The 144,179-nt window shown below is 32.4% G+C and overlaps 5 protein-coding genes and 1 pseudogene across 12 annotated transcripts; all 6 read right to left on the bottom strand.

Annotated features, from left to right (window-relative positions):
* Positions 1-14,220: 14,220 nt before the first annotated feature.
* LOC134695870 (uncharacterized) lies at positions 14,221-43,948 on the bottom strand. Of its 4 annotated transcripts, XM_063557336.1 has the most exons (6): positions 24,825-24,944; positions 23,679-23,780; positions 20,376-20,718; positions 19,462-19,919; positions 16,713-17,146; positions 14,221-15,771 (listed from the first exon to the last, which is right to left on the bottom strand). In XM_063557336.1, exons 3-6 carry the CDS (start codon positions 20,707-20,709, stop codon positions 15,321-15,323), a joined length of 1,677 nt encoding a protein of 558 aa, XP_063413406.1. In that variant the 5' UTR covers positions 20,710-20,718; positions 23,679-23,780; positions 24,825-24,944; the 3' UTR covers positions 14,221-15,320. The 4 variants fall into 4 exon arrangements, with proteins under 4 accessions (XP_063413406.1, XP_063413402.1, XP_063413405.1 ...); XM_063557332.1 differs by lacking the exons at positions 23,679-23,780; positions 24,825-24,944 and adding an exon at positions 43,805-43,948; XM_063557335.1 differs by lacking the exons at positions 23,679-23,780; positions 24,825-24,944 and adding an exon at positions 26,967-27,104.
* A 17,552-nt stretch (positions 43,949-61,500) lies between these two features.
* Positions 61,501-72,392, bottom strand: LOC134695869 (uncharacterized). The gene is made up of 5 exons (XM_063557331.1): positions 72,295-72,392; positions 69,613-69,693; positions 68,419-68,482; positions 67,901-68,154; positions 61,501-62,057 (listed from the first exon to the last, which is right to left on the bottom strand). The coding sequence occupies exons 2-5, from the start codon at positions 69,632-69,634 to the stop codon at positions 61,585-61,587; spliced, it is 813 nt and encodes a 270-aa protein (XP_063413401.1). The 5' UTR covers positions 69,635-69,693; positions 72,295-72,392; the 3' UTR covers positions 61,501-61,584.
* Positions 72,393-83,852: 11,460 nt separating this feature from the next.
* LOC134696690 (IgGFc-binding protein-like) lies at positions 83,853-90,133 on the bottom strand. Its single transcript, XM_063558609.1, has 5 exons — positions 90,020-90,133; positions 87,861-89,155; positions 87,344-87,431; positions 85,259-85,333; positions 83,853-83,975 (listed from the first exon to the last, which is right to left on the bottom strand). The coding sequence occupies exons 1-5, from the start codon at positions 90,114-90,116 to the stop codon at positions 83,962-83,964; spliced, it is 1,569 nt and encodes a 522-aa protein (XP_063414679.1). The 5' UTR covers positions 90,117-90,133; the 3' UTR covers positions 83,853-83,961.
* A 6,248-nt stretch (positions 90,134-96,381) lies between these two features.
* LOC134696689 (IgGFc-binding protein-like) lies at positions 96,382-107,643 on the bottom strand (annotated as a pseudogene).
* Positions 107,644-109,871: 2,228 nt separating this feature from the next.
* On the bottom strand, positions 109,872-121,653 carry LOC134695626 (tumor necrosis factor receptor superfamily member 19-like). 4 transcript variants are annotated; one of them, XM_063556937.1, is made up of 8 exons: positions 121,532-121,653; positions 121,010-121,181; positions 119,915-120,114; positions 119,014-119,087; positions 114,675-114,767; positions 113,631-113,694; positions 111,276-111,400; positions 109,872-110,473 (listed from the first exon to the last, which is right to left on the bottom strand). In XM_063556937.1, exons 2-8 carry the CDS (start codon positions 121,172-121,174, stop codon positions 110,190-110,192), a joined length of 1,005 nt encoding a protein of 334 aa, XP_063413007.1. In that variant the 5' UTR covers positions 121,175-121,181; positions 121,532-121,653; the 3' UTR covers positions 109,872-110,189. The 4 variants fall into 4 exon arrangements, with proteins under 4 accessions (XP_063413007.1, XP_063413006.1, XP_063413008.1 ...); XM_063556936.1 differs by lacking the exon at positions 121,532-121,653 and adding an exon at positions 121,368-121,411; XM_063556938.1 differs by lacking the exon at positions 121,532-121,653 and adding an exon at positions 121,368-121,411 and having other exon boundaries at positions 110,289-110,473; positions 111,191-111,400.
* An 8,824-nt stretch (positions 121,654-130,477) lies between these two features.
* LOC134697351 (uncharacterized) lies at positions 130,478-140,176 on the bottom strand. 2 transcript variants are annotated; one of them, XM_063559568.1, is made up of 7 exons: positions 139,972-140,176; positions 138,364-138,515; positions 136,864-137,069; positions 136,339-136,493; positions 135,667-135,712; positions 132,544-132,710; positions 130,478-131,121 (listed from the first exon to the last, which is right to left on the bottom strand). In XM_063559568.1, exons 2-7 carry the CDS (start codon positions 138,487-138,489, stop codon positions 130,832-130,834), a joined length of 990 nt encoding a protein of 329 aa, XP_063415638.1. In that variant the 5' UTR covers positions 138,490-138,515; positions 139,972-140,176; the 3' UTR covers positions 130,478-130,831. The 2 variants fall into 2 exon arrangements, with proteins under 2 accessions (XP_063415638.1, XP_063415637.1); XM_063559567.1 differs by having other exon boundaries at positions 132,544-132,779; positions 139,972-140,173.
* Between the last annotated feature and the right edge of the window lie 4,003 nt (positions 140,177-144,179).

Genomic DNA, 144,179 nt, shown 5'->3' with positions numbered 1-144,179 from the left:
CATACCAGATGTCGAGAAGAATACTTCATACATACCAGTTGTCGAGAGAAATACCTCATACGTACCAGTTGTCGAGAGGAATACCTCATACCTACCAGTTGTCAAGAGGAATACCTCATATATACCAGTTGTCGAAAGGAATACCTTATACATACCAGTTGTCGAGAGGAATACCTCATATATACCAGTTGTCGAGAGGAATACCTTATACATACCAGTTGTCGAGAGGAATACCTCATACATACCAGATGTCGAGAGGAATACCTCATTCATACCAGTTGTCGGGAGGAATACCTCATACATACCAGATGTCGAGAGGAATACCTCATACCTACCAGTTGTCGAGAGGAATACCTCATACATACCAGATGTCGAGAGGAATACTTCATACATACCAGTTGTCGAGAGGAATACCTCATACATACCAGTTGTCGAGAGGAATACTTCATACATACCAGTTGTCGAGAAATACCTCATACATACCAGTTGTCGAGAGGAATACTTCATACCTACCAGTTGTCGAGAGGAATACCTCATACATACCAGTTGTCGAGAAATACCTCATACATACCAGATGTCGAGAAGAATACCTCATGCATACCAGTTGTCGAGAGGAAATCCTCATATATACCAGTTGTCGAGAGGAATACCTCATATATACCAGTTGTCGAGAGGAATACCTCATACATAACAGTTGTCAAGAGGAATACCTCATATATACCAGTTGTCGAGAGGAATACTTCATACATACCAGTTGTCGAGAGGAATACCTCATACATACCAGTTGTCAGTGTTGAACATCACAAGATCAGAAAGTGTAATTTTATATTCGAAAAATTTCTTAAAATCTATATCATGTCAATTGTGGTCATGAATAGATATAGAAGATGTTGTATGGGAGTCAATGGGACAACTCTCTTAGACTAATCAAGTCCCACAATTTGTAACAAGTAAACTATTATAGGTCAATGTACGGCCTTGGTTCACACTGAACAGCAAGCCATACAGGGAACCAAAATAACTAGCGTAAAGCAATTCGAACAGGAAAACTAACGGGCTGATGTTTATATGAAAAAGGAGAAACGTGAAACACTAATGAACCGCATCAACAAAATACGAAGTATATATTTTCAGTTACAATTATCTCCCTTTCACCCTTTTCCATGCACGTAATTTGACGATCTTTGACGACAGTCATGTGTAACGTTTATATGCATGTTGAATTCCTTCACTTATCCATGATACCTTTGCAACAAAATCAATAATAATAATAAAAAGGGAAAATACAATCAATGGGTCACCATAGTTTAGAATAATGATTTTTTTGAGAGTGTTGTCGGTTGAAAAAAAAAAACATTCATATCATCATAGGTCTAATATTTTTTTCTGAGATTGAAATTAATTTACCTTAAATTATATCAACCTGGAACTATTATATTAATGTTAGTATAATAGTCCCAGTATCAACATATCTTAGTATTAGCCCAATGCATTTCTCTATATTGACTGAAGTGGAAGTATTTTATCAGGAGTGTAATTTACATACCCATTGATTAAAAGAAAGCATGCTCGGAATCTATAGGCAAATATGTGTCATATGTTACATGTAGCACTGACATCGTTATAATTGTAAAACACAGTATGTTATTATTACCTCTTACGAGTTTTCTATTGGAATTCATTGTTGGCGAATTCTTTTTGCATGGTCGCAAAAATTATGGTCTTTACTTTTCAATGCTGTGCAAAATCCTAAAACTGAACATAATTTTATGGCACATCAACGATAACTTACTTGGTGTCCTTGTATTAACCTCTAGTACGCTATAACATGAAAGATGACTGCAATATCATCATTGTTAGGATTTGGCATCTTAAAAGGGACCCAGGTGCTAAAGATAAGTAATGATATGGCATCAAAAAAAATAACCAGTCAGTGACTACATGTGCTACATGTAAGTAGAATATGGCATCCAAAACATAAACAGTCAGTGACTACATGTGCTAAATGTAAGTTAGAATATGGTATATAAATCATAAACAGTCAGTGACTACATGTGCTACATGTAAGTTAGAATATGGCATAAAAAAAAGGATCCAATCAGTGACTACAAGTGCTACAGGTAACTTAGAATATGACATTCTTTAAAGGATCCAGTCAGTGACTACATGTGCTACAGGTAACTGAGTATATTGTATTCGTAAAAGGATCCAGTCAGTGACTACATGTGCTACTGGTAACTTAGTATATTGCTTTCGTAAAAGAATCCAGCCAGTGCCTACATGTGCTACAGGTAACTTAGTATATTGTATTCGTAAAAGGATCCAGTCAGTGACTACATGTGCTACTGGTAACTTAGTATATGGCTTCTTAAAAGGATACAGTCAGTGACTACATGTGCTACTGGTAACTTAGTATATTGTATTCGTAAAAGGATCCAGTCAGTGACTACATGTGCTACAGGTAACTGAGTATATGGTATTCCAACAAGGATCCATGCAGTGAATTGAATGTGCTACAGGTTACTTAGAATATTGCATTCGTTAATGGATTCAGTCAGTGACTTTATGTGCTACATGTAACTTTGGATATGACATCCTAAAATGGATCCAATCAGTGACTACATGTGCTACGTGTAAGTTTGAAATGGCATAAAAAAAAAAAGGATCCAGTCAGTGACTTCATGGGCTACATGTAAGTTAGAATACGGCATAAAAAAGATCTAGTCAGTGACTACATGTGCTACATGTAAGTTAGAATACGGCATAAAAAAAGATCCAGTCAGTGACTACATGTGCTACATGTAAGTTAGAATACGGCATAAACTAGAGGCTCTTAAGAGCCTGTGTCGCTCACCTTGGTCTATGTGCATATTAAACAAAGGACACAAATGGATTCATGATAAGATTATGTTTTAATGATGGTGATGTGTTTGTACATCTTACTTTACTGAATAGTATTGCTGCTTACAACTATTTCTATCTATAATGAACTTGAACCAGTAGTTTCAGTGGAAAATGTAAGTTAAAATTTACAAATTTTATGAAAATTGTTAAAAATTGACTATAAAGGACAATAACTCCTTAGGGGGTCAATTGACCATTTCCAAATGTTGAATTATTTGTAGATCTTACTTTGCTGGACATTATTGCTGTTTACAGTGTATCTCTATCTATAATAATATTCAAGATAATAACCAAAAACAGCAAAATTTCCTTAAAATTACCAATTCAGGGACAGCAACCCAACAACGGGTTGTCCTATTCATCTGAAAATTTCTGGGCAGATAGAACTTGACCTGATAAACAATTTGGCTCCTGTCAGATTTGCTCTAAATGCTTTGGTTTTGGAGTTATAAGCCAAAAACTGCATTTTACCCCTATCTTCTATTTTTAGCCATGGTCGCCATCTTGGTTGGTTGGACAGATCACCTGACACATTTTTTAAACTAGATACCCCAATGATGATTGTGGCCAAGTTTGGTTTAATTTGGCCCAGTAGTTCCAGAGGAGAAGATTTTTGTAAAAGTTAACGACGACAGACGACGGACGCCAAGTGTTGAGAAAAGCTCACTTGGCCCTTCGGGCCAGGTGAGCTAAAAAGGATCAAGTCAGTGACTACATGTGCTACATGTAAGTTAAAATACGGCATAAAAAAGGATCCAGTCAGTGACTTCATGGGCTACAGGTGACTTAGTATACTACATTCGTAAAGGGATCCAATCAGTGACTTTATGTGCTCAAGTAAGTTAGGATCTGGGCATCTTATAAGGATCCAGTCAGTGGCTACATGTGCTACTGGTAATTTGCATTTTAAAAAGGACCCCACGAACTGCATGTGCTATAGACAAGTAATTAAGATTGAGCATCTTTTAAAAATGACATAGTCAGTGGCTCCATGTGCTACATGTAAGTTAGAATTTAGATATTTCAAAGGGACATAGTCAGCGACTCTATGTGCTACATATAAGTAGGAATTTGTATCTCAAAAGGGACACAATCAGTGACTCTATGTGCTACAGATAATATAGGATTTATGCATCTTAAAAGGGACCCAGTCAGGATTGCAGGTGCTACAGATAAGTTGGGACTGGGCTTTTCAAGAAGGACCAAGTCATTGACTGCTTGTGCTATATGTTAGTTAGGATTGAGGCATCTTGAAAGGGATCTATAGTCGCCGTCAGCTGAAATTCGTAGCGTTTATAGGTAAAAATAATCTAAACTATCAATCGCGTTCACTCGATATATAATTTTTCACATTCCATTCATAAATCGCCAAAAGAAAAACCACTAGTTGACATCAACCCAATTCTATGTTGATAAAAATATATTGAAAATTACACGAAACTAATCGGATTATCCTTGTTATTTGTTTTGAACGGATATAATTTAGTAAAGAGTAAAATGCTTAGTAAAACTGCATGGATTATTAGTTTCAAAGTGTGCTAGTGACCCAATACGGTATATATGGGGTCAGTAAATTCCATATATACCGTACATTTAGACTAGTGACCTATCAAAATAAGCAAGTCTTAAATACTGGTAGCATTAAGAAACTACTTCCATTGATCCTACACAAACAGATGCCAACAATAACAACTTATTAGGTTTAGATGTGTTTTATGAATTTATTTCAATCTTAATCATCAATTTCTTCGTCTGTTGAAACCTTTAAGATTTTTTTTCTAAGTACTTTATAAAGAGACGTAACACCACTACTAACCGTGTATGAAATAATTCCTCCTCCCTTCTAACCTATAGACTATAAAGGGACGTAACACCCCTTCTAACCGTGTATTAGCCTGGGGTCCTGGCTACTGATTAGCTCCGCTATAAGCGCAGTATGATTGGGCCAGGTTTCCAGACTAACCGTGTATGAAATAAGCACTGCCTCCCTACTAACCTAAACTATACACAGTCTCCACACGGACGCTTTTCACCAATGTCCTTGTTTGGCTTAAAATTTATAAATATTTTGATATGAGCGTCACTGATGAGTCTTATGTAGACGAAACGCGCGTCTGGTGTACTAAATTATAATCCGGATACCTTTGATAACTAATTATTCCTAAAAATTTATTGGAGGTAAGATAAGTGGTAGCCTTCACTATAATACGTTTTTCTCCCAAACTTGTTTCGTAAATGACAGTTATGTGTAGTGGACATATTCACGTCCCCCTCCACACACACACACACAATTACGATATTACAATGGTCACACTATGTTAGCATTTGTGCATACTCTGTCTTCTGAATAATAATTTGTACGGTAATTGCAGTAGTTTAATAATGTCAAAAACTTCCTAAGCACTAAATGGAATTAGTTATTTAGTTCTATGGCGAATAACAACAGAATAACAGAAAAAAGTATGGTTTCAAGGAAATTAATTATTTATCATTATATTGAAATAATTTCATGAAAACAGCACTGTTGATTGAAATCCGTCATTAATATTTTAACTTGCGTTTGATAAACGACTTTTAACACATGTTCTAACAATTTTTCATATTTCTATACAAGGGAAAAGGGGAGGGGGGGGGGGTAAAAATTGTTACAATTAGCCAATATGCAAAGACAGATACAAATGACACAAATGAAATGCCCTTGTTTTGGACAGGTAAGTTTAGAACGGTCCTTTCCTTAACTTTTGACAGAGGTGTAACACTATTCCATAAGAAAAATTATGAACATCAGTTGGAAAGGGCATTCAAAATGGTTCGAAACTATTTTCAGGGTAAATGATGACGATGTTATTGAAATTCTTCAAGACTGCTAAAATACATTTGAATAGACATTATTAAGATAAAAATGCCAAAAAGACATATTTATATGAGAAACAAGTTCAGGTAGACTAGTAAGGGTTTACGTGGGAGTTTTATTAGATTTAATGACACTGACCGATATTCCCGTTACAAAAACAAAAATATCGTTCATTCAATGACGTGACGATACTTGATTTATATAAATAAATTTAAAATCCTTTTGATAATAGTCATTTAAATCGCCTTTCTGATGTGTTCATGTAAAATAGGATGAACATATCCGTTTACATGTATATCATATAATACAAAAAATACCGCTCTGCAAACAAAACGAAAAACAAAAAAGTTTGCCTTTTGAATTTTAAATCCTGTTCCGACTACAATGACACATTGTTGGTGCATGACGTCTTACAATCTTGTACTCTTATGTAACATTTAGATGAAAATTAACTTGAAAACAAATCAGTTTGTAAGGGTAGATCTTTGGGAAAAGAATTTAAAGAAATTCAAGGATTTGCATATTGAAGATATTTCATGTGTCGAAAGAAATTTTAAATAATCTGCGATGGGAAATTTTCACAAAGCAAAATGATATACAATATAAAAAAGAGGTAGTGGTATGATTGCCAATAAACTCTTCACAAGATACCAAATGACACCAAAATTAATAACTATAAGTCACCGTACGCACTTCAATAATGAACATAGCCCATACCGCATAGTCAGCTATAAAAGGCCCCAGAATGACAAATGCAAAACAATTCAAACAAACGATAAAACTAACGACCTTTAATATTCATATACAAAAATGAACGAAAAACAAGTGACAACCACTGAATTACAGACTCCTGACTTGGGACAGGCACATACGTACAGAATGTGGAGGGGTTAAACATGTTAGCGGATCCCAACCCTCTCCTAACCTGGGAAAATGGTGTAACAGTCCAACTTAAGAACGAACTATAAAAATCAGTTGAAAAAGGCTTAACTCATCAGATACATATAGAAATACTACACAGAGTGGACGTGGCCAGGTACTTGTATTTCCCAACAACAAAAAGACAATTAGTACAAATCTGCGAGTACTCGCAGTTACTGACACCCCCTTTAGCAAATTAAACAGGATCTATAAGATCGTCCCATGTATCTTAAATAATTATTTTGCGATGAATAACTGTTACAATGAAACATGCACGAACGGGTTTGAAAGTCAGTAAAATTTTGTTCGAAGTTCTTTTAATTTCAATATTAACTTATTGAAATTGAGAGTAAAAACCGGGAATATATCAAAGATATTAGTTACAACACTTTATCCAAATAGCAGTACAAGGCCAACAGTGGGTCTTAAAATGCTAGTCAACATTTTCCAGAGTCATGTGTGTTTAAAGTGTAACAGTTTTTTATCAATTTCATTTAAATGGTGTGCCTTTATGATAATAATAGGATTACAATAATTGTTCATTAGAGTTTATTTCTTTTAGATTTAAAAAATTTTAAACAAAAGTCGGAGGCTTACAGGAGCCTAAATCGCTTACCTGGTTAAAATATGAAGCAATTTAAAATTATAAGCAAATAATTGATTGAGATCCACTCGAGGGGTGATTTGAGGGGCGTATGACATTTGCGCCGATTTTTAAAATTGTAATTCTTTCATTTGCGCCGATTTCATTTTTGCATTTGCACCGATTTTATACACAGGTGAGTAAATGCTTCTACATGTACTATACCTCGGAAGGTATATTGGTAAACTTTGGTTATAAACGTTGTTTACTTATGTTTAAGTTACGTATGTTAAAATGCGAACTCTAGAAATGCCCACATCAGTACATTTTGTACGTAAGCCAGAGAAAGAACAGATGGACTTCGTTATTGACAATAACGACAAATATATGTAAGAGACGTTATCACAAAAAGGAATGTATTAGATGTGTTGCCCGTAAGTACTCGGCAAGAACAGATTTATGATTTTAATGTATTCCGTTTTTATGGATTTTAATGTTGTAGATAGATTTTTATTTCGTGATTTTAGTATAAACAGAGTGCTTTTATCTTAGGTTTTCACTTCTTGATTTTAAGGTGTGTGAACATAGTGCGTTTAAATTGACTTAATCTGCTCGACATTCTTCTTCCACCTCCCCGTGGTGAGCGGAGGACAACAGTCATATAAATATCATGATTGACAATACATATCATTTGTACAACTGGCTAACGGAAGAGGTTAATAATGATAAATGAAAAATAACATTCATCTGTAATTTACCTGTAAAAAAATACGGCGCAAATGAAAAGAAAAATCGGCGCAAATGAAATGCAGATCGGCGCAAATGCAAAACGCCGGATTTGAGAACAAAACTTAAGGACAATAACTCGAAAAGAAGTCATTTAACAATTACCACCGCTGTATTGTCTTACGAATATTGAAGACCCAATAGTCCAGTCAAATAAAGTTTGAACCTACATTGTAAAACTAATTGCAACAAAAAATGTTTTAGTTCTAATCTATTATATTAAGTCCCAATTATACACAGAAAAAAGTCCTATAAAATCTAACTTAAAAATTTAAACTCAAATTTTGCATTTATAATTTCCTATGGAAATTAACATTGGAAAGGGAGATAACTCCGCAAAAATGAGTCTCTTTTTGTCAGTTTTTGGTTGATTTTCATAAAATTCATGTAAAATATTATGACACTTTGATGGGGTTATAAGTTCGTATATGACTATATCATATAATATTCTGCTCATGAAATGTTCAAAACGGTATAGATATAGGTATTTTTATTTTATTAGCACATTTTTCATTAAAGAAATTGCAAATTTATGAGCGTCACTGATGAGTCTTATGTAGACGAAACGCGCGTCTGGCGTACTAAATTATAATCCTGGTACCTTTGATAACTAGTATGGCTTTGTGACCATTTAAAAAAAAAAAGTGAATATTTGGTCTTGTTTATATCTGTAAATAATATTTATTCAGCATCCACCTTGATTAAAGAAACTTTAAACTACAAAAAGAAAAATGTATGCTGAATAAATTTTATTCAATTTGAGATTCTTTACCTTGACATTCTGAAAAATCTAAATAATTGTCAACTAATGAATTATGAAATCTAGATTGAAGCTTGATGAAAGATATGAAAACACCTTTAGAGATCTTTGTTATACTCTTCAGATGGCTAACATATCAAGAATCAATACATTCTGTAGAATAGAAGTGGTAAAGTTATAATTTTGTATGAATTTTTATGGCTTTTTCTGCCTTTTTTGCAGAGTTATCTCCCTAATCAATGCAAATCTCCATAGGAATTTTAAAATCATGATTTTTAGTTTTCCTCAAGTTAGATTTTATGGGACTTTTTTCTGTGTATATTTGGGGTATAATGCTAATGATTAAAACTTAAAAATCTTCTGTTGCAATTACTTCAAGGTTAGGGTCAAATTCATGCTAGATTGACTGGACTACAGGGTGAATAACTTCAATAGGGTTATAAGAGAGGCAAACTGATACCTTGTATCCATGTCAGGCTCGAACCTTTTCAGTTATCTCCGAAATAAGCCATTACTCGCAGTTATAACATTTTGTAGTATGTCAACAGCAGTAGCCAATTTTGTTGATAGATCAAATCCCCGAAAAATAAATTTTATTTCACTAGAGGCATTCGGGTTATATTCTTTATTTATAATAAGATTATAAAGGTATACGGAACAGTTTAAAAGGTTCACGATGGCGACAACGGACACCAGAGGACCTGTAGGTCGATATACATGTAATATAACATGAGGAATTTGTATGATTGCCCGTGAGAGGACAATCCACCAAAGATCAAAGACGTGAACAACTTCTGGTCACCATACGGTCATCAGCTATGAAAATTTCGCATCGAGTGGTTCACTCTACAATGCCTTAGATTAATATCGATTAATGGCTTTAAAGCGCCGGTCACAACAGATCGTACGATTTTTTGTCGTGGAAGATCTATTTAATAGTTGTCGTGGTACTGTCGTGCAAAATGTCAATTTTTTTTTCGAGTGGTCACATCAGCTACGGCATGTCCACGATGATTCCACGATGGGTACACGACAGAAAAAAAATTGTAATTGTATGTCGTGGGTTTGTCGCAAGTCGGTCTTGCAACAGTCGTACGACAATCGTGAGTTGTTTTGGACCATTTTTAAGGTTTTTATGTCTTGCATATGCGCGTGTTTCTGTCATGTCACTGTCGTTAGACTGTCGCACAACAGTCGTGGATCACTCGCGCGTTTGAATCCGAACTACTAGTATATACAGAAGCAATCTCCCATACAGACAGAGTTATCGTCCTTTCCTCCTTACATGTATATTGATAAGCTTTCGAATGAGGTATAATGTATATTTGGAATTAGGGGCTGAAGGGGCGCAACAGTCTATTCCAATATTCAAAATATCTATTCCATTATTTAAAATTGGCTATTTTTCATATTTTTCACGCGTATTTTGCATTTAAGTCCTCCTTTACCCCTCTAATGATCATTGCGTCACAATGAACATGTTATATCTATGAATATTGGACGAGGAACAGCAAAAGTAACATGAAAACAAAAAATATAACGTTTAATATTTATATATATATATATTTTGGTATTCAGGTCGTCCATACATTGAACCAAAGAATTTCTGTTATAAATTGTTAGAGAAATCACTAGTTTATTCTCCGAAACTAAATAAATGAATGAATTAGGTTGAAAATTTTAAAGAGTGCTTTGAACCTTTTTTTCTGATATTAATTTGAATATTTGTTAGATAACATCAAAATGACAAATTCAGAAATACAGTTTCGTTTTATCGAGATAACGATATATTTTTATCGAGATCTCGATATATTAACAGAGATAACGATTTAATAATCTGAGATAACGATTTAATAATCTGAGATTTCGTTTTAATAAATCGAGATAACGATATGATAATCTGAGATCTCGGTATAGCAGTTTCGTTTTATCGAGATAAAAATATAATAAATCGAGATAACGATATAATAATCCGAGATCTGGATATAACAATTTTGTGTTATCGAGATAACGATATATTTTTTATCTAGAACTCGATAAAACGGTTATGTTTTACCGTGATCTCGAATTAAAAAAAATATTTTCTAATTTTTTGTATGTCCCCTTACGGCGTCCGTAGTTCACCATATGTATCTTTTTTACGGTAGACGATAGAATTTTTCAAATGAACATACACCAAGACATGCACATGAACATATGGTGAAAACATGCAACAAAAGCGCGATCAAATGACCTTACATGTAAAATGGAAAATGAAGTGAACAGCCGCCAACTACAAGCCAAAAGATTTTTTGTATATCTGGGATTCCTTTTAATGACATATAATAACAAGAATGTGCCCATAGTACACGGATGCCCCACTCGCACTATCATTTTCTATGTTCAGTGGACCGTGAAATTGGGGTCAAACTTATAATTTGGAATTATAATTACAAAGATCATGATATCATAGGGAACATGTGTACTAAGTTTCAAGTTGATGTAACTTTAACTTTATCAAAAACTACCTTGACCAAAAACTTTAACCTGAACTTTGCACTATCATTTTCTATGTTCAGTGGACGATGAAATTGGGGTCGAAACTATAATTTGGCATTATAATTAGAAAGATCATATCATGGGGAACATGTGTACTAAGTTTCAAGTTGATTGGACTTCAACTTCTTCAAAAACTACCTTGACCAAAAACTTTAACCTGAAGCGAACGGACGCACAGACGGACGAACGAACGAACGAACGGAGGCACAGACCAGAAAACATAATGCCCCTCTACTATCGTAGGTGGGGCATAAAAACACGTTTTTAAATGCCAATGCATGTACACCCATTGATATTATATCGTTTCAACTACAATGATTGCAAATGTTCTTTATTTCAGATAAGTACATAAATGATGTTAACATTATACCACCTGTGAATTGCCATCATCGAATGGAGACAGCATTTTCATACACAATTTAGACAATCATGTTGGTCCACAAACATTTAGTTTTGAGAAAAAAGTTTGGATAAAAACACTGGTCATTCTGCCTTTCGGTCCGTACATTTCGGAGTTGAAGTAACAAAGTTAAAAGAGATTTTAAGAGTCTTGTAAGCCAAATTTAGAAGAACAAACTATATCATTCAAAAGATGTTCCTCAAATTTGAAAGTCATTGACGGTAACGGTTATGTCAAAGCAGGGTGTCAAACAGAATTAAACAGAAATGTTTTTCATATATCAAGAAATTTTTAATCTGCATCCTTGGGAACCATACACATGGGCTCGATTACCGGATATTCATATGTTTACTACATGTTTTTTTCTTCATCTTTTCGACGTATTGCTGTTAATTTGTATTAAAATTGTAACGTCGTTATCAATAAATATTTCATTGTTTACGAGATATATGCAATTTACTATCATTGTCAGGAACTCAAAATACGAAAATAGTGAAAAAGAAATTGATTCAACATTTGTATATCCTCTAACCGAGCCCCTATTGATACAAACTCAACAAAAAGCTATGAATACAAATACGGATATTTCTTGAAATTGACGGTCATCTTTTCATCAATCACGGTCATTCTTATTAATGGTTAAAAGTTGAAAATATATTAATGATGATTTAAGGTCATCTTAGCGATTTTTTTCAAATCGAATTTCCTGTTTCATACACATTTCCAAGTAAAAATTTGTGATTTCCGTGTGAATCTTTTATAAATTTTTATCATACCAATGTAAGCTTTGTAACGAAAATGTTATAGAAACACTTTAACAGACAATACAAATACTGTCCTAATTTTTCATCCGCCATCTTGGGATGACCGTGAATCGAGTTACGGTCATCAGCTTTACCCTAGTGGTAATAGAGTTACTAAATTAAACGATACTTACCTTGGTTTAAGTTGAATTTGAAGCTGAGATATTATTCTAGGCGAATTACCACTATCGAACGTTCCTATACCATGTATAAAACACTAATAATGAGTTTTTTTTATCGGTAGGGAACGTTACTAAACACTCTTACTGAGATGTTTGAAGTTTATTACCACTAGATAACTTTCATATTACACTGATACTGCCATATTCCCGGAAAAAGACCCCCAGAATACAGGTCCGTATACAGAAGTTCATCATCATCAGTTAGTTCACATGAATAGAGACCGCTACCAATGATTTTATCACATAAGATGATCCCATATTGATGCATTCCATTTACACACTAATGTCCCCCACGTAAATATCTTTGATAAGTCGAAAAGTCCGCATTTAGAAATCTCATTATCGTATCATACTGAGTGTCCCCATTTAGGCCATGAAATAAAAGCCATTAATAGTCCCCATTTAGGTCATGAAATAAATGCCATCAATAGTTCCCATTTAGGTCATGAAATAAATGCCATCAATAGTCCCCATTTAGGTCATAAAATAAAAGCCATTAATAGTCCCCATTTAGGTCATGAAATAAATGCCATTAATAGTCCCCATTTAGGTCATGAAATGAATGCCATTAATAGTCCCCATTTAGGCCATGAAATAAAAGCCATTAATAGTCCCCATTTAGAAAGCTCATATCATACATTTGTGAATAGTTTGTGTGTCCCGATTTATTTCACTTAATTTATGTCATCCAAAGGACTTTTCTAAGCTACCGACTGTTACATGTGATTATAATAAGCTCTTTTGTAAGCAAATCTGATATCAAATTAGACACAAGATCAACACAAAAGAAGTCCCCATTTGATCGTGTTGTAGCAGGTGTCCCCACTTGACACCTTAAGACATGTAGACTGAAGTGATCAGATGCTGTCACCCTCCCTACAGCTGTGTTGTTTAAGGTTGTGCTATTGGAAGAGTACCATTTGGCTTTCATCATAAAAAAAACCATGCATCTTTAAAGACTGAGGTTGCAGATGCGCAGTGATTCTCGTCTGATCACTTAAGTGATTCTATGACTACATGAAATTCAAATAAAAACTTCAACTTTAACCAAGGTAAGTATAATTGTTTGATCTAGTAATTAACCTGAAATCTTGGCAGAAAAAAAAGCTTTCTATGTTACCTTTCGTCGTCAGTAGAATCTAGAGTTGTACATGGTGTATTTGGCAGGAAGATGGGATAGATTGCAGATTAGCTAAATTGTCCATTTTAAAAGATCGTGAGATTCAGTCACAGAAAAAAATATATAAGTACATCTAAAGAAGTGACATCTGTACTAGTAACAAGCTCGTTAAATAAAGGCAACAGTAGTATATCGCTGTTCGAAAGTCATATATCGATTGAAAGAAAACAAATCCGGGCTACAAACTAAAGCTGAGATGAGCACATCAACTAAAACAACGAACCAACAGAAACACTGAAGTGCAACAAAAAACCTTTACTTTGTTTCATTTTTTTGTCATACAATACCGTATTGACAGAACAAACGAAATACAGATCACATTTATTAAAAATTAAATTAATATTCTAAATATGCAAATCTAAATACAATAAAACTATTGCAGAAATGTCTCCAGGTGAAACAATTGGTTACATAATTTTGTTTATTTAGGATGTTAAATTCACTTTTTGCATACATTTTTTCATATATCTAAATAACAGTTTTCTGACAATAAACAGATGTATGTTTACATCTCTACATTGTTGAAATAATCACAGTTGTGTTACACATAAAAGACATCAATATATTATTAGCATCTACATTGTTGAAATAATCACAGTTGTGTTACACATAAAAGACATCAATATATTATTAGCATCTACATTGTTGAAATAATCACATTTGTGTTACACATAAAAGACATCAATATATTATTAGCATCTACATTGTTGAAATAATCACATTTGTGTTACACATAAAAGACATCAATATATTATTAGCATCTACATTGTTGAAATAATCACAGTTGTGTTACACATAAAAGACATCAATATATTATTAGCATCTACATTGTTGAAATAATCACATTTGTGTTACACATAAAAGACATCAATATATTATTAGCATCTACATTGTTGAAATAATCACATTTGTGTTACACATAAAAGACATCAATATATTATTAGCATCTACATTGTTGAAATAATCACAGTTGTGTTACACATAAAAGACATCAATATATTATTAGCATCTACATTGTTGAAATAATCACATTTGTGTTACACATAAAAGACATCAATATATTATTAGCATCTACATTGTTGAAATAATCACATTTGTGTTACACATAAAAGACATCAATATATTATTAGCATCTACATTGTTGAAATAATCACAGTTGTGTTACACATAAAAGACATCAATATATTATTAGCATCTACATTGTTGAAATAATCACAGTTGTGTTACACATAATAGACATCAATATACTATTAGCATCTACATTGTTGAAATAATCACATTTGTGTTACACATAATAGACATCAATATACTATTAGCAGTTGCAAGCAGATACATTGTATGGATATATACGCGGTTTATTACAAATATAAGTTGCTGTAGGTTTTAAAAATACACTATTGTTTTCGTTTTTACTTTTTGACAAGCATTTCATCTCTCATACAAGGAATTAACCCTTTCCGGAAGGCTACTTCGAGTAAATCATCTGCAGTATGAATTGTTTTAGGATATTGCTTCACTGCCCATTTCAAAAAGACGCAGAATTCCGACCAATCAACAGAGTTGTCGCTATCCATATCGAGGGCCTGCAACGCTTTTTTAGTATCGTTACATCTGTAACAGGCAAAATAAGGGGACATGAAACCGTTGTAGAAGGAATCGAAATCCAGGAGGTTGTCACCTTGAACTTTATCTTTCAGATCCCATTCGTCCCATCTTTCACGGATTTCTTTAAGTAGGTTTTGTCCATGTGGTGTCTTCATTGGATCGTTGGCGATTTCGTCTCTTATTGCATCTGTGAGTTTTCCCCCAGATCGATCGAACAAAACAGCCAATCCACATTTACTCATATACTCTTCTTTCCTAAATATGATTAAAACATAAACTGTGTAGTTGTGAAAATAGAAAACAAATTAAATATAAAAAAGTACTAACACGAACTTTAATTTGTTTTTGTTCGGTGATGAAGCAGTGTTCGCGGTTTATTTATACCTTGTAACTTTTCATTTCGAAAGTAATTTTAATTCATTTAAACTTTTTTTATTAAAGTGGTTCTATTTTAGGGATTAATTTGCTTTGATCAAATTTTACAATACAATGAACTTATTAGATATAACTGTGGTGAGGTCGATGAAAATTGCGCAATGAAAAGAAAACAAGGAAAAGGTTTTAAATATAAACCATTAGGTCTTTAAAACAAAGCTTTTACAAAGACTTTATAGTGGATAAACTGATGAAAAGGAGAATTATAGAAAAATCCCTCCTCTTCATGAAATATTAGTAAATCAATGCCGGTGAAGATACTGATTAAAAATTATTTAAAAACAATAATCGTACATTTTAAAGAAAATATTTGCTTAATATAAATTGTGTTATTAGAAATTAACATGTGATTGGTAGTTGTCTCAGTGGCAATCATACTGCATCTTCCTATTTTTATTTATAAAAACACGATATGTTACGTTCATTGTTTATCGAGATGATTTTATGAAATTGGATCTAGCTTGTGAAACTGAAATTAAAAAAAAAAAACTCTTTGCTGCAAATTGATAATTAAAATTGGAAAAAATTATTCACTTACAAAATCTAAAGATCTTTCAGGTCACAACTTTACTGAATATACCACATAGTAATTTAACATGTTACAATTTCCTACACTAGATTTTCAAGTCGAGTAAAAACAAAAAAACATTGTCTGTCGGATGAGATAAATGTATGTTCAGTATCAAACACATTTGCACTTACTTTTGAAGTAGTTGCTTTTTCAACCTGTGTTGTATACTTTATAGAAAATGTAAACAAACCTGTTAGCTCGTAAATCTTCTAGCATGACTTCCTTCATTAGATTGGCTCGCTCTATAGTAAAGTCTTCGTTCTCGCCAAAATAATTGACTAACTTTGTTTGGACCATTTCCGCTGATGAAAGGGTGGTTATTCGAATAGGAGCTTGTTCCTCGAAAAAGTCTGCAAAATCAAATTCTTCAGGATTCAAATCAAAAACGAAGTCGAGAGCACGTGCACCATAAACAGGCTGTTTGATGTGGGGATCAACTCCAGTGGTAATTCTGGTCATGTTAATTGCTGCTTTTCTGAGGTACGTGCAATTAAACTTTTTCAGCACTCTTTTGTTTCCCATTCTAATTAGATTAAGTATTGTTACAATAGATGGAGCGTTTCCCATGGCAGCACCTTCTTTTATAACACTGGCCCAAATTCCATTTGCTCCATCCATCAGTACCTGAATATGGAATAAAATGGTCAATTTTGTTTACAAATATGATTACCTAATATTGATGACTCCTTTTCCAAAGCTGATTAATACGAGATTTTTTAAAACAGTAATTTTAAAAAGGATAGACACGTCTTGTTGCCTTTATAACTTAAGGAACTTCATTTCATGGAAACATGATTTTGTAGAAAACTAAAACAAGAATTTAACAGAAAACCCACTATCTTTATAACAAGTAGTTTCGTGATAACTCTTTGAATATAGACTATTCACTTGTTGGTCCATAAATATTTGGGTAGCGTTTGTTGTTCCCAGAAGTTGTTGAGATCTGACAAATGCCATATTTATGCTTTTTTTTTATATTAATCTCTATATCTTTATACTTAGCTAAAATTTACATATGTTAAGCAGTGAAAATACACATGGGTATAATATAAGATATAATCCTTAAATCAATTTAGCCTACATGTTAAATAATAATAAGTTTATTACACAGGTCATAGTTTTCTTCGTTGTGTTTTGTGTACATTTGTTTGTCTGTGTCTGTTTCTTTTGAAGCCATGGCGTTGTCATATTATTTCGACTTATGAGTTTGAATGTCTCTTTGCCTCTATCGCCTCTCTTAATTTTTGGCATTTGAATAACAATACATCACAATCTAAAAAAAAACAAAGAGGCTCTCAAGAGCCTGAATCGCTCACCTTAATTTGTTTGGTTAAATCTCTCATCAATGATTATTTTGGCTTTTCAATTTATTTAAATGTTCTTTGAATTGTCCTATTTTCTTCAAAAGCAAAAAAAAATAATCATTTTCTCCTATGTTCTATTTTAGCCATAGGAGCTATGTTTCTTGACATACAAGGAAATAAAATATAAAATTCATACTAGATACTCTGAAACTCATTTAGCCAAAGTTTGGCTGAAATTGATACAGCAGTTTCAAAGGAGAAGATTTTTTAAAGTAAAACAACATGATGAACAAATTGTGAAAAAAGTCTTTAAATGGCAATAACTCCTTAAGGGGTCAATCGACAATTTTGGTCAATTGACTTATTTGTAGATCTAACTTTGCTTAACATTTTTGCTATTAACAGTTTATCTGTATCTATAATAATATTCAAGATAATAACCAAAAACTGCAAAATTTCTTTAAAATCATCAATTCAGGGGCATTATACCTGAAAAACCAGTTACCCAATTCGGCTGAAAATTTCAGGACAGGTAGACCTTGACCTTATAAATACTTTAACTTCTTGTCTTATTTGCTCTAAATGCTGGAGTTTTTGAGATATAAGCCAAAAACTGCATTTTACCCTGTGTTCTATTTTTAGCCATGACGGCCATGTTTTTTGACGAAATATAAAATAAAACACAAACTTTATTTTATACACTTTACTGATCATTCAGTTGAAGTTTGGTTGAATTTGGTTGAGTAGTTTTAGAGGAGAAGATTTTTTAAAGTTAGCAAATATGATGAACAAATTGTGAAAAATTGTCATTAAAGGACAATAACCCCTCAAGGGGTCAATTGACAATTTTGGTCATATTAACTGATTTGTAGATCTTACTTTGCTGATAATTTTTGCTGTTTACAGTTTATCTTTATCTATAATAATATTCAAGATAATGACCAAAAACTGCAAAATTTCCTTAAAATTACCAATTAAGTGGCAGCAACCCAACAATGGATTGTTTGATTCATCTAAAAATTTCAGGGCTGATAGATCTTGACCTAATGAACATTTTACCTCTTGTCAGATTTGCTCTAAATGCTTTCGTTTTTGAGATATAAGCCAAAAACTGCATTTTACCCCCATGTTCTATTTTTAGCCATGGCGGTCATGTTTTTTTCTCTCTCACAAAATGGAAAATAAAACACAATCTTTATTCTAGATACCCTAAGGATCATTCAGCTAAAGTTTGGTTGTAATTGGTTCAGTAGTTTCAGAGGAGAGGATCTTTGAAATAGTTTACGACGACGACGACGGACGACGACGACGACGGACGACGACGGACGCAAAGTGATTGCAAAAGCTCACATTTCCTTTTAGGAAAGGTGAGCTAAAAAAAGATACCTTTTCATATAATTTAATAGCTGTTTTAAAAGTGCTTTGAACGACATTTTGCCCTATCATTTAATTCTCCCGTTCTACTTTCTTTTTGTAAATAGCCAACAAATAAGATGATTTGGTCAAAAGGCATTTTTGCCACTTTATTACCGAGATCAGATTTGGAAAATTTTTAAGCAACTTATCAGTGAGATATATATACATGCAATAAATTACGATAATTAAAGACATGTAACTTTTACTGTAAACGCATACCTGCAAAGCTACAACATCACAGTAACCAAATTTCTCGTGAACATGAACCAAAAGATGACCTTTGAAATTATTGGCATTCATGACCTTTCTTATATGTTTTGCCCAGGTGCCACATTCCTCTGGAAGAGTTTGCCCTCTTGGTTCCTCAAACATCAGACCAAACAATGGTAGTTTACATAGGAAATCAGTTACTTCAAAAACTCTGTCGGAATCAGTTGGCATAGCATCTGGGAGGTCTCTAAAACTTACGAATACTTTTGCCTCTGAACTCAAATTTTCAAAAACCCAGTCTACCCATTTTTTAAGCAATGCGCACATCTCTTTTGTTGTGAATCTGTCAAAATCGTACGTAGAATCTCCAAGATCGATTTCAAAGATAACGTTATACAGACCAGCTTCTTTCATTTTCCTTAAACCTACAGGTATGCTTTCAGTGTCAGGAACTTTCTTCTTTATTGCTGAAAAAGGCATATAAAGTTTCATAGATATGTTATTATTGAATCAGCATGTTCTGACCTTGTTGCTTGATCTGACTTTTGAATAAAGTGACGGTGATAAATATATAACAGATGTTTACTGTGTCAATCATGCTCAAGAGCTATTTAAAAAAACAAAAACAAAACAAGAGTAAGTTGGAGTTTACAAGACGTAAAGACAAAGCTGTTGATCTTTCTGTAGCACTGAGTTCATCTCGTATTTTGTGGGGTGTTTGTTGCTCCATCTTTAGTTTTTCTGGTAATAAATATTTCTGAGCATGGTCTCTCTGTCCGTCTTTTTTTTCTCTCCATTGACTTATGTTTTTTTGTAATTGCTACGTGATATCTCTTTCCTTATTACACATTGATTGCTTCATGGTTGTTCAACTTTGATTTTTTTAATACATATTCAAAACAATGACTTTATAAGTAACTGACCTTCAGTTATTTCTGAGAAAGCCCAAAGGCCTGCACGATCCTCTCCTTTGTCAACGAGTTGTTTGATAAAGACATCATCTACACGAGTGCTGTGGTTGAAGGAGGCAACTATGGTATGCTTAAATCCACATTTTTTAACTTCGTCATAAACTTTCCACTTGTTTTCAATTGTGTGACCTCTAAGCTGACCTACTGTGCTCTCTCTTATTGAGTTGTCTAGGACAAACAAATCTAAATCTTTCAGTACTTGGTATTTCTTTAAACTTTCGGTCACGTCTTGTTCATAGACCTTGGCCAAGTTTTTAAACTCCTCATTGCATGCTTCACGTGCCATTTTTTTTATCTGAAAATATTAATGATGCATGGTCACTAAAATTTGATCAATTAAAACATGAAAATAACAATTATGAAGTCACTTTTCTGTGTTTACCTTCACCAGAAAAGTCTCAGACCCAACAATTGGATAGCAAAGGATTACGGAAGGGTATAGGTATATGTTTTAATTGTTGTTGCTATTGACTTCTTGCGTTATATCATACTTATGGATATATTCTATGTCAACTGGTGTGGCGATATCGAAATAAGTCAATTATCATAAACTGACATAATCACAAACTAATACATGAGAACTAAACAAAAAATGTCAAAGTCGATAGACGATGACTGAGGGGGCGAGGCCACATAATCTCCATGGAAATGAGATATGCCAATGCTTATGCAACTGCATACCAATTATCATTAACTTACCACTTGTGGTTCCCCATAAACTGACCTAATCACAAACAAACACATGAAAACAAAACAAAATTTCAAACTCATTATACCATAACTGAGGGTTGGACCTATTAATTTCCATGAGAAGGAAATGTGCCAATACTAATACAACTGCATACCAAATGTCTTTGACTTGCCACAAGCGGTTCACCATAAGCTAAACCTAACCACAAACTTATACATAATTTGATTGTTGACGTCGATGCAGCTGCCACTGTCGTCGGAAACAGCATACCTATGTCTCGATTTTTTAACTCCATCAAGCCAGACAAAAAATAGAATGCATTAATAAAGTTATGGTCCAAAACCAGGCCAAAAACTACAAGGTACATAAACAATGTTTTTCTTTAATTTCTTATTTTAAAACTGCCAAATTATGTTTCAAATACATTTATTTATTTTTTCCTAACTATAATACAAAACAATATATTATATTTTTTATGTCGTACAGACGTTTCTGCTAGGTCTGATGACTTTTAGCGCCTTGTGTTAAACTAGAGAAAGTTCTAGTGAAAGATTTTTATTCTTGAAAAATGACAATAAAAACTTTAAGGAAGGCTATTTCTAAGCTTGTAGGGGTAACCAGGTAGGGAAATAGAAAACACTCTTTACATACATAGTTCTTTAAGTTTTTGAGGGCCTTAAACAGTGTTAATATAAAAAAAAAAGAAGATGTGGTATGATTGCCAATGAGACAACTATCCACAAAAGACCAAAATGACACAAACATTAACAACTATAGGTCACCGTACGGCCTTCAACAAGGAGCAAAGCCCATACCGCATAGTCAGCTATATGTAGATTGTGAAAAACTACTTGGTTTATATATTGACAAAAACTTAAATTGGAATCAGCAAATAGATAAAATGTCAATTACTATATCAAATAGAATCAATTTATTACAAAAGATAAGAAAATATTTACCTATGCATATACGAATTATCTATTTTAATGCTTATATTCTGCCATTATTTGATTATTGTTGCAATATATGGGGAAGTTGTTGTGAAAGTGGAATAAATAAACTTAATAAGTTATTAAAGAAATCTGCTAGGGTTATAGTAGAAGCTGACATAATGACATCATCCAGTTTATTGTTTAAAAGTTTACACTGGTTAAATGTGGAAAAACGAATTCAATACCAAAAGGCAATACTTGTATTTAAATCAATTAATGGCATGGTTCCTAACTATTTAGAAGAAAATTTTCATTTTACTAATAATCAAAACTATAACTTACGTTCAGCTGATGAAAAACTATTAAATCTTCCAAAACCAAAAACAATTTTTTTAAAGAAAACATTTACATATTCAGGCTCTCAAATATGGAACAGTTTACCAAATGAAATCAAAATGAGTGATACACTTGTATCTTTTAAAACAAAATGTTACAAATTTTTCATCAATTGTGCAAATTAATATGCCTTTTCATTATTATTTCAATACAATTGTATATTGTGTATAATATAACTTTATAATACTGTTTGTACTTATAACTATGTTATTATTATTTTGAGGACTCTCAGGAAGATTAGTTTTAACTAATGGGATCATCCTCTTGAAATAAAGATTATTTATTTATTTATTTATTTATTTATAAAAGGCCCCGATAAGACAATGTAAAACAATTCAAACGAGAAAACTATCGGCCTTATGTAAACCGTCTTATTTAATATGTAAAACAAATGAAAGAAAAACAAATATATAACACATAAACAAAGTTTAACTTAATTGTTTTTGGAAAATATAGAATAAATTAAATATATACCCATGTTGTTTAGCAAAAACATTTACTTCTGTCACGAGTTTCGTGTTTGTGTGTAATAAAATAAAATTAACTAAATTTAATTTAAACATAAGTTCAAAAGTCATTAAAAAACAAACTAAAATCCTGCGGATATGTGTCGCTTTCCACAACCTTATTTGTGAACTAAATATGCAATCTTTACAAAATATAAAAAACAAAACTTATAGAATAATAAAGTAGAAATTCGTGTCTCTGTTATGTAGCTTTCGATATAACTGTACAATGATCGCTTTATCGTCAAAAGACACACAATAAATAAACACATGACACAAAATAGAAAACTAAAGATTAAGCAACACGGACCCCACAAAAAACTAGGGATGATCTCAGGAGCCCCGGAAGGGTAAGCAGATCCTGCTCCACATGTGGCACCCGTCGTGTTGCTAATATATGATAACAAATCCGGTAAATAGTCTAATTCGGTAGGTCAAATTCATGAAAGGGAAGCGGATTGTAGTTACGACGTAAGGAACACATCCGATATCATTTGTGAAACGGTTATTCCATAACGGTCAACCAACTCATGCTGGCGTCCGTAAAATTAACGAAGGGAGGATTTCAACTTCACCAATTGTTTATATAAATCAAAATGTTGCGTCCTAAGTGTAACCAACACATTTTTTTATGTCAAAATTACACGGAAAACATGTCGATAATTGGCATGCTGATTTACATTCAGATAAATTTATATCGGGCAGAGGTGGCAATAAGCTACGAACTTACAGACTGTTGAAGGAAATTTTTAAACCGGAGGAATACTGCAAAATAGCTTTACCCTTCAGTCACAGAAGTGTTTTCGCCAAATTTAGATGTGGTGTAGCTCACCTAAGAATTGAAACAGGGAGATGTGAAAACATTGTTTTATAAAATAGAGTGTGCCATATATGTGACGTTTTTATTGAAGATGAAGCGCATGTTTTATTAAGATGTCCTCTTTATGCCGATTTTAGAAACCATTTATATTATGTTGCTGAAAATTTTAATGATCATAATTTTGATACTTTAGATGATAACCAAAAGTTGGTGTTTTTATTCTAAGATGTAAATATGATACGTGTGTGTGTCAAAACCTGTCATTTGATTTTAAAAAGACGTAGAAATTTTATATAGAATCATATTCAAAACAGTGTGGTCCTGGCCATTGATTGACGATCTAAATTATCCCATTGACTGGGACAGATTAGGTGAACGTTTGTCTGTAACGACCATTGCTCACTTCTTACTTATTATAGAATTTAAACTGTGGGGTCACCAAAGGTTCTTAACGCCTCTAACAATTAAAGAATTTGAAAAATTATTCAGGAATAACCTTTATGTTTAATTTGATTTATATTATTGATATAAATCAACACATTGTATTAGTCCGGATTCGTTTTTCGAATTGCTTTATTTAGGTGTTGAGAACCTTTGGTGACCCCACAGATTCAGTGTCTGTAACAAGTACACAGTGAGCAGTGGTTGTTACCGACAAACGTTCACCTAATCTGTCCCAGTCAATGGGATAATTTAGGTCGTCAATCAATTACCAGGACCACACTGTTTTGAATATGATTCTATTGTAAATAGTATTTTATTTCATATTGTGTATTATATCTATGCATTTTAATAGTATTTATAATTCTGTATAGAATGGCTCTCATTTTATTTAGTGTTATTTTACAATGTATAAAGATTGATTGTACTTGTTGACAGATGACATTGAATTGAAAATATAAATAATCACAATAGAAACGAAAGAAAATCTACAAAATATTATACAATTTCATAAAATGAATTTAAGCTTCAGATAGCTTTATCCAAACTAAAAAGAAATTAAAACTTTTTTCTTATTCAAATAAAACAAAATACGAAAAATATAATTCAACTTACCTGGTGTAAAACAAGAGAAAGTTCTAGCAAATAAAGATGTTTATTCCTGAAATCAATGAGTAATCAAAGTGACCGTTGAAAACCTAAATTGTTTTCATGCGGGCGCGGTCACATAATCACTGATTTCTGAACTTTCTCCTGTTTTCACCAATCAAAAGGTACTTTGTATCGTTGCCTTGACCACGACATATTTTCACTGGTTGGTCAATAATCAAGTCATGGGTGACAGGTGTTATTAACTTGAATAATTTCACAAATGAGTAATAGGAAAACTCATAAAAGGGTTCTTTAACAATAGCCGTAAAATTTACATGCAAAGTAAATAATTTAGCACCTACATGATTATTTGTTAATTGGCTTAATTACGTAATCTGAATACTAAAGTTGTATGTCATTCTTCTTTAACAAAAATTAACATTCCAAAAATAATGTAACTACCATAAGGAGACATTTTAGAAATTAATTAAAATTCAAGCTTCAAAATACTTTAAATTAATCATTTTTTTTTTTTTTTATTAATTTTCACATTAAGATTACCTTAAAGATTTACCCTTCGTAAATTTTACGGACGCCATCATGAGTTGGTTGACAGTTATGGAATAACCGTTTCACAGATGATATCGGATATGGTCCTTATGTCATTACTACAATATCCTTCCCTTTTCACGAATGTAACCTACCGAATAAGACTATTTATCGGATTTGTTATAACATAAGCAACACGACGGGTGCCACGTGTGGAGCAGGATTTGCCTACCCTTCCGGAGCACCTGTGATCACCCACATGTTTGGTGGGGTTCGCGTTGCTTAGTTGTCAGTTTTATATAGTATGTCTTCTGTGCTATTGTTTAATTGTGTGTCTTTTTATTTTTAGTCATGACTTTGTCAGTTAAATTTTGTTCTATGAGTTGACTCTCTCTCTGGTATCTTCCGTCCCTCTTTTAGTGTGGTCTATTATGTTAAAATTTTGTCTTTGGCAATTCATAAAGTTGTTATAGTTAAATGATGAATTACCAAAGACAAAATTTTAATATAATATAAATATCAATTTAAATCTTAATTAAACTAACTATATTGTACTAGCCGTATAGCTTGACAAAAATAAAGATGCTGACATACGTTGACAGCTGTCCAAACTTTTATGACATTTTGTGGAACTTTGCTAGACATAATACCGGAGTGAAATTTGAAATAATCCTGCTTTTAGAATTGAAGGAGAAAAGTTTTTAAAGTATAGAACAGTTAAACAATAATTGCATTTAAAGATCCTGCATATATAAATTGTATGAAATAAAATAAACTGCATTTTTCTATAACAATAAAGATATTATCAATAATACTCATTATAACGATCGTCAAAATATTTAACCAATTATACTTATTTATAACCGAAGCGTACGATTATAATTACATACATGTAAAGCATGATGCTTAGCGGTTAATTGATCAAACTAGTATATTACCAGATACTCCAAATACTACTCGTTTTTAGAGAGAAATAAGATTTTAATTTGTTTCAAATATTTTATTGAGTTTCAAAGCTCAAATAAACTTACAAAAATATGAACATTTTAAAACGGACATATTGCAGAATCATTTGACAAACAGCACATTGGACAAAATGCAAAAGTGTCGAACAAAAGGACAAACGGACCAAAAGTGTCGAACAAAAAGATAAACGGACCAAAAGTGTCGAACCAAAAGATATAAACGGACCAAAAGTGTCGAACAAAAAGATAAACGGATCAAAAGCAACGCAAACAAAAAGCACCTGTGTCTGACTAAAAGCATCATAATCAGACAAAAAGCAAAACGGACAAAAAGCGAAAGTGTGGGACGAAAAGCAAAATTACCCGACAAATAGCAAACTAACCAAAAGCAACCGTTACGGACAAAAATCAAAAGTGTCGGGATAAACTATCGGACAAAAGGCAAAAGCGGACAAACATTTAATATCGGATTGTTTTGATATAACTCACTATTTTGCAAAACTGTTTATAAATTATTGCGGAATCGCAATCTTGAATATAAAAAGTCTAAGAAGATATCATTGTGATGTCTTTTTCGTCATTTTTTTTAAGAGAAATTTTTAAAATATAAATTTTAATGACATTTATTGTTTGCATATGTTGTAAAACTTACCTTCAAACTTTTTTGCTGTAATTCAATGCCGACGTTTATAAATATAACTGTCTGAATTGAGTTTTAAAGTTTAAATTTAAACCAATTTTCCAACAATACGATAATTTATCAACCTATCAAGGACCGCGGATAACAAAAAACACACAGAACAACTGAACCTGTAGGATGTGTACATTCCACGAAGTGGGATGGGTTTCAACACGACAAGTACATGTATAAGGCTGCTAATTGTAAAAAGTGCGTGGTTGCATTTTTATTATCATCTGCCTGTCACTATGTTTTGATTGTTTGAGTAAGTGTATCCGGGTCGTATACTTAATTTTTGGGTAAAACTACTTTCGAATGATTCATAATTGTCTAGTATTATGAATAAGTTATTGTATGCAATGAATTGTTCAGGAAATATGCAATCAAAATGGTTGGGCAGCAACCATTTGATTTTCTGCGTCGAAAAACAATCTATTTTTTTCGCGACAAGACGAAAACAATTTTTTTCTTTCAATTTTAGCATTACATATAGTGGCAGCTGAGGATGTAACGAACAATTTCTTTTTTCAGAATTCAAACAAATTATTTTTTTCTCCAAAAACTGGAAACAAACGGGAAAAAAACCATAGCCCCCCCCCCCCCCCCCCAACCCGAAAATCAAATGGTTGCTGCCTTATTAAATGTGAAATCTATACTGAATAATGTTGGCTTATCGTTTGTATGGGTTAAAATTATGTATTTTTAGTAAAATTAGTATAAAATATTATGTTAAACAAATCTTATAAGACCAATTTGTACAAAAATGGCACGGTATGGCTGAAAGTGCCTCAACAGGGGAACTTTATCATTTAAAAGGGATTTCTGTCTTGAAGCTACTTGATGAAACTAAATAAACAACGCAGAGTACACTTGAGTAAACTGCGATGGTTAAATTTAAAATTCCCTATAGAAGCTAATTGCAGGAAAATATAACATGAGTGTGTAGTCGCTACAAAAAAAGGAGACATTTAAGCTCATTTATAAACTAGAGGCTCTAAAGATCCTTTGTCGCTCACCTTGGTCTATGTGAATATTAAACAAAGTAAGCAGATGGATTCATGACAAATTTGTGTAATGGTGATGTCGATGTGTTTGTACATCTTACTTTACTGAACATTCTTGCTGCTTACAATTATCTCTATCTATAATGAACTTGGCCCAGTAGTTTCAGTGGAAAATGTTAGTAAAAATTTACAAATTTTATGAAAATTGTTAAAAATTGACTATAAAGGACAATAACTCCTTAGGGGGTCAATTGACCATTTCAGTCATGTTGCCTTATTTGTAAATCTTACTTTTCTGAACATTATTGCTGTTTACAGGTTATCTCTATCTATAATAGTATTCAAAATAATAACCGAAAACAGCAAAATTTCCTTAAAATTACCAATTCAGGGGCAGCAATCCATCAACAGGTTGTCCGATTCATCTGAAAATTTATGGGCAGATAGATCTTGACCTGATGAACAATTTTAACCATATTAGATTTGCTCTAAATGCTTTGGTTTTTGAGTAATTCGCCAAAAACTGCATTTTACTTCTATGTTCAATTTTTAGCCATGGCGGCCATCTTGGTTGGTTGAGCGGGTCACCGGACACATTTTTTAAACTAAATACCCCAATGATGATTGTGGCCAAGTTTGGATTAATTTGGCCCAATAGTTGCAGAGGAGAAGATTTTTGTAAAAGATTACTAAGATTTACGAAAAATGGTTAAAAATTGACTATAAAGGGCAATAACTCCTAAAGGAGTCAACTGACCATTTCGGTCATGTTGACTTATTTGTAAATCTTACTTTGCTGAACATTATTGCTGTTTACAGTTTATCTCTATCTATAATAATATTCAAGATAATAACCCCAAAACAGTAAAATTTCCATAAAATTACCAATTCAGGGGCAGCAACCCAACAACTGGTTGTCTGATTCATCTGAAAATTTCAAGGCAGATAGATCTTGACCTGATGAACAATTTTACCCCCCATGTCAGATTTGCTCTAAATGCTTTAGTTTGTTGTCACTTGTTGTCGAGTATCGAGTTGCGAGTTAAGAAAGTCGAGTTGCGAGTTACGAAAGTCGAGTTGCGAGTTACGAAAGGCGAGTTGTGGGTTACAAAAGTCGAGTTGCGAGTTACAAAAGTCGAGTTGCGAGTTACAAAAGTCGAGTTGCGAGTTACAAAAGTCGAGTTGCGAAAGTCGAGTTGCGAGTTACAAAAGTCGAGTTGCGAGTTACAAAAGTCGAGTTGCGAGTTAAGTAAGTCGAGTTGCGAGTTAAGAAAGTCGAGTTACGAGTTACGAAAGTCGAGTTGCGAAATACAAAAGTCGAGTTGCGAGTTACGAAAGTGACACTCAAAATTGAGGATGTTAAAATAATATATGTCTTATACATTGGCTACAGATGACGGGGAAATGATGGGCGTGAATAAAACCAGTTTAAACCCGCCGCAAAGGAGTAGGTCCGGTAAGGACCGATTTTGGCCTCAAATTTCAGGTTCATCTGACGAAAGATTTTGACCACTTTTTAAACACGTAAGTGTCTATTTTATTTGAATCAATTGGTTTTTGTGAAGGATTCTAACTGATTTAGTCATTAAAAACGATCCGATTCAAGCTCAAATATGAAAAATCTACCAAATATACCGAAAAATGTCGCTTTTCAGATGGTTTTTGTCAAAAATGAAAGTGGCAGCATCCGTGTTCATCATCAACCTTTATTTATGTTATGAGTTATCATAAAATACAATTTACATTTAAATATTAAGGATGAACACGAATGCGGCCACTTTCGTTTTACACGAAAACCGTCTAAAATTGGACTAAAATGCTAGAATTGTGAAGATTTTAGTAGTATAGCATGACTTGATGGTGTTAGTACCCGATATTTATGCGTTGTATTGTCAAAAACAGCCAACATTTATTTAGCAGAAGCATTCTACTTTCCAATAATAAACTAAAATATAAAAAAGAAGATGTGGTATGATTGCCAATGAGACAACTATCCACAAAAGACCAAAATGATAAAAATTTACATTTGAACAATTTTGTAAAAAAGCTATATTTCGGGGCCAAAAAAAGGTCTTACTGGACCTATTCCTTTGTGTCTGACCTACTGGTATGCCAGGAACCTTTAGCCATTGTTGCTCTTGTATATGTTTTAATTTTGATTCATCTTTATTTTTAGCAGCATAGAATGGCGTCTATATTCTTGATCTATCTAATATTGTGTTTCGGGGCCTGCTCAGGGCTCCCTCTAGGTGTGTGATTTTTCGCTGTGTTGTAGTCCCAATGACCTTTGGTTGAATTATATATTTTGATTTGGTTGCTGTCTCTTTGACTCAATCCCCGTTTTTATTCTTTATTTTATAAATGTACATGTAGCTGTCAAAGATACTATTAAAAAACTACATTTGAGACATTTTATAGGTAGGATTTAATTGGAAAGTATATATAAAATGATTATTGCTACATCGTAATTTCATAAGTATTTTTTTAAATTATTGGGTAACTTATTAAACTGAGTCACTTAGGTTTAAACTTGAGTTATATAGTGTTCACATGTTTGATATTGTCAATTATAAGTTATTTTTAACTTAATTAAAACCGGAAAAATAACAAAACTATTCTTTTTTTTTTTTTTTTTTTTTTTTTTTTTGATTAAAATCGTGTTTTAATTGTAATTATAAGTATTATATACAAAATGTCAACGCTTTTACACCCCAATGAAGTTACAAAAAGAAGCATACAATTCTTAAATAAAGACAGACATCGACAACATTAAACAATTATAATTACGCATATATACAATAGTTACAGAAACTAATACACCATTGCGCATATAAATAATTACATGTAATGTTCAGTCCTACGTTTCAATGCTTAGTCAAAATCATACTTAGATATGTAAATTCATAACGAAGGAAGAAAAAGACCAGAAGAACATGGTCAAATAGTTGTACTTTTTAGATTAAAATGCAAGACCTTATAGGACAATAAAGTTATGTAAAGATTTATCTAAATGAATAATAACGTATTCTAATTAATTAATTAACAGATACATATACTTTCAATTTTGCCGATCTCTTCATCAAAATTCTAATCTCCATAATTTATTATTGTTTTATACTCAGAGGAAACATTTGTAAATTTGCATTAGCACGTGTACGCTGAAGGAAGTAATACCAAAAATCCAGTTTAAAACAATCCTAGTGTTAATATATTAAAAAGGTTGCACTTACTTTTTGTTAATTTTATTCCGGTAAAAGTTCAATTCGTTACCATATGGATAGGTTTCTTATTTCATTCAGAATGTTTTTTTTGTAAATAACATATTTATATCCACGTAAAGCATGGTAACATGTGTTTACTTATTTACATGATATTTATTGATTTTAGAATATTTCAAAAGTCAGATTTGCATATATTTATGATACAGTGTAATTTATTACGATTGTGCAGGTGAATGCACTTTCAAACGATTTTTCGTAAAATACGGTTAATATTCTTTATAGCTTGTTGACCAAACCAAATGTAATTGTGGGATTATTAACATGGGGAATGTGTAAGAGATTGACATAGACAGACTGAAATTAAATTTCGGTTGTTAGAACTTTAAGTCTGTTTTGGGGTTTTCCGTTTGGTGAAGTACGTTTAGAGATTTCGTGTAACGATCGAATGAATAGTTTATTCCTATATTTTATGCAGGTTGAGGACATATACACACACGTGTTAGGATCACGCAATTTTCACAGATTTAGGAATATCTTTGTGTTTCTAATGTAGGATTTTTGTTCTCTCCCAACATTAGCTATTTAAGGTTTTATGTACCATTTCATCATTTGATGCTCTTATTGTAAAGCAATAAGCAATATGATAGCGACCGTTTTCTTTTCGTCTTTAACATGCTACTTGTATAATTTTATTGCAAGTTTCTCTTCTGGTGTAGATTAGTACGGAAGCGTATTAGCGCCACACATTTTTTTTATAATTTTTCTTCCTATGTTACAACGTAAATATCTTGATTTCAATTATTCATTTAAGTTTTGTATATATGTCCGTCTGTCATTTATTTCGGATGTAATTTACTAGTAGATGAAAAAAGAAACATACATACAAGGCCAAATCATTATAATAAATATGCATAGGAATAATTGAATACTTGAAGTGCAATTATACATAAATTAAGACTGATTTGTGCATCAGGAAAGTATATAATTTAACAAGAAAATAGAAAAAGTTTAGCATACAGTCATATTTAAATTGAAAGATAAAAAATAATGTCATACAATTGTGAAATCTCCAAGTCAAATAGACAAAATGATCTTTCTGCTTTTTAAAAAAAAATCTCAGAATATGAATAAGATTCTTTGATAGAAAGTCATTGAATTTTCATTTCAATAAAATGAAGTATTTTTAAGGAGCTTGGGTAGCAATTTGAATAGAGAGAACATAATTTTTTTTTTTTTTTTTAAATTTATCATATTTTAATGAAATCTGTACATTTGTTAGTTTAAAACATCAAGTACCGGTACCTTATCCCGGCCTCGTTAACATTAGTAAATATCATATTTATACAGTTGTTAGTATTTGTTAGTATTATACATTCAATTTTCAATATTTGAAAGAAAAAAAAAAAAAGAAAAATAAACAGAACGAAGTTTACTAATGAGATTTTCAAATACAATTATTTGTATAACAAATGCACAGGTTTTGAAAAATATATATACTGTTTTCTATATTAAATTTCTCTTTTCCTTATTTGCACATGAACATAATAGGTTACACACATTTGTATGCATAATAGTTATATACACTAAAAAATAGTTTGATACATTGCAGATAATGATTTTAAGACAGAGGCTGTTTGGATATGAAATATATACACTATATGTGAAGTCTATTTGTTTTTTTTTGTTGTTTTTTTTTATGATAGTAAAGGAGTCCAGGGGTTCCAGCAGTTTTCTGCCCTACTAAGTAATTTATTTTTATAGAATATATTTTTTTCTATCAATAAGTTTTCCTTCAAATAATTTTTAAGTGCTATTATATTGGTTTGTTCCATAGCTAATTTGCTTCTATAGATGTAGAATTTTGTTAGCAGAAGTATTATGTTTCTTATATCATTTTTATCTGTTTTTGTTAAAATACCAAATAAAACCAAATCAATATTTAAAGTTAGTTCTATTTCTGTCTTCTCAAATATCCAGAAGTTAAGGTCTTCCCATAATTTTGATATATATGGGCACGTCCAGAATATATGTTCTATTGTTTCGACCCCTCCGCACCCAAAACTGCAAATATTTGTATCTTTAATTTTTATTTTAAGGAGGAGTTCATTTGTGCCTAAGATTCGATGTATTATTCTGTATTGAAACCACTGCAATTTTGAATTTTTTGTTATATGAAAGGGCAGTACATGAATATTTTTCCAATTGAAGTTTGCATTGAGAATTAATGACCATTTTTGTTCACATTTTTGTTTAGGATTTGATTTGTTACCATTCAAAATGTTATACATATCTTTTGAACCTTTCTGGGATTTAAAAAAAACCTTTAACACTGAGGGCAAAACAGGACCGTTTTCTCTCTTTAAGTCATTTGGACATATTTGATATTCTTTTAAATACTTTTTGATTGACGAAATTAGGCCTTGATATGTGAGAAAATTAGTTTTAATATTGTATACCTTATTAAAGTGATCAAAAGTCATAAAATTTCCATCTTCCTGTAACAAGTCATTGATCAGCCAAACCCCTTTTTTTGTCCAATCTTTATATAGTACTGGATTGTTACCAATCTTTATTCTATCATTCTTCCATAAAGGGCATGTTTTAATTTGACAGTTATTTTGTACATTTTGTAGATCTTGCCAAGCGTCAAATACTTCTTTCCAAAATGGATTATTCAACTTTTTATAAGGACCAAGAAATTGCATTTCCAAAAAATTCAAATTTTCTGAAAAGAGGAATAGTTTTACTAGTTTTGAATTATTTCTATTAATTCTTCTTATCCAGGTTAATTTAAGACCTTTTATATAGTTTTCAATATTTATCATTTTTAGTCCTCCTAAACAGTGCGGTTTGGATAAGGTGTCTCTATTGACTTTATCTGGTTTGTTATCCCAAATAAAGGAAAATATTTTTTCAGTAAAATGTTTCAGCTTTGTGCTATTTGGACTAGGTATGGATAGGAATAGATGGTTTAATTTTGATAATATAAGTGTTTTAATCACTGTATTTTTTCCAATTGGTGAGAGTATTTGATTAGTCCAAGTTTTTATAATGTTTTCAATTTCTTTTAACCTTGGGTTATAGTTTAAATTTTCAATTTCACTAATATCCACTGAGAAATTTATCCCAAGAAGTGTAAATCTGCTGGAACCCCATTCCAATCCCCACTTGACACACATAGTTTCTTGGCTAAACCTTTTCTTCCCAATCCAAACAACCTTGGTCTTGTCTAAGTTTATATTGAGACCTGATAAATCTGCATATTTATCTAGAGTACGGAGAGATGCATCCAAAGATTCAGGTGATCCATCAAGTATAAGAGAGGTATCATCTGCATATTGTGATATGAGATATTCTGAGTCATCTATAGTGATTCCTTTAACCTTGTCATTATTTCGTATAAGTATACCCAGTATTTCTGCACATAGTAAAAATATATAAGGTGATAGGGGATCCCCTTGTCGGCAGCCCCTCTGAATCTCAAAAAAATCTGAGAGATGGCAATTTTGAGTTACTGCAGATTGAATCTTAGTATAAAAAGTAGTGATCCAATGTTTAATAGAAGGCCCAAAATTAAAAAAGTCTAATACACTTTCAATAAAACTCCAAGAAATTGAATCAAACGCCTTTTCAAAATCAATAAGGAGGAGAATACCAGGTATATCATGTTCTTCTGTATACAATAAAATATCATAAATTAGTCTAGTATTTTCACCAATATATCTACCAGGAATGAACCCTGTTTGATCATTATTTATGAGAAGTGATAAAATAGACTTCAAACGCTCTGCGATACAGCTAGACCCTAGTTTATATATTGTGTTTAAAAGACTTATTGGTCGCCAGTTTTTCATATATTGTCTTGGTTTATCTCCCTTTGGTATACAAGTAATTATCCCTCTTTTTTGGGATACTGACATTTCACCCATATTATACCCATAGTTGATTGATCTAAGAACAAATTTACCTAAATCTATCCAAAAGAATTTAAAAAACTCACTGGTGTATCCATCAGATCCTGGGCTTTTGTTACTTTTCATTCTTTTAATAGCAGATGTTAATTCTGAATAGGAGATTTTTCCCTCAAGGGTATCCCTTATTTCATTTGTTAACTTGGGAACGTCTAAAAATGGAATTTCCTTATTGAGATCAACACTATTTATTGTATCTTTCTTTGAATATAAATTTTTATAGAAGTTTTTAGCTTCCAATAAAATATGTTCTTGTTTGTTTATTAAACAGCCTTCATTATTGACTAGTTTTGGAATTGTTTTATTAACAAAGTTCTTAGTTTCTAAGTTGAGAAAATATTTTGAGGATCTTTCTCCTTCTTCTACCCATTGCATTTTTGAGCGAACATAGTGACCACGCATTTTTTCTTGTCTTAAAATTTGTAATTCAGATTTCTTTTGGTTGAGATCTTCAAGAGCTTCTGTGGTTTGTATATTTTCTTCTAATTTTTGAATTTCATGTATTAAAGCATTTTCCAATTTATTTTTTTCTTTCTTTTTATATGATGCAAAGGAAATTGTTTTACCCCTAATTTCTGTCATTAATGTTTCTAAGAACAGCTGATCATTTATTGTAAATTGAATATCTAAGCAATCAATCTGGTCCAGTGAGTCTCTATTGTATACTAAAGTTGCATATTGATCTTTTACTTGTTTTATTTTTTCTTTAACAGATTTAACATATTCCATATCGTACAATAAACTATTATTAAACTTCCACAAACCCTTCCCAATGTTGAAATCACTTATTTTAAAGTGTAGAACTATAGGTGAATGGTCAGATCTATAGCTGTGTTGAATTTCTACTTCTTTTACATTTTGATAGAAACTTCGAGATATAAGAAAAAAGTCAAGCCTAGCTTGCTTCAGAGGATGAGTTTTTCTCCATGTAAATCGTTTCTTGTCTGGGTAGTATTCTCGAAAGGGATCAATTAGATCATAAGTTTCAATAAGTTCAAAGATTTTTTCTCTTGCTCTTGGATTATTTATATTAAGATAGTTGTATGTATCTAATGCCTGATTTTGAACTAAGTTAAAATCCCCTGTCAGAATAACTTGTTGGTAATTAAAGTTTTCTATTATTTCATTAACTTTATTATAAAAAGATGGTGAGTCATTATTTGGTCCATATAAATTAACAAGTGTTATATTTTTACCTTCAATTGAAATATCTACACCAAGAAAATTTCCATTATCATCTTTCTTTATCTTATTTATTATCTTACAAAACTATTCTGCTGGAGCTGGTAAAATAGCCCCGAAGGGAGTCGACAAAACAGCCACTGCCATAATTATACGTTGAAACGAAATATTATTCTAAATAAGTCACATACTTTTAATTCAAGACCTGAACTATAAAATCATTACAATAATCATTGTTAAGTAACATATATTCATTACATTTCGTTTAACATCTAGACTTGTAATAATATACAAATGTAGTTCCCTAAATATATATGTACAGACACATTCTCAAATATACATAACAACACAAATTTTGAGAGATATGAAAAATTAGCAAAAATGCTGAAAAATATCTCCTTGAAAAACATCTCCCTACAGATCATCTTTGTACATGCTGGACAACTTGTAATGACATGTTGTTCATGTTCAACTACATTTCTTACAAATCCTTTATAATGGTATCTTGCTATATACAAAGTTTTATATCTTGTCTCTTTCTATTTTGAGATCGTGGGCACTTTTTCTAATTTTACATATGGCGACACTTCATTAAAAAGTTGTTAACATATTCATGTAGATACATTTCTTTAGAAAAACAAGTTTTTAATTTGAAAATAAAAATCTAATTTACTACTCTTTGTATCTATTCTTTTTGTGTTCCAAAATTTTGCCAAACTATAACAAAGTTTTCGCTTTACTGACTTGATAACAAAGTCAAGCTTTACTTCCAAATTATGAATATTTCAGCTTTTTGAAAAAAATAATGTATGTGTATGGATGATTTAAAGCATTCAATATTATCAGTGAACATGTTTTTGTTACACATAAAGTATCATAAAATTATAGTAAACCATCTTTCAAATTGTTTTTTTTTTAATTTTTAACCGATATTTCATAATTGATAATACAACTGAAAAATATAAAGGGAACATATCAAGCTCTCCTAGCACAGCTATAAAGTTAGAAGACTATTTGTTTAACCTTAAATATATTTCATATATTTTAAAATTGGATTCAGCTAAAAAAAGTCGTTATATATATGTTATAGAGTAAAATTACTTGGATTGTAAGATGATGAAGTTCGCAATTTGAATATTGCTTATAGAGATTTTTTGTATAACTCTCCCTTTCCATGCTTAAAAAGTCAATATACATTTTAAACTTAGATACTTATAATTATTAACACATTCTATTATATCTTTTCGCAATACAAGTATTCTTTTAAAAGTTTTCCAGGTTTGTTAAACATATTAACTTTTTGAACTCTAAACACCATTTTACAGTACAGGATAAATCTATCACGTCGTTTTTGAAAGACTTGCCTTGGAACTAGAAAAAAAATAACAAGATACTCTGCATACATGAGGCAGTCAATTCTGCATTTATATCAACAGCATCTGGGGTTTCATTGAATGCATCCAGTAAAATCATTTATAAAAATCTTGAAAAGGTTGGGATTCAAAATATCCCCTTAGTTTACTCCAATTTGGGAATAAAAATTAGAAGTAAGCACATTGTCTTTTTTAGCACATAATTCACTTTTATAGTACATATCTCTCACGATTGCATGGAAATTACTACCGATATTTGGCATCAAAGCACACGTTTTTTTTAAAACGATAGATGGAATAATGAAAACGGAAAAGATCGATCTTCAATCGGTCTTAAAAAGTCTACTTCCAGATATCGAAGGTTTTAAAAGATCAATCTTATTTGAATCGATCTTTTTTCAAGTGTAAATATTTTAATGCTTAGATCGATCGCTTTTGTTATATTCTGATATGAAAATAATTCAGCGCATGTTGGGCGTTTTTAAAAATGATGGATGGAATACGAAAAGTTAACAACGATTCGGCTAAATTTTTTTTTATCTTCTAAATCAATAATTTCTTTTTGTTATCTGCAAATCCTCATTTTCAAACGAATTGGCCGTTGTTATTAGGCGATAGTCACATATCTTTTTCTAATGACCGGTGATGTATGATCCAAAATAATGATTAATAAGTCCATACGAAATTTCAATGAGCAACCTATTTTCTCAATGAGTTTGCAATGTGTTATAGTTCGCGCGAGATGCAGAATTTCCTTTACTATTCTATTTTTAGGATTATTTGTTTACGAAAGGTAATTTATGGTCATATCGGTTCTTTTTATGTTGTAGTGTAAACGCATTGGATTAAATAAGATCGATCTCGTCCATTAACAGATTAAGGATACATCATTTTTAAAATGCTTCCAGAACTTAACTTATATTAGACTCTTATAAATAAGTATCACATATATCTGTTTCAAATCTCACAATCACGGGAAAACCTATGCTCGGGTACATGCATGTTTTGTTTATCAAATGTGAATCAAACCTGAAAATTCGGTGTAAACAATATTTTTGTAACTTGCAACTCGACTTTCTGAACTCGCAACTCGACTTTTGTAACTCGCAACTCGACTTTTGTAACTCGCAACTCGAATTTCTTAACTCGCAACTTGCAACTCGACGATAAGAAACCCTCCAACAGTTTTGGATTTAGGGGCCAAAAACAGGTCCAAAATAAGCATTTTTCTTTGTTTTTGCACAACAACTTTAGTATAAGTTAATAGAAATCTATAAAATTTTAACACAAGGTTAATGTCCACAAAAGAAAGGTTTGGATTGATTTTGGGAGTTTTGGTCCTAAGGAATTAGGGTCCAAAAGGGTTCCAAATTAAACTTTGTTTGATTTCATCAAAAAATGAACTATCGGGGTTCTCTGATATGCCAAATCTAACTGTGTAGTCAGATTCTTAATTTTTGGTCCTGTTTTCAAATTGGTCTACATTAAGGTTCAAAGGGTCCAAAATTAATCTTAGCTTGATTTTAACAAAAAATGAATTCTTAGGGTTCTTTGATATGCTGAATCTAAACATGCAGTTAGATTTTTAAATTATGGGCCCAGTTTTCAAGTTGGTCCAAATCAGGGTCCAAAATAATAATATTTTAGCATTGTGCAATAGCAAGAAGTTTTCAATTGCACAGTATTGCACAATAGCAAGAAATCTTCAATTGTACAGTATTGTGCAATCAGAGGCAGATTTAAGGGGGGCAGGGGCTCCCTGTTTGGGAACAAATTTGGTTGATTATAAAGGGAATCACTGGAGCAGGCCCCCTCTTAGGCAGTCAGTGGGCCCCCACTTATGAAAATTTCTAGATCTGCCAGTGGCAATAGCAAGAAATCTTCAATTGCACAGTACTGCGCAATAGCAAGAAATATCTAATTGCACAATATTGCGCAATAGCAAGAAATTTTCAATTGCACAGTATTGCCAATAGCAAGAAATATTCAATTGCACAGTATTGTCCCGTTTTCAAATTGGTCTACATTAAGGTCCAAAGGGTCAAAAATTAATTTTGTTGCATTTCAACAAAAAATGCATATATGAGGTTCTTCAATATGCTGAATCTAACCATGTATTTAGATTTTTAACATTTGGGCCTGGTTATCAAATTGGTTCATATTGAGGTCTAAAGGGTCTAAAATTAAACATTATTTGATTTCTTCAAAAATTGAATTCTTGGGGTTTCTACGATACCATGTATTTATATTTTGGATATTGAACCATAATAGGTAAATGTCCAATTTAAAATTTAAGTTTTTAAGTTGAAGCTCTTAGACCACATTCATTCTGTGTCAGAAACCTATCATGTTGTGTCAACTATTTAATCACAATTCAAATTCAGAGCTGTATCAAGCTTAAATGTTGTGCCCATACTTGCCCCAACTGTTCAGGGTTCGACCTCTGTGGTTATATAAAGTTGCACCCTGTGGAGCATCTGGTTGGAATAAGGGAAAGGGTGAGGTGAACAAAAATTGGGGGAGAGGGGGATAAATTTTTCTCATTTCAGATTTCAGAAATTAAAAAGAAAATTACTTCAAGTATTTTTTTTGAAAGAATTAATATTCAACAGACTTGGTAAATTGCTCAAAAGAAAGAAAAAAAAAGTTCATTAGACCACATTCATTCTCTGTCAGAAACCTAAGCTGTGTCAACTATTTAATCACAATCCAAATTCAGAGCTGTATCCAGCTTGAATGTTGTGTTCATACTAGCCCCAACCGTTCAGCGTTCGGCCTCTGTGGTCGTATAAAGCTGCGCCCTGTGGAGCATCTGTTCAATTCATTTGTATATTTCTTAATTTGTGTGAATTAACATTGTTACAGTAAATGTTAATAACTACACTTTCATACCACAACAAATATTGTATCATGTACTAGTATCACTTATATTTGTATCCATATAACAAAACAAAAAATGAAAAGGAATAATTTTGCAATACTTTTTGAAAACTATAACTTTTTGGATATTTAGACATATTAAGACTAATTAAGTAGATGTTGATAATGTCTGCTTGACATAGTTGAAATTCTATCAGATGACTTTTAGAGCAGTTATGAGTCGTTGGAGCATGCTCACAAAGGTTCTTTTGGTGAAATCATTTTCATATTGGTCAAAATTTTTCTTTGCTTCGACCAGCTTTGCAGGAGATATAATCAAAGAATTGATATAAATCAGCACAGAGGTTTACTTCCTAGCACATTTAGCCCCAAGCATCATGCCAGACATTGTCATGACTAAAAACCAATAAATGTATTCTAATCTGAGGAACAATTCGAAAATTTAACAAAAACAAATTACTAATTATACTGACGATCCACCACAAAGTAATATAAATAGAACCATACAAATAGTAAGCAAATATATATACAAAAAAAATGGTATGATTGCCAATGAGACAATTCTCTACAAGAGACCAAATCGACTTAGAAATTAACAACTACAGGTCACACTGTACGACCATAAACAATGAGCAGAGCCAATACCGCATAGTCAGCTATAAAAGCCCCCAAAATGACAATATAAAAACAATTCAAACGAGAAAACTAATGGCCTTATTTATGTTAAAAACAATAAACCAAAAAACTAATATATATCACATAAATAAACGACAACCACTGAGTTACAGGCTCCTTATATCATGATCTCCAATCTAGATATCATCTCCCATTTAGAAAAAAAAATGAACCTATTATGTGATGCTCTCTTAGCTACAAAATGTATCCAAAATCAAAGATGTAGAACATATTCTATCATAATCATTTGGTATCTAATGTAATTACTGTCATCTCCATGCCCGTCTTGAACAATAAAAAAAATTTAAATAAATAACACTCCTAATGCTCAGATCGGTTATCACCGTGCAACACAGTTACTACACATATAGGAAAAACGTAGATCTCCTTTTGTCATAAGACACTGTCAAACATCCAAACATACTATCCACACTCATCTGTGTCCACACTTGTTCCGTTATCAAAATATTATACATTTATATAAGTATCTAACAAAGTTAAACAACCTTATTTTTTTTAAACAGAGCAGAAAATTTCAGAAACTTAATGTTTGGTTCTCTCTTGACACATTTGCTATTATGGTCTTAAGAAACGATGAATGTCCGTCGTAAGGGGACAGTTAATTGCTGACCCGTGTAAAGAGAGAGCAATATATCTTGCATATAAAATACACCTTTGTAACTTTCGAAAAAGCAAGGCAGCAATAGTACCCGCAAAGTGGAAAAAGATAAACATAAGTTGTAAAAATTTGTTTTCCCAATCCACGATAAATTAATATATGTTTAATCTAAGGGTTGTGGTTGCATTACATCATCTACCTTACCTTTCCATTATTTATGAGCTCTGTCTTTCCCTTTCAAGATGCACACTGACTTAGTATAGGTATTATCAACTAACCTTAAATTGTTAACCAAGGTGAAGATTAAAATCTAAACGTTGAGACCCAAGTTTCATTGAGATTCAGCGATCAGAACCTGACATACTTGTATTTGATATGAGTTGGAATTGCATAAAACAAAACACCATATCATAGTCCGAGATTGCTCTCTGTTCGACAGTCCGTTTATTAGTTGGGACTGTCAGAATTAAAAGCACAGTCAAAATCGGAAAAAGAAGGAAAGATGTACGAGCCTGACATTGACTATCCTATGTTACACAAACGAAAGTTCTGTTACCTTCATATGGAATTCGAATCAACAAATTATATGCATATTTGCGATTATTTTTTTTTAACACAGACTGAGACAGTTTTCTTATATAATATATGTCTACAATCCCCAAAACTGGCCATTGGACTTCAGAACAATCTAAAAAAAGGGTGATCTTATGGTGCCAACAATAGTACATAATAAGAATATATTTATCATTTAGACCTGTAAGTTTCCACGTCTCTTGTATTTTGACTTTCAACATTATATGTACATGTACATGTAACTTATCTGTTTCAGTCTGAAGTACTTTAATTGTCTTTAAAATACATTCAATACCAAAATTTCAACTTCAAAAGTACATGACAATACAATGAATAAAACACCATAACTCGGAAATGTAAGATCTAACATTTACAAATATCGGAAGGGAGCTCAGGTCAATAGTAAACCGAAAACCGGCGTATAAAAAGAAAAATATAGGAATCAATTTACCAAGGAACTTAAATTGCTCATTGTGTTTACGCAACAGTGCTTGTGCATGCATTACAGTCATTCTCTGCTTCTGTTCTGTTGATTTTAATATAAACTGATTACCATATTTTCATTCTATTTCTCTTTTCTGTTTTGGTAAGGTGCAGTCATCCAAGAGGACGGTAACTCGTATCGAAAAGGTCCTTCTTTAAAAATGTCAAAATCAAAAAGTCAAACACATCAAATTTACGAACGGAAAACAACTTTCATATTCCCGACTTGGTGCAGGCAATTCCTCCTGTAGATAATGGTGGACGCAAAAACAATAAGAACTTAAGATACGCCTTTTTTAATCTGCAGAAAGAGTGTGGTTTTACTAAAAAAAAGTTGGATGTAAAGGTAAAAATCAATTTCAGAATTAATAGGATAGAGATCGAAAATAGAATATTGGTATTCAACTTAATTATTTTCGCGGATACTTTTTTTTGCGCCGCGGCTATTTAATTATGCAATTTTCTAATTAACTTGATATAGTTAATAATGAATTGATCCAAGATTTACATATTCGCGACGATTTGTATTGGCGTTACTTTCCTTCTCGCGAAAGTCGCGAAAAATAAATTTGGTTTACAGTATCTGGTTACATGTATTCAGTAAAAGGTGTGATAAGTAAAATGAAACTGAACAAAAGTTTGAACTACCATATCTTTGTAAAAGAAGGTAATAATACCAGCCAACATATGAAACCTTTAATGAGGAAGATCTCCTCCAAATTCACCCAAGTCATATGACATAGTTAATGAGAGTGTATATACGAATAAGTCCTGAAATAAGTTTGCTTTTAAAAAAATTCAAGCCTTTAAGTTAATTAAAGATAACATACCTTTGAAAGCTGTTCGTCCGATATTTAAACTGCCGAAAAGTTATCTGAACACAATATATAACTGAGAAGGTCAACCCACATGTAATTTGTGCACCGATAAAGTAATATTGACCAACTTTTATCGGAGTGTCTGGGTGGGTTTGGCGTCTTCATTTCTGTACCCTCAAATAGAGGTAAGTTTACTCTACTTATTTTATTGTTTGTGAATTACAATCTATTTGTTGTTATAGTTAACATCCGATTATTCTCTATTATTTATTGTTTTGCCCATTTTCTCATATTTTTACTTTTTTCATATAATTCTCAATTATATGTTAACCCTATTCAGACCTTATCCATTGATCGTTTTCCCTATTTTCTGTATTGTATGCCTTTATCATGTACTAAGCGAAAGGTTCTCTTAGGGGATGAATTTAACAACCATACATTACTATTTTTAAGAAGCCCAACATACTGATTTCCGCGATACGCTTTTGTCGGGAAATATAATTCATCAGTTATGATCGAAGCAAAACGTTTGGATGGTATTTAAAAGACATTATGATAGTTGAAAAACATACAACCCAAAAGATCCTAAATTATAAATTTAAAAATATAAACAGAACAGTAAAAAACGGTTAAAGGTTATCTTTGTCTGAGAGCAGTTCAACCTTGTAAATAGAGATTTCATGATTAAGGTTTTCTAATATAAAATCTTATTTGAAAAAAAAGTACACCATTGAAATATCATTTTCATTGACACTGACATATACTTTTTATATCCACACATTGTATTTGATTATATTAATAAAGAGATAGATGGACAATTACAGGTGTGCCACTGCGACCAGGTAACCAACAAGGTCGGGTTTATTGCTCATGTTGTAGGGGACATCGCTTGAATGTGTAATGATTGAATCAAGTCTATGAAACATGGTATATTATATTTGTTTGTTTTACTCTGAACTAGCTTTCAGTAACTCCAAGTGAATTTTAAATCATTCTAGCCTTTTTTATACTGATTTTTATAGATTGATATACAATAACCTACAAGCAATCATTGGGCATAGAAAAGTCAAAGATCATTACAGTTTTCCTTCTTGTGAAATTGGTGTATAATATTGCGAAATACAAGTACTTATAAACTTATAAAGAACGTTCTATTTTCTTACTATAGACCTTCTTTACCGTTTGATGTCAACTTTGCGATTATACAAAAGCTAGATGTAGACTCAGTCAGTACTCCATTTTAGCAATCTGCGTATGCGATTTTACTTGTTTATGAATTTCATATGAATTCCCAATGTTTGAAATGAGAGGAAAAGGTGTCATTTTTCATATTTTGAAAGACTTAAGTTATAAATTTATTTTTTTCGGTCGGAATCCTATTAACAAAACGATTAACATAGTTTAAACCTTTTAAAAAAATCAAATCTGCATGAACTCGATTTAAAAGTCTCTCTCATGTTTGGACATGTCTTTTCGCCTACGCTTTTAGATATCACTATTAATTGTAACTATTTTCTCTATTTATCATTCAAGAAGTACATTTGATTAAGGATGAACTATTCATATATTTTAACAATAATCAAAGTTACAACAACAACAACAAAGCTGCGCGTCAGCCTCGTTATCAAATCTCATTTTGTAAGTCCTAACAATTGATGTCCTTTTATTTTTTTTTGTTTTATGAATATGTTAATTGTTTGTGTGAAAGTTAATCATTCTTAATTTCTCATTTGTGTAACTATATACAAACAGGGATTTAATGATTGATTAGTTGTTGGTTGTTTAATGTCCATTGGCAAATATCTCGTGGATGTTCAAGAAGAGAATTCATTAAAATGACGACTAAATATATAATGTACAGGTCTTTTAAAGAGGCCGCCAAAGATGAAGTCTGGAAATTATGACTGCAACTGGAAATTGAGGGTAAATTGCATAAGGACAGACATTTGCCCTCGTAACATGCCAAATACGGACCACTCAAAGAGTTGTTTAAGATTCTTAGAGAAATGAGAATTTTAATTTAAAAGAATGTGAAATTTATTTTCGTTTGAAAAATTAAAGGATTTTTATAGATATGACGTTTTGATCAAAACTTCGAATCTCGCTGATCAAAATTAAACATTTATTTGAAAAGAAATTAATATAAAGGTTTTATTTATTTATCAAATAAGTAAACAGATGTGGGTTTTCCGGGTGTTCAAGTAAGTTAATATTGACATTCGGAATACTTTGTTCATGTCAAATTTAGTATACACAATTGATGCATAATTATATTCTATTTTTTTTTAGAAATGACTACAAAGGGATACATGTATGTGGTTAGAGTATTTGCAGTGGTGCATGCTCAATATAAGACCCCGTTTAAACTGGCAACGAAACTGAATCGATCTTTATTTGAATCGATCTTAAAAACAGATCGCGTTTACATTGCACAAGCAAGATCGAGATCGATCTTATTTAATCCAGTGCGTTTACACTACAACATAAGAAGAACCGGTCTGACCTTTATTTTCCTATCTAAATATAACAAACACCTGAAAAAAGATCGATCGAGATCGATATAAGCGTTTACACCAAAAAAAAGATCAATTCGAATAAGATCGATTTTTTAAAACCACCTCTAGAAGTAGACTTTTTAAAGTCCGATTGAAGATCGATCTTACCCGTTTACACTGGACCAAAGATCGATCTTAGCAATCTTTTTTGTCAGTGTAAACGGGGTCTAAGTAAATAATATGATTTTTGTTAAGTAGATGATAATGATGAAATTTTATAATATGCATATTCAGAACGAAAATATGATAATGCACTATGAATATTAACCCTACTTTGTACTAGACCGACAGGATTTTAAACAGGCTAGTTCACAAGGTACATGTAACAGTCAAGAGGAAGACATGTCATCTTACCCTAACACATTATTCTGATTTCGAGCCGACCAGTCTTTGCTCTTACTTCTAATGCCGCGTGCTTAGCGGAGAAGCAACCCATATCAATTATATGGTTTGGTTTGACCCGGCCGGGGTTCAAACTAACGACCTCCTAACTCGAGACGAACACGCTACCTCGAGACCAACGAGGCAGTTTTATACTTTAGAAGCAACGTTCGTGCGAAAACTTCTTGTTTTTCCTTCGTTTACAATGTACCGAACTGACCGAAATAACACGACGATACATACAAACATCATAGTTCAGCTCACGCAGACAGAAAACATATATGATACGATTTACTAACCACGATAATAACATAATAACATGATTTATCAGCAATTCACCACTATTCACGATGCGTTATGCAAGTCATCATAATAATTGTTCTCTTGTGTAAAAAATAAATGAAATCACTGTACTAGATAGAAACAACAAAAAAGTCAGTCATATCAGATTTGACACTTTACGTGACACTAATTTTTTAAATGGGTTTAAAATAGATAATCTTTTGAAGAAGAAAAAATATGCCAATAATGTTTTCTGCATTTACAGTGTATTGTTTGGTTGTTTTGTTGTGGTTTTTTGTTGTCGAGACTGCAAGCGTGGCGACCTCAAAATTATTTGCAGCTAAGCTCTCTTGGGAATTTATGGTTAAACCGGTAAATAGAAAAAGAACTTCATATTCTTGTTTATATTCATATCAACTCCCCTGGTTGCTTAACTAATGCTAATTTTTAAAACAAAATGCATTTAGAATAAAACAATTATATTAACCGCGAATATAATGAAGACAATACGGTTAAGTTTGAATAGGCGGGTCCAGTCCCCTCCTTTATGTGAAAAAAAATCACGGAATCCCTGAAGCATGACTGGACTACGCAGACCACCTATTAGTGGAGTCAGTGGGCCCCCTTATGAAAATGACTTGATCAACCACTGTATATTGATAATCATGCACCAGGTCAATCTAATTAAAATATTGATCTCCGAATACGTTATACTAGTATTATAATTAGATTGGCACCAGGTCAGTCTATCTCAAAACCTGCATTCAAATTGCAGTCTTTATAATAATAATAAATATTTATTTTATTATAGTGTCACATATTGATTTATACCCAGCCAGTCACCAAGGACAATTAATTCACTCATTAAAACCAACTTACTGTATTCTTTTCTGGTACAAAAATGTATAACAATGATATATTTGCCGTAAGAAGTTAAACAACAATCAACCAATCACCTCGTCCCAGCATGTAGTAACTAAACGATTAGCTGCATTTTATAAAAATGACTGGAGTCACGTATGTTTCATATTCTTTATATTGAAATTGGGCACGTGACATTACTCCCGGTTTTTTTTTGGAGGGATTAGTGTCTCTCATTTATTTTTATTTAGTCGAGCCTGCGACATCTATGCTCTTCGCCTTTGTACTTATTTGGTATTATAACTGTTTTTATCTGAGCGTCACTGGTGAGTTTTATGTAGACGAAACGCGCGTCTGGCGTATTAATTTATAATCCTGGTACCTTTGATAGCAGTAATTACTATCAACATGCATGGATTTTTATGACACTTTGATGGAAGCTAGTCTTAAGGGACGACATCAAAAGTTCAATGAAGGATAACAAACTTAATTCACATAATTTTTTCACTGACCCCCCTTCTTCCCCCTCTTAACTTAATTTGGAAAAAAATGATTGGCCCATATGGATACATGTAAAAAAATCAATGTCGGATAACCAAATATTGCAGCAGTTTAACCCCCCCCCCCCCCCACCCCCAAACTATTTGAATTAAGTTTTTTTATCCTTCATTGATCTTTTGATGTCGTCCCTAACGGCGAAGAAATAGCATGTAAAGAAAAATCTTGATTTTTTTTTAATTCTGTATTTTAGCATGTTTAGTGATAAATGGAATCCATTTTAAAACATCATTTCACTTTTACACTGACAGTAGCAATCGTAGTCGAATCCCATGGTTCCGCAGAAGTCCTTGTAAATTTATCAGCTATATATAAAGCGTTGTTTGTCTTTTAGTCGTTTGGATCATGTTTTTTCCTTCATTTTGTTGGTCTCAATTCGACTTATGTGAGTTTTGATTCTCCTTTTGGTTTTTTCATCGTAAATCGTTAGTTATAAACAGTAATGAGTATTCCTAAAAGAATATAGGTGCGCATGCTTTTCTATATTGCTATAAGTAACAAAAAAAGTAAAATTGAAAATGCAAATTCAAATAGAAAACACACAAGGTCAACACATAGAGAGAAAAAGGTCAATTGTTTTCTTTATTATCGTTAAATTGGCTGCCTATTGAAAGGACACATATATACATGTCAATAATAACAATTATATTAACATAAGCGATAGTATTCGGCGGAATTCTATTGGTATGTAATTTACCATGGAATAAGACATGAGACATCAAAGACGCAGTATTTAAATCATCATATTGTATGTCAAAAGAGAGATAATTCTGTCTGAAATATTAACTATCATACAAACATTTCACAAAATACTAAACTTCAAAATGTCTCATACAATGTATCTGGTTTTTATGGTTGGTTTTTTTTTGTGCTTGTGTTTTTCGTTTAATGTACAGTACAAACATCAGGCCGTATGTGTTCTTGTTTGAATTGTTTTACAATTGTCAGTATGAGACCCTAAATAGTTTCCTATGCGGTATGGGTCTTACTCATTGTTGAAGGTGGTACAGTAGCTCACCTCTTAGTCATTTGGTCCTGGTTGAGAGTTGTCTCATTGGCATGCATACCACATCTCCATATTGTATGTTGGTCAATTTAGGAATAATGATTTATTTAACAGTATATATTTTAGATCGGTACTTTTAGTTTTATATTTAGTTTTTATCTTCGTTTTTGAGTGCTTTGTGCTGATTTTATAAGTCAAGATATTTTTCAAAGAGTTTTAGTTTATTCTTATGTTGTGCTGTTAAACAATTACTATCCCATGTTAGAGTAGGAGGAGTTTGATCTCGCATGTTAACTCTGCAACCTTATGATTATCCTAAACATGAGCCTGTAATTCAGCCTGTTGAAATCATTGTTCTATATTCTATAGCTGAAAATATTGAATATATTGTATGGGTTTTCTTTATTATTGAAAATTCTATCGTAGATATAATTAGATGTAGTATTTGTTCATTGAGACAACTCTCCATCCAAGTCATTATTTGTTAAAGTAAACCAGTATAGGTCAAAGTATGGTCTTCTACAAGGAGTATTGGCTCACACCGAACAGCAAGCTAAACTGGGCATCAAAATGACTAGTATAAAACCATTTAAACTGGAAAACCAACAGTCTAATCTATATTAAAAACGAGAAAGGAAAAACTTTTATGAACCACATCAACAAACGACAACCATTGAACATCAGGTTTCTGATTTAGGACAGGTGCAAACAAATGCAGCGAAAATGTTTTAATAGGTACAATATATCAACCTTCATCCTTACCTGAAACAATGATAGTGTAACATCACAACATAGAAAGACACACTATAAAATATCAATTGAAATACTAGTAGTTTAACTCAATTGAAATACTAGTAGTTTAACTCAATTGAAATACTAGTAGTTTAACTCAATTAAAAGACATATGAATACAAATATATGAATATTACGGAAGCTTTTTAGGGCGATGCTAGTTTACTTTTTACAATTTGATATAAGAAATTATAAATTTGATATATAGAGAATAATACATGGCAAAATCTGTATCATATATTTCAAGTATACAGAAACAAATATTTCAGTCATTTCTTATTATCTAATTCTAAATTCCATTTTAAACCGCTGTAAACCATGAAAAAAAGTTAATCACGTCGCATTCACATGACAAAATTATGTATATGAGCTGATAAACAAAACAACGTCAGCCACAATCAGAAAACATTACATCTTTCATTATCCAAAATTAAATTATAACACAATGTAATAGTGGGGAAAGGGGGGGGGGGGGGGTCACAACACATGTGTATTTTACATTCAATTCTAGAGGTATAGGGGTAGGTTTGAGATCTCACACAACATGTCCGTTACATCTTTTGCGCCTGTCCTCTGGCCTTTGTTGGTAGTCTTGTGTGTGTTTTGTTTTTAATTTTAGTTCATTGATATGTTCTGGAGTTTAGTATGACGTCAATTTTAACCGAATTATTACACATTTTTATTGAGGAACCATCTGAGACCTACCTACCGGGTGCAGGATTTTCTCGCTGCGTTGAAAACCAATTGGTTGGCTGCGTCTGTTATCTGCTCTTTGGTCTGGTTATTGTATCTTTAACATATTCCCCATTTCCATTTTCAATTTAACTAATTAAAAAATGCCTTTAATACCATCTCTTTCATCTTGATAAAGGTGAAATGATCTGTTTTAATCGTAGAACTGTCAGCAGAACTGAGTAAACAAGTTTTAACCATGGACTGCCAGCAAAACTGTCTAAAACTGTTCTAGCAGTAGAACTGACAAAACCTGTCAGGATTATATAGAATAGTTCTAAATGACGTCAATAATTCAACATATAATTATATTCTTCCGACTTATTTATATTCTAGACAAAGAGTTCTTAAAACTGTTCTATGGATTGAACTGACTAAATCAATTCTGGCCGTATAGAACTGGCCAAATCATACAGTTCTAATTGTAGAAGTGTTTAAGTCGAAGAACTGTAGTCGTAGAACAGTTTGGTCAGTTCTAGGTAAAATTGTCTAAAACTGTTCTAGGGTAGAACTGTCAGAATCAGTTCTAGGTAGAACTGACCAAATCAGTTCTAGGTTAGAACTGTTCTAGCTAGAACTGTCTTATAAAGGTGTCAATTAACAGTTACTGTTATAGAAAAATTCTACTGACAGATTCTGACAGATTTGATGAGAGGTTAGACGTGATCTCCACTGTACATGTCAAAACTTTGAAGTACAATGTAACTTTCAAAATTATTTTCTAAAACGTCATTATCTGTGTTCGCCATGACTCAAATTTAGTCCTAAGTATTCAATATTTGATTTGATATTAGGTACCAAATTCACCGAATATATCGCATACATGCAGTCTGGTAATTCGGCGCACATTGCATATCTTGGAAAAAGACAAATAGCACCAAAAAGACTGCAGTCATAAGACGCATGCATATTGTACAAATGAAATGCTCTTTAGCTTGTTCCATCAATATTGTTTTTCTTTTACCGGTTCTGCTTCACCAATGACGCATGTTTTTTCAAAAAATTTTAATGCAACAAAGAATGATGAACGTGAATAATTCACACTCTATTATCAAATAAGGCGTATCATGTAAAATCACTTTTATTGTAACATCTTTCTTGCAAACAAAATGAGATACCAAGAGCAAACAAATCATCATGCTGAAGTATTGCTATTTTATTCAGTTTCAGATACACAAATAAGAATATATGTTTAAGCATATAACTAAAAAAGCTACAGAAATACAACATAGCTGCAAAAAAGCGAACATTCTAGGGGTTAAAATGAGTTGCCTTGTTATATTTTGAAAAGGAGTATTAAATAAATAATTATTTATTTTCTTCTGAAATACTGAACATATTTAAGTTACCCTTGAACTCATCCATGGCAATCTATCACGTTTTATTCTTTTTTGTTTGTTTTGTTTATCTAAACAGCCTATCAGTTCACCATGTTCTGCAATGTTTTTTAAGAAAGAAGCCTGTGCGTGTGTTTTTATAGTATTTACATGAGACAAAAGTCCAAAAGAAAAAGGCAGATACAAATGTAGCAATCAACAAAACAGTCAATCTGGTCAAATTCAGATCTATTGTAGCTTTGCATTATGAGGATAACAACATTAAAGAGATCTATAATTTATTTAGATTACAAGACATCAAACAAAAAATAAAAGGTTGAGAAACCCGAACCATACTTAACCGGATAACCGTATTGGTTTCATATAAGCCTGTAGTCTATACTTAACCGGATAACCGTATTGGTTCCATATAAGCCTGTAGTCTATACTTAACCGGATAACCGTATTGGTTCCATATAAGCCTGTAGTCTATACTTAACCGGATAACCGTATTGGTTCCAGATAAGACTGTAGTCTATACTTAACCGGATAACCGTATTGGTTCCAGATAAGACTGTATTCTATACTTAACCGGATAACCGTATTGGTTCCATATAAGCCTGTAGTCTATACTTAACCGGATAACCGTATTGGTTCCAGATAAGACTGTAGTCTATACTTAACCGGATAACCGTATTGGTTCCAGATAAGACTGTAGTCCATACTTAACCGAATAACCGTATTGGTTCTATATAAGCCTGTAGTCTATACTTAACCGGATAACCGTATTGGTTCTATATAAGCCTGTAGTCTATACTTAACCGGATAACTGTATTGGTTCCAGATAAGCCTGTAGTCTATACTTAACCGGATAACTGTATTGGTTCCAGATAAGCCTGTAGTCTATACTTAACCGGATAACCGTATTGGTTCCAGATAAGCCTGTAGTCCATACTTAACCGTATAACCGTATTGGTCCCAGATAAGCCTGTAGTCTAAACTTAACCGTATAACCGTATTGGTCCCAGATAAGCCTGTAGTCTATACTTAACCGGATAACCGTATTGGTTCCATATAAGCCTGTAGTATATACTTAACCGGATAACCGTATTGGTTCCAGATAAGCCTGTAGTCCATACTTAACCGTATAACCGTATTGGTCCCAGATAAGCCTGTAGTCTATACTTAACCGGATAACCGTATTGGTTCCATATAAGCCTGTAGTATATACTTAACCGGATAACCGTATTGGTTCCAGATAAGCCTGTAGTCCATACTTAACCGTATAACCGTATTGGTCCCAGATAAGCCTGTAGTCTATACTTAACCGGATAACCGTATTGGTTCCATATAAGCCTGTAGTATATACTTAACCGGATAACCGTATTGGTTCCAGATAAGCCTGATGTCCATACTTAACCGTATAACCGTATTGGTCCCACATAAGCCTGTAGTCTATACTTAACCGGATAACCGTATTGGTTCCATATAAGCCTGTAGTATATACTTAACCGGATAACCGTATTGGTTCCAGATAAGCCTGTAGTCCATACTTAACCGTATAACCGTATTGGTCCCAGATAAGCCTGTAGTCTATACTGAACCGGATAACCGTATTGGTTCCATATAAGCCTGTAGTATATACTTAACCGGATAACCGTATTGGTTCCAGATAAGCCTGTAGTCCATACTTAACCGTATAACCGTATTGGTTCCATATAAGCCTGTAGTCTATACTTAACCGGATAACCGTATTGGTTCCATATAAGCCTGTAGTATATACTTAAACGAATAACCGTATTGGTTCCATATAAGCATGTAGTCTATACTTAACCGGATAACCGATTTGGTTCCATATAAGCCTGTAGTCTATACTTAACCGGATAACCGTATTGGTTCCATATAAGCCTGTAGTCCATACTTAACCGGATAACCGTATTGGTTACAGATAAGCCTGTAGTCTATACTTAACCGGATAACCGTATTGGTTCCATATAAGCCTGTAGTCTATACTTAACCGAATAACCGTATTGGTTCTATATAAGCCTGTAGTCTATACTTAACCGAATAACCGTATTGGTTCTATATAAGCCTGTAGTCTATACTTAACCGGATAACTGTATTGGTTCTAGATAAGCCTGTAGTCTATACTTAACCGAATAACCGTATTGGTTCCAGATAAGCCTGTAGTCCATACTTTATCATTGACATCCTGTAGAACTGCTTACGTTAATAAATCATATCTCCACCCTTCCTATCGTGACATACACAATGTATAAGTGGATGAGTCAAACACTAAGACATGAACACATTCTGTAACCGCATGTGACTTTTATATGAAATTTACTGAAACTGCATGAGAATTTTCTGGCAGCATTGGATCCTGGTCATACCTCCTGTTCGTGTCAGTAAGCTAGAGTGTACCAGCTAGCATCGGGATAAGATCCAAAGCTGTACGTTGTTACGGTGTCCACAAAGGGTTCGAGCATTACTAGAATTTTTACTATGATCAATAGGAATAAATGTAAAGAAAATGGGACCACAAAGGGTTCGCGGATTACTATCTAGAATTTTTACTATGATAGGAATAAATGAAAAGAAAAAGGGGCCACAAAGGGTTCACGGATTACTAGAATTTTACTATGATAGGAACAAATGAAAAGAAAGTTGGGTAATACGCCGCCAAACGAAGCGCATTTATTTTCAAACAATCTTTCTCGGTAGGAAGTATACAGCCCCGCATCCCTGGGGTTATCAACAGCTCCGGAATTTAATTTATTCGGCACTAGAATAATTTATGTACATTTCCTTTCTAAAATCTTCATAAATAAATTTAGGAATGTGTATATGTTACATAAAATATTGTCCTCCATGAAATATTGTCTGTTGGACAAAATTTCATATGAAATATTGTCTTAAGACACCATTTCATAATGAAATATTGTCAGGGACAATATTTCATTATGAAATATTGTGCTTGTCCATGAAATTATGTCACCGCCTTAAAGACAATATTTCACTATTAAATTTTGTCAATGACAATATTTCACTATGAAATGATGTCCATGACAATATATCACTATGAAAACAACAAATGGAAGTTTTAACGACATTGACTGGCTATACAGCCCTTGCACGGTCGGTCTATGAAAACGTGTATGCTTACAGTCTTATAAATCCAGAAATGTCCTCCACTTTCAATATGACAAAGATGTATCACTCTTTGTCATTTGTCTTCATGAATCACATGTCTTTTCATAACTTCATTTGATTTCTTATCAAAACTTTTGAAATAAATTTCATTGTTTTATATACAAAAGGAATTAGACTTTCTTCTTATTACTTTCTTCTGATTTTCTGAAATTCCTTCCATTAAAACTTTAAGACTGAGAAACTGAAAAAGTATTTTATACTCCTTGCCATCCATGATGAGCAAAACTAGTTTTCTATTTATACCTGTTTACCTATTTATTATTATTTTCTTATATGTTATTGTCAATTGAAGAAAACACTTTAATGATATTTTTAACCATCATGATATATGTTGATAACCTCCCCTTCATAAGACAAAATTTCATAACAATCAGTCTATGAAATATTGTCTTAATATAAACAAATGATTACTTCCCTTTAGCAGAACAAAATTTCATACTATTCATTGTTATCAAACAGACCAAATTCCACTATGAAAATTTGTTCATCTCAAGACATAATTTCATAGATGAGGACAGTATTTCATGGTACATAGTCATGAAATATTGTCTTGTTGGACAATATCTAAATAGGACATTATTTTGCTTAACATACAAATCATCCGTATCACCTACTTTGTATCTCCGGCAAAACAGGTCACTCCGGCTTCGGTGGAATTCCTCTTAAATATTCACTTTGACTTTCACCTTGTCTTTCACATATATATTTGTTTGATAAGAAGTCAAATTTCCCGCTTTAAATACTTTTAAATTTTAATCATTGTTAACTTCCGAACAGTTGTGCTGAATTTTAACCTTTGATCTCACCAGGGTATCAATGAAAGGAAAGACTCACACACATATTGACCTCATGCATTTTTAAAGGTAACCTATAAATATATACTTTGATACAACGAATTCACTTACTTTTAAAAAACATTGGGTACAAAATGTAAATAAATGTGAGTTCCTGTTTACATACGACTTCACATATGGTAATGCCAAGGATTTTTTTAGAAAGTCTTACTATATATATATATGCAAATCCATCATATGCAAAGATTTGGGACATTTTCTGTCAGTATTTTGAACTATACGGTTACTATATTTATTTTGATTATTACTTCATACTTCCGTGAAATAATGTATTCGAACGAGTTAAAAGCAGTGCTGAACAATCATTTTTAGCTCACCTGGGTCAAGTGAGCTTTTCTCATCACTTGGTGTTCGTCGTGCGTCTTGCGTCGTCCGTCGTTGTTGTCCGTTAACTTTTTCAAAAATCTTCTCTGAAACTAGCAGGCGAAATTTAATCAAAATTGGCTGACACATGTATTTCTGAAACTTACGCATTCATGGCATTCAGTAGAGCAAATCTGACGGGGTAAAAATGTTCATCAGGTTAAGATCAGATCATCTATCTGTCCTGAAATTTTCAGATGATTCAGAAAACCCGTTTCTGACCCTGAGTTGTTATTATTTTGAATATGATTATAAATAGAGATATTAAAACTATAAACAGCAATAATGTTTAACAAACATGATAAAGTAATAAGATCTACAAATAAGACAAACTTGACCAAAATGGTCAATTGACCCCTGAAGGAGTAATTCATTACCCTTTAAAAGAAAATTTAACAATTTTGTAAATTTTTGTAATCTTTTACCAAAGTATTCTGAAATATCTGAGACAAAATTAACCAAACTTGGCCAAACTTAGGGTATCTAGTTTAAAAATATGTCTGATGACCCTGCCTGCTAACCAACATGGCAGAAGCTAAAAATAGTACTCGGGGGAGGGGGGAGTCTGTAGTTTAAGAGAGTTATGCCCTTGGAAATGTTAATTATATGAACGATTGCATCGTTAGCGCTCTCATATGTACAATACTTGCCAGATTTTATAAAACTAATTTCATATGTTTATATCAGCAATATCTCGAACGAGTTCAAAAATCAGAGAAAACAATATTTTTGAAAGGAGTTATGCACCTTGGAAACAATAATTATTTATATGAAAATTATAGTGTAGGTTTATATCAGCAATATCTCGTACGAGTTTGAAAATCAGTTCCGATCCTAAATTTTAAAAGAGTTCGGCACCTTAATATATTTTATTTGGAATTTTGCAATCGGTTAGTGCATTCATGAGATTAGTACAATTCTTTCCATGCAGATGATATATATCATAGATTTATACATGTAACAGCAATGTCTCAGACTCGACACGATTGCGAATCTGTGCTAATATATTATATTTAATAGAATTAGAAGTATAATTAATCATAATTATATGGAAATTAATAACAATAAAACAATTTTTACCATGTTCAAATACAAAACTAAATCTCAGCAATGTCACGCGGAAAATTCCGAAAATAATAGATATGCCCACAATCCCAAGAAATGCTTATCCTGAATTGTTAGCTGTAAGTATAGCTTCGACTTGTCTTATTCATGTACTTTCTGTAAGATTATCGCAAGATTCATAATACTAGTAGTCTTATAACCCAAGTGCCAGAAACTATTCGAAATATTTTGTTTTTCTTTCAGAAAAGTGATAGATCTCCCACAATAAGAACAATGAATGTTTTACTAAATGACTTCGTTTATTATTCTCTGCTGTTCTTTGGATTGGTATACATTTATTTCTCTGGTGACGAGAAATTTATGGTTGTGTTTTTAGCAGTGCTAACGTGTTCTGTGTTCATAAGGATGATCTTCAATACTGGGTGAATATCAAAAGGTAGGCAGGAAATAAAGGAAAATTGTTCATCATACGTCAGATTATAAACGAACAATTAGATAAATGTATGTTACAAGTCATGTCAGTACGGTACCGAATCCTATGGGACCACTAAACAGCAGCAGTATCAGCTAAATGCTGTAAATATGATGTGTTTTATGTTGGTTTTTTTTCATTTATAAAGGGACATAAATCTAGAACGGTAAAAGAAATGTGTTTTTTGATAAAAGCAGTGTGTGTAAGTTTCATATAATTTAGTTGAGGCAAACTAAAATTAGAGAACGGAAAAAAAAAAATCAGCAATTTTTCCATTTATAAAGGGACATAACTCTAGAACTGCAAAAGTGATGCAACCATACAAAATTCAAACGTGGTCTATGCTTTTAGTCAATTCACATTGTGTATAAGTTTCATAACAGTTGGTAGAGGCAAACTAGAGTTAAAAATCAGCATTTTTTTCATTACTTTTTGTCTATCTGATGAGTTAAGCCTTTTTCAACTGATTTTTATAGTTCGTTCTTATGTTGTGCTGTTATACCACTGTCCCAGGTTAGGGGAGGGTTGGGATCCCGCTAACATGTTTAACCCCGCCACATTATTTATGTATGTGCCTGTCCCAAGTCAAGAGCCTGCAATTCAGTGGTTTTCGTTTGTTTATGTGTTACATATTTGTTTTTCGTTCATTTTTTTTTACATAAATAAGGCCGTTTATTTTCTAGTTTGAATTGTTTTGCATTATCTTATCGGGGCCTTTTATAGCTGACTATGCGGTATGGGCTTTGCTCATTGTTGAAGGCCATACGGTAACCTATAGTTGTTACTGTTTGTGATATTTTGGTCTTTTTTGGATAGTTGTCTCATTGGCAATCATACCATATCTTCTTTTTTATATAACTCAAGAACGGCAAAAGTGAAACCACCAAAATTCAAACTTTAACTGCGTTTTGTGCATGCTTTTTTAACATTTGGTTAAGGTAACCTAAATTTGGAAAAAGGAAACCAATTTTGGGACGTACGGACAGACAAGGGTAAAACTAAATACCCACTTCTCTAAGGCGGGGGCATACACAAATCATACTTTATATGTATCGACCGTGCTTGGGCTGTAAAGCCAGTCAAGGTCGTTAAACACTGCCATCATCATATAGATTGTAGGCGTCCGGAGCACTGTTCTGATTTTTTCCTTCATCAGAAAATTGATTCAGCTTATTTATTTGAGGAGTCCGACCCAATCTCTTCAACTAAAGGATAGATCATGCTCACAACTTTAGAAATTTACCTAGAAAATTCGTTCCTTTACAAGGGAACTCTAAGTTTATCAAAATTTAAATTATTTGTTTGTTTTATTTGAAAAAAAAAGTATATTGGTTAATACCTTAAAGTATCATTGAACCGCAAACCAGAAAACAAACAAAACCTAGCATGCAGATACGCTATTAATAGACAAATCACATATTAAGCAACATTATAAGACAAGTATACAAATAATTACCATATATATTAAATCAATGACGGGATGTATAATAAATAACGAGACACTTCATTAAGGAGACTACTAAAAATGGACTAAACAGTTAAAAGGTTCAAAATATAGAAAGACAAATAAAAAGAACACACTGTAACACATAATAGCCCATTGTGAGTTCAGCTTTACGCTATACAGGTACGATTTAGGAAGATGAAATGGGTGGGTTCGTTGGACTGTGAATCAGGTTTAACCCCATCCTCTTTTGTGTCTGTACCAAATCACTCTACATGGACACCGTGTGTTGTTTTTTATTATATGTTTTTGTTTCCATGTCTAGATCGAGTTTGCTCTAAGCTGACAGGGGGAGTTGGACATTCGTTGTCGTACCAAATAAATAATGAATTATTAAAGCTATCTACGTAAAAGCAAAATATGTTTTACCTTGTACAGCTTCTGTATAGGCGGGATTAATACAAAATAGTAAATTATTTCAATCATGTAAATTATGTCGATTATGAGATTATTACGATTCTTTTCATGAGAAGTTTTCATCAATTATTTTATATATATATAGGTACATGTAACAAGAAAACATGTCTTCAGAGGTCGACATAGCCTACAACAATATCAACTATAAAGAAGTTGTGAGTTTTTACTGTATGGATTGTAACATATCTCCAGCAGTTACAGATCTAGACTGGTATAAAACAGATCTCCAGCAGTAACAGATCTAGACCGCTGTAACCAGATCTCTAGGAAATACTGATCCAGACTGCTATAAGTCGATCATTTGCTGTCATACATTGTACTACATTAGAGATGACTGGAGATTTGAGACCCAAAATTATAAACTTTATTGGAGGATCCGATAAATACATTAAACTTATTTTCCATCATCCTCGTTTAATACTTGTTGATATATTAGCAGAAAATACAGGGTGCATATTATAATGTAACGTATTGCATTGTGTTCAAAAGTAAATAAAACATATAGCAGGTTTGGTTTAATGAAATTCAATGCATAAATTTGTTTTAAAGTTGATATTATAATAAATTTAATTTTGTATATTTTAATGGCTTAGTAACACGAATGGTTTAGGTCGTTTGTATATTATACATTGCAAACATTATTCAATGTTCAACAGCTAAAGTTCAAACCCTGTTGAGAAAAAGCTATAAATGCGCAAATGCTTAAGTGATGATCATAGAACGTTTATATTGGCGTTACTTGAAATATAGATGACATTGATGGTTGGCTGTTTAACGCCCAATTGCAAAAATACACTGTGTTTAACTAGACTGACAAACTGAGCCTATGTTGTAACAGGCTAGTTCACAAGGTACATTGTGAATTCCGAGCCAATAAGTCCTGAGTGGCGCGTGCTTAGCGGAGAATCAGCAAATACAAAATGAATTTTATTTATCAAATCTTTGGTTTGACCTGGCCGACCCGCCTGAATACAGCCACTTGAACTCGAGGCGTTCCTACTACCACGATCCTACTGCTGTGGTCTGAAGTCTTTAGTAAACATGTAAATTCAGAAATTATTGCGTGCATTTATTATTGCGACTTTGTCATTTTAGACTTAAAATGCGATTTTAATTTTTACGATTTTGAGAAAAATCCTGTTTAAATCACATAAAAGATTTCAAAATGCGAGTTTACATTAGTGCGTTTACAACTCAGACGCATTTTTCGCAATAATAAAAACCTCGCATTAATTTCTGAATTTACAGTACTAAGTAACTTTAAAATCACGTAAACATGTCTTGATCAATCATAATTTTAATGAAAAGCATAAAGAAATGCGAGTAATATATACACATGAATGCATTATGGTTTATTTGAAAAGAAAAGGTAATGATACGGAGACATAATACAGCATACATACTACTTATTACATATTATTTCAAGATAACCTTTCCTTCAAAGAATTTCTTGTCATTTTAACCATTGTCTCTATCTCCGTGTCTGTTGGAAGTAACTGTTTTAAATCCTCAGCACATGAACGAATATCTACTGCCATTATACTGTAGTCACGTAATTGTTCCTCATTTACGTGGTGTATGGAAAGAGATGTTTGATACTTCTCTCTTTCTGCAAATTGAACGATGGAGCTCCACTTTGACGTAGTGTGAAATGGTCTGTGTTTTAGACAAATCCTACCCCAAAACGCTACCCATTGTAAAAATGCCGTTTCTATTTCCCAGAAACCATCAAGCAAGTTTCCAATAGATATGCACTCTTTCATTAAAGTATCCATATTTGATTGACATTTCTTTAACAGTTTGTTCGTTTCATCGTATGCACGTCGTGTCATAACATCATACATTTTCTTTGAAGCCTTGGCTGTAATTTTACCACCTGCAGCAAGCAGGCCACCTATAAAACAATAATATCTCTACAAAACAATGTCAAAAGTAAAAGATTGTTTAACGGTTCGTTTACATACATGTATACCGTAGACTGACTTGTATTATACACATATGACATACGCCTATCAGAAACATGTTATCCTGAATGCAAAGTTTCGATAAGAGTTAAAAAATCTTACTGCAGCTGAGACAATATATATTTGTGAACGTGAATTTCCAGTAATGTCTCGGATTTTTTTTTCTTATATACCTTATTATAACAAAGTTATAGGAAAAACATTTCTGAGACAAGTCTATGGAACGCCATAGCTGTCTTATGTGTCTTTTTTATTGCTTTTCTATTATAAGATGGTGCTTTTCTATTATAAGATGGTGCTTTTCTATTATAAGATGATGGTTTTCTATTATAAGATGGTGCTTTTCTATTATAAGATGATGGTTTTCTATTATAAGATGGTGCTTTTCTATTATAAGATGGTGCTTTTCTATTATAAGATGGTGCTTTTCTATTATAAGATGGTGCTTTTCTATTATAAGATGATGGTTTTCTATTATAAGATGGTGGTTTTCTATTATAAGATGGTGCTTTTCTATTATAAGGTGCTTTTCTATTATAAGGTGCTTTTCTATTATAAGGTGCTTTTTTATTATAAGGTGCTTTTCTATTATAAGGTGCTTTTCTATTATAAGGTGGTTTTCTATTATAAGGTGCTTTTCTATTATAAGGTTCTTTTTTATTATAAGGTGCTTTTCTATTATAAGGTGCTTTTCTATTATAAGGTGCTTTTTTATTATGTGATGGTGGTTCCCGTGATTTACCGGGAGTGTGGGGAACCACTAATGACAAGACGATTGTCCGGATAGTGACAAGACGGTTTACCGGACGAGATATAAATAGTCATAACTTTTTTGTTATTCGGTAGATTGGTTTAATATTTGTAGACCTTAAAGATATTAAATTATATTTTATGAAAATCAAACAAAATAAGTGAAAAAAAATATTTTTGAGCAAATAAAGTTGACCGGACGGTATTCACACTCGTCGTTATACGCTGTACATATATTCAACTTGTCGACAACAAGTGTTAATATCTTTGACAATAATTGTCCAAGTAATTCAGGAATCTGTGAGATTTAAAAACAAATTATACGAAAATATAAATTTATAGTAAAAACAAATATGTTTCTGCTAAAAAAGTTGACCGGACTGAATTCACATTCGCCAATGTGTTTAACAAAGACATATATGATACATGAAGAGATTCGCACATCTATAATTGTATTTTAGGTCTTCGGTTTTAAATATATTAACAGGATTTTCTTTCTTCACAGAAGGTTGACTGTCAGTAAGAAGTATCTGATGATCTTGACTGCCATTATCAGCATACCTCAATCTTAGTAGATTTCGGTGTTTATACAACCTTTCTGTTTTGACTGAGGTATTTTTAACTTGGCTGGTGTTTTCAACTTGGCTGATGTCTTTAACCTGGCTGGTGTTTTGTTGTTTTTGGAGACTGTTGTTCCAAGGGAAAGGACACTCAAATAATGTGCCTCCTAAGAGTCCGAGAAGCTCTCGGGATGCACGATTTTGCGTATTTTTTTCAAGGCTTCTGGGGGGTCTTGAGCGACCGCCAGACCCCTCACCGAATGGTGAATATATTTTGCCTCACTTTTAAATTTAAATATAGTGACAGACTAGTTATTGACAGTGCAGTATTATACAAAAGTAACTTTGTGTTCGATGCCCGTCCTTTATTTTCTATTAAAGTGTCTGAACACGACTGAATGCAAGTTTACTCCTTCAATGTTAAAGGTCATATTGGAATACATGCATTGTTGTTGTTTATTTCAAATGATTTGATACCGGCAGATTGGTGGTCTCACTTTAATTTAATCCATGTCAGCTATCTAGTTTTATCTTTAAAAAAAAAAGAGAGAGCCAGTTTTGTATTCTTTAATAAAAAGTTCAATTCACTGTAATCTTTGTTTGGATTCTGATTGCCATCTGATTATATTAGTTAATTCAATTAAATGTATTTGAAATGATGTCTCAGGTGTAAAAACTTAAATGACATGATTATTTGCTTGATTGATGATTACGACAGGTGTCAAAATTAGATAGTAATCTAATTAAATACATGTAATAAATATTTTATATATCAGGTCTTCTAGTGTGCTGGTGAAATTACTCAAGTCAATATTTTTATTAATTTATTTTATTTATTTATTTATTATTTAACTAAATGCACATTTATACCCCTGGGGGTTAATAAAAAAGCACCTTATAATAGAAAAGCACCTTATAATAGAAAACCACCTTATAATAAAAAAGCACCTTATGATAGAAAAGCACCTTATAATAGAAAAGCACCTTATAATAGAAAACCACCTTATAATAAAAAAGCACCTTATAATAGAAAAGCACCTTATAATAGAAAAGCACCTTATAATAGAAAAGCACCATCTTATAATAGAAAAGCACCATCTTATAATAGAAAAGCACCATCTTATAATAGAAAAGCACCTTCGTATAATAGAAAACCATCATCTTATAATAGAAAAGCACCATCTTATAATAGAAAACCATCATCTTATAATAGAAAAGCACCATCTTATAATAGAAAACCATCATCTTATAATAGAAAACCATCATCTTATAATAGAAAAGCACCATCTTATAATAGAAAAGCAATAAAAAAAGACACATAAGACAGCTATGGCGTTCCATACAAGTCCCTGTGTTATATTAAGGTATACTTAGTATAGGGGAGGATCTGAGACAAGTGCCTGTGTGATGTGATATTAAGGTATAAAGGAAAAACAATTCTGAGACAAATGCCTCTGGTAATATCCTAGACATTATCAAACCGGAATCAACTTTATAAAAGAGTCATATAAAAACAAGAGAAAAACTGATCCAAAATTTAGTCTCCATTATTGTTTCGATCCAAATTTCGTTTGATATTCATTACACCTTAAAAGTTGATATTACAATTATAAATGACGTTTTTCGTTCAGGTCATCAATATTGAATAAGTTGATGCAGATTCTTAAAGTTCAAATTTGAATTTCAGGAATTACTAATTTCTGTATAAGTAAAGGCGACTTAAGTTTGATTTTGGTTCTGGTCGGTTGATGAGTGAAGTGGTTTAAGGTTTAATTGGCTACAATGGGATATTGAATGGGGTATGGCTGAGATCATCTTACTCGAAACAGGAGAATATGTATGCGGAAGACAAAACACACAGTATATTGTTTTGTGTTGACCCAACTTCTTATACTTCAAAGCTCGTACATGTTCCTGTTTATAAAAAATAAACTTACCATATGATTTCCTCCAAATAGTATAACATAATCAAACGTGTAATTTCAGCAATGTGGAATTTCTAAGTTATTAATTGTATGGATGCTATATACTCTCCATGATTTATTGATAAAACTTTATTTTCAAAACATATCTAAGTATCTTTTATATATGTGTTCCGGACCATATGAGTATGGTCATGACCATATGGTTTTATACTCATATGGTCCGACCGTACGCGTATGGTCAAGGTAGTTAACACTCTGTAATAGTTTACTTTTAATACTTCTAAACTCTTCATATGGTATGACCTTCATTAAAAATCCGCTGTCATATAGGTAATTTTATTATTATATTATAATGAAAAGATAAGCTAAATAAAATTAAGAAGTTTAGCATAGTTTATTTTACTTAATTGTCAAATTTATAGTAAACACATTTTATACCAATGGTCATTATAGATGGTCATTGCCGATTTGTTATTACGAGTGAATGGCAATATGTCAACTAAAAAAAAAATTCAAAAGTTTCTTTATGAACTGTTACACAAGAATTCACTTGAAAGTAACACAGTTTATTTAAGTTGTCTTGTGAATATGGTGCATTGCAGTCATTTTACAATATTTGAGATCTAAAGCTTCTTTAAAAAAAACCCGTAGTCATCAGAATGGCCAAAACCTCGGTATCACTGTATTAGCAGCTACAAAAAGGGTAGCTTTTCACTCGCAAACAAAAGGTGTTAATGAAAATGATCGTGCACAAATTTCTTGCAAATGCAAACCAGATGCTCCGCAGGGCGCAGCTTTATACGACCGCAGAGGTTGAACCCTGAACGGTTGGGGCAATTATGGACACAACATTCAAGCTGTATTCAGCTCTAAATTTGGATTGTGATTAAATAGTTGACACAGCATAGGTTTTTTGACACAGAATGAATGTGTTCTAATGAACTTAAATTTTTTGTATTTCTTAGAGCAATTCACTATGCTGTTGAATATAAATCCTCTCAAAAAAATGTTTGAAGAAATTTTCTTTTTATTTATGATATCTGAAATGAGAAAAATTGACCCCCCCCCCCCCAATTTTTTTTCATCCCCCTTTCCCTTATTCCAAAACTGATCTCAATTCAAATTTCTAATGGAGTTTGCAACACTGAATAACTACTCGTTTAAATACATCATAAAATATTAAGATGTAAATGAGTGCTTGTTTTCACTGAATGGTAAAGATTGTTTTAATTTATCAGTTGGTAGTAAAACTGAATATACATTGTATATTGTATAAAACATTATTTAAGTTGATTCAACTACTATTCTGGACAAAGAAAGATAACTCCAATTAAAAAATTCTTGCTATTGCACAATATTGTGCAATTAGATATTTCTTGCTATTGCGCAATACTGTGCAATTGAAAAGACTTGCTATTGCACAATACTGTGCAATTAAAGATTTCTTGCTATTGCGCAATACTGTGCAATTGAAGATTTCTTGCTATTGCTGAATACTGTGCAATTGAAAATTTCTTGCTATTGCACAATACTTAATATAATAATTTTGGATCCTGATTTGGACCAACTTGAAAACTGGGCTCATAATAAAAAAATCTAAGTACATGTTTAGATTTAGCATATCAAAGAAGCCCAAGAATTCAATTTTTGTTAAAATCAAACTTAGTGCCAAAACCAAGAAAAATGCTTATTTGGGCCCCTTTTTTGCCACTGATTCCTAAATTGTTCGGACATAAACTCCAAAAATCAATCCCAATCTTTTTTGTGTGGTTATATACCTTGTGTTTAAATTTCATTGACTTCTATTTACTTATACTAAAGTTATTGTGTGAAAACCAAGAATAATGCTTATTTGGGCCCTTTTTTGGCCCCTAATTCCTAAACTGTTGGAACCAAAAACTCCCAAAATCAATCCCAACCTTTCTTTTGTGGTCATAAACCTTGTGTCAAAATTTCATAGATTTCTATTCACTTTTACAAAAGTTAGAGTGCGAAAACTAAAAGTATTCGGACGACGACACCAACGTGATACCAATATACGACCAAAAAAAATTTAATTTTTGCGGTCGTATAAAAAGCTATGCTGGGATGTGAATGTCACCTAAGCCTACATGCAAAAATGCAAGAACGTAGCTAGCGATGAAAACTGACTATGACATCAATATTTAATTTTTACTTAGTTTTTGAATTATAAAATTAATATATTGTCATGTTATAATCGTCACTGTTGTTTTTAGATAAAGTTTTTGTATTTATATTGAAACGTTTATAATGTTATTTGAAAAAATACCTAAATGGTCCAAATACTCATATGGTCCGGCCCGTTAATAACCAAACGAGTATTATACTCATATCGTCCGACCATACGCGTATGGTCGGACTATATGAGTATACGCATATGGTCATGACCATACGTGTATGGTCCAAATACTCATATGGTCGGGAACATACATACAGTATACATGTATCTGAAATTTCTTCGATAGAAATAACTACATGAGGTAGCTGTGCATTTTTAACATTCCTAGATTTTCTAACCTGTAGGTATCAGAGATGCTCCGAATGAAAATGGTGCTAAAAGTAACCCAACACCTGCCAACCCTGCTCCCAAAATAAAGGCTTTCGATCCGCCATTACCAGCACCTCGAGCTATTTTATGATAATGATCCAGTTCCATTGATATTTTTGTCATCTTTTCAACGGATTCCTCTGCAACTAAAACCCAACTCCTCAAAGCATTGTCCAAATTTTCCAATCGATCAAACACTTTTGATGGATGTCTTTTAATTTTCCTAAAATAAAAAAAATAAAAATTAATTTTATTTTATATAATGTTTATTTTTTACTCGGTTCAAGAGAAAAATGAAAATCGGAAAAAAACACAATTCAATAAATGAACATATTATTATTTTTTTTTTTTGGGAAAGACAGATATTACATAGAAAGTAACGCTGTCATCAAATTCATTCGCCAATAGTGTCCTTCAGCATCAATTCCTCTTAAAGTTTTTACGAATTATGACACGTGACATTGCCGCAATAATTACTAAGAGATACCTCACTTGAGCTCCGCTACAGTCAAAACTCCCTCCAGAAGTCATTTCTCTCCATTTTCTTTCCACTGCAATACGAATAATTTCATTAAAATTTACACTATCATTGGTCAACTCTTTCCCTTTTGTTTTATGACTGAACGTAGTTTATTTGTTCAATTCCTGATATTTTTTTGGACTGTCCTACAGAGCTCAAAATTTTCAAATAAATTTGTCACTCCAATAATAATTTTGTTATTTGATAATTACCACATGGTTCTTTTCTTGATAAAAGGTGGTGAAACAGAAACAATTATTGATAGACTATGTTTCAATATACTTATTGATTAATTTAAACCATTTCTATTCAAAGGAACATATAACTAAAAAAAAACAACATATAATCACTTTTGCTATTGAAAGGTCTACAACTCAACAACCAGCTAAAATCGTGAAGATTGAACTTTATCTTCTTTTAGTCACAGGAAACAAAATATATAAAGAACTGGTTTCGTTAAAGTGTTTTCATGTTGAATAAACGGACAATGGTTGGCAACCGAGTAGACGATTGCAGTCATAGAGAGACGATGGAACCAGTTATAGAGAGACGATGGAACCAGTTATAGAGAGACGGACGATGGAACCAGTTAAATGTATAGAGAGACGATGGAACAAGTTACAGAGAGACGATGGAACCAGTTATAGAGAGACGATGGAACCAGTTACAGAGAGACGATGGAACCAGTTACAGAGAGACGATGGTACCAGTTACAGAGAGACGATGGTACCAGTTAAATGTATAGAGAGACGATGGAACCAGTTATAGAGAGACGGACGATGGAACCAGTTATAGAGAGACGATGAAACAAGTTACAGAGAGACGATGGAACCAGTTACAGATCGACGATGGTACCAGTTAAATGTATAGAGAGACGATGGAACCAGTTATAGAGAGACGGACGATGGAACCAGTTATAGAGAGACGATGGAACAAGTTACAGAGAGACGATGGAACCAGTTACAGAGAGACGATAGTACCAGTTAAATGTATAGAGAAACGACGGAACCAGTTATAGAGAGAAGATGGAACCAGTTACAGAGAGACGATGGAACCAGTTATAGAGAGACGATGGAACCAGTTATAGAAAAACGATGGAACCAGTTATAGAGAGAAGATGGAACCAGCTATAGAGAGACAATGGAATAAGTTATTCTTTACCTTCTTCTTCTTCCTCGTTCATTCTGGGAAATTCTGGACAACACTTTTGTCTTAACTTTCAGTTGTGATAAATGGTCGTCTCTAAAATGTCAAGTGATAACATATTGTGTAATTATCTTCTGGTTATATTTAAGAGTTATGAGAGACTATAAAACATTATCAATATAGTTTATGACACATACTGCATTAAGGTTTTATTCAAGTAGAAATACATTTTATATATGAAAGGTGACATAGTTGTTTCATAACAAATACTTGGCAGAAAAGGTTTTGTGTACGCCGATTCTCATTACCAACATTTTCAGAACAAACAAACATACACATTTAAGATTAAATCCTGATAGTACGTACTATATAGATATGAGACAATTAAAGACATAGATTAAACCAGAGTACCGCCACTTGTTACATTTAAAATACACAGGATAGTAAAATACAAGGTTAACAACAAGAATTACTCTCTACTTTTAAGATCTATGCATGCTATGAGAGACTATAAAACAATTTTGAATGATACACATTTGTTAACTATCATGTCTTGAGTATAACATTTATTTCTGCTTTATAAAAGTCTCAGTGTAGATTGTTTTCAGTGTGAAATAGTACTATATTTTCATTTGTAAAAAAAATATCAATATATCAGGGTTAATGGGTATTGCTCAATTGCGGAAGGGGAATACGGTACAGAAACGAAAAGAAATATTTATCAGCCTCCTCATTGGGTTTTTAATTTTTTGATTACTTAGAGGTATTGATAGAAGTGATTAATTGATTACCGCACCAAATACTTTTTTTGATATTCTAATACTGTATTTTTGATTATTTGATAATCTTTTTTGAAAAATAATTAATGATAATGTGATTATATTGAGAAAAAAATATGATTTTACATAAGATGTGATTTCTTGGCGCCTCATTTATATGGACGGAATTTGAAAGAAATAAACGGAGAGAACTACCATTATTACTTATGTATAGCCATGTCAGACAACTTATCGGACACACTGATCGGACACATTTACAAATAACTTAATGAAAATTGTGGAAAAGATTAACAAAAACTGTCAGACGACTTATTAAAGAAGATACTGTATATGTCTTGTTTAACTTGGTCTAGTTGTTTCGGAGAACATTTTTGTAAAAGTTACAACGACGGCGGACGCCGAACGCCAAGTTATTCAATAACTCATCACTTCGGCCGTTTGGTCAAATGAGCTTAAAAAAAATATTTAATAAAAGTACACCACCACTTAAGACTAACTACAGGTATATCAACAGAAAACTACCCTAACAGTATGAATAATAGTTTATCATAATGTTCAGTTACTGTATCAACTAAAAATGCACCAATAAAGAAAGTTTAACGTATAAATAGTGATTTTATAATCAGTAAATAAAATCATACTAAAATATTATATTAATTATTGTTATACAATGTACACATATCCATATTCACGTCAGGGTACTGCAATAAGACGATACTTATAGTTTGGCATTTGGACAAGGTCATGTTTCACTCGGATTCTGAATGAAGTTCTTGTACATTGGATGAGTACTGATTGATTTTTTAGTCTTATATACACGATTTTTATTAGTTGTTATTGACATTGAATAAGCTTAGTAAGTAAGTAAGTAAGTAAGTAAGTAAGTAAGTATATCATACCAAATTTATCTATTATAGATACGCTGTCACGCGTCAGGTCTGTGTTTTCGTTTCGTTGGATATTTTCTGTTTTGTATCGATCTGATGAGCCGAATCATTTTCAACTGATTTTGGTTAGCTCTGTTGCACTGTCTCATATTAGATTAATCATATAAGTATAGGGGGTTAGGGGATTCGTGTGAAAGATGTAGTGTTTCTCGCTAAACGGTTATGATGAACTTCAGTATAATAGAAATACGAATCATACAAGTTATAATGTGGTGTGGAATATTTTCTTCATTCAAAGTCGGTGGCTCGTACATGTACATATACGTTGATATCATAGACTATAGATAATAGTGGATGGATTTACCCATGTATAGAAACAAGTACCTGTGACAAAATTATGTCATGTTAAGCCTTGGTCAAAACGAACCCACGACACATCCCTTCTTCTTCTTCCAGGTAAGGAACCGGATTCATTGCTGAATGTTAATGGTTCCGCACATCTATGCAGCTCCACGACATGTTTTTTTTTTTCAAATCGCGGGTCATCTGTGATCGTTGTACGACAGTCGCACGATATTGTGTGCATCGTGGCGCTGTCGTGTGTCGTGGGACGAAAATTGGACATGCATCTTTTTTGCTCTGCGATTTTTTGTCGTGTTACTGTCTCGTGGATGTCGTGAGAGTGTCTTAACACAGTCGGGGGACTGTCGTGCGATAACACATTGTTGTGAGTACACCAATATTATATAAACCATTTTTACGACTGTCGCAAGACCGACGTGCGACAAACCCCGACAGTACAGTTACAATTTTGTTTCTGTCGTGTTCCCATCGTAGAATCATCGTAGACATGTCGTACTCGTAGCTGATGTGACCACTCGAAAAAAAAAATGATGTTTTGCACGACAGTGCCTCAACTATATTTAATAGATCTTCCACGACAAAAAAAAATCGTATGATCTGTTGAAACTGGGGCTTAAAGCCCATATTGTTCAATAATTTTTTTACACAGATAGGTGAATAACACTTACCCATTTTCACAATCTCTCCTCGGAAGTACACGTCAACGTTGGTAAATAAACAAATATGCTATTACCAATGTTATTTCAACTGATCGGGCGGAGCTTACGTTTTAATTTGCATAAGGACAGTCTATTTGAAGATGTGTGTGATAAGGATGATTGCCGTTATACCTATAAACGATTTCTAATCACCTATCAGTGTCATCAAAGGAATTTACAAAAGAATAACTGGACACTTCATTGATGAGTTTATTCTAAAATACCTATCTATAGATGGACTGGTTTATTATGAGCGAACCGGTTAAACTCCGCCCAGTCAAGTGAAATAAATTGAGTAATATTTATAAGTTAGTAAACACTGACACTATTTACCTGTATTTATATGCTATAACATGAATAAGTTAGAGTTGTCTTTCTTTCAATATGAACAATGAATGAGTTCTCGAAGTGTTTTTGTCGAGCCTTCGACTTTAGTCGAAAAAGCGAGACTAAGCTATCCTCAGCTACATTCCGTCGTCGTCGGTTTCTTCGGCGGCGGCGTCCACAAATATTCACTCTGTGGTTAAAGTTTTTGAAATTTAAATAACTTTCTTAAACTATACTGGATTTCTACCAAACTTGGACAGATCGAAGCGTGTTTGTTTATGATCATAAGATAGTATCCAGAAGTAAATTTTGTAAAAATAAAATTCCATTTTTTTCGTATTTTGCTTTTAAATGGACTTAGTTTTTTTCTGCGGGGAAACATAACATTCACTCTGTGGTTAAAGTTTTTAAAATTTAAATAACTTTCTTAAACTATCCTGGGTTTGTACCAAACTTGGACAGAAGCTTGTTTAGGGAGCTACCATTTGATTTTGATGGGGGGGGGGCTAGGATGAAAAATTTTGTCCTGCCTTTTTTTTTAGTTGTAATCTCTGTCCTGCCTTTTTATTTTTCACTCTACCCGGTCCTGCCTTTTTTTTTTTTAGTTTATCCTGACTTTTTTTACATAAATTGTCATCCTGACTTTTTTTTTTTGCAAGTGTCTCATCCTGCCTTTTTTTTTTACTCAAAACTCCTGTCCTGCCTATTTTTTTTCAAATTTCATCCTAGCCCCCCCCCCCCCCCCCCCCCCCCCATAAAAATCAAATGGTAGCTCCCTTATCATGTTTATGATCATGAAATAGTATCCAGAAGTAAATTTAAAAAAAAAATCCATTTTTTCCGTGTTTTACTTTTAAATGGACTTAGTTTTTCTGTGGAGAAACATAACATTCACTCTGTGGTTAAAGTTTTTAAAATTTAAATAACTTTCTAACTATCCTGGGTTTGTACCAAACTTGGACAGAAGCTTGTTTATGATCATAAAATAGTATCCAGAAGTATATTAAAAAAAAAAAACATTTTTCCGTGTTTTACTTTTAAATGGACTTAGTTTTTCTGCGGGGAAACATTACATTCACTCTGTGGTTAAAGTTTTTAAAATTTTAATAACTTTCTTAAACTATCCTTGGTTTGTACCAAACTTGGACAGAAGCTTGTTTATGATCATTTATAAGATAGTATCCAGAAGTAAATTTTGTAAAAAAATAAATCCATTTTTTCCGTATTTTACTTTTAAATGGACTTAGTTTTTCTGCGGGGGAAACATTACATTCACTCTGTGGTTAAAGTTTTTAAAATTTAATAACTTTCTTTAATATCCTTGGTTTGTACCAAACTTGGACAGAAGCTTGTTTATTAAGATAGTATCCAGAAGTAAATTTTATTAAAAAAATTAATCCATTTTTTCCGTATTTTACTTTTAAATGTACTTAGTTTTTCTGCGGTGAAACATTACATTCACTCTGTGGTTAAAGTTTTTAAAACATTTATTAGATTCATTAACTATCCTAGATTTTTACCAAACTTGGACAGAAGCTTCTTACAATCATAAGATAGTATCAAGAGGAATATTTTTAATGATTTTTTCCCACATTTTTGTTGAGCCTGCGATTTACAGTAAAAGTAGGCGAGACACTGGGTTCCGCGGAACCCTTACACATTATTTTTTTAAATATTTCAGAGAAAATGGACATGGGGCATTGATTCTATTACCAATTTAATCGCAGCGCAAAATTCGATCTTTTAGAGTATTGAAAATCATGATAACGATCCGAACCTTAAACTTAGTATTTATATACCTCGATTTTAATACACATATGCATTGCTTATTTCAGGGTTTGAACCCTGAACGTGGTAGCTTGGTTCGACTAAAAAATATGTTTAACAGTTTCCCTGCCTGAGGCCAGTAGTTCTGTCCGGGCGCTTCATCTTTCTTCACCATAAAAAATCCGGCCGCTATGAAATAGCAAAACTGAAATTTATCAAAGTGGCGTATAAGACCAGGGACTTTCTATGCTTAGTATAGAAAGTCCCTGAAAAGACCAACAATGACTAAATCAATCATTCTATATTTCAGGGGTTTCACACACAGATCTCAATTTTGTCATAAAGGGTATATTTATTTGAAATTGAAATTTGACAATAGGATATTTCCAGCATCGTATAATAATGAATCCGGAATATTGTAACCCTACAGTAGACGATAGTGTTACAATATGACTGTAATATGTGCCGCTGAACACATCTTTGTATCATTTATATACCTAAAAGAATCGAAGAATTTAACAGATTTGTTTTCAAAACTTGTAAACCATTTAAGAGAAAGACTAAAATGTAGAAGATATCTTAGGAGGGTATCACCAGCCCAGTAGTCAGCACTTCGGTGTTGACATGAATATCAATTATATATGGTGATTTTTATAAATTTCCTGTTAACAAAACTATAGGATTTTCTTATCCCAGACATAGATTAGGGGACGACCATTTGATATTCTGAGGGGGGGGGGGGGGGCAGGAGGATTTGTTTTTGATCGGTTATTTATTTTTGTAAACTGAGGGGACAGATTATTCATTTTCTGCACTATTGAAGATAGATTTTTCATTTTCATTAAAGAAAGGGACTGATTATTCTTTTTCACAACTATATTTATGATATTCGAAAGCATACAATTTTTTAAAAATATTTCACGGTTAATTGGTCCGAGACCACAATTTTTTTGTAGTGCATTTCTTTTAGAACATAAATGAAAATAAAAAAAATCCCACCTGCGCTTTCTTAAAGAAAATTTTACAGTGTGTTGTACATTTTGTACTACTTTTGGGACAAATTTTATCAGAATTATAGAAAACTTCATCGCCTCTAACTCAAAATATAAACAATTTTATGTTTAGGGCGTCTTGAAATCTATTGACAGCTTCCGAAGTGCTAATTTTAAACCTTTTTCAGCTGGACGAAATCACTACTTTCCTTTAAAATTCTGGTCCCAAATTTTTTCACAGTGTAATTTCACCCCCCTACTTGCAATTTGAGGCATTAAACATGCAGAACTAAATTTGGAAGGGGTATACAAATTAATGGCAAGTAACCAACCCACTGTCAACACTAGGGACTATACCAATTATGAATAATACATGTATAGTTAAGTCATTATGTACCATTTAATCAGAAAAGATCAGTTTCCCCTGCAGAAATTTTAAGATTCAAGATTTCATTCATAACCTCAGACACATACTTGTGTACAAGAGGGCAATATAATATACAAACATTTCAAGATAATACATAGCGATACAGGACAAACGAAACACAAATACATAGTAATAAGTATATTATAAAAGACAATTGGTTAATTAGATTAAGTAAATTATAATTTTCTTCACAAAATAAATCATTTATATTCCCAAGCAATACACATGTACAGCATACATACATAGTATTAAAGTTAATTAAGTTGGTTTTACCTAGCCTATTTCAAAAGTATTGTCAAGCATAAGGGATAGTAAGGAAAAAAATATATGCTTTAAATAAAAAAATAATCAGTAAAGTACTTTCAGAAAGTCTGAACCATGTTCACATTATTATACATTATACCCAACAATTGTGATTATGACGAATTCCTTCCTTTGTTCGAGAACAATCTTATTGAAATAGAAATCTGTGATTTGACCATGTTTATAACTTCGATGAACCAAAGCAAGTTAAATATCGATTTGTATTTAATTCAAATTGGTTCTCTTCTTCTTCTTTTTGTATACTATAGTCCATCATCATCCCATAACATACTGTTGGCATACGAGGACTAGTCTATTTACAAAACTGTTACCCCAAATTAAACAAAATGGTTGTTCTTTCTTATGTTCATTTTATATAATTTTAAATTGCAACTATCTATAGTTCCGTAACTTTGTATCCAGGCGTATAATACGGGGCGCCGAATGGGACTCTCGTGGTTTTGTACGGACAAAAGTGACTTTTGTTCAACAAAAATGAGTTCAGTTTAACAAAATTTGTATCATACTACAAATTTAAAATTTTGTCATACAAAATTATCTATCAGCGGACAAAAGTCACTTTGTCATGACAAAATTCATTTTTGTTACACAGACTTGACTTTTGTTACCTAATTTGAAAATTGGGCGACAAAAGTCAATTTTGTATTCAAATTAGTTTAGTTTGGTTTCTGTGAACAAATTTGCATACAAAATCGACTTTTGTTACACATAATTGACTTTTGTGAGACAAAATTGACAAAATTGACTTTTGTCTCAACAAAATTGACAAAATTGACTTTTGTGAGACAAAATTGACCAATGTGACTTTTGTCTCAACAAAATTGACAAAATTGAATTTTGTCTCAACAAAATTGACAAAATTGGATTTTGTGAGACAAAATTGACCAATGTGACTTTTGTCTCAACAAAATTGACAAAATTGAATTTTGTCTCAACAAAATTGACAAAATTGGATTTTGTCTCAACAAAATTGAATTTTGTCTCAACAAAGTTGAATTTTGTCTCAACAAAATTGAATTTTGTCTCACGAAAGTCAATTTTGTCTCACGAAAGTCAATTTTGTCCCAAAAAAGTCAATTTTGTCGTTATAAAAATGAATTTTGTCGTCACAAAATTGAATTTTGTCGTCACAAAATTGACTTTTGTCTCAACAAAATTGACTTTTGTCTCAACAAAATTGACAAAATTGACTTTTGTCTCAACAAAATTGACAAAATTGACTTTTGTCTCAACAAAATTGACAAAATTGATTTTTGTCTTAACAAAATTAACAAAATTGACATTTGTCTCAACAAAATTAACAAAATTGATTTTTGTCTCAACAAAATTGACAAAATTGACTTTTGTCTCAACAAAATTGACAAAATTGACTTTTGTCTCAACAAAATTGACAAAATTGAATTTTGTCTCACAAAAGTCAATTTTGTCTAACAAAAGTTTATTTTGTCTCACAAAAGTTAATTTTGTCTCACAAAATTGAATCTTCCCTCACACAATTGACTTTTGTGATTTAATTTCCATATCAGGTAACAAAAGTCAATTTTGTATGCAAATATGTTTATATTTGCATACCTTTTAGACAAAATTTACTTTTGACATGACAAATATGAATTTTGTCTACAAAAATGAATTTTGTCATGACAAAAATGAATTTTATCTACACAAATGAATTTTGTCATCACAAAATTGAAGTTCTCACAAAACAAGTCTGTAGCACATAGTTTTGTAAGACAAAAATGATTTTGTTATGACAGAATTGAATTTTGTACAAAACCACAAGAGTCCCATTCGGCGCCCCGTATATAAACGAATGGCCGACAAGTGCGTGATTTTTTGTTAAATCAATATTTCTTATATGTTTCAAACTGTCCTTCACTTTTGACAACGAGTACTTATATTTCCCCAAATCTACCCTTGGAAAAAAATGTGTAAATAGATTTTTATTTTATCTAGTCTATTGTTTTGGAATTATTTAGGTTTTAATAAATAATATTCTTTACACCAGAAATGTTATTTATAAACAAGCGTTTATTTGTACTGTTAAGTCATTTTTTTTTATATATTCGTTTGGAGTGCCTCTGTGGTTGTGTAAAACATCATACTTTGAACGACAAAATTATTTCATTTACTATTATTACTTTTACGTATTATCTTGAATACTATGAATGACAAAACTATTTTATTCAATAATGCTACATTTTCTGTTAAGTCTGTTTTTATGATATACATTTGACGTGAAACTGTATTCATGTATCCAGTCATTCTTTGAACCATACAATTATTTTATTTATTATTATTACTTTTACTGTTAAATCTGTTTTGTTATATCTACTTTAGTGACTCTACATGTATTTAGCCGTCATACTTTGAACGACAAAATTATTTTTATGTCTACCTGTGCGAATTTCAAGCGCGCAATTTTACAACAGTACTGAAAACCTTCTATCCTTTACGGGAAGACTTTCCATACATAAATTAAGTTGTATTAGAAAAACAAAATTAGTATGTTAAATTTGATGTATGCCTTTTTGTGCTTCTTCGTTCGTTTGATGTTTTTACAGTGATATTAAGGCCGTGTTCACACCAAACGCCGTGTACTGTAAACATGTTTACAATTAGTTTAACGTAATGGACACTGGTTTTACATTACATTTGTTCACATCTATACATCTTGTTTAGCTACCTGTACATAAGCTTTGTTCACACTTGTAAACTATATGTCATTTAAATGTTCATTACGTAGAACAGAATTCAAAGTTTTCGGACAACTTTTCTAGCAGGAAGGGAACGACCATTTGACTTCAAAAATGGGGATGGAAATATTCTAATCGCCAATTTGATAAAAAAAAAAATCTGGTCATACAGATGATAAAAAAAATATTCTGAATCAAGAGTTTCCCGTTACATTATAGTGTTAATTATTGAAAAAAAAGATTTTGATCACCAGCATCGAACAAAAAATCGAGATAAAAACGTACGCGCGAAAAACTATCTGACTTAGATAAAAAAAAAATAACCCTCCCCCTTTTTGAAGTTAAGTGATTGCTACTTTATGAAAGCCATTTTTATAATTTGCAGTAGTTTAAATATACTAGAGATGTCTCGATTACGCATTCGAAAACGTTAGCTGCAGCAGCATGCTTACAGCCGAAAAAAAGGATTGAGATATAAGGGATAACTACATTTTTATCTTTTCTGTTTGTTTCAAATGGTATTTCTTCTCCAAGGAGTATTTGGTAAGGGAATAGGGTACGTTTTTTTTTTATTATTTCAAGTGTAATTTGACGGATCTGAGATACTAGACAAACATATCATTTACCTCACACTTTGTTTAGTAATGTATTTATGCGTGAATCGTTGTTTGAGTAAAGACCAGTGGCAAATATTTCTGTGTACGACAAGTCGATTCGGGAAGACCTTTTCAAATGAATCAGGCAGCAACTATTTATTTCATTTGTTTTGGATTTTTTTTTTGGGGGGGAGGGGGGAGGAAGGGGGTATTAGGCTATAGATTTTTTTCTACAAGTCGAAATCAGTTTTAGCATAAAATAAAGTGGCAGCTGAGGGTGAAAAAAAAACAAAAAAAATCAGGGACAAAAACTGGAAACAAATTGTTTCTCCAAAAAATAAATCCATAGCCCAACACCCCACCCCCTCCCCCTCCTTTATGTTTTATACTCAACTATAATAGCCATCCCCCCTCCCTGAAAATTAATTGGTTGCTGCCTGATGAGTTCGGTAATGGTGCTGCTTTGGGTCTTGATCAGAAATTGATAAAATTGATAAAATTTAGACAACAATTTCTGTAAAGAACTATACTAATATTTATCAAAACTATCAATTTTACTCAAAAATAGTTTCCTCCTTAAATATATACACTGTAAAACTAATGTCCTAAATGCATAGTTTTGTGTACACTTAACCTACACAAGGCCTACATTGATTATCGACTGTGTGTAGATAAAACATGATTTACACTACATGTAAACATTGAGTTTAATCACTGGGAACGCAATTGTGTTTAGTTTACGTGTGAGTTACACTAACACAACACCGAATTTAGGTCAATGTGAACACGGCCTAAGATGATAACACATTGTTGACTGTTGTATCCCTATTTTTGACATTTTTACTCTTTGAGTATGTTTGTTTTGTTCATTCATCGTTGACAATGTAATGGAATATGATGCGACTGTCATAGCTAGCTATAAAACCAGGTTCAATCCACCATTTTCTACATTAGAAAATGCCTGTACCAAGTCAGGAATATGACAGTTGTTATCCATTCGTTTTATGTGTTTGGACTTTTGATTTTGCCTTTTGATTTTTGATTTTTCTTTTTGAATTTTCCTCGGAGTTAAGTATTTTTGTGTTTTTACTTTTGAGTTTTAGTAATGACTGGTATATCACGATCGGACACGCAAGACAGAGATGTATATTATACACCTGATAGTTCAAAATGGAAAGTTTCAAGTTATTGGCCTTGTACACTGATCAATACACTCAGAAGTGATACGATGCATGAATTTGCAAGTCCGACAGGAAATCGCTTGAATACCTGGACGTAACACCTCACAATACATTTGAGAGAAATACCTATAACCATGCTGGTGATCAGACAAGGGAAGGTCCGAATTTATTTCAAGAAGTTTATAACATATAGTGCGGTGACGGAATAGGAAAAAGTCGATTATTAAAAGAGTTTAATTTCGATTCATGGTACACGGCTAAAAATTAGCAGTCATAGAAAAAGGATTTTACTTGAATATAAGATTGGTCGTTAAAAAGTCGTATTGTGCAGTTTTTTTTATTTAAGCTTTGAGTTAGCAAATTTGGCTTTAAATGCCGATCATTAGTGGCATACCGTTTGGCTATTTATGCAAAAGCTGACCTCGAATATCTTTCCTTTTAATTTTTTTCAAACATCAGACAAAATGTTCTATGCAATAGGCGAAATAGATAATCCTAAAAGCCTTTGCAATTGATGACAAATTATGAAGGTAAAATCTACTGTTAACGGGGAAATTTTAGCGCCGATGAAAGGACTATATTGTTTCTACTATAAAGTTATAAAACTGCACTTTTTCTTTTCATGTACACATGTTTTAATTAGGTAAGATTGTTTGAAACGATGGTTAAAAACTTTTAAAAATCTCTGCTATTCAATCTTTAACTTTAAAAAAAAAATCTGGATAGTTGTGTCTTATCCATGATTAGACTGAGACATAGTTTTCCTGTAATATATTTTGGACTTGATATTACTTGTTTTTGTTAATGTTTTATTGGTTCTTTGACATATTTGGGTGTCCGTAATTCTTTTTTAAGGTTCTGATAATATGATTTTATTTATATTAGAGGTGAAATACGTTTATCAGCTGTTTATTTGAGAAATGGTGAATGATCCGACAAAGCCCCAAAAAGATAACAAAACTAGAAAGCCATCGAAATTTCAACGACGTTCATTTTAATCACTGAAATAGTGTTATTTTCTTAAATGCGGAAGTGAAATAATTGATTTGTTTTTCCACTTACAGTAAATTGAGGTATTTTGACATAGTTGATCGCAGTGAAATGATGAATTTGCTCCAAATTGAGCGGATGATTGTGACTTTAGTTCATTCATAGATGTTCATATAGGGTTCATTCTATTCGGTTGAAAATTGTTTATAATAAAAGTGGACACGAATGATGCATACGTCTACTTTACAAAATGAAATTTGAAATACAGAACCTTTTCAACCTAAAGAATACCATTTTGCCTATTTCTTTGATTTTAAAATCAGATAACAAAATCAGATATATTGAAGATTTCTTGTCTCTCTTTTATCCACACATCAGTCAGTCAGTACTTAAATTTCCCAGTTAGCGTGTGACAAACGATACTAGAGAAACTAGAATGTTTGCTTCATATCTTGACTTTTACTTTGATATTGAGACAGATTGACGACTACAATCAAAAATCTATGACAAACTTTGGAGGGAGATTTTAACTATTCAATTGTCAATTTCCATGTCTCAATGTACTACACTCATCTGCGCCATCGTATAAGGTGCACACATCTCAAATGATACATTACGCACGTGTATCTTGTCAATAAAGACATCACGAACAGGGGTGTACCCCTGACTACCTAATTCAGGCCACAGATTTTAAAAGGATAATCAAACATATTAGTCGACGATAATATCAAAACGGCACCGTAAAAGTAGAAGAACGACGTAAATGTCAAACAGCAGTCGACAAAACTCTGCATAGAACACCAGAGATCAATACGAAACATACTGAAAACTAGGTGCCACCGGAAAGTTCATCAGATTATGTTTCAATTGTGACACCTGTGTGTCTAAGTCAATGTGGAAATTTAAGTCTGGTGAAATGTACTTAATTATGAAGAAGAACTGGCGACTGAAATAGACACAAAATAAGTTGTTATATATATCACCGTGTCACAAATATTGTTACCTTTAAGCTCTGTCGTGACCTAACTCACTAGCAACATCTTTTGCTGTTTAAGATTTTAAGATACTAAGCATCAGACTAAAATTAAAAATTTGCAATAAAGTTGTGTTCCATTCCTGTTTGTAACATATTGCATATTGATACTTTTGATACGCGTGACGCGGGTTACATGTTGTTGACATAACCGAACTGAACTCTTTTTGGTTATTTAAATTCCCCAAGCTTTGTTTAAAACATAAATATCGGTGAACTTATGTTGCCTCTAATGTTTGTTTTGAGACATACAGATAAAATAGCAGCCGGCATTGGTAAAGAAATCGGAGTCACGGCTATCAAAGGTTGATCTATGTGTACTTTTGTTTGTCTGTGGGTATTTCCTTCTTTTTAAGCCATTGCCTTGTAAGTTTATTTTCGACGTATGACTTCCCTGTGGTATATCTTTCGTCTCTCTTTCATATGCTTGCATCTATTGTAAAACAATAAACCAAGACAAGGAATTGTATTCTCTAAAACAGAACATTTAAGTAAAGGATGTTTAATGCTATAATTTTTCATACAGCCACTATAAAACTTTACTGTGAGTCAAACTGTATTCTGAATTACAAGAATATTCACAAAAGAAAGTTTTTTTTACCATAAGCAGTGCGATAAAAACGCTATCCCTAGTTCAGATATCAAATCACTTGTTCAGACCAGACTGTAGGGCATAACGACCACGACAATCGGAAACATTCCGTAGACTACAGTCATGTGATCATGGCTGGTGTGTAATGTCGATTGAACCAAGATCAAAAGTCAAAAGGAACTTATCAACTATTTTCAAAGTTCCTCTTTGGCAAATTAGTCAAAACCGGAACTAACAAACTAGCCTAAAACTTCCTCCCCATGTAGGTACATTTAAAAATATCAATTTCAGATTAATGTATAACAACAACTAAATCTTATTCAGTTATGAAGGCAACATTCTGACCGAATTAACTAGTTGTTCTGTTCCGCCAGAACTTTTCAACTAGCTACTTTTTTCCCGGAACTTTTCGACTGAATCGGAATTAAAAAAACAGTTGAAAAGTACAATCGGAAAGAAAAAAATTGTTGAAAAGTAACTGACGGAACATAGTGGCTGTAACATAGCTTCCTAATTTTCCAAAAGGAATTTACAGTGAAATGTTCAAAATGAATATGGAAAGAGAGAAAATAAAATCATACAGAGTTAGGAAATAAAACGTCTTGATTTAGTTTACATATATTGTCATATATATGAATAGCGTCTTTTATGAACTGTTCTATAGAATATACAAGATAATAAATACATAATTTGAACTTCGTTACCAGTATTCAAATCATCGTCTTCCAACTGTAAAATAGTAAAACACAAAATTTGATAAAATATTAGTATGTATATTTTCTTTTACGATGTTATTGTATTGTCACAGTTGTACTTTCTATACATTAACATAAAGACATCAAATGTTATAACATCAATAACTTTGCCAAACCTCGGCATATATATGTTATGAAACTAAGACAGAAGTTTCTTTATGACCGAGAAATAGCATTCAAATAAGAAAGTTCGATTTAATACTAGAAATAACATTTTTTGGTGATAAAACTACTTCTGTCTTACGTGAATATCAATTTTGTGGTCATTTTTATAAATTTTCTGTATACAAAACTTTGAATTTTTCGAAAAACTAAGGATTTTCTTACCCCAGGAGTAGATTACCTTAGCCGTATTTGGCACATTTTTTTGGAATTTTGGGTCCTCAATGCTCTTCAACTTTGTATTTGTTTGGATTTTAAACTATTTTGATCTGAGCGTCACTGATGAGTCTTATGTAGACGAAACGCGCGTCTGGCGTATAAAATTATAATCCTGGTACTTTTGATAACTATTTACGTCACATTTAGCGTTGGTAAGTTGATCGAGTATATTTTTATGTTTCACCAACAGAGAAAATACCCAAGGAGTTTCAAAATTTTAGGGAAAAACAAAATTAAAAGTAAACAGATCATTTTAACCAAGTTGGATTATGCAAGACAAAATGAAAACTTGACAATACATGTATCTCGAATAAATGAGTGTTCGTTCATTTTCAATCTAACTTCAGACAAAGTAAAACTTTTCGGGATGTCTGCAGAGTGTGTGTCTGATTCGGCCATTTATATATACATATATATAAAACTCGTCTAAACATCAACCCAACAATGTTAGATCTGTAAATTTGCTTTCGCAAATTTTTTGTTCTTCCCTCGCCGGGATTCCAACCCTTGCTACTGTGATATCATTTACATTGATGCTTTAAATAAACAAACACAATAAACAAAACAGTCAAAACATGGGTACATCAGTCATCATCGTATACAAATTTTAAAAGAAACAATTTAACAGAACACAAAAACATCTACTATCTACGAGCCCATTCATTGATGAGAGTGGATCACGCTAAACAAGGTTCAGGATTTTTCGCTGTGTTGAATACACATTGGTTGATTTCGGCTGTTTTCACAGCTTTATGGTCGGTTTGTTGTTTCTTTGACATATTCTCTATTTCCATTACTAACTTCAATTCTTAATAAAGGTAAGTTATGTTTCAAATTGTTTTCAAATGTAGGATTGAAAGATGCAGTTATACATACATATGTCTGGTAATTTTGGACCACTAAATGGACAGCAGATGCAGTCTTCATCGATTTGACCATCACCATCGTTATCTGGAAAAGTATTTATGTTGGTTTAGTTTTAATTAAGAATAGGAAACTATCGATATCGTTAATTTGGAGAAATAATTGTGAGGAAAAAATAGGAGCATATTTCAAATCCCTAAAAGATACAAACCCATTACAAAATACCAATTTGGTGAAAATGTGTCAATATTTAGGACGTTATGAAAATTATTATTAGTCACATTATAGAAGAATTGTTTTAAGTCATATTATATAAAAAATGAAATAAAATCCCTGAGAATTGACTTGGTTGTGAGAGGTCGTGGGTCTATCCCTGAGAACTGACTTGATTGTGGGAGACCGTGGAGTCTATCTCTGGGAACTAGTTAGGGTACGGGAGGTCGTGGGTCTATCCATGTGAACTGACTTGATTGCGGGAGATCATTGGGTCTATCCCTGGAAACTGATTTGGGTACGGGAGGTCTTGGGGTCTACCCCTGTGAATTGGGATTTCGTGTGTTCTTTTCCAGGAAACTGACTTTGGTATGGGAGGTCGTGGGGTCTATCCCTGTGAATTGACTTGGGTACGGAAGGTCGTGGGTCTGTCACTGGAAACTGCTTTGGGTGCATGCGAGAGGTCGTAATGTATAACCTAGGAAATTGACCTGGGTGTGGATACCGTGGATTATATCTCAGGGAACTGACTTAGGTGCGAAAGATCGTGGTTTCCATCCCAGGGAACTGACTTAGGTGCGAGAGGTCGTAGGTTTCATCCCAGGGAACTGATTTAGGTGCGAGATGTGGGGTTTATCTCAGGGAACTGACTTAGGTGCAAGAGGTCGTGTTTTACATCCAAGGGAACTGACTAAGGTGCGAGAGTTCGTGGGAAGTTACTTGGGTATGGGAGGTCTAGGGTTTTAACATAGGGAACTGACTTGGTTGTGTGTGGTCGTGGGTTTTATCCCAGGGAATGACCTGGTGCGGGAGGTCATCGGTTCTACCCCAGGAAACTGACTTGGGTGTGGTAGGTCATCGATAATTCTATTCGTGGTGCGGTTAAACCATAGGTTATCACAATGGCTGTCCTGCTTCTTTAAAAAGGACTTGGATATGTAGACTACAACAAGAACGATTACAATTAGCTCATCAGAGTGCCAGTTGGATATCTAGAACTGTGTTCCTTTTCATAAAGCATCAACATGACCTGTTCCCGTCCTGAGATGCAGATAATATATGCCGTTCAACGTTAAAAAAACCCAATCCATCCATCTATTAATGCCTAGCTCTTAAACAGAAAAGATTATGAGGGACAAAAGCTTTTTAAATATAACAACTAATACAAATGAATTTTAATGTCCTGCATGATGGGACAAAGTTTTGCCACAAGAAAACAATGAACAGTTGACTTGCGACAGATCAATTGCGGAATTTTTAGAGGATTTTTTTCACAACAAGGTATTGATTCTAATGTCCTCATCGTGACTGGTCGTTTGACTGAAAACTCAATTTATACAACTAGCACTTTCAAACAGACTATATATTTCCGTAAGTCAGGAACCCGATGTTCAGTGGTTGTCGTTTATTGATGAGTTTCATAAGTGTTTCTCGTATAGATTAGTCCGTTGGTTTTCCTGTTTGAATGGCTTTACACTTGTCATATTGGGGGGCCCTTTATATGATGTTATTATGCAAGCCTCCGTGTTGAATGTCCTACTTGATCTAAAATGATTTACTTTAACAAATTGTGTCTAGGTTGGAGAGTTGTCTCATTGCCACTCATACCACAACTGCTTATTTCTCTATGACCATAATGGTGATCTTTTGGGAATATAAAAACTGGAATGGGTTAATTGTTACGTAAGTGTTGAAATCTTTGCTTGATTTTAGATCTCTTAAAATTGTCAACATTTTGTTCTAAAGTAATAAATAGCACCTTGCTTTGCATTGACATTATTATCAGTATGATGCGGACACGTTGATATCTATGCTTCGTCATAAAATGTATTTGGAGTTAAAAAAAAACTCACCTTCTTGAACCTGAAGTAAGATCAACCTCACCTTTTCCATCTGATTGTTCTTCGTCTATTTCTCCGTCACAGTCGTTATCTATTTTGTCTCCCTCTATCATCTGACTAACAAGGCAATCCTGCAATTCATAATGATAATAAGATGTTTTGTTTAAACACGGCAACATTAATAGTAAGCCATTGTTACGTAGTGATCAATGGTGAAATAATGGTAGACGAACGTCTACACCCCGCCACTTTGATTCGAAAATAATTCCATTTTAGCATTTTAAAATCGTAAAAAAGTGAAAATCGGTACCCTTCTGATCTCGGGACTTATGTACCTCATTTCAAAAATAATAGATCGGCTACGGTTATAGTATGTGTCTTCTCCTTCTGTCATTTGTCATTCATATTCCCCATTTCCATTGTCAATTTTATGTTCTTTTCCAGTATTTCTTTCTTTCTGTTTATATTCCTATTTTAATAAGGATCTGTTATTATAAGTCTGGATTCACGATAAACATTACGTAGTGTAATAAAACTAATTGTTATACACATATACTTACCGTGTTTATTGGTTTGGATAATAATCCAACCGGAAATCCATATGATTCATGGACCGCCTTGCCAAATAGAATCCCACCAAATACTGTAGTTGGATCAGTATGCATGACTGTATGTGTACCAATTGATATTTCCACGTAACCCCCCACGAGATGAGTCTCGGGTATTTTGTGAAGAATTTGATTGTCAGCTAACGATCGATTATCAATTCTAAGGCCACTCGTCTGCGATGAATCGATGATAAACATAAAATAGTTCGAATAATTACCGTGAGAATATTCCGGAGTTGTAAATGTATATTGAAAAGCATATTGTTCTATCGGAACGACAGTTATCATTGATGGATCAGCATGATCACCATGGCCTGTTTGTGTCAATGAAAACTGGAACACTGATATAGCTTTGTCAGCAACTATATGAGAGTACAAACCGGAACTATAGTGTTTTTGGACGTATTGACCTGCTTTGTCAAGTTTGAAATGGTCCTGAAATGGTTTTCCAGAGTTTATACCAGAAACGTGTACGTGAGTATCGTCTTCGCTAGCAATGCATCTAAATATATCGCCTTTACCGTGTCTGTCGGGTATTGGAACGGTTGCGAAATTACTACCCCATGACGATAATGGAAGTAGCATTTCCACAAGATGATCGCGTGAGTCTCCATGCCCAACTGCAGTTTTCTTGTTTCCACTTAATACGGCTATTGGCTTACTTGATACAATATGGGAGCCAGTTAAATCGTGTTTAGAACGAACCTGTAGTGTACTGAGTCTATCTAAAGTCACATTCATCCATTGGTTTCCATGATATGTGTGTCCATTCAGAGAAACACTTAAATGATGTATATGTGGTAAATGAATGGAAACATTTGTTTTATCATAAACCCCAATAACAGCAAAAAGACAGTAATGTGTAGCAGGGGAATACGAAACAGTATAATACTCTTTGCCAAGGGCATCGATTGGCAACGCAAGATAAACATCATCGGACATTCCTTCTCTGTTAACAACATAAACTACGATTTCATCGTCCGCCTCAATAAGTACTGCCTTTTTAGTTAGTTCGGTGTGCTGTAAACGGAGACTTGTATTCAGTTTAACTAACTGAGTCTGTCCATGAATCACCGAGAAAGTTTTGTAGAGTTGAGCATTTGGATTACCAAAGGCTGAAACATTGACATTGACTATTGTTTTCTTAGAGGTTGTAACATATATCTCGGGATTAATATCATTACCATGATATACCTCGTTTTCCATAAAGGCAACTAAGAACTCCTTTCCTCTGTTATCCAACACAGCTGAAAATATATAGACATTATTTTAACATCAATGCCTGTCCTATGTCAGGAGCCTCTAGCCTTTGTTAGTCTTGTATGTTTTATTTTATATTAGTTCGTTAATATGTTTTGGAGTTTATAGTATGACGTCCATTTTCACAGAACTAGTACTCAATTTTATTTGTGTGCCAGATGAGCCCCACCTGTTGTTGCTGGGTTTTCTCTCTGTGTTGAAGACCTATTGGTGGCATTCTGATGTTATCTGCTCTTTGGTCGGGTTGTTATATTTTAAGGATGGTCTTTTATCTAATGTGACATAATGTAAAACGTTGAAATTTGTTGGCTTTTCATTTTTTTGTCAAATAGGTGTTCTGAGGCAACCACTATTACCTTGTTACGCATTTCAAGTGACAGTTATCCATACTTCTACTTCTACCAAATAATGTCGACATTCAATAACTGATAATCCTGCCATAACTTTGAAAATTATTTGATTTTCCTCAAATTTTTAATATTACACAGTTAAAACTATTGTACTCTTTCTATCCCACTCTTTTATTACATTATGTCTGAATAATAAATTATACAATACATTTTTAAGTGCCAAATACTAGAAGAAAGAAATTTTATTGTAGTCTGTTCATTCCCAGACTGTAGAAACGGTACTGAATCTAAAACTCCATTATAACTCAAAACTCTCGTTTAGAAGATATGTGAGGGACCAAGAAAGCTTTAGTAGCACAAATTTAGGATTTTTTCAATATCTCATCCGAGTTTAGATGTATATCTGACCACTGCAGTTTTTTTTAATAATCACCTCACATAAATAAAACTATTACATATTAAAGCATCTATCAACCTTCAATAACATTACGTTTACTGTACCTGAGGTAAACTGGACCATGCACAAATAGGCACTGAAATAAATTAATAAAATCGATTTAAGATCACACACACACTTTACACATACTGTTAGGTTCATGATGTACACGAAATAATATCAAGATTTCATCTTATCTAAAATGGTCACGTGATGTTTGTATAATAATGCCGTAAGATTGTGTTCCAAAATGAAAGTTAAGAAGGAATTTTATTTAAATCTAAAAAGATGTATAAAATAAATCATACACGATTGTGACATTATATGAAGGTATATCAGTGACAGCTATTTTGGTTCGCACGAAATGTGTTTTTTTTTCTCTAAATAATCATATGATGTAAAATACGCACAGCCTCAGGTGATCATTGGAAGCACACATACACGTTACAAAAAGAGGGACGAAAGATACCAAAGGGACAGTCAAACTCGTAAATCTAAAACAAACTGACAACGCCATGGCTAAAAATGAAAAAGACAAACAGAAAAACAATAGTACACATGACACAACATAGAAAACTAAAGAATAAACAACACGAACCCCACCAAAAACTAGGGGTGATCTCAGGTGCTCCGGAAGGTTTAGCAGATCCTGCTCCACATGCGGCACCCGTCGTGTTGCTTATGTGATTACAAATCCGGTAAATAGTCTAATTCGGTAGGTCAAATTCATGAAAGGGAAGGGGATTGTAGTTACGACGTAAGGAACATATCCGATATCATTTGTGAAACGGTTATTCCATAACGGTCAACCAACTCGTGATGGCGTCCGTAAAATTTACGAAGAGATGATTTCAACTTCACCATTTGGAACTCTTGGTTTAATAGCTTCCTTGTGAGCAGTAACCCTCTATCAAGAAAATCGTGATAGGAGATGCAAGCACGGGAATATCGTATCAATTGGGAGATATATACCCCGTATGCAGGTGCAAGTAGGTGTTAAAATATACACGAGTTCGTTCAATATTCCAAAGAACACTGTTTGCACCACATTCATCATGATATGTAAATGCTTCTTAGAATTATATTAATTTATGTTTTTGATTTAACATAATTATGATAGGCTGTTTAAAGATCTTTAAATATAGAAAAACAAGAATGTGTCCAAAGTACAAGGATGTCCCACTCGCACTATCATTTTCCATGTTCAATGGACCATGAAATTGGATAAAAAATACAATTAGGCATTAAAATTAGAAAGATCATATCATAAGGAATATGTGTACTAAGTTTCAAGTTGATTGGACTTCAACTTCATCAAAAACTACCTTGACCAAAAACTTTAACCTGAAGCGGGACAGACAGACGAACAGACGGACGAACAGACGGGCGAACGAACGGACGGATAGACGGACGAACGAACAGACGGACGAACAGACGGACGAACGGACGCACAGACCAGAAAACATAATGCCCCTCTACTATCGTAGGTGGGATATAAAAATAGTGCAGACTGTGTCACGGTAGAACATCAGTTTGTATAAAGTATACCAATTGATTGCTGTTTTTTCTGTTTTACACACAAGTTATAACTATTATAAACATATTATATTTGGGCGACGATTGAAATTAAATAAATATAAAATAGTGGGTCAAATACTTCAGCTGCATTAACTGGTTCAATTTAATTACTAGTTATACACAAACGTTTTTTCAAGGGTTTGGTACATGTTTTACGGAAGAAAAAGGAAACTGGAATTTAACGGAAAACAGAATCTCTTAAAACGTCGACAACAAAAACTGACCTTATACTACAAAAACAGAAGAAGAAAAAAATACTGAGTATTCGTACACAACTACCAAAGAAGCAACAAAAAAGTGAGCATGCAAGCAGGGCAAAACAGACCGAAAAAAAGAAAGAAAAGGAAAACATAAGAAAGTGAAATTACAGACAAGATATGAAAAGTCAACATATAACTCAAGATACAAGACGACAGAATATTTATAAAATGTGTTTAATAACAGGACTACTAAACACCTAGCCATTAAGAGATTTAAAAACGAACTAACAAGCACACCAAAAAGAAGATCCGCTACTCTCGCTACCTACCTTCAGCATACAAAATCACCAGCTGTTGAGCTCGTACGACAGAAAAAAGTTGTATATTCACCAGAATGTTCTAGAAGATATAAAGACAGCCATCGATAGTTGCAAAACAAAAAGATTAAGACTCTGTTATATCAATGAACGTTCTTGTAGCATCCATTAGTGGTAAAAAAAAGTTACAGCGACAAGGTGTCGCAAAAAAAATGATTACCATTTAGACGATTGAGTAGGGGTACCGAATCAGGACAAATATTTTAAAATCAGAAAAATCATGCTGGGCTTATGTATGCAGAAATTCCAGCAAAGACGCATTATTTGAGGAAACAAAACGACTGGCATATAACTTTTGGAAAAAAAACCGGCATATCCCGTCCTAAAGATAACAAGGCAGTTGTAAAACGAGAAAGGATTGGTCCCAAAACAGACTCTATATATAAGCTAGTCACCAAGTATACCTACTTGAAAAAAATACCGACCGAGGTTTACATTGATTTTACAGCAGAACATCTATGCATAAAATATCCTAGCGTTCGTTCGAAAATTGTTAACCGTATTTTATTCGTCAAGTTCGTCCGAAAGATAGACAAATATGTTGCTGCAGGTATCACGCAGAAACCAAAAGCGTATTCAAATGTTGCCTGAATTTTCGGAAAAAAATTGTTGAACGATAATGATGCATATGATGAAAGAAGATAAATTTTTTTCCTCAACATATTTTGCCTTAAAAGAGATTGTGGAGAATATGGTATTAACAAACAAGACGGAAAGCTTAATACTAAAATTTATGATAAAAGAGATGATTTTTCATTCCCTACCGTTAAATATTCATTTTTAGATGGTGACGTTCCCTTGTCACTTACGGTTTTTATGTATCTCAACTTGTACGATTCGCCCGTGTGAGTAACAATGTTTTAGATTTTAACGAGAGAAATTTATGTAATACTGAAAATTCATCACACCAGGGTTTTCGATATCACAAACTAATCCAAACATTTACCAAAATTTATCATCGGTATAAGGACATAATTCGTAAATATAGCTCAACATGCAGACTTCATATACGTTTAGGTATTTCACATCCATCTTTTTATGGAAATATTCTTTATAAAACACAAAAATGTCAGTATTCACCACAGAAACTAACAAAACCTTTAAATAGATGTATTAAAAAGAGATATAGTTACGATACTGTTGTCAGGTCATTAAAGATAGCATATTATGGCGTTAATATTGATTCACTTATAGGGTCTTTGCATCGGAACTAAACTCATTTATTCCAAAACCAGTTGTTTGCATGACACGGGTTATGTTCTTCTTACATATGTTATGATGGTATGATACTAAACCCCAACGGGAAGGAATGTGCCTGATTATCATATGATGAAATCATAATCTTTCAATCATTTTGATTGAAGTCTGGAGCTGGCATGTCAGTCAACTGCAAGTAGTCTGTTGTTATCTATGTATAATTGTCATTTTGTTTATTTTCTTTGGTTACATCTTCTGACATCAGACTCGGACTTTTCTTAAATTGAATTTTAAATGTACGTATCGTTATGCGTTTACTTTTCTACATTGGCTAGGTATAGGGGGAGGGTTGAGATCTCATAAACATGTTTAACCCTGCCGCATTTTTACGCCTTTCCCAAGTCAGGAGCCTCTGGTCTTTGTTAGTCTTGTATCATTTTAATTTTAGTTTCTTGTGTACAATTTGGAAATTAGAATGGCGTTTATTATCACTAAACTAGTATATAGATATAGTAAGATGTGGTGTGAGTGCCAATATATTTGTTTAGAGGCCAGCTGAAGGACGCCTCCGAGTGCGGGAATTTCTCGTTACGTTGAAGACCTATTGATGACCTTCTGCTATTGTTATTTCTATGGTCGGGTTGTTGTCTCTTTAACACATACCCCATTTCCATTCTTAATTTTAAAACTACTGACAGAGGAAACTGATGATTTAGATACTGCACAAATAGTAAAATGGAGAAATTTGAAAAGGTTGACATTAAAATTAAATACAACAAAACAATTAAAAAGTTGGTCCTTGTGGAGAAAGAAACAAAAGCTGTAAAACTATTTTCAAATTTTTAAGAACTTTTAAAATCAATTCTAAACACTACTTACTGATCTTCCCAAAAATCATTGCGTCTGCTTACATAATTTTTCAGAAAATTACCGCTGTACGGATTTAAAAGAACTCCAAATTTTATATTTTCAAAAGACGGAAGTGTCTATACATGCAACAATAATAAATCGCCACGATGTACTTGAATATAACGGTGTTGAGAGTACATCTCAGTTTCCTGAAATAATTACCGAACATTTTTTCTTGTAATAAGTAATGACCAGCAGCATGATCAACATTATGTTCAAGAAGTTCGAAAGAATATTACAGATTACATAAATTCCATCTCGTATCCGGTCCGTATAATGCATGAATTTACAGATGGATATGCAGCACAAAACAAGAACTGCTTTGGTGATATTAACCAGACTTGTAATGTTTTTGGATATAGCAGTTTTACCCGAAACTATTTTAAAACCGCACATGCAAAAGGTAATATTTTTCTGGGGAAATTTCTAACATTTTAATATCTTTATTTTTTCAAAGAACGCTTCATAATTTGGTAACATGCTGTTTGCATTGTTTGCATTTAAATCTAACGACAATAAGGTCAGTCAACAGAACTATATTGTTGGCGTGGCAATCGTCCTTATTTTAGCGGGTTATATATAATAGCAATAAAATCTTCCGTGAAATTTCGTGGTCGTACATACTAGAAAAGTAAAAACTCTGATAAGACACACCATTATTCAAAGTTAGAAAATAAATAAACGGAACAACAAAAACTAATATTTGTTCTGAATCTTAGATTAGGCGTGTATTAGCAGTGTACACAATCACACATTTGAGCCTAGCACAACGTTTACTGGTTGCATTAGCATTAAGTGTTCTATATTATAAGGATGTTCTTATCCCGTGCATAAAAACAATGCCGTGTTTGTCAAAACCTTTTCAACTTTTGATCTTCAATGCTGTACATGTACAACTTTTTACTTTTTCACTTTCGATCTTTTATATCTGGGCGTCACTGGTGAGTCTTGTGTGGACAAGGCGCGTTTTTGGCGTATTGAATTTTAAACCTGATGCTTTTTGTTATCTATTAATCATGTTTTTCTTTGTCCAATATGTTCTCCTATTTATTTGTATTGTAGTCCTGTAATATTATGTTGTCATTTCAATATTATATTTAACTTAGCCATTAAAGTGCGAGGTTTGGTATGCCATAAAACCAGGTTTAACCCACCACTTTTATTCCCCTTTAAAAGTGTTCTGTACCAAGTCAGGAAGATGGTCATTGTTATATTATTGTTCGTTTCTCTGTGTGTTGCATTTTAACGTTGAGTCGTTTGTGTTTTCTCTTATTTTTGAGATATTGAGATAAGACGTGGCACGGTACTTGTCTATCCCAAATTCGTGTATTTGGTTTTCATGTTATATTTGTTATTCTCGTGGTGTTTTGTCTGATGATTGGTCAGTTTCTGTGTGTGTTGCGTTTCGGTGTTGTGTCTTTGTTCTCCTCTTATATTAAATGCGTTTCGCTCGGTTTTGGTTTGTTACCCCGATTTTGTTTTTTGTCCATGGATTTATGAGTTTTGAACAGCGGTATACTACTGTTGCCTTTTTGAGACATCATGAATTCAGTATTCCTACCGTGCCAATACTTTGAACTGAAATTAATGATATAAGGCAATATATGATCGTCATACAATCGATAAAAAATGAAAGCAAAACGTTACAAATTGCATGCGTCCGACACGCCGGATCTACCTTCATCAAGAACGTTCAAAAGTCGAATTCTTTTTTTATAAAAAAAACAATAATGTGTAACAAACGAAATATTTGATAAAAGTTTAAAGTTGATTGTTTAAAATTTACATTCAGTAACCTCATCTACAGACATGATTGCAGATAGTGAGAAGTCGTGACGCAAAAAATAAATAAGTTCAAATTTGAGAGATAACACGTGTTTTGAGACATTTAATTACTTAATGTTTAGCAGAAAATATAAACATACTCAGCCATACCAAACTTTTTTGGCCTTCTTCGAGTTGATCAGTTTTCACTGTTACTCATAAATGATGGACGCTGGGAAAACCAAATAGTTCTGAATTATTTATTTTATTGTAAAATATTATTTGTATCATTGTCTAGAGTGTTTATAAAGTTCTTAAAACATGCAAACTCCCTCGTGTATTGTTCTTATTTTGAATGGGAATTTACAGTGACCTGGACATTACGCAAGAGAAAATAAAATCAGCAAGTTGTTTATCATTTTTTTTCGAACCAGTCAGAAATCATACAGAATAAGAAAATAAAACTTGATCCAATTTTCATATAATGACATATTCGAATAACGTCTTTTATAAACTGTACATGATAATAAATGCATCTTGTGAATTTGGTTTGCAGCATTCAAATCATCGTCTTCCAACTGTAAAATATTAAAACACAAGATTTGATTAAATATGTATAATATTCTTTTATGATACTATTTTGTTGGTGTAAAAGTTTTGTAAACATACTAATTTTACTTTTACATAAAGACTGGGATTAAGTGTTGAAGACATCAATAACTTTACCAAACCTTGGCATAGATATGTTATAAACCTAAGACAGAAGTTTCTTTATGACCAAGAAATAACATTCAAATAAGAAAGATAGATTAAATACTAGAAATATTTTTTTTTGTCATAAAACAACTTCTGTCTTACGTGATATTAAGGGAGAAGACAGTTTGATAGATAGCATTATATTTTAATGTTTTACCAAGAGAAAACATTCCCAAGGAATTTCAAAGTTTAAGGAGAAAGCAAAATTAAGAGAAAACAGATCATTTTAACCAAGTTAGATTATGCAAGACAGAGTGAAAACTTTACAATACTTGTATGTCGAATTATATGATTGTTCGTTTATTTCATTTCAGACAAAGTAAAACTTTTCGGAATGTCTGCAGAATATGTGTCTGATTCGGCCATTTATATATGCATCAACGCTGTTTGTAATGAACTTCATTAGTAAAATGGATATTATTTATCAATTCCCCACCGAATTTTTGCACCTGTCCCTGATTTTTTTTTGGTCGGGTAATACATACATATATCTGGTAATTTTGGACCACTCAATTGACCACTAAATGGACAGCAGATGCAGTCTTCATCGATTTGACCATCGCCATCGTTATCTGGAAAAGTATTTATACTGGTTTAGTTTTAGTTAAGAATAGATAACTATCAATATCGTTAATTTGGTGAAATAATTGTGAGGAAAAAATGGGAGTATATTTCAAACTCTCAAAATATACATTCCCATTACAAAATACCAGAATTTGTCAATATTTAGGATGTTATGAAAATCATTATTAGTCACATTGTACAGAAATATTATAAGTCATATTATATAAATAAGAACAAAAAACACACGCATTTATACTACATGAATGATCGGCTAACTATGTAGTATGTGTTTTGTTCCTTGTTGAAGTCCATACGAGAATGTATCATATTTGCTACCTACAACATCATTAAGTCTCCGGTAGATCAAAAAATATTATATAATGACAGGGAACTGAATTGGGTGTGGGAAGTCTATCTCTGAGAAGTGACTTGGTTTCGGGAGATCATGTTGTATATCCCTGGGAACTGATTCGGGTACGAGAGGTCGTGGGGTTTATCCCTTAAATTGACTTGGGTGTGTGGTTTCATGTGTTCCATTTCAGGAAACTGCCTCATGTGCGGTATATAATTTTGTATATACACCAGACGCGCGATTCGTCCACAAACAACTCTTCATTGACGCACGAATCCAAAAAAAAAGTTTTAAAAAAAGCCAAATGAAATACGAAGTTGAAGAGCATTGAGGACAACAATTCCTAAAAGTTTTGCCAAATCTAGCTAAGGTAATCTATGCGTGAAGTAGAAAAGTCTTAGTATTTCAAAAGTTTCTAAATTTTGTAAACATACAATTTAGAAATATAACCATGTCAATGACGATTCATGTCAGCACAACCAGTGCTGACTACTGGGCTGGTGTATAACCTCACCTTTTCCATCTGATTGTTCTTCGTCTATTTCTCCGTCACAGTCGTTATCTACTTTGTCTCCCTCTATCATCTGACTAACAAGGCAATCCTGCAATTTATAATAATTATCAAAATAAAATGTTTTCAAACAATGCAACCATAACATATAGCCCTTTTTACGTAGTGATCAATGTCGGGTTATTGGTAGAAGAACGTCTACACCCCGATGATGTCCAAATCGATTGGTTTCTGTGAAGAATGTTGAAATATGGAAAAACAAAGGTTGGCATGTAGGTGAAACTTACATAAATGAAGAGATAAATGAAAAAATAAACAGATTGATGCCCGATTTATATAATTCCAAGGTCGTCAGTCGGCACCAGAGGCAACAAAGCAGCGCATCTATTTTTGGTGGGCAAATATCCACTTTTTGATATATGGGCATGAATAGTATTCATTACAATGCTGAAAGTAATGAAATTCTGGTACCAAAGTTTATATTTCAACAACAACAAAAAACGAAAACCTATACATGTATATAAAAAAATTAAATCTAATCAAATTCAAAGATAAAATCCCTATCAACTCACTAATACACGATTGGTCCTATAAATAAAACTTGTCCTTGTATTTCATGTTCTAATACATGTAGACAGCAAATATTTAATGAAATCATTCAATTTATGTCACCAATTTTTGACGGTAAGCCACCATTGGATCATATTTGTGACACATTTAATCCTATAAGAAAAATACACACATATAAGCATGATTTGTTTAAATCCAAAATATATGCCTATATGTATATATATATATAACGATTTTTTTTACATGCACACGTACGCTTAAGTCACAAGTGTTTACGAAATTCATCTTTAACTTGACATGTTTTTTTTATATAAAATTATTAAAATCGTAAATTTCTTGACAAAAAACTCTCGGCTAAAGGAAAATCCAAAAATGAATTGTTTAAACTGTAACTTAACTTAATTAATTGGTATAATAAAATCCTTCATAGATCACAGGAAAAAGTAAAAATACAAAAATACTGAACTCCGAGGAAAATTCAAAAAGGAAAATCCAAAATCAAAAGGCAAAATCAAAAGTCCAAACACATCAAACGAATGGATAACAACTGTCATATTCCTGACTTGGTACAGGCATTTTCTAATGTAGAAAATGGTGGATTGAACCTGGTTTTATAGCTAGCTAAACCTCTCACTTGTATGACAGGCGCATCAAGTTCCATTACATTGTCAACGATGTATGAACAAAACAAACATACTCAAAGAGTAAAAATGTCAAAAATAGGGGTACAGCAGTCAATATTGTGTTATCATCTTAATATCACTATACACACAACAAATGTAACAAAGAATCAAAAAAGGCATACATCAATTTTAACATACTCATTTTGCTTTTCTTGTACCACTTTATTTATGTATATAAAGTCTACCCGTAAAGGAAAGAAGGTTTTCATTGCTGGTGTAAAAATGCACGTTTGAAATTCGTACAGGTAGACATAAAAACAATTATGTCGTTCAAAGTATGAAGGCATACATACATGCATCACTTTTGATTAAATGTTGTATTTACGCCAGACGCGCGTTTTGTCTGCACAAGACTCATCAGTGATCAAAATCCAAAAGGTAAAATAGTCCAAATAAATTACGAATTTGAAGAGCATTGAGGACCAAAACTTCTTAAAGTGTTGAGAAATACAGCTACGGTAATCTAGAATCAAATTCATTAAAGTGTCGTCGGAAGTAAAACGTGAAAACTTTACCAATAACTTGTTTGTCGTCGGGTATGACTTCATGTTCACTCAGTCTATCGGAGGCCTTCCAGTAGGGATTTTTAAAAAGAAGCATTCAATACTTGTAATTATATTTTTTAGCTAGGCTCATGAAAATACGATTTTTGTCAATTTTTTATCCAATTTACCTGTGAACGTTACTGTAGGACCACATGTCATCATGACTGATGAATTTTATTGTGTAATGAAGTTTATTACGGAATAACGCGAGATTGCAGTGTAGCAAATCAGAATAACGTATTATAATGAAACATACATCTAATGTAATTATTCATATTCAAAAACTTACGAGACAGCATCGATACCAATTCATGACACAAAATAAATACTAATGACAGAAAAAAGATAATTACATCACTTTAATTTTAAAACATGAAATAAATATTTGTATAGGAATATTCTAAATACGAAAGATCTACATGTTGCCTTGGGTTGTTCAATTATCATTGTTATTATAGATATAGCTGCATTAAAAAGAGAATATGTGGTGGTATAGACAATCAAACAAATTCTTTCCAGGGACTACAGATGTTAGCAAACTATATGTCCCTGTAAAAACATTTAACAATGAGCAAACGAACACCGCATGGAAATTGAGAAATGGTCCACAATATTATTTTAGTCATTTTACCGAGTTTAAATTTAAATACCTGACGAATTATAGTCCTTATCTTTGGATATCTTTGTTTAAAAAATAAAGAAAATCATGATATGTTTGAACATTTTGATTATGCAAGTCTTGGTTAAGAATCATTTGCAAATAAGCTAACAAATACAATTTTAGACCAGATAAAAGTTAAAGATGACATAATTCGATAATCGCAATTGTTACATCGCTTTGACGTCCCAAAACGCTAATCGATCAACACATGCATTGTTACTTTTAATGCAAGCTAAGTCATTTTTATCTGTAGGAACGTGCGATAACATATTATGAAAATTGATTGTCAAAACATAAAAAAAGACACAAGTAAAGAACGTTTAAGTATTCAAAATAAATCAAAATTCAACGGTAATTCCTGATTTGTATTTTGAACTATGTTATTTAGGCGTTGACAACCTTTGGTGAGCCCACAGTTTAAATGTCTATAATACTGACGTCGTAAGCAATGGCTGTTACAGACGAACTTTCACCTAATCTGTCCCAGTATATGGAATATTAAAGAGCGGCAATCAATGGCCGAAGCTACACTGTTATGAAAATGCTTCTATTCCTGAGGTAGAAAAGCCTAAGTATCTCTGTATTTCACTTGTCTAGAGTGTCTGTCAAATGTATTTGCGTTTGGTACATGATCATATTTACATGAATCCCTTTTTACCCTACAAATAATAAAACAGTATGAAAAGGAATCAAATGTCAACATCCCTATTCTAATAGGGAACTGTTATCATTTGGTTCACCATAAACATTATATAAAACCGAAGTCTAATTGTTTTACACATATACTTATATAGTTACCGTGTTAATGGGTTTTAATAATAACCCAACCGGAAATCCGTATGATTCATGGTCCGCCTTGCCAACTAGTATTCCGCTAAATACTGTAGTTGGATCAGTATGCATGACTGTATGTGTACCAATTGATATTTCCACGTAACCCCCTACGAGATGAGTCTCGGGTATTTTGTGAAAAATTTGATTGTCAGCTAACGATCGATTATCAATTCTAAGGCCACTCGTCTGAGAGGAATCGATGATAAACATAAATTAGTTCGAATAATTACCGTGAGAATATTCCGGAGTTGTAAATGTATATTCAAAAGCATATTGTTCTATCGGAACGACAGTTATCATTGATGGATCAGCATAATCACCATGACCAGCTCGTGTCAGTAAAAACTGGAACACTGATATAGCTTTGTCAGCAACTATATGAGAGTACAAACCAGAACTATAGTGTTTTTGGACGTACTGACCTGCTTTTTCAAGTTTGAAATGGTCCTGAAATGGTTTCCCAGAGTTTATACCAGAAACGTGTACGTGAGTGTCGTCTTCGCTAGCAATGAATCTAAATATATCGCCTATATCGTGTATGTCGGGTATTGGCACGGTGGCAAAATTACTACCCCATGACGATAATGGAAGTAGCATTTCCACAAGATGATCACGTGAGTCTCCATGTCCAACTACAGTTTTCTTGTTTCCACTTAATACGGCTATTGGCTTACTGGATACAATATGGGAGCCAGTTAAATCGTGTTTAGAACGAACCTGTAGTGTACTAAGTCTATCTAAAGTCAAATTCATCCATTCATCTCCATGATATGTATTTCCATTCAAAGTAACACTTAAATGATGTACATCTGGTAAATGAATGAAAACATTTGTTTCATCATAAACCCCAATAACAGCAAAAAGACAGTAATGTGTAGCAGGGGAATACGATACAGTATAATACTCTTTGCCAAGAACGTCAATTGGCAAAGCAAGATAAGCATCATCGGACCTTTCTTCTCTGTTTACAGCATAAACTTCGATTTCATCGTCTGCCTCAATAAGTACTGCTTTTTTAGTTAGTTCGGTGTGATGTAAACGGAGACTTGTATTCAGTTTGACTAACTGAGTCTGTCCATGAATTACCGAGAAAGTTTTGTAGAGTTGAGCATTTGGATTACCAGAGGCTGAAACATTGACATGGACTACTGTTTTCTTTGAGGTTGTAACATATATCTCGGGATTTATATTATTACCATGAATTACGTCGTTTTCCATAAAAGCAACTAAGAACTCCTTTCCTCTATTATCCAACACAGCTGAAAATATATAGACATAAATAACTAGCTGTCAGTAACTGCGAGTACTGTCAAATCGTATTTTCTTGTTAATTCGACCTGTTGATACTGTTTATAATGCTTTTTTGTCATTTTTTATTTATATGGATCTTGTCTGTATACCAGCTTTGATTATTTGTAATATCTTCAATTTTTCACTTATTCTTACAACATTTGTATAAACTTCAAGATTATAAAAAAACGGTTTTTTTCTAAAGTGAACGTTGATTGGTTAAATATTTCTCAGTGTGTTTGAATTTGTTTGTGAGCCTTTTGGTCATGCATTTGTATTCAGATATCGCAGATCAAATGTATTCGTTCATTGTGTAATCATACGTTTTTTGATTGAGTTAAGTCTGCCAATTGATATTTTATCGTATGTTTTTCTATGTAGTGATGTTATGCTATTGTTTCAGAAAAAGGGAGAAGGTTTGGATCCATTAAAACGTTTAATCCCTCTGCAAATGTTTGCACCTGTCCTAAGTCAGGAATCTGATGTACAGTAGCTGTCGTTTGTTAATGTAATATATACGTGTTTCTCGTTTCTCGTTTTGTTTATATAGATTAGACCGTTGGTTTTCCCGTTTGAATGGTTTTACACTAGTAATTTTGGGGCCCTTTATAGCTTGTTGTTCGGTGTGAGCCAAGGCTCCGTGTTGAAGGCCGTACTTTAACCTATAATGGTTTAATTTTTAAATTGTTATTTGGATGGAGAGTTGTCTCATTGGCACTCACACCACATCTTCCTATATCTATATAATGTAAACATAAAAGCATGTTCCAAGTCAGGAACCTCTGGTCTTCGATAGTCTTGTATGTGTTTTTTTAAATTTTAGTTCATTCATATATTTTGGAGATAAAGTCATAAGAAACGAGTGACCGGTGCAAAATAATGTTCTTCCAATTCTTAAACCAATGCATACAAACATCATCAACTTAGTCTTCTGTGCTCGAATTTATCATTTTTTTCGTGTAATCGTATAATCGTCATTTTGTTTTTCAATTGGTCAGTGTTGTTGTGAAAATATGGCAGGTAATTTAAGTTCGTGTTTTGAAGCCGAAGTTTAACGATTGTCACCTGTTTGTCAACAATTGACGAAAAATAAACACAAAAAACCACATGGAAATTGAGCACGTGTTTAATATGTAAATTCAGATAAATGTTTATTTTAAGGACATCCATGCGTATTGTGGTCACCGGATTTTTACGAGATGGGTCACACTGAGGTCACCTTGCATACGGAAAATATATCGGGGGAATTGCTTGCTGGAAGGAAGCAATTCAAATAGAGTAAACTTCTTCTAAATATAAATATGAATAAATTAAAGAATTTTCTTCAGAAAAAAGTATATGTACATAAGTTTTACAATGAAAACTATCCATTGAGTTATAAAAAAACATATGCATTATTTTTGTTTTGTTTTGAGATTTCTTATGACTTTAAGAATGACGTCCATTTTCACTGAACTGCACAATTATATTTAAGGGCTAGCCAAGGCCCACCTCTGGTTGTGGGATTGTTTTGCTGCGTTGCAGACTACATGTTATTGATGGCCTTAATGTGTTATCTGCTTTTTGGTCGGGTAATTGTTTCTTAGACATATCCACAAGTTTCATTCTCAATCTTATAAAGAAACACTACATTTTATTTATAATTGTAAACGAATTTCACAATCAATGTGTTTTTAACTTTTATTATTTCAACTAGATCAATACTCTTGTTGAGTCACTGTTTATCCAGTAACTCATGTCATAGAGGAAAGTGGATACGCGCAACTACAAGCTAAAACAAAACTCTCAACCAGGAAGACTGTGCGTGAAAAATACGTCATCAATTTGTCAATTCGGAATTGAAAAAAATAGCCTGTTCTATGTTCTATGATTATCTAGAAGCGTATTAGGGACATATATTTTTTTAAATGTCGAGATTATTCTTTAATTATCAGTTTTATTATTAATCGCTGTATATCACAACCACCTGCTCAAGGTAAGTTTGGTCTGATGATGTGTAAGCTCTTTTACTTGTCTTAGAAAATTATATGGCTGTACATTATATTTACTACGATAGAGATACTCAGATGGCTATCGTCGGTATTTGTACTGTAATGCTTATTTTAACAATGAATAGAGAACCAGTCTAAGGATACCCATGATACACAGTGTTAATGTTATCAACTTTAATCTCGAAATTGAACTCTTTGGGTTTGGAAATGCCTACTTTAATCTTGATATTCTATATCTAAATCTCGTAAGTAGCGACCTAATAATCTTTGAATTGAATGGAAGCACTTTAATTAACATGTACTCTTATCTATTTGGATGGTCTGTATCTTTGTGGTGACATACTGCATTTGTACTGCAAAACGTAGACATTTGTTGGCTTCCATTGTTTGCCTAGTGGTAATTATGATGAACCACTATTACCTTGTATATTGTCAACACTTCTCATCAAGAAAGTACATGACTTGATAAGCACTTGATAAAGTTACGCATTTCTAGTTAGGTTTACTTACACTTCTACAAACTGATTATCCTGCCACCACTTTGAAACACTTTTCGATTCTTATCAAAAAATTATCATTTCTTAGCTAAAAAGACGGTATGTCTAAATCAATAAAACAACAAGTCACCCTTAAGTTCCGTGAAGTAGGATACAGACATTTTATTGAAGGTAAAATGGGACGTCTGCTCATTTCCCTACCACAGCACATAGTTTACCTACGGTATTGGATCGAAAAATCCTTCAATATTTATTTTACAAATTTGGACGAACACAAGTTACAGTATAATCCGAACATTGCATATCTCAAATTTGTATCCTACACTCAAAACTGTCTTTACAAATTGCACTTTGTAAATATCGCTGTTTTACAAGCCACACCTTTTTAGGGGAGGTATATTATATTCATAGATATGTTAATTTGTTACCGCACTGGTTACCATATATGATATCTGTGTTTTCATCTCAAAGAGACATAACTTGGGAATGTTACCAGTATAGAAATACATGGAAGCGCTTCAAAAGTCGAGGTAGGGGTAGTACAAAATTTTAGTATAAGTGTTAACTATTAGAGTTTCAGAGCATATTTATATAAATGTTGCAAATATGCCGCACAGCCCTATATTTTGACCTTTGAATAAAATAGTAGTGCATATATATCATTTTCCGCTCCGGGATATACCCTGGTAGTTTTTCAAGAAAATTCATAGTAAGAGTGGCACAGTTTTCGCCGCAAATTGAGTTCCTATTGGAAATTACATTTTCTGTAATTTTAGAATTGTAACCTATACAAAGATTTGCTCACATAAACCTATAAGAAATTAAAGCGTTTTCCAACCTTCAATAACACTAGAACACACCCGTGAAATCGGGGGTCCGAGACTGAATTAACGTGTGCGTAAGCATTATTTTAGTATTGGTATTGTCATTTGATAAAGTCATGTCGATTATAAGATGCACAGTTTTCTCTGCTTTCAAAATCTTTCTGTTCGAACCCGTCGATCCGAAACTTATCAATTAATGGTAATTTTAATTATTTGTAAATAAAAGGGCCTGGAATGGAGTATTTTTTAATCAACAGCATTTTTTCTATATTAGTTATAAATAAAGTTTTCTTTGATTTGTTTACGTCATGCCGGCTAACAAATTAAAAACTGTATCTATACGCCTTATTTTAAGTCCAGATGTTTGGTATTGGTATTGTCATCTTAGAAAGTCATACCGAATAAAATACTACAATAGGGAACAATGTGACAATGATTGAATTTAGTAGTGTCTACCCTGTGATTATGACCCGTGCATATAGCAAAAACCTAAATACACCGTTTGGTGGTGCGCATGTCAGATGCGGAACGTACAGATAAGGTAATAGGTAAGAGGTGAATATCCTATTGGTATCGGTATCGGATTCGACCCGAAACTGGTTAAGTATTTGCAATATTAATTATGTGGAAAACAAATGCGTCTGGAGTGATGTTTTTTTTTATCAACACCGTAGTCCTATATATAAAGTAGAATTCTATGATTTGTCGTGCAGAAAAAAATGAACCGTTAATGTTATTACTACCACTAGGTCGATGCCTCTGATAGTGGACTGTTAGTTCCCGAGTATATCACCATCCCAGTAGCCAGTACCTCGGTACTTGCACGAAAATACGGATTGTTTGTGTTATTAAAAATGCTGTTACAAAAGAATGAATCTCCCTCATGCAAAGCTCTGATTCCTTTCTCGGATTTTGGCTATACTTTTTTGAACTTTTGTACTATAGCTCTTCATCTTTTATGTAAGCTTTAGATTTTATATATTTTAACCACGAGCATCACCGAAGAGACATGTATTGTCGAAATACGCATCTGGTGCAGAAAAATTGGTACCGTTAATGTTATAACTACCACTGGATCGATGCCTCTTCTGGTGGACTGTTAGTCCCCGAGGGTATCACCAGCCCAGTAGCCAGTACCCCGGTACTGGCATGAAAATATGGATTTTTTGTGGTACTATTTGCTGTTACAAAATGTTAAAGAATATAAATTAAGGAATGTATCTCCCTCATGCAAAGCTCTGATTCCTTTCTCGGACTTGGCTATACTTTTTGAAACTTTTTGACTATAGCTCTTCATCGTTTAATTAAGCTTTGGATTTTATATATTTTGGCCACGAGCATCATTGAAGAGACGTGTATTGTCGAAATGCGCAACTGGTGCAGAAAATTGGTACCGTTATTACCCTATGACGGCTGAAAAAAAGACCTCGTTATTTTAGTATTATAGATAAGGTATACTGTACCTGAAGTCAACCGGATCATACATAAATAGGCAGTAAAATAAATTAATAAAATCATTTTTAGATGGCACACACGTTACAAAACTATATCCAACTACAAGAATTAAGATTTCATCTTATCTAAACCGTTTATAGTAACGTGATGTCTCCACAAATAGACAATAATAGTGCATTGACTTGACATATCAACGATATAAGGAACTGAGAAAGCGAGGCTATGCCGAGCATTTTCCCCGTTTCGTGTCGAATCCTTATTTCGTTGATATTTCAAGTCAATCAACTATTATTGTCTTGATACTGCAATCTAAAAAAATATTTCCAATTTTTGTTTAATGTGTTAATTCTATTATTTGATTTAAATATTGGAAAACTCCCCCTTTTATAAAAAGGTCCCATATCATGCAGGCGGAGAAATATACAACACAATGAAATGTACATTTCCTGATGAAACCCTTAATCGATGGTAAAAGAATTGTTTGAGAATGAACTAGATTATCAACATTAATGATTTAAGTGAAATATTATTTTTTCTAAAACTGTTTAAGAAATAAGTTTGAGTCGTTGTATACATTGGAAACAGGAACAGGTTGAATAGGTCGCATGAATAATTAATTACAATTTCGGTAATTTCTATCTGAATATTCATGAGGAAACGTGTTATCGGGTCAGTGACTGTGTATGACATAGAAATATACAGCCAACGCATGACTGCTCAAATTTGACTGTGTATGACATAGAAATATACAGCCAACGCATGACTGCTCAAATATAACGAGTGCAGTATAATAATGATTATGAATGAGTTCCTTTAATTCCATATGACCATTACACCAACAAAGACCAAACTTAACATTTCAATGGCAGTTATAATGGGTGTCAAATTCGTGTTTACTGATTTGACTGAAATTCTGATATTTGATTTATAACATTGTAAAACATTTATCCAAATTATAAAAAAGTATAAAAGTAAATAGTTTATGGTTATAAGCTCCTGAATATGTAGCTTCGTTTTGTGTGTACTTCAGTCTTTACACCGTCTATGTAACTATCGAGTTGACCTCCAAAGACTTCCGATAGTCGTCTAAGTTTTATAAACATACATATAGATATAAATAGATAGAAAACTCCTGCAATTTGATTATCCTATGTCTATTTAATTTCATATTTTAGATTAGAAATAATGTTAATCATCGTGTTTAACTGTGTTAGAATAAAAGTTAAGTGATCGAATCAGTCAATCATTTTTTGATGTATGATTTTATTTGACGACAACTCACATATTTGAGTTGAGTTTTATTTAGTTGGCCTGAATTATAGTGTAGTTAGAACAATGATTTACCTTTGATTCACTTTCAATGTTGACATTCTTTTCCGTCAACAAACTGCACACGTACAGTTCATGCGTTATCTATCTCTAGCTAAGGGTTAAATTGAAGTCCTCATAAATATAGGGTCAAATTATTCACTTGCAAGTGAATAATTCATCATCATTGTTCCTTAGCTTATTTTGAAACAATTTAGCCATATAGGCCGCTAAACACGAATTAGTATTTCACTATTTCACTTTCATTAATGATTCAACAAAAGAAATTCATATATTTTATATATGTTAGCGGGAATAAGTGAAATTAGGCATTAAGCTTAAATCCTAGGCAATAAGCTTACGCCTAGGCAGTTAGTCTATTGCCTAAATGATGTTAGCATTAGTCTAAATAAAAGATATTTATTCACACAAATAAAATTATATTGTTACACATTACAATTTTTAGATTTATCGAAACTGTCCTTTAAGGTAATTTTTTTTAGTGGGCTTCGTATTGTTTTCTATGTTGTTTCTTGTGTACTATTATTTTTCTGTTTAGCCATTTTTAGCCATAGTGTTGTCAGTTTATTTTCGATTTATGAGTTTGACGGTTCCTCTGGTATCTTTTGCTCCTTTTTTATGATTAGTCATAGGTATTTGCGTAAAAAGGAACCAACAATCAATAAATGTCTAACAAAATACATTTAAGTGTTCTGATTTTAAATTTGTTTACACTTTAGGTATAAGACAGTAGCTTATAGTCATTAAAATATGACAGCGATAAGATAATCCAAAGACAGACCCTCGTGTTATCCAATAATGTTAAAAAGTTTACAAAATACATATAACTTCTTCATACAATTTTAATATGTGCAGTATTACAATTGAAACGGAACATATAAACTTCAGTCTTTCCGTTGTTTCATTGTTTTCCTCTTATAGTTGATGTGTTTTCCTCGGTTTTAGTTTGTAATCTGGATTTGTTTTCTCTCAATTGATGTATGGCCTTTGAACATCGGTATACTACTGGTGTATATAACAAATAAAAAAAGACAAGTAAAATATTTTAATTGCTTTTACGTTAACTGTTGCAACAAACATTTCACGTAGCAATTGAAACAGTATGTTCAGAACTATGTAGGAGACATGTTTTTTATTAATTTTTCGTTTCTTCATCAAATTTGCCTTGATGCAGAAATGATCACCTGACACATTTCCTATTTTCGGTTCTTGATTGACCTGAAACCAGATATTCTTTTGTAGCGGCATCATGTCTGTACTCATGATAATGCGTATGCATTATTTACTGGACAATCAAACTTTCAGCATTAGCTGCACTTCTTTTCACAGTTGTAGTACCAAGTGTTGGTCACCTATACACGGAACAGAACTTTTCAATGATATCATTCCTTTCCAATTCATGCAACTCATTTAACATGACCAGTATAAAAGCTGATTCACCTGTAAGCTTTCGCCATTTGTCAAGAGTATAATATGCCTGATTAGAAACGTCACCAGGATTATCCATTTTTATAATGGCTATCTCGTTTTCAGGAACGCCGAGTTTTATACCAAGTTTGTGAAATGTATTGTCTGTGGCGATAAGTTTGCTTAGAAACAAGACATGTTCATCCGTAAGAGGTTCGTTGTGACCTAAAAAAGAAATAAATTTACCAAATTAAGTACTATCAAAATCAAAAGTTTTAAACAAATAAATATATACTAAGTCTGTGATTGATTAAAAAATGAAAAGTAAATCACAAGTTTCCATATGTTTCGGCTGTTATGGCCTTCTTCGTTGGTAGGAAATCTTTAACAGAAGTTGCCATACGTTTTGGCCTAAACGTCTCAATAGAGAAGCCCATAATGACCGAAACGTATGCAAACTACTTTTAAATGTCGTAAAAATTAAAAGTTGGAAAAAAGTACAAGTTCCAGCCCCGGCGCTGGGGAGAAAGTTACGAATCAAATCTACTCTAACGTTGTTAGGTTGGTTTTCTAGGCACTTCATATATATAAACATATATATTTATTCTTTCAAAGTAGTAGGTCCAGGAAGACCTCTTTTTAGACCTAAAATATAGCAGTTTTACAAAATTGTTAAAATGTAAACTTTTAGTAACATAAAAATTGGCTGTTTTTGACAATACAATGGAAATATATCGGGAACTAGCACCGTTAAGTCATGCTAAATTACTGAAATCTTCACAATTCTAGCATTTTAGTTAAATTTTACCGGACCTACTCCTTTAAAAACGTGAAAGTGATAATAAATTAAGCAATACTTTATGTACGAAGAAATGTGAGGATGAATTTTTATGGTTGACGTTTTATTTACATATTAGACTGAATGATTAGTACAAGCCTTACTTTTTCGATATATGATTGAGTTGTGTTCCTTTAATACAACCAAGACTGTAAGATTCCATGTTAGTAACAAAACTAATTTTCATACCATTTTTCTTCTTCCAATTTTCAAGAACAGGGAAGGATATTTTCACGCAATCGTCTTCCAAATCACAAATCACAGAGTTGTCATTGCATTTAATATCCAACATTCGATCCTGTTCTGTATTCACTCTGTTAAAAAAAACGGTATGTGATAGATTGAACTTTTCTGATTGGGTTCCATTAATATATCCCCCAGAACTCGAGATTAAAGAAACAATAGACACGGCTTCCTCCGCCTCATTTTTAGACCTATATCTCGAATTTGACTTACACAGTCATCTCAGTACCAGAATCTATGACAAACGAGACGATTTTAATTTCGAAATTATAAATTTCCCCCACCTTAGTAGCAATATACCAACTTCACCTGCATATGGGATAGATATTTCCCAACTTATTCGATATTCAAGAGCTTGCAGCTCCTACTCAGACTTTGTAAAACGTCATCAGTTTCTGAGTAGAAAGTTAATGAACCAGGGGTATGTCAAAGAACGTCTCGTCCTTTTTATACAAAAGTTCATCGGAAGGTACCAATACCTTGTTGATAAATATTCCGTATCAACTTCTCAAATAATACACGATGGTCTTGATGTATAGATTATGCGTACTGATGTTGTGTATCATCTTAACAACATGTTTTATTGTTTCTTTTATTTGTTTTTGTTCTATTATTAAGATTACTTTTACTGTTGAATGGTTTTATGTGATATCCGTTTGACGTGGCTCGGTACTTATACATCTCGTCTATGTGTTTGTATTGGCTTTCATTTTTTGGTGATTTGTTTTGTATATGTGACTCTTTGTATTTCTTTTGTGCTTATAACGTGACTCTGTACTTTAAAAGATCCCGTCAGTATGATATTTATCTATAATATGTCATTATGATATATTTCTATTATGAATTACTTTATACGTTGAACCACAAACGTCAAAATCAATCAATGGCGTAGTGGAATTAACAATTTTTGGATTCTCATAAATTCTATGTATAACTTTTGGACTAGTTTGAATCTCGGTCTATTTCTGTAATTCATTCTTACATACTTTTGATTTTTTAACCCTGTATACGTACATTGCCTATGTAAATTTTAATATTGTTTGAATGCACATTGAACGACAAATTTATGTGACGTATATAATTTTTCTGACGTCAGACACTCAATTCAATCCATGTGTTCGTAGATAGTAGATGTTATTTGTGTCCTGTTAATTTGTTCCTTTTTTAAAAGTTTTGGATTCTCATAAATTCTATGTATAACTTTTGGACTAGTTTGAATCTCGGTCTATTTCTGTAATTTATTCTTACATACTTTTGATTTTTAACCCTGTATGCGTATATTGCCTATGTAAATTTTAAAATTGTTTGTATGCACATTGAACGACAAATTTATGTGACGTATATAATTTTTCTGACGTCAGACACTCAAATCAATCCATGTGTTCGTAGATAGTAGATGTTTTTGTGTCCTGTTAAATTGTTCCTTTTAAAAGTTTTGGATTCTCATAAATTCTATGTATAACTTTTGGACTAGTTTGAATCTCGGTCTATTTCTATAATTTATTCTTACATACTTTTGATTTTTTAACCCTGTATGCGTACATTGCCTATGTAAATTTTAAAATTGTTTGTATGCACATTGAACGACAAATTTATGTGACGTTTATAATTTTTGACGTCAGACACTCAAATCAATCCATGTGTTCGTAGATAGTAGATGTTTTTGTGTCCTGTTAAATTGTTCCTTTTAAAATTGTTATACGATGATGACTGATGTACCCATATTTTGACTATTTTATTAATTGTGACTGTTTATTTAACGCATCATGTAAATGTAGCGGAATTTGATGAGACTGTTATTAAAGTGAGAGGGTTAGCGCTATAGAACCAGGTTTAATCCACCATTTTCTACATTTGAAAATGCCTATGCCAAGTCAGGAATATGACAGTTCTTGTCCATTCGTTTTTGATGCGTTTGGTTTTTTTATTTTGCCATGTGATTATGGACTTTCCAAATTGATTTTCCTCTGAGTTCAGTATTTTTGTGATTTTACTTTTTTGTAAGCTTTAAGCTCATGACTTTATTCTGTTATAACTAAATTTACATGACGGATGAATGAATAATGAAATTTCTACCAGATTCTGGTTTAGAGCAATGAGTTTATCAACATGAAATTACTATCGTCCTCGACAAGAATTTTCTTTTGTTTTTTATTTACCAAAAACATATTTCTTTTTTTTTTCAACCCGAAATCAGTAAACAGATGTATTGATATTCATTAGCATAAGGCTGATTACAATCTGATTACTATCTGATTACTATCTAACGCAGCTCATATATTACAAATAAACAATGTTTACCTTTTAATATGGTCCTTGGAATAAGGGATATTCTTGTCGATAACAAGTTTCCTCTGTATTACTCCTACAAACATACGTAAATGTCTTAAATTTTGAAAAATACAGAGATCGAAATTCAAATAAAAATAGTCTGCTCATATTTTCCCAAACTTTCCAAAATAGTTCAAATGGATATACGTTTGTAATAACATAGACATATCCTAGAACTTTAGTTTTTTAGCACCGGAGATCACTCCCGGTTTTATGGTGGTTCGTGTTGCTCTGTCAACGTATATTTGTCCACCTTACAGATGTTCCAATGGAAACTTTGTTATAAACAATGTCATAATACCTGTTCCTGTTGAAACAAATATTCTATACCATTTATTCCGTAAGGAAAATTTACTGTAATATATATTCCAGTGGAAATAATATTCCAGAATATTGTTTCCATTTGGAACTTGTATTATGAAGGAACTTCTATTCCGTGACAGCTCTATCTTTAGTTTTCTATCTAACGTTTTATGTATAGTTGTTTGTCCTTTGATCTTTTTCTTGTTTTGTCATGGCATTGTCAGTTTATTACCGACTTATGAGTTTTGAAAATCCTTTTAGCCTCTCTTTCTCTTTATTAAATTATATAACAATGTCTAAGACAATATCATGTACTCTCGTATTCCAAGTTCGTAGTTAGTACCCCGGATTTGGTTTTTTCTCTATCGATTTATGAATTTCGAACAGCGGTTTACTTCTGTTGCCTTTAATTAAAACTTGTTAACTGACTATGTTAAGTGAAGGTATGGTTTTCAAATTAAAAAAAAAATATCGTAGGCAAAAAAGCTCCAGGCAAAGGGCACATTCTCCATTGTAACACAACACTCTTTTTCTCATAATGAATATTCATGAGCGATCGAGACTTCTGTGATGTGCACAGAAGAGCGACACTAATCCAGAACTTTGTTTCACACACTGGGAACGAATATAATTAACCTTAAAACAACGATAAAGTCATTATACATAGTATACTGGTTTAGCATGAGTACCATACAATAAGTGAAAACTCACCTAATCGTTTTCTGTTTTTGTAAAGAAGTCCTATTGTTGTCACAATGGTAACTATTAATATCGCTATTATAGCGGCTAGAACATATACAATATCTGTAATGCAATTAGAAACAAGTTATATATTTCGTTTGTGAATGAATTATGCTTTAATTAGAGCTTTCTTACAAATTGACGAAATGTACGAACGAACGTAAAGGGGGCACGTATTAGTGTACATTTTCACAATAACGGTTAAAAGAGTCTTTGTTTTATACAGTAACACAGATTCCTTTCGGAATCATGTTTTTTTTTTCAAAAATAATAATATCGCAAATAATACACGATTTTAATATACTAAAACAGAGAAAAATTGTGTCAAATACACTTACGTTCGATACGTTGCTTACGTCAACCACGAGTACACACATTTCCGCGGGAATTTTTTTAAGCACGAGTTTCACGATTAAAATTTCAATTGCATCAGTCTAAATTTAACATTTTTTTTTTTATAACACATTTTCAGCAAATTGTCAACGTGAAATATCGATATTTGCTAAACAAAAAATGTGCTATAATGTTTGCAAAAAGAAAAAAACAGATTTTGTATATCAAGAAAATTTATCTACAATTTTGCACCATATATATATTGTGGATTTTATAATGACGATTTAACAGTACACATGTTTGGGAGATAGACGCAAAGTTTTAATTATACGCTTAAATAACCGTCCCATTGTTCCGGTGTATCATATCGATACAAATTAAAAGGGGGGGCAATGAATATCACCAGGGGAGAGGCGATGATTCAAATGTTATTAAACGAGCACCAGCATATGGCATAGTATGAAAATCATCTTCTTTTCTCCATTTTCATTTTATTATTTGGAGCGTTGCAAATTTTGAATCAAGGAAGTATTTGTGGTTTGATTTTTCTTATTTTTCTGTAAGGAAAGAAAATAATATATAAAAAAAGAAGATGTGGTATGATTGCCAATGAGACAACTATTCACAAATACAAAAATGACACAGACATTAACAACTATAGGTCACCGTACGGCCTTCAACAATGAGCAAATCCCATACCGCATAGTCAGCTATAAAGAGTCCCGACATGACAATGTAAAACAATTCAAACGAGAGAACAAACGACCTAATTTATGTAAAAAAATGGTCATTGATTAGGTTATATTAAGGTTTGACAGTTATAGATATACGAGAAAACTAACGGCCTCATTTATGTAAAAAAAATGAACGAAAAACAAATATGTAACACTTAAACAAACGACAACCACTGAATTTACAGGCTCCTGACTTGGGACAGGCACATACATAAATAATGTGGCGGGGTTAAACATGTTAGCGGGATCCCAACCCTCCCCCTAACCTGGGACAGTGGTATAACAGTACAACATAAGAACGAATGTATTTGCTTTGACATTTTCTAAAGCCTCGGTCACATCTTACCGGATAGCTGGAACGGACGCCTATAGCAGTGCAACATTGTAATATTGAAGAGTGGGGGAGGGGCCGGTTATTAGTCTTTTAGAGGCATTTTTTTCGTCTGACTACCCTATATTTAGGATATTTTGTAGTGTTATCTCCTCCAACCTGGTGGTATCATATGTTAACCTATCGTACGTCCCGAAATCCTAAATATATCTGAAGAAAAATCCAATTTAATAAGTGTCGTCGCATGTATGATATTTGTCCGAAGTTCAACGACTATTTTCTAAATATGTCAAAATAAAGGATCCCTATAACGAGTCTTACGTATGATTCGTCAAGCATACGTTCCTTTCGTCAATTTGTAAGAAAGCTCTATTAAGTACATGTCTTCAACCTTTTAGGCGCTTTTGATGTTTTTGTATTGTATTCGGTACGATTTTCATTATATAGGTCTCTACGAAGTTAAGACCATATGCCTAAACATTGTATTGCATACTTATATACATATGTAGAATTCTTTGTTTCTTGTCTGCTCAACACTCTACTTCCTAGGTTACATGAATACTAGTATTCAAAAGAAAAGGTACCAAATAGTTTATATATTTCTTTCTTAATAATGATTTTGCATTGTTAAGTCTGTTATTTGGTATGCAATTAAATGTATTTTATCATTTTGCAAAATAAATATATTTTTTCAACATTGTATGTTTGAACCGATCCCATTTAACATTATTTACGATTAGTCATCATGTTGTGTAAGTTACGTAATAGTGTAATATATTAAACGTAAACATTTTGTTTGCAATAACAGAAGACAAGATCCCTCATGAAAGATGAAATATTGATAATATTTGATAACATAGAGTATAGCAAGGTGCAAGACATTTTCTCTCCCGGAATCGTCAAATCTGATTATAAATTATTAACTACGAATTCGACCAAAACACAAAATATGTTTTTTTTAAACAAAAGTTAAATAAAGAAATCACATTACACTTACAATGTCCTTTAAAAAGACTTAAAAATATATAACTGGTGTATTATTGACTTGAAAGGAGATGTTTTGCAAAAATCCACTCAATTTCGGGTGTCTGTACAGGGAATCGTACCCTTGATGTGTCATTGTAATATTACCCTTGGGCTATCTGGGTGATCTTACACCGACACACCGCGAAATCAGGGAGTAACTATTACTTAAAAACTAGAAATAACAATTTAATAATTGACTTATCTGCTCAACAGTTTGGCAAAAGATCAATCGTATACTTTTAAAGCATTCAATATCATATATTTAAACACATAACATGAATTTAAGGTAGCACAATACAAAGATTTTATAACTTTAACTTCTCAGTTTTAAAATGCTGTAACTTTCTTAATAATTCTTGAAAATTTAGAAAATTGGTAGTTTTGAGTAGCTAATAGATTATTCTTTCAAATAAATGCAATGTTAGTATTATGCAACAATTATGTAATCAATTATAATGTAAACTGTGTCAAAAATATTTTCCCCCAAATTTCAATTTTAATCCCTAGAGGGTTGATTTTGTTATATGTTGTTCCTATGGCCATTATCTACAAAAGGGTGTCTCAGATTTCAGTTAGAATGTACAAAACAAATTTTACACCTAAATTAAACATTATCGACTTTTATGTGGTTAGGATTTACACTAACTAGAGATTTATGAGAGAAGGGAATACAATAGGGACAATTTGAGACACTCTTTTGCAGCCCATGATGTGTTGATTAAGATTTTGTTAAATATTTCTATATAGTTAAAGAGACGAGAGAGCTCAATTCATTCGAGTGAACTGACCGAGATTTTGCCACTAATTACATAATAATTGATTTCATAATTATTGCATAATAAAAATATTGCATTCATTTTAAAGAATAATCTTTTATATATCTATATATACCTCTTTTATTATTTTTTATGCATTCATAAGAAAGTAATAGCATTTAAAGGTTAGAGATTGGAAGTAAAAACATCTTTGTATTGTGCTACCTTAAACAGACATACAAAAATAAGATTACACATTCTCGCTGTCATTATATATTGAAATTTATGATTATAGTATCATGTTAAGGATCATGTACCCTTGTGTTGCGTCAAAAAAATCCACAGCCTTTATCCTTGTTCTATCATTTTTGGTAATTTGATGACAGATAAATATATGATTATTGCATGCAGTGCTAGAATTGATTTCCTTAAAACAAGTTTATTAATATAGATATTGGTTAGAACAAATAAAAATATGGACCAAATCAAGTCGCCTTTTAAGGTGCGCTCGACATTAGTGACTCAGCACGAGGTATTTTGGAATTTACAGGTTGTTTAGAACCCTTTTGCAACAAATAAACACTAGCACATCATAGAAAAGCAAGTGAGTAATCTATGTTTCAAATTTTATATCAAAAATCTCTGTATTAAATAAAGGCTGTGGATTTTTTTTATAAAAATCTTGATTTATTTGCCTCAAAGTACTCTTTTTCTATTAAATGCAATGCAACAGTAAATAATATTGCTTTGCATCAAGTTTCCCCCTAGTATATGTTCAAAATGGCATGTCTCTATTATTCATTATATCTGTAGTTTTGATACAAATGATGTTTGAAAAACATCATTTAAAAAAATGGCTACAGAGGGTACATAAACCTTAAATGAACGTTAACAATTTTCGGAGATAATCTTGATGAACAATTAGATGGCGTCTTGTCTATACTACACACAAAATGATCCTATAGTACAGAAAACCGGCGTATTATTTATTGTTTCTTTTGATTTTTTGCAATTTGAATACACGATTTAGCATGTTATGAATAAAATATTAGAATCTGGGTAAATTCGGTGAACATCAATTTGTCAGCTTATAAATAAAACTTAACCCAAGCACAAGAACAACAACTTACCATTTCCATCTTCTGTGTTTGGTATATGTAACGCTCCAGACTTTAGCAATTCTTTTCCTTTAATTTGACGTGAACTAAAATTAAAGAACTAAAAACAATATATGCAAATCCAATAGAACCATTTGGGGTGAAAACTGATATTGACACGTTCCGATATTTGGTTCAATCAAACATCTTGCTTTCATTTATCAACTAATGTAAGATTACTACGATCAACATAAAAGTTGTAAATTGTGAAGCAGATTCTATTTACCCTTCCAGAATACCTGAAATTGCCTCTTGTATATTTCGCAGCTCCTTTTACTAAGTTCATAGTTTTATATGTAATATTTCTGAACTTGGTTTTTTTTTATAGTCATTCGGGGTTTGTTTTTTTGCCATGACTGTGTCATTTTCTCTTGACCTTGTCAGCTGTGTATGTCCCTTGGTATCTCCAATTTTTTACTTATTACATTTATTGGTTGCTTTATGCAGGTCAAGTTCGTCGATTAGAATCTTATAAAAGTTTTTAAAAAGTGTAAAGTAGCACTGCAATACTTGGCACATATGCAAAAATACAGTTCATGTGTTTGCCGATTACCTCTTTAGTCAAAATCTCGTTATCTGACCAAATTTATGAAGATAGAAACAAGACACACAATTATAATCCCTCAAACCTATGAAAAGTGTTTCCTAGACTGTATTTATATAATATTAAGTTCTGTAAAGTGTTTACATTTACTTTTGTTGTTAACTCACTAGAAATCAACAGCGTATATTAACAAGTAAGAAAGGGTCGCCTATGTCCTACTATTTTGACTGCCATTACTGAGTTTAACCCGGGTATTTTTTTGTTTGGTCATTTGGTCATCCCGATTTAGTTCGATATCGAGAGCAATATATATATTCATTAATTACTTACATGTCTGGTAGAATGTTTCCACATTTTGCATTTGATGTTTCTGAACATTGTCGCAATTCCAACCTTCCTTCACTTGTACAATTTCTACAATGTTTGCATTCTTTAAATGACCGTGTATGACTAAAGCACCCATTGGTACAAGCTACACAGCGTCTACATTCCAAGGCACCATGAACTGGATCAAATTCAACTTTCCTATCCTTCAAACAAAGCAAATATTATTATGTTTTACTCTTTTTTATTTAGATTCAGGATATATATAAGAAATGTAATATGTTTATTAAACAGCATAAGTCAGGAAAGACAAAGGAAATTATTGGCATAGACTTGTGTAGTATCACTTCTGATTCTTACTGATTATGAAAATAATACACCATATGTTGTGTTATAACTTTTTCATATAATGTCATCATGTACGTAAATAAACAATTTGCTTTATAGTTTACAAGTCTCACAAAATCTCTCAATATAGTACTAAAGTTGAGAATGGAAATTGGGAATGTGTCAAAGAGACAACAACCCGACCGTAGAAAAAACAACAGCAGAAGGTCACCAACAGGTCTTCAATGTAGCGAGAAATTCCCGCACCCGGGGCGTCTTCAGTTGGCCCCTAAACAAATATATACTAGTTCAGTGATAATGAACGCCATACTAACTTCCAAATTGTACACAAGAAACTAAAATTAAAAGAATACAAGACTAACAAAGGACAGAGGCTCCTGACTTGGGACAGGCGCAAAACTACATGTTTGTGAGATATCAATCCTCCCCTATACCTCTAGCCAATGTAGAAAAGTAAACGCATAACAATATGCACATTAAAATTCAGTTCAAGAGAAGTCCGAGTCCGATGTCAGAAGAAGTAACCAAAGAAAATGAACAAAATGACAATAATACATTAATAACAACAGACTACTAGCAGTTAACTGACATGCCAGCTCCAGATTTCAATTAAACTGACTGAAAGATTATGATTTCATCATATGAGCAATATACATACACTGAGATCATAGCATTTTAGATACTAAACCTGTCGACGCGTTTGTCGAACTTACTTTCAAATTCAACCTCTTTTATTATATTATCATTATTTACCTTTAGTTGCTCTAAACCAAACCCTGGAGGACATCTGTCACATCTTTTGCAGAAGTCTCCTTGTGGTAGATAGAACTCATGTTTGCTATAATCGCAGTATATGTCAGTCTTCATTGTCCAGACAATTTTCAGATTTACCAAAAAGACAGCTAAAATAAAGGACATGCTGAACCTGAAAAAAATACGCTAAAGAGTTGGTATCAATCAAAGACAAAAAAAAGTTAAAATAACGAAAACCTAAATCAATATTCCGTTAAATCAAATTAGATATTTTGAATGATAAATGCAGAAAATCTAATTTCAATAATATATCATGAAACCCTGAAACCCTCATCTGAATTATTGAAAACTATTATACTTCATTGCCAATACTGTCTTCGTGTACATCCTAATTGCGGTATAATACATAAATTGAAATACAAGTTTTATCAAATTTAAACAATAAAATGCAGCGATGTTTACATTGGAACCAAAATGACCAGACAAAATATTGACAAACAAATGACAAATTATCTTTCCTACCTGTCGTACGGAAGACTTTAGTTGAATGAATCATTCATAACTTTAAACATCCTATATGTTTGTATACTACAGATATCGTGTAAACTACGTAATCTCTTTCATTCATAACATATAAGCATGCTACCTTCACAATATCTATCACAATACTTTGGTTACCTCTTCTGACGTCATACGTATAAAAAAGTATGTTAGATTGATGTAACGATGTTTGTCAGGTGTTTTCATTTTAATTATTTTATTTTCATTTGCAGAATTGTCTTGTTTTGTTCAAAAAGTGATTGTTGTCAAAGGTCGGTATTCAAAGTAGAATCAAATTTCTCAAAGTTATGTGCAGTTATTCCAGCATGTTACATGTTACTGTTTCAGAATAATTTGATCAAAGGTTTGAATATTAATGTTTTTTTCAATCAATAATTTTGTTTAAAACGATCAAATTTATATACGAATATTTTTTTAAATACCATAACGCAAATACACAAAAACATAATGGACAGAAAAAGATTGCCAAGTATTTCAAGGTTTAGATGAAAAAGAGTTAAAGCAAACGTCCGGAATACATACGAGTGATGGGTCGACTAGAGCAATGAAAACAGTCTTGAATATATAAGAATAAGAGCGTCTAGTTTCTGTACACAGAGCCAGTCTTCAAAGGACAGGTGACCTCCACAGCCATGCAGAAATTTAAATTTATACTTAAACTGCTAAGTAATGGTGGTTCAGTCATCAGATGTAGTAGTACCCTATATCACCTCAGTAGCAAACTCGGCTTTGATGTCATCACAGACATAATTGATGACCCCGCCCCCAATTGATGACAAAGGAGATGGTGTGCGAAGCATATCAGATGTACTTATATAATTGTCACTGCAGATATTGCATATAAGAATGAAGTCTAGTCTCGTGTCTTCATTGATCAAGGAGCTTGAGGAACTTGAGGCTCCTTTTGGTTAATCATTTATTGTTTTCAAATATCACTTCTCATTACCGAAGTTTTTACTGATGATATAAAAAAAGAAGATGTGGTATGATTGCCAATGAGACAACTATCCACAAAAGACCAAAATGACACATGATAATAGAATAAGTAGACAGCTCTCTCACAAGCAAAAAACCCCTAACTGTAAAAATATAAGGGCATACACTACAGACACGGGGACACATTCTACTGAATCCACACAGCACGAGTAACAAACCCTGCAGAAAATATAAAAAAGAAGATGTGGTATGGTTGCCAATGAGACAACTATCCACAAAAGACCAAAATGACACATGATAATAGAATAAGTAGACAGCTCTCTCACAAGCAAAAAAAACCCTAACTGTTAAAATGTAAGGGCATACACTACAGGCACGGGGACACATTCTACTGAATCCTCACAGCACGAGTAACAAACCCTGCAGAAAATATAAAAAAAGAAGATGTGGTATGATTGCTGATGAGTCTTTTGTAGACGAAACCCACGATAAAAAAAATCAAAGTCAAATTGATTGTCTGGATATTTAGGAGATAACTGTATTGTATTTTAACCTCCGACGGCATCAATTGGGGATTTGATGGTCACAAATTAAGTTTACTGGCGACTTGACATCAGTGTTTACAGGTACCCCTCTTTTCGCCCCTTTTCTATTTTTGATGTTTTAATCAAAAATTTAAAACATCAAACTTCCAAAAAGTGAAATAATCAAAATTGCACCTAAGGTTTAGTATTTTAAAAGTTTGGTCAAATTCCTAAACTTTCAAATTTAAAAACGATTTTTAGAATTGTAATATTTTAATAATTTGGCTAAAATTTCAAAATTTCAAAACTTTTACACAATTTGGAATTTTGATATTTTAAAACTTTGATCAAAATTCCAAAATTTTTTAAAACTTTAAATTGACAAGTGTTACACGGACCGATATTCGCAGGGTTAGTTCATCTTAACATTGTCACTTATGTATTGGTGGAATATTTTGTATTTCAAGAGGGTCACTCAAGACAGAGTGACATGTCAGATAGAGAGAGAATTAACGGATCGGTTTACCAATATAACGATGTGAATAATGTGCCATTAAGAGGTGTTTTTTTTTTTTAAATAAAGTCTGTTTGTGTAGCTTTAAAAGGCAAGGTAAATTAAAGTAATCGGGTAAAATCAAAAAAGTAAAAGAACATCAACTACAAGAAAGCAATCATCGGTGTACCGGGTACCTTTTCACTGTACACAGTTTTATCTCCCTGAATAGAGGTTTCTCAACATCTTACGAACGGACGAAACTCTACGAACGTAACGTTATGGAGCAGTAATTTTGTTATAATAAAATCCATAATAAATGTCTAGCGATACTGCAGTGTGTTTAAAAGACAAATATCCTTTTTGCAACCTTGCATTTATTTGTTGTCATTAAACATCCGTGTTCCAGTTTATTTTCTGTTGCTGTCTGTTTCGTTTTCTTACGTCGAGTTCCGTTTGTTGACATGTCGTATATATGCGTTCGATTTATCTCCTTATCCATTCAAAAAGTGGTTTTTTTTATAATGTCCTTGATTAAAAAATTGATTGATTGATTGTTTGGCGTTTAACGTTCAGTGGCAAATATTCCATTCATTTCATTGCGAAATTAGCGTTTGGTAAAGGATTGATAAGTGATCGAGATAACACAACATGATATATTTCACGTTCCTTCTATGGGTCAAATCGGTTTGAGTTACTATGAGTTTTATTATTTCGAATCGGAGAGTATCTTGAATAGATATGTCGTATCATAGCTTTTTTATTTCTAATATTTATTGGGAATCAGTTAAAGAAATTCAAAGGTGCACTCAATCTATCATTAGAAATAGAGTTTTGTGTGTTTTTGTTGAAAGTATGAGTGCTACAGCCCTAACACAACTGGTAGTCACATAGTTATCAAAATAAATATTTTTATATATTACACCTCTAACTAAAAAGAAAAATGAGAAATATGAAAAACAGAGGAAATATGCACAGTTTGCCATAGAAGCTTAACGGAAACAATAAACAAGAAAAAAATATGTATATACTCATAATTATAGTATAGAGGAAACATACACACATAGAATGAGAAAGGCCATGATAAGAAACAAAACCCACAATATATAAGTTTAAATAGTATTTCAATATTTTCCTTTATTTTTCTTGTTAAGTCTTCCAATTGATAACAATATATCAATAAGAAGAGATCATTTGGATTTTAGTGGTTGGGGCAAAGAAGTTATACCGGAACTTATTGGGATGTTTTCTTTTCAAATCTAAATCGAAAGGCGTTCACTCCTAGATTTATTTTACCTCGTGTCCACGAAAGAAGTTTTACCGTTAATCAGCTTCTAGCTAAGATAGAAAAAATCCTATCCCTTTCGATCCATATACATGAATCTATATTTACCTTTTTCACATAGTTGTCATCATGTTTATAAAAATTTCTTGTACAATTACTGTCCTTTGATTAAATATTCTTCACTTAAATTTATAGATCAATAAGACTTTCAACTGTGTTGATTGAACAGTAAATTGTATATTATATATTATCCAATAAATATAATATGTATTTAATTCAAAATGGTTTTAAAAAATCAAGCATGCATATTTTACATGTAAAAGACATTTCAAAGGGAAGAAGAGCACAGCCGATAATCCAAAATTATAAGATAAATTACTGCTCCCTCTTTTCTCGTTACGGCAAGTTACGTCAAGTTAGGGCGATTTTCGTTCGTTCGTAAGATGTTGAGAAACCTCTAATGCACGAAATCATTGACACTAGAATTACATTTTGTATATCACTTAACATTGCATGATATCTATGAAGTCACAATTGTACCAAGTTGTCTTGCAATCGGGAAAAATAACACAAATATGTAAAGACATAATTCTGATATAATTTCAAAAAAGATCTGTGAAAATGTTTACAATTAAAAAAACTGCCAGTTTAAATTAATATAGACCACGACAGTAGGCTAGCTGCTATGCATTCTTGCTGCTGGGTGTGAGCCAAACTCCGTATTTTGACCTATAATGGTTTGCTTTTACATATTGTGACTTGCATTGAGAGTTGTCTCATTGGCACTTATACCACGTCTTCTTATATATATTCAAGAGTTTATCTAAAAATGAGGGTACTTTTTCTAAAAATGAGGATACTCTTTTAAATTATATGGCCTTCCAAATACCGTTTCGATCCCTAACATCACTGAAGAGACATTTATTGTCGAAATCCGGATCTGGTGTACTAAACTATATTGACACCGTATGTTTGTGGCATAACATCGCGGCCACAAGTTTAAAAAGTTTATCTGTTTAGTATTAAATTTATTTTAAGATCCATTTTGTTACATCTTGTGATCAATTTGTTCATACTTTGCCAAAATGTAGTATCTATTGATACATGTTGAAAAATATTATGAAAATGATAGGTCACCGTGCATTTTTTCAAGCTACGAGTCGTGACAAAATGACACATTTTGTATGGATTATACAGGAAAAAACACCATTTTGTGAATAGAAACTAAACGAAATGATAGAATTGTAAAATAAATTAGGAAAATATAGCTTTCAAACAATGCTTTGATAATATCAAAAGAAAACATAGGGTCACCGTGCGTTTTTCCCGGCTAAAATACAAAGTAGGAAAATTCCATGAACAATCCATCAGAAAATGCACTATTTTAGAGTTACCTCCCCTTAAAATGACAATTTCAAAATATTTAAAAACAACCAAAAATAATCTACACTTGTACATATATTTATATTTATAAGTTATATTCTTATGCATTGGATCTTTTAAATGTAAAAACACATGAAAAATCTGCATACTTGCATCAAATTTTGCTAATTTGATGGAAAATATGGACCTTAGATTCTCTGTTTTTTACAATCCAAGATGGCGAAAGACACCCATACCACCTTAATAACACAAACTTCTAAAAAGACAACTGCGTTTTACGTCCCACTTCCGACCTGATGCATTTGCGTATTTATGCTTCCGCGCTTCATACAAAATGTACTTCGGTCAACGCTTTTACACCCCAATAAATTTACAAAAAGAAGCATTCTTACAATAAAAACTAGTTATAAACTAATAAAGGTATAAACTACATCAGACAGAAATGAATTTGACTAGTATTTTAGGTCCATTTTTGGTAAAATAGCTCTTAAACTGTTTCGTTGGTTTTTTTTTACATCGCTGGCTTTCAAGCAAATGAAGGTAAATCAAGAAAAGCGTGATATTTTCAAACCAGATGCTCCGCAGGGCGTAGCTTTATACGACCGCAGAGGTTGAACCCTGAACGGTTGGGGCAAGTATGGACACAACATTCAAGCTGGATTCCACTCTAAATTTGGATTGTGATTAAATAGTTGACACAGCATAGGTTTCTGACACAGAATGAATGTATTCAAATGAACTTAAAATTTTTGTTTTCTCTTAGAGCAATTCACTATGCTGTTGAATATTAATCCTCTCAAAAAAATGTTTGAAGAAATTTTCTTTTTATTTATGAAATTTCAAATGAGAAAAATTGAACCCAATTTTTTATTCACATCCCCCTTTCCCTTATTCCAAAACTAATTTCAATTAAAATATTCTAATGGAGTTTGCAACAATTACTACTCATTTAAATACATCATAAAATATTAAGATGTAAAAAAACTGCTTGTTATCACTGAATGGTAAAGATTATTTAAATTTACCAGTTGGTAGTAAAAAGTGAATATACATTGTATATTGTATATAACAAAGATTTAAGTTGATTCTGGACAAAGAAAGATAACTCCATTTAAGGTGGTACCCAACACTTTAACTAAAATTAATTTGGCTCGTTTAATTTTCTTGAAATTTTGACAAAGTATTTACTTTGACCCTTTGATAAAAATATAAAAATTCTAAAAAAAATTGAACCAACCGTTTTATCAGAAAAATTACACTGGTTATATAGCAGTTTGGCAAACACTTATTTTGATCATTGAGAAGCTTAATATTCCTTTAACAACACAACGAAATTAAAACGTTTATCTGATTTTACAGAGTTATCTCCCTGTAGTGTTAGGTACCACCTTAAAAAAAATTCTTGCAGATATTTCTTGCTTACTATACTGGACAAAGAAAGATAACTCTTAATTAAAAAAAAATTTGCTATTTCACAATATTGTGAAATTAGATATTTCTTGCCATTGCACAATACTGTGCAATTGAAAAGACTTGCTATTGCACAATACTTAATATAATAATTTTAGATCCTGATTTGGACCAACTTGAAAACTGGGCCCATAATCAAAAATCTAAGTACATGTTTAGATTCAGCATATCAAAGAGGCCCAAGAATTTAATTTTTGTTAAAATCAAACTTAGTTTAATTTTGGACCCTTTGCACTTTAATTTAGACCAATTTTAAAACTGGGCCAAAAATTAAGAATCTACATACACAGTTAGATTTGGCATATCAAAGAACCCCAATCATTCAATTTTTGATGAAATCAAACAATGTTTAATTTTGGACCTCGATTTGGGCCAACTTGAAAACTGGGCCAATAATAAAAAATCTAAGTACATTTTTAGATTCAGCATATCAAAGAACCCCAAGGTTTCAATTTTTGTTAAAATCAAACTAAGTTTAATTTGGGACCCTTTGGACCTTAATGTAGACCAATTTGAGAACGGGACCAAAAATTAAGAATCTACATACACAGTTAGATTCGGCATATTAAAGAACCCCAATTATTCAATTTTGATGAAATCAAACAAAGTTTAATTTTGGACCCTTTGGGCCCCTTTTTCCTTAACTATTGGGACCAAAACTCCCAAAATCAATACCAACCTTCCTTTTATAGTCATAAACCTTATGTTTAAATTTCATAGGTTTCTATTTACTTATACTAACGCTATGGTGCGAAAACCAAGAAAAATGCTTATTTGGGTCCCTTTTTGGCCCCTAATTTCTAAACTGTTGGGACCGAAACTATCAAAATCAATACCAACCTTCCTTTTGTGGTCATAAACATTGTGTTTAAATTTCATTGATTTCTATTCACTTTAACTAAAGTTATTGTGCGAAAACCAAGAATAATGCTTATTTGGGCCCTTTTTGGCCCCTAATTCCTAAACTGTTGAAACCAAAACTCCCAAAATCAATCCCAACCTTTCTTTTGTGGTCATAAACCTTGTGTCAAAATTTCATAGATTTCTAATAACTTAAACTAAAGTTATAGTGCGAAAACCAAGAAAATGCTTATTTGGGCCCTTTTTGGCCCCTAATTCCTAAAATGTTGGGACCAAAACTCCCAAAATCAATACCAGTCTTCCTTTTATGGTCATAAACCTTGTGTTAAAATTTCATAGATTTCTATTCACTTTTACTAAAGTTAGAGTGCGAAAACTAAAAGTATTCGGACGACGACGACGACGACGACGACGACGACGCCAACGTAATAGCAATATACGACGAAAATTTTTTCAAAATTTGCGGTCGTATAAAAAATGTTCCTCTTCCTTTTAATTGGAATGTCTAAGACATTAAAGGGTCATGCATTGTTAAAACTTGTCCTCAATTAGTATCTGATTGCAAGATTATCTCAATTAACTAAAATATCATATAAATATACTGTTGCATGACGCTTAGACCTAATATGTACGTCACTGTGATTTATTGCATTTATCTGTTTATCTTCACATGTGACTAGTCTACATATGACTATTTGTAATACCTAAAAATAAATATTAAACACGTCATGGAAAATCGAAGTTTAAAAACAATTCTTTATGATTACTTGATTCATGTTTGTTGTTTGTTCATTTTGAACCAATTCTGCACCTTACACTAAATACAAAGTTAACACATTTTAAAATATCATTGTTATTGTTTAGATCATCAAAATAAAACAGTTCAAATATTCTTTAAAATCTGTTTTCAAATTCAAGGTCATATATTGTCCTTGTTCGAAAAAGTTTAAGTAGAACATAAACTACGTCATTATCCGACTTTAAAAAACAGCAAAATCATGAAAACCCGGATGTTTATTATAAACATGTATTCACGTGAGGTGTGACAGGAGTACTTATAACCTTGATAAAAACATACAATGACCTAAGTACATTTGGTGTATTTAATGATCACTGATAAAACAAATATATATGTATGTTTTATACTGAATATTTGCCTATTACAAGAGCTTACAATAGCGTTTGAGCTATTATGTAAAATAACAAAAAATTGTTGTAAAAGGCAAAATTATGTATTATTCCTCGCGTGTTTTTACTGGTGTTTGAATTAATCTGATCATTTTAATGTTAAATTGTGTTTCGGTGATTTTTTTTTCTAAAATAGGGGAAAACTATGCTTTTATTTTAAACGATTCGAAAGGATTATTTTTTTCTAGTTTTCTAATATTTCTGGACTTACACAGATAACATGTTTGGTTACACTAGTGTTCAACTTATTGACTTATTGTATTGCATTTTACTAGACGTGTCTAATAAATTGATAAAATTGTAATTTCATTATCATTCATTCCACTTCTCCTCATTTAACTTTACAGAATTACTTCATATTTAAATTGGTCAGCAGCAATAAAGAGTTGTAACGTTTGACTATTTACACGGATCTGTCAGACACCGACTTTCAGTTTTTCCCCAGCATAATGAATGAATTCTACACGTCACACATGTCGTCAACGCTACTGAAAAGAATGACTCATTTTTCTCTACTCATCCGCTTGGTACATGTAGATATGCATGAGGTATTAATGTGTGTGCTGTTCGCTTTTAGGACCAGTTAGACACCATCTTTGAGTTACTTAATGACTTTAAATGACGTGCGGGATCGAACTTGTTTCTTCAGTGTTGACAGGTTTAGTGACCCGGTAGTTTGACTACTTAAACCACTCGCCGCCGAGTTTTCTTTTCAGTGATAAAAGGGAGAGGACCAAGTTCGTTTTATTAACATTATCAAGTCAAGATTTAAAGTTGATCCATTTATTTAATCCCAGATAAAGGAATATATTTAAAATGTTCTGCAGTATCATTATTCTATAAACACTAATAATCTCTATTTTTTATAATTAATCAATAAAAAATATTACATAAGCAAATAAAACATATCAATATACATGTATGTCATAGAAAAAATAAAACTTATCAATACTAAGTATGTAACAAACAAATTTAAACGATATAGCACTGGCCCTGGTCACTTTTTTTTTTAACATAAATATTTTGGATTGCATCATTAAAATCTTGAAGCCTTCCTAATACTGTTTGCGGCATAACACATTATTATTTAATATCACAGTTTATCGTAATGGCATAGTTTCTTAATCGTACGTTTTACAGAATTCCCTGATTTCCTTATGAAGTTTCAATCGTTGTAAAGTATCGATGAATCGTAACACTGTTGCATCAGATGCTTTTAAGTGTTTCCATTTCAGTAATGTTTCGTATGCTCGGGATTTCACATCTTTATTATTTTCTATAATTATTTTGATATCATTGTCTTGTATCCCTAGATCTATACCGATATCGTAGAACATATTGTCCACAGCTATATGCTTACTTATCATTCGTGCATGTGCTTCTGATAGCTCTTCATTGTGTATTATACAATCTGAAATAAAACATTTTTTTTTAAGTAATTTTTAGAAGAAGAAAGACGAGAAGATCTAATCTCATTATACCTAGGACGAAATATGTAATAAAGTATCATGACGAGTGCCACAAGTAAAGCAGAACTTAGATGGTTACCCTTCTGGAGCACCTGGTATCACACACGGGTTTTCAAAAGGATTCGTATTACTACGTACGTTTTATTAAGGTAGTATTTTGTAAACTATTTTGTCTTTTCGTCGTGTTTTGCCATGATTATGTAGGCATCTCTTTCAGTTGTGAGTTTTGGTTCTCTCTTTGGTATCTTTGCATCATGTTATAACGAATACTTTGCTGGCTCATTTACATCAGGTTTCATTGCATGAAAGCAGAACAAGATTAATACATCCAAAGAATAAGGACAAAAACTCAAATGTTCACGCAAAAGACTACAGAATAAGACCCCCCCCCCTAACAAAATAAAACCACCTGAGTTTAACACTTATTTCCATGATAAGTATCTTAAGTAAGATTTTGATTGTTTTATCAATAAATAATGAAGGTGAAATAGTGAAATGATAATTCGCTTTTAGCAGCCAAAATGGTTCAATTTTGTCAAATTAAGCAAAGAACATTGATAATTACTCATTTACTTGCAAGTGAATTAGTCGACCTCATTAAATCCAATTTAACCCCTCACTAGCTATTGACAACGCATGCATCATACGTGTACAGGTTATTTAAAGAAAAAGAATGTCAACAATGAAAGTGAAACTACGGTAAATCTTTTGATTACTGATTTGATCTATATAAATTCATTCTTATACGGTTAAAAACAATGATAAACATACATTTTTAATCTATAAGATAAATTCAAACAGACCTATAAAAAAATCCAATTGCACGTGTTGGTTTAATCTATTTATATCGTTATTTATGTTTACAACGCTTATATGGTCATCTCAGGTCAAATCTATAGTTAGGTAATTAGATGGCGTCTGCATGGGCTAACATACACACAAAACGAACCTACATATTATCTACACCATGCTCTGTATACTGTTTATTTTAGACTTTTGGTAGTTTGGATAAAGGTTTTACATTGTTATAAATCAAATATGAGAATTTGAGTCAAATCGGTGACCATGAATTTGACAGCTAGTGCCCCTTTAATCTGTGAATCTGCATTTACAGTTAAGTTATTGCATGTAGGATCTGAACTTTTTGTTTTGACTATACATTAAACAAATAAAGGCAACAGTAGTATACCGCTGTTCAAAACTCATAAATCCATGGACAAAAAACAAAATCGGGGTAACAAACCAAAACCGAGCGAAACAAACCTTTTTAAATAATTCAAATGATAAAATTTGACCTTAAAGACCTAGATTTGGAAAAAATCACTCTTTTTAATGTAGACACTTTTATGATGTTCGTGACTTACCATGACTTTCTATAAATCTATCTACAATACTTTTTGAGTTAAACGTATTTTCCTCCCCGTCTGTCTCTACTGTTTCTCGACTGGATGATAGAGGTGAACTGTCTGTTGTTTTACTTGATGACAATGACGAACTTCCTGGTGATTCTGTCTCTAAGAGTCCTCTTGAACTGTCTGTTGTTTTACTTGATGACAATGACGAACTTCCAGGTGATTCTGCCTCTAAGAGTCCTCTTGAACTGTTAAGTAAAACAATACATGTTGGTGTTACTTATTATGGTTCATTGGTTCGTGAAGCATATACCTGGAATCTGGCATATAGTAAGATATATATCAAGGCATTGGGTAAGATATATTAAGACATTGGGTAAGATATATTATGACATTTGGTGAGATATAACTAGGCATTGGGTAAGATATATAAAGAAAATATTCCCCGATCCGCCTATCGTGCCATTTAAACGTGATAACAACATAAAAGACATCTTAGTGCACAATAAGCATAATTCACTATTTTATAAAAAAAAAAAAACCTAATGGATGTGGACCACGATTGTGGTAAACAGAAGATCCAGTAGCCAATCATTTTATTTAGCACAATCATTCAATGACAAATTTAAAAGTTACCGCCATAGAAAGAGTATTTGGGACAGAAATTTACAGAAAAACTAAAGAAGCCTTTTGGATAAAGAAATTAAAAACTTTAGAACCTGAAGGGACTCAACATAATGTATGAACGATAATAAAAATATTTATATATATATATATAGCCAATCAGAAGACGCGTTACATCCAAAATTAAATTATAACGTAATGTATCCAAGCGATGTAACTGTTGTTTCAATGTTGTAATTTATTCCAATGAAGTAGGCCGTAATGGCTTCGCGTCGCCAGTAAAACTGCATTTGCAACAGTCAAATCTACAATTGACGGTGGCAACTCTTAACTACAGTACTGCGATTCCTTAATTAAGGCATTAGGTATAATATATTAAGGCAGGGGGTAAGGTATATCAATACCCATTGAAGTCAATACCCATTGAAGTCAAAGTTGTTTTAATAACAGGGGAAAGTTTTGGAAACAGTAATTAAGCAAAGATATTACATCTTTAATTGCAACACATGGCTTTGGAATGCACTGTTTTTGATGATCGCTTCAATCTTAAAGTAGGGACGGACAAAATTGTAAAATTTTGAAAGCAAGAACATCAAACAGGGAAAAACCCAAATGAATTTAAACCGTCTTCTGTTAACATTGCCGGACTGAGTTCCTCGTCTTAATCAGATAACCAATTACATAATTTTATAACCTTAGCAATCTCGGACAAAACTTGTCAAGGGGAAACAATGTAACATTCGGATTCAAATCGGATGAAAAGTTTAAAAATTAAATTATTTGCTATTTAAAAAGGTGGGTTTTTTTTTTAACTTAAAAGTTTTATATGTTGTTTAAGAGAAGCGAAAGATAATAAATGAATTCAAACTTATGTTTCCAAGCTCAGCCGAATGAACTGACTATAATATGCATGGTCAAAAATGAAAAGAAATCAAATAATACCCAGGTGCTCCGCTCTAGCGAAGATTTATACGACCGCAGAGGTTGAACCCTGAACAGTTGGGACAAGTATGGACACAACATCCAAGCTTGATACAGCTCTGATTTTTGATTGTGATTAAATAGTTGACACAGAATGAATGTGGTGTAATGAACTTAAAAATAATTATTTTGCTTTTGAGCAATATATTATGCTGTTGAATATTAATTCCCTCAAAAAAGATGTTTGAGAAATTTTCTTTTTAATTTCTGAATTCTGAAATGTTGTCCTTTAACTAGAAAAATCCTTGTTTTTTCCCCTTTGTTGTCCCTAATTGCTTAATGGTTTGGACCCCAATCCCTAAACCTTAGGAACCATAACCCCCAAAATCAATTACAATCATCCTTTGGTGGTATTGAACCTTCTTATTAAATTTCATAGAGATCCATTCACTTAAACTAAAGTTATTGTCCGGACACCAACAAACAGGAAATTGTTAGATTCAGCATACCGGTATCAAAAAATCCCAGTAATTCAGTTTTTGTAGAAATCAATTTTAATGTTAGACCCTTCAAACTTCAATTCAATGAATTAATTTAATAACGGTGCAAACAATCATAATCTACATTTACGGTTAGATTTAGCATATTAAGGATTCCAGACTTCGAATTAAACTTCATTTAATTTTTTCAAGAAATAAGCAAATTATACCAATTAACCCTTTTCCCGATACACAATGGACCATAACTTCCAAAATCAATCCCAACCTTGTGGTAAAATTTCATAGAGTTTTAAAGACTTTTACGCATCGCATTGTCCGGAAACCAGAAAATCCTAGCTTTTGTTTGGCTCCTTAGGTAGCAAAACACATTTAGGGAAAACTCAAAATTGACACTCATAATTTTTAAACACCATCTTTTCCTTCCTTTCTAGCAAATAAGGCTTAATATTTGTGTTATGCAACTGTACATTTATGGAAAGGGAATCTTCCATAGATTTGATTTCCAATAGTTATAAGGATGAAATTAAAAAACTTGTTGGTGTGACCATGGCAACAATCTGCATTTATTTGATACGAAATATTACATAAAGGGGGGGGTAAAAAAGTCACAAAAGCCTCACAAGTTGGCCCATAGGAAAATTTCAATCAATTAGTGTGATACTTTTCCCGAAACTTTAGACATTTATCTGTCAAGAGGGTAAAAAAAATCATTTTTCGCTAAAATTGAATTGAAAAGATCGATGTCAAATCTTTGTTGAAAAACTTACCGCAATGACAATAATTTCTGGACCTATGGGCGGTACGGATAGGAAAATAAGGCTTTTTTATTCTGTAATCATTTAAAAATAAATTTGATTGTACAAATACTTTCATATTTAAAAAAATTCACCATGGCCATAATGCGAAACTTAACTTCTAACTGTGTATTGCTACCTTAGAATTTTACCCCCAATTCCTGACCTGTTTGGACCGAGACCCCTGAATGCCATCTCAGCCCTTTCTTTCAAAGTAAGCAACCTTGTGGGAAAATTTCATAAAAATCTATATACTTATACACAAGTCGTTGTATACGTTTGTGTTAATAACCCACCTTTTCGATTCTTCCTTTTGTTTTCTGGCTGTTCTCCGTTTCTTTCCTTTCAGATAAAAGAAATAGAAAATCAAAAAACAAATAATAAAAATTAGTATAACCGAAAGCTAGCATAAGAATTAAGTTAAATTTTAATGCATACATAAACCTACATGTAATTATTTTTATAAAGTAAACTCTACAACTAACTTAGTTTAGTACAGCAAAACCAGTGGAAATGTTACAATGTCGGAAGTCAATTGTCTCTTATGTATTTGTAAATTCAATTGTAAATTCAACTATATTTCTCATCATTTGCCGCGTAAGATGTTCATATCTAAAACAACATTTTGGATGAAAATTTCAAGTATGCTATGAAAAATCGTATAATCTTGATATATGAAATGAGATGTCTTTATAATGAATTTCAAAGTCATGCTATCGTTAGTATTTCAATTAGTCGGATTGACACGAGCCATTATAAAATCATGTAAAAAAACATGTATCGAAACATTCATAATATTTGTATTTCCCTTTTATATATAAATTGTTTACCAAACAAATTTATTTAATACTTGAAATTAAAAATGATTTCGTTCTACTCATAAAAGTACAATCATTAATAAACTAAGAGGATTTGAATTTTAATCCGATTGGCTTTCAATATTAATATTGAGTAATGAAAATACTCACTGAGATGTTGATACACCGCAAAAATCACCATTACAGCTAGGACACCACAAAGGACAGAAATACTTATTACAGCTGTGTCGATAGTTTTCAGTTGATAATGGTTATTATCGATATTTGTAGAATGATTCTGTTGGCGATAATTGTTATCGTCATGTCTAAAACAATAAAGTATCAAATTATTGATTTACATTTATTTTTTTTGGAAGGTGTTGAGAAACTTTTTTTAGGTTAATTTGTTTTCATTGATTCAAACAAATCTTATCTGTACGTGTTTCTTCTGGTTATAAGTATCAAGTCAAGACAGAACTGATAGGAAGTGATGCACACGAAATGTTCATCAAGAACAAAATATTCAGAAGTATACATTAATCATTGTATTACTTTTTACTTTTTCAGCTTTACAGTGTATTTCTACAACAAAGAATGACATTTACTGAAGTCTTGTCAAGTTAACAGACCTGCCCTCTCATTTTAAATAAATACAAAAAATAATTAATTATTAAACTTTTAATTGGTATTTCTTACATGGTTGACTTCAGTTTAATTTTCCCACAAACTGCATCTTGTTTAGATGTGCAATTCTGAGTTTCATATACCCCTAGCTTTCTACAATCTGTACAATGTAAGCATTCCTCAAACGATAGGTGGTTGCTATAGAAACCTGATGGACACGGGATACAGTGCAGACATCCCAAAGCACCATGCAGTGGGTCGATTGTAAACTTTCTTTCCTAATATAAATATATACATTGATAAAATATGTTGCAATACCATTCATAATTATTCTACCTGCGTACATTACAAATATCTTGGACTTCAAGTGGCCATGGACCATGTCATTACTTAGTATATTTTTTATCAATAAAATATATGTGTTTCACAATGTGTTTTTGATTACAATAAAAGGTGCTGTGACAACATGATAAATTTCTGGAACCGAGGGCAGCATTAGAAGTATGTTAGAGATCGAAAATGACTTAATTGACATATTGGAACAGTACAATACTCGGTTGATTTTGATATTTTAGAATTTCGTGATATTTATACTTTATGCAAATTTAGAACCATCAACCATAAATTACCCATTGAGATAGGGAGATGTACAAATATTCAGAGGGATAGACGAAATTGTAAATTATGCAACTCTAAAGATCTTGGAGATGAGTATCATTATATTATGATGTGCACAGAGATGTCAATAAAAAGAAACGAATGTATTGATAAAAAATATGTAAATCGTCCAAATATAATTATGTTTAAAAAAAATTATGAATTTAAATATAAAATCTAAATTGAGAAAGCTGTGTACTTTCATTAGATTTATAAATTCACATGTGTGCCCTCCTGGCTAAATACTATCAGTATAATTGTAAATAGTGTACATATTTTGCTTTGTGTATTCATGTATTTATGTCTGTATTAGGGAGCTTCCATTTGATTTTTATGGGGGGGCTAGGATGAAAAATTTTGTCCTGCATTTTTTTTTAACTGTAATATCTGTCCTGCCTTTTTATTTTTCACTCTGTTCGGTCCTGCCTTTTTTTTTTTAAAGTTTATCCGACTTTTTTTACCTAAATTGTCGTCCTGAATTTATTTTTTTGTAAGTGTCTCATCCTGCCTTTTTTTTTACTCAAAACTCTCGTCCTGCCTATTTTTTTCAAATTTCATCCTAGCCCCCCATAAAAATCAAATTGTAGCTTCCTTATTGATGTCATGTAGTGCCTGTATACCATTGTAACTGCAAAGGTTTGACAGAATAAAGATATATAAATACAGTTGTACTGACGGCAAAATTAATAGTTTATATATTAACACATTTATGGAATTCTTCAGGTATGTTTCATCATTAAGTAGGACTCGAAAAATAACAGAAAAAGTTTCTAAATATGCGAGTGTGTTTCATCATGTTGAATGCTCAGCCTGGTTTTGCTAATTATTTAGTTTTAGCATTGATCGTATATATGATACAATCATTTCAGCGATGTAAGTATATTACATTCTAAACACATATATAAATATATATACCGTGAATGGTGCCAGCCCTAATCCCGGGAAACACTGATCACATGTTTTACAGAAGTCGCCTTGTCTAACATAGTGTTCATGTTGAATATAGTTGCAATTTATTACATCTCTGTGGTTAGGCGGCATGGTTTGTTGGTTGCTGCATCAATGTTCTAATACTAAAAAAAAGCCATCTCATTGTTAATTATGACTGATACCAATTACATTCTTTAAAAGTTGAAGTATATAAAAAAAAAAATAATATTTTGTTTGGAAGTACATTTTCTAACTAAATGTTATATCATACTATGCCAATCCTGCGTGATCATTCGAACGAGACAATTTTGTTTTGCACTTAAATTGTATACATAATGAATCATCGATCATTGACGTCAGAAGGTATCAGTATTGACCTAAATAAATATATACTTGTTTACATCAATGCACTGCATATATATTATAATATATACTTTAAACTATTCTATAACTTTTCTTCATCACACAATATTAAATCAAGTTTGAATACTCTTTTCCGTACTAGTTGATAAACTGTGTACGGTATAACCATGTATAACATGTGGCTTGAAAACAATAACTTAAAGCTTAATTGATCATATGATTCATTAATAAAGGTGCGTACATTTACTAGTTGAATAGTCTATACGTCACAATTCACAGAAGGATCGTTTTTGTCCCTCAAAGTCTTGTCCACTTGGCCAAAGGGTTACATCATGGCACAAAAACGAAAAATATGATACCAGTGGCGGATCCAGAACTTTTCCTAGGGGGGGGGGGGGGGCTGACTGGCCTAAATGGGGGGGGGGGCTCCAGTCATGCTTCAATGATTCCCTAATTAATATAATATATTTACTTTAAATTCATTTAAAACCCCGTTTTTACTTATACTTTATACTATTGAGACTATATACATAGCAATTAATTAAGTATAGCAGTACTGCTTAGTTTTAATTGTGCGATATCGTCAGTTTGTTATGACCTAACCTGACCTGAAGACAAAGTTTGTGGGTTAAGTGTTATTATTTGGCGTCCGTCGTCTGTTGTGCGTCGTCCAATAACTTTTACAAAACAATACTTCTCTTAAACTGTTTGGCTAATTGTAATATAACTGTCTTCCTGAATGGTATCTAGTGCAAACGTGTTAATAAAATATTATAACCTAATAAACAATCATCACTGACGATTAATAAAAAAATAATTTACTAGGTGTGCTTTCAAAGTTCATGAAAAGGGAATTGTGTTGCAAGACGGATAGAAAATATGAAAAAAAAATCATTTATACAACAAATTGAATGAAAAGTAAAAAAAACGCATGGATTAAAAAGAAAACAAATATTGTAAAATGTTAGTTTGCATCACTCTCACTCCAAGATAACATAGACAGATCCAGTGGGGCATAGGGGAAACCCCTTTTCGTGCGAAAAAAAATGGTTGATTATAAGGAATCACTGAGAATGACTGTAGCGGGACCCCTATTATGGCAGTCAGCACCCCCCTTTCTAAAAAAAGTTCTGGATCCGCCACTGGATAAGAAATATTCGACAAAGTTGTTGACTTCAAATAGACTGTTTTTCACGACACTTATAAGAAATTTAAAAAAAAAATACCAACCTTGTTCGAAATTCCGATGCAAAAATCACTTTTAACTATCGACTGAATTGTGGTACACAGCACATTCAAAATCAAAGTTATTAAGTCACACAAATATGTAATAAAATTAAATTAATACAGGAACATACTATCACATATTCTTTCTTCAGAAAAACAGTTTCACAAAGAATAAAGACACCATGAGTGTTTTTTTTATCAATTGAAAGCTCATATATATTGTGAAATACCATGTTTTCCATATTTGGTTAATGTCCTAAATATTAACAGTACATAATGTACCTCGTCCAATCAAATACGCAGAACATTTCCCACGATTTACACATTGTATAGATCTGTGTATGTTTTTAATATATGGATTAACCTTTTGTTCATTAAAGCGCAATTAATTAATTTTTGTGAGGTATTATTAATTTTAAATTATTCCCACCGAATTCAATCTGGGGAAATTTAATCTAGGTCTGTTAATTGTATTTAAAAGGTTCATATGGGAAGCGAAATAACTCTTGCTACGTATTGTAGTTTTAATACTTGGTAGATACGTGTTATAATGATAATGTATTTTCTAACATTTTTTTTCTTTCATGTAAATGTTCCGGACCATATGAGTATTTGGACCATACGCGTATGGTCATGACCATATGGGTATATACTCATATGGTCCGACCATACGCGTATGGTCGGACCATACGCGTATGGTCGGGGTAATTAACACTCTGTTACAGTTTACTTTTAATACTTCTAAACTCTTCATATGGTATGACCGTTCATTCAAAATACGCTATCATATAGGTAATTCTATCATTATATTATAATAAAAAGATAAGCTAAATAAAAATAAGAAGTTTCACATAGTTAATTTTACTTAATTGTCAAATTTAAAGTAAACACATTTTATACCGATGGTCATTACCGATTAGTTATTACGAGTGATTGGCAATATGTCGACTAAAAAATTAAATTCCAAAAATTTCACATAAGAAGTCACTGGAAAGTAGCATACTATTAGTTTATTTAAGTTGGGTTGTGAAGATTGTGTATTGCAGTCATTTTACGATATTTGAGATCTAGAGCTTCTCACTCGCAAACAAAATGTGTAAATGAAAAAGATCGTGCACAAATTTCTTGCAAATGCAAAAAAGCTATGATACCGTGTGGAAGTGAATGTCATCCAAACCTACATGCACGAATGTAACTAGCGATGAAAACTAACTATATATGTCATCAATATTAAATTTTTACGTAGTTTTTTGGATTATAAAATTTTAAAAAATGTCATGTTTTAAACCATCACTGTTTTTTAAGATGAAGTTTTTGTATTATTGAAACGTTTATAATGTAATTTGAAAAAATATATATACCTATATTGTCCAAATACTCATATGGTCTGGCCCGTTAATAACCAAACGAGTATTATACTCATATGGTCCGACCATACGCGTACGGTCGGACCATATGAGTATACGCATACGGTCATGACCATACGCGTATGGTCCAAATACTCATATGGTCCGGAACATAAACACAAATTATAATAATGGTTGCGAGCAGTGGCGGATCCAGAACTTTTCATAAAAGGGGGGGCGCTGACTGACCTAAGGGTGGGCTTCAGTCATGCATCAGTGATTCCCTTTATATTCAACCCAATTTTTCCAACAGAAGGGGGCTGGGGGCCTATGGCGAGTATAGGAATCCAATTGAATTATTCTTCTACGCCTTATTTTCTGCAAACCATTATGATGTACCTTTTACTTTAAATTTACATTTTCTTTTGTCAATTATCCCAATGTTATAGTCTCATATTTTTATAAACCTATTGATAGAATTTCAGATTTCAGGTTTTTTAAAATTTATTTCAAACCACAAAAATGAACCAAAACTCAATGCTATTATTTTGTCTTTCGTTATAGTCGAGCAATAATTTGAGTTTTTGTTTTACTAGTTTGAACACGTAGTACCTTTATTTTACTGCTATTTCATAGGTTCTATGACTAATGTATTTATAATAATTTGTATATGTCTTTACTATTTGACACGTCATTATTAACTAAGTATACATTTTCAAATATACTTTTGTCTGAACCTGTGCCTGCTTAAGATAGGTCTATCAATGCATTTAACACCTTAGATAATTTCTTTGAAGGAGTTATTATCTTGTAGTCAAAACATTGATGGCTGATGGTCGTCATGGTCTTCTTATAAGTTTTCCCAATTTAATGTAATAATACTCATTGACATACTATTCGTTACATTTCTTAATCCAATTACAGGAAAAATCAAAGTTCACAGTAACTGCTTGCGCGTGTGTGTGTGTGTGTGTGTGATTTTTTTAAGGACTCGTTGTTTTTGACTTGTTTAAACATTCAATTGAATACAGTAGCAATCAAGTTGTATCTAGTTAACCCTACATTAACCACCAACAACAAAATTCAGGGTTAAAACAGACATATAATCAAGATAAAGATTCACGCATGGTTCATATCGACTTGACTTAGTACATGCACACAATGCCACCCCCTGTGTTATGCATGTTCTTACTCGTGTTTGTGCTGTATTTCAATCACGTAGTGATTTACCGATATTTTTTTTAATATAGTCATAAAGCGGGAGGTTTGACTAGCCATTAAACCAGGTTCAACCCACTATTTTTTCGTAAAATATCCTGTACCAAGTCAGAAATATTGCATTTTTGTTATCAATAGTTCGTTGTTTAATATGTGTGATGGCGTTTGTTTTTGTTCACTCCGGTGTCCCTGTTGTTTCTTTTGTTTTTCTTTTCTTTATAGTTGATGTGTTTCCCTCGAATTTGGATTGTTACCCGGGTTTGATTTCTTACAATCGATTTATGACATTTAAACACCAGTAAATTACTGTAAACTTCATTTGTATTTTATTTTTTTAAATTAGTGACAGTTTGTTATCATATTCTAGTCCGTTTTATGATATACATAAAACTTTAGCTATTTCATTTTAGGGTCTAGATGTATGATTCGATGTGATGAGACAAATGGAAATAGAACAGTTAACACATTTTTAACGCAGATCTTAAATGAAAGACAGTAAAAAAAAATAATTGAAGATACTGAGATATCTCCCGAATTTAATAATGATAATTAAAACACATCTCTCAATCAAAAGAACGACAACATTAATTCCATAACCAAAAGAGGGACGAAAGATACAAAAGGGACAGTCAGACTTTTTCGACTTCTCAAAGGATATGAATTTGCATCATCAGCACGACGAATGCAACAATTCGATCTTGTGTACTGTTGTTAGTCATTTTGTCATTTTTTTTCTTTTTTACCAACGGTGTTTTTAGTTCAGTTTGAATGTCTTTTTTGGTATCATTTGCCTCTATTTTAGCTTTAAAGTAATCCACACAGAACAGGTTATTAAACATGTGAAGTCTAAACTGATATAACAAGAAGCAACATCTCAGGTTACTTGAAACTTATTTGATAAGATTTTGTCAAGACTGATAAATCTGATTCAGAAATATAACAATTACAGAAGGAGAAAACATGCTTTTAACATACAAGACAGAACCATGATAGTAAAAATAGATACTCAACAGAAGGAAATTATTACTTGGAAAGATAAACTTCTTTAGATGCAATGCAGCTTGATTATAATTCTGTTGCAGTCACGTTTGTCTCATATATAATTGACATACACCTAGAAATTGACAATGAGGTATGAGAACAGCGTCTGGTGTATAAAATTATAATCCTGGTTCTTTTGATAACTAATTACGACTTAAGAAGATTTCATCCAAATTGTAAACCTATCATTTCTATGTAGTAACATTCAAAATTTGCCTGACAGGCCAGTGGTATTGCAGCTTATGAAGTCCGAACATTTTTGTCAGGAATTCCGCTGAAGTCGGTGCTAATGTCGTATTAAACATAATATTCATGTCATTTTGGGGGCATTTTATAGCTTGCTGTTCGGCGTAGGCAATGCTTTTTTAAAGTTTTAATGTCCTGTTGGAGGCTTTATTGTTTTCTCTTTTTCACCTGATGTTACATACGGAATAAGACTTATCTTACCGGGTTTGTACTTGCATAGGCAACCCGACGGGATTAATATGTGGAAATACGGATTAGAGGTTAACATTTGTTTAAACATAAACGTATGTGCGGCTTTATATCAGACATCAGAACAAGCGACATTGTGTATCAGCATTTTAACCAGCCTGATCATTCAAT

This window comes from Mytilus trossulus, chromosome 14, assembly GCF_036588685.1.
Source record: "Mytilus trossulus isolate FHL-02 chromosome 14, PNRI_Mtr1.1.1.hap1, whole genome shotgun sequence".
Taxonomy (NCBI): domain Eukaryota; kingdom Metazoa; phylum Mollusca; class Bivalvia; order Mytilida; family Mytilidae; genus Mytilus; species Mytilus trossulus.
Note: the sequence above shows the minus strand (reverse complement) of the source record. Positions and strands in the feature narration are given on the sequence as shown.

What these genes read in the sequence shown, in the direction of transcription:
- LOC134697351 (XM_063559567.1), bottom strand. Translation starts at nt 138,489, where the DNA reads ATGCCGCCTAACCACAGAGATGTAATAAATTGCAACTATATTCAACAT. An exon ending in CAAAAGGAAGAATCGAAAAG is followed by an intron (nt 132,780 to 135,666) that starts GTGGGTTATTAA and finishes TTTACTTAACAG; the next exon opens with TTCAAGAGGACTCTTAGAGG. An exon ending in TAGATTTATAGAAAGTCATG is followed by an intron (nt 131,122 to 132,543) that starts GTAAGTCACGAA and finishes GTTTTATTTCAG; the next exon opens with ATTGTATAATACACAATGAA.
- LOC134695626 (XM_063556936.1), bottom strand. Translation starts at nt 121,396, where the DNA reads ATGTACACGAAGACAGTATTGGCAATGAA. An exon ending in TTGGTTTAGAGCAACTAAAG is followed by an intron (nt 120,115 to 121,009) that starts GTAAATAATGAT and finishes CTTTGTTTGAAG; the next exon opens with GATAGGAAAGTTGAATTTGA. An exon ending in GGAAACATTCTACCAGACAT is followed by an intron (nt 119,088 to 119,914) that starts GTAAGTAATTAA and finishes CTTTAATTTTAG; the next exon opens with TTCACGTCAAATTAAAGGAA.
- LOC134695870 (XM_063557332.1), bottom strand. Translation starts at nt 20,709, where the DNA reads ATGGCACGTGAAGCATGCAATGAGGAGTTTAAAAACTTGGCCAAGGTC. An exon ending in GTGATGTTGTAGCTTTGCAG is followed by an intron (nt 17,147 to 19,461) that starts GTATGCGTTTAC and finishes TTCCATATTCAG; the next exon opens with GTACTGATGGATGGAGCAAA. An exon ending in GAAGATTTACGAGCTAACAG is followed by an intron (nt 15,772 to 16,712) that starts GTTTGTTTACAT and finishes AATCATATTTAG; the next exon opens with GAAAGAAGAGTATATGAGTA.
- LOC134696690 (XM_063558609.1), bottom strand. Translation starts at nt 90,116, where the DNA reads ATGAACCTAACAGTATGTGTAAAGTGTGTGTGTGATCTTAAATCGATT. An exon ending in TATCCAAACCAATAAACACG is followed by an intron (nt 87,432 to 87,860) that starts GTAAGTATATGT and finishes TATGAATTGCAG; the next exon opens with GATTGCCTTGTTAGTCAGAT. An exon ending in AGAACAATCAGATGGAAAAG is followed by an intron (nt 85,334 to 87,343) that starts GTGAGGTTGATC and finishes ATACTTTTCCAG; the next exon opens with ATAACGATGGTGATGGTCAA.
- LOC134695869 (XM_063557331.1), bottom strand. Translation starts at nt 69,634, where the DNA reads ATGAACGAGGAAGAAGAAGAAG. An exon ending in TGTAGCGGAGCTCAAGTGAG is followed by an intron (nt 68,155 to 68,418) that starts GTATCTCTTAGT and finishes TTTTTATTTTAG; the next exon opens with GAAAATTAAAAGACATCCAT. An exon ending in AGCATCTCTGATACCTACAG is followed by an intron (nt 62,058 to 67,900) that starts GTTAGAAAATCT and finishes ATTGTTTTATAG; the next exon opens with GTGGCCTGCTTGCTGCAGGT.